Below are 126,258 nucleotides of genomic sequence, written 5' to 3' on the forward strand. Positions count from 1 at the left end.
CCCCACTGATCAAGACCTTTCATATGCTGCCATGACATATACTGTACATACAAATACACATATATATATATATATATATATATATATTTCTGAGGTGTATTTACACTTTAAAGGGAACCTGTCACAATGAAAATGCAATGCAAGCTGCAGGCATTATCTTATATAGAGTAGGAGGAGCAGATTAATATAGTTTCGTGTGAGACTGTTAAATATTTTATATACATTTAAATTCCTGTTAATTCTGGGTTTTGAAGTCAAGGAGGGGGTCCTATCAGTGATTGACAGCCTACATGACTGTGTATACAGATATAACTATCAATCACTGATAGGACCGCCTCCTTGACTTCAAAACACAGAATGAGCAGGAATTTAAATGAATGAAATAGAAGTTTTACTGAATACTTTTCCATGAAATTATTTTAACCCTCCTGCTCAGACACCATTCCTTTAAATAAATGCAATGCATAGAGTGAAATCTGTGGTAAATATGCATGTAACATGAAATGCACCAAATACACAGTGGAAATTTTGCCCGATGTGGCCATACACTTAAAATTAATAGCCAACTTGATTTCATGGAAATGTCCAAAAGTACTGACATGTTAGGACACCGTCACATTAAATCTCAAATCTGGTTTCACTGGAAAGATGGCATCAAATGCGTAGTACCTCTTTATTTAAGTTAATTAGTTTTCACAGGAAGAGTGAAAAATAAAGTGGACATAATATATATTTTTTATATTTAGCATGTTTTCATTCAAATAAAGAATTAGGAAATCACATGGCTACAAAGTTTAATTTTAACATGAATCTTGTAAAAGTTTTATAGTTTATTTCAGGTTTAAAGAGGTTTTACCCTCTGGATAGGTCATCAGTATCTGCCTGGTGGGAGTCCTAAACAGAGCACCCCTGCAGATCAGGTGTTCAAGAAGGCACCAGGTTTCCAGTTGGCGCTGCAGCCTTCTTGCAATTTTCCCTAGGCCACAGACATCACATTAATCAATCACGTGGTCAAAGGGGCTGAGCTGTGATACCAAACACAGCCACTGTTCCATGTTCGGCACTGTGCTTGGTAAGCTGCGAGGAGGCTATAGCGCTCACAGGAGAACTGATGCCTTCTCAAACAGCTGATTGATGGGGGTCCCAGGTAATGGACCCCCACCGATCAGATACTGATCATCTTTTCAGAGGACAGTTCATCAGTTAGAAATGGTTAATTATCCCCTTATATTTCAACTGACAGATATATAGTACATAAAAGTGGTTGTCCCATCCAAGCAAAAGATTCCTACATGACACAGAGGGTGACTTCTAATTCTAACTAGAGCTTCTTTCTATGGGTCAGATGGACAGCTAGGAAGAGCAAAACTGGCAGCCTTGGTAAAACCATGTATTACCTGGTCATGTACAGGACTTAATAAATGGGTGGCAGGTACTACTACATTTCCCCTGCAAAGTCTCCAGACCGGCCTCACAAAGCTTCATCAGGCGAGATCACTGGAGAAGCCACTCCTGCACAATTACCTGCGTGACTTCATTTTGAAAGACTTGACACAAGCATTTTAAGCGGTCAATCCAATATGACTACATCGGAATAAGAATATAATGGTCTTATAAATCCAGATCTTAAAAGGCTCACCTCCAAAATAATTACCGTTAATTACACCATGCAACAAAAAATAAAAATAATTTGTCTGCTACTGGGCAAAAACCATTTGTCCTATACTAAATCGAGTGTGCGGATTACAAATCCGAAGTCAGAATAGTTGTAACTAGTCAAGAAATATTGCTATGCATAAGTATGCCTAAATGGATTAAGCACTTGGAAAGCATTGAATAATTTTTAACAGAGTTTTACTCCAACAACTACCTGATCTACATCAAAGTTTGCGTAGTAAACAGAGTATGAAAATGTAATGGAATAACAAGATTTCAAAAAGTCTTGTTTTTCAGTTTAAAAGTCTTACTTGAGCAAGGCCCAGTACTGTTAAAAGCATCTGCTTTTGCGTTTGTGAACGGTCATATTTTCCCGTTGCAAAAACCAGCAGTAATCCCCCATCATGTTGGGATTCCAGCAGCCTTGATACCTGTTCTCCATTGTAGAAATATCTTTATGGAACCGCTCTGCATGTGTCACTTAAGTGTCCGAAATTGGGTGGGAAAAAGTCAAGTTAGGAATGTAAAAAATGCACTTTCAATGACATTCGGCAGCCAAGTTGTTCATATGCTGCAAGCATGTTGTCTACTAATTCAGCATAGTTTGCAGCTCATCTGTTCCGCAGTTCTGCACTACTAGCACAAATGCATCCTAAGCTGCAAGTTCCAGAGGGTTGAGTTTTGTTCTGAATGCATCATTATGTATTTGTTGGTTTCATAGCCAATAAAAATTCCGGCCTTTATTTTAGCATCAGATTTTAGTGTGCTAAACTTCTCCTTCAAATACTGGAAACCATTTCCATCCTAATCAAGTGCAATTACAAAATTTTTCATTAAACCAAGTTTAATGTGAAGCAGTGGAAGATAAACTTGAAGTGGATTGACCAGTGATTTATGTTGTACATTGTACTGACCAACTGTGTGCTCAACTCTGAGAGGCGACTGTCTCATTTTGTAATGATTGTTGTCATCACGACTGTTCCATAGGCAAAAGAAACACATATGCTTTGTGTACCCCAACTGTAGGCCAAGCAGCAGTGCTACCCCTTTCAGGTCAGCACAAATTTTCCATTTATGTTCTGAGTATTTGACCATTTGCAAAATTAACTCCATAGAACCATGGGTTTCTTTCATTCCAACCGCATCAGCCAATGGAACAGCTTTCAAACTTGTTTTGCTAGAGTCTATGAATAGCCTCTATTCATCGGGAACATGTGTACCATCTAACTCCATCATAAGACCATTTACATCAGTACAGAAACAGACATCGCTTTCCATCGCATAGTATGCAGCTAACTTGGTGTGTTGATGACAAAAGTGTGAAGTTGTGGTGCCTCGTTGTAGCAAATTCCATTCCTGAAGTCTAGAAGCTAGAAGTTCTGACTTTTCTTTAGATAATGACATATCTCTTACCAGATCATCTAAATCTGATTGGCTCAGCAAGTGCGGCTGACCCTCCAGTTGTTCTGGATCAGGAAATACATTGTGACAATCAACATCTTCTTCATCAGGATCAGAACAGTCTGTTTCAATTGCAGTTCCTTCTGTGGGAGGAGGCACGCACTGCATTCTCTACACCGTGTGGTACTGGTTTAAGAGCAGACTCAGTCAGGATACACAATTTGTGACTTTTTTTCTCTTTGAATATCCAGCTTTTAGTCATGCAAAAGTAACACTCTGAATGGTGATTTTTCCGCTCACACCAAACCATAGGCATTGCAAAAGCCATTCCTTTCCTTTTACCATTCAACCACTGCCCAGAGTAACACACAGTGCAACAAACATGAGGTGCCCAGCTTTTATCTTGATCTCCAATTTTATAGTCAAAGTAATACTTGCAAGCAAGACGCACTGGCTTTGTCAGATTCCTGCACTGATCACAAGTAGTGTATTTTCCACATATGTAGCAGGAATTGTCTGGTTTGTGAACACATTTGCATTTAACCATCTTAAGTTTCAAAACTGATAGCACTATAACAGATCACTTTATCAAAATCTGTCCAGCTTGCCTTATATACTTACTGTTGACATCAGCCTGAGTGCACCCGGACAGGTCTGGACATGTGCATTGGAATATTTCCAATATAATGCATTATTATTATAACTGAATAGGCTTTGCATGTATAACTTAAAATCTAGACGTGGCAAATTCTAAGTTCATATTTGGAATCAGCACACTCATTTTAGTAGAAATCACATGTTTTTCCCTCAGTAGCAAAATCATTGTTGCGCGGTGTTACAGTATCGTCCTTTTAACGTGCAATGTAACCATCAATACACAGATCTGATTTCATTGATAAAGCTAACATTAACCCTTTCTGGACTTAAACCAATTGAGGTAGATAAGAGCTTTCTTTACAACCTCAACTATGTAGATACTCTACTACCTTGAGAGGATTTAGGTACACAATGTCAAAAGACAAATTACTTAAGATGTGGCAGTAAGAAGCTTTCTGTACAGCATGCAGGGGTGTAACTACCATAGAGGAAGACCATGCGACTGCTATGGGGCCCAGGGCAAGAGGGGGCCCAGTATTAGTTGGGATTGTCTCCTCGTCTAATAGAGATGAAAACTTGGTCAGGATTCTACCCTCTAAAGGAACAACTTTTAGCAAATGAGGCAGTGGAAAAAATGGCGTGTGTGTGTGTGTGTGTGTGTATGTGTGTGTGTGTGTGGGGGGGGGGGCAGTTTCATCCTTGCTATGGGGCCCTTACTTCTCTATGTACACACTGACAGCATGGTAATGTAATCTGTTGAATGTGAGACAGGAAAGGCATTGAATTTGTGCATGCTGATAACACCAATGTACCTGGAACATTCAGTGGGAAAAAAAAAAAAAACTATTATTAAGAAGATAGTGGACTCGTATTACACATTGATTTCATGTAAAACTAAGCCAACCAGCTGGCTCAACTCAGGTCATGCTGTACGGGCATATTAGCTAAATGCAGGCAGAAAGAGTGGCAAAACCATTAACCAGACACTTGTGGCCATCATAAATGTAAACGCCAGACTATGACCAGCAAGAAGTAAACCTGTTGTGTGGCGCACAGTGTGCCTGTAAAATAAAGAGAGTCTATAACTGTTTGCAGGGGCATAGGAATACTTCAACAGCACCATGCAAAGCATTACTATTCTAGCGGCATAACAGCAACTGTTGCCAGCAGAAAACTGAATGATGATAGAAAATTTCACAAAGGACAAGATGGTAAAGAAAACCAAAAGGCTAGTCTAAAAAAAATATAATAAGGTGATAGCATATTTTGTGTGCGTTTTCGAAGCTTTTTCTTAACAGTCTGATAATCAACAATATTTTATCCGGCAACCATAAAAGGAAGTTTATTAAGCTTTGATAAAAATATTGGCAATAATCATAAAATATACAAGGTGCGATGCAGACAGACCATAAAGTCTCAATAAAGCACACTAAACTCTTAGTGGGAGGTTAGAATTCCCCATACAGTATGTCTACTTCTTAAGAACGTGTGGGCAATAGAGACTGAATGCACAACGCAGACTAATCGATCCGAGCTGGAAAAGTATGAAATGTTAAATCCTGTAGCACACTGGAAGTTACAGCACAGGTACAGCAACCAGAATAACACTACTTTCAGCAAATAAGTTGTATTTCTGATATACCATGAATCAGGTTTTACAGGCGCGCCATGGGAGCACCGGAGAGAGGTGGAGCTTTGGACTGAGCTGCAGTAACCTATGCCTTTTCGAGGGTCTCTGTTTAAATTTAGGATTACAACACAAATTTCAAATTTTCTAAAATAATAAAATTAAAATGAAAAGGGGTTGGTCACTTTCTCAAGAAACTTCTATAAACACCCTCACCGGGTAGGCACTATACTAGGGAATTCCCTCAGCAACCTGTTTCAGTGCCCCCTGCTGACTATGGATATGGTGTGTAAACAGCAGATGCTGGAGGCAGCCGTGTCCATGGCAATCAAGATGGTGGCAATCACACAAAGTTATCCACGTGACTGCTGTCCCAGACCTCTACTGTACTTGTGGTCAAGGCATTTAGTGGATGCGTCTGCGGTAGCGGTCATGTGGGTATATCATTGGACTGTGGCCATCTTGAAAGATATGGATGTTGTGGTCGCCAGCCTCCACTGTCAGCACACCAGACCCATGTACAAATGGGCACTGATGAGAAGTGGGCCACGAGGGGTTTCCTAAGATAGTGCCCACTAGGTTATGGTGTCATAGAAATTCTTTGAGAAAGTGGCCAACAACTTTAATATTTCAAATTTGACCCAAGAAAATGCATTGGGTTTCAAATAGCTTTACAATGATAACTGGAAGAATATTACATTTTAAAATTGAACATCAGCACCCTTATATAAAAATCCAGCAGTGAATTTGACAGTGTCAAATAGGCTAGCTGACAAGCAGAACATCCTAACGGGTCCAAAGATATGCAAGCAGAAGAATTCACATTTATCAGGAAGGTAGGACACCAACCTTTCATAGAAATGCTACACGTACAACTGAATCTTTAATACGAACATAGATGACGATAGAAGAATGAGCACCTGAAAAATACACCATTCCAATACTCTTAAATAATGATGTGCCGTTTCCACCTGTATCTGACCCAAAATATCGCAGTCACACCTAAACAGGATGCCTTTACTGAAAGAGCATATGTCAGCAGGATCAACCCCATTATGCTGAGTAAAACAATACCTCATTTATATTCCTTCATTGCTCTGTTCCTGAGTGCCAGAACTCCTCTGCTCTTAGAACCACTCCCCCATCCCCTTGATTGACAGGGGTAGACATAATGCCAGGGCCTTTAATCTGGCAACTGTGTCGTAGTCCAACTAATGCACATGTGCCGTAGAAGTCATCATCCACCTGAGCAAAGACAAGCATTTGTTCTTCTGGGTGGAGGATTATGTCATTGGTGCATAAGCAATAGTAATCTGCGCTACTGGGGAAGCAGAGGCAGATGCACTGCACATGCGCGATACTGTAGACTACAGCGCAGCGACAAATTATAGGTCCAGGCGAGAAACCTGAAAGTTAATTAACTTCACAATGCATATTAAGGACAAGAAAAGTAGCAACACTGTAAAGAACATTGATTTTAATTAAAAGGTGACCCATGGCTAATGTACTACAGGTGATACATGGATGACCTACAAAAAGGAGATTCTGAAAAATACTGGTCCCTATATTTTCTACATCTATTACAGCTAGTTATGTTATTGCATGGTTGTCCAAAGACTGCTTACTGAGTAATAGCCAAGACTGAAACCACTGAGTACTAAATATGCATTTCCATATCTAATAATAAAACCTGAAGAGAGCTTTAAAGTGGCTGTAAAATTCTTATGCACAAAAATCGTCAATAAATAAGTCTAAACACAGAACCTACCCCATATTTTTTAATTGTAGTGAAGGGAATTTAGATTGTTCTTAATCAGTACAGGTAATTGCTTTCTTACTGAAACAAAGCCCTTTGTAGATCATCATAAAAAATAGAAAATTTCATCTTTACGGTTATAATTGTTTTTGAGCTGAAGAGTCACAGGATCCATCACAACATTTGAAATGGACATGCTTTGGAAACTGTGCATCCACTGAAAAATCTACATAAAGACAATGCCAAGTATCCTCCTTCACATTACTTGTTAACAATGAGCTCTTTCCCTTAGGGAAGGCAAGTAATAAACTTTCCATAATGTACATAGGAGTTCTGAGAAATATTTTTGGTCATAGTTCATCCTTTTCCATCATTTCAAATGCCTCAATATCTTCTTTCCAATCTGCCAATATAGACTCTATTGGCTGACCTTTACTGTCCCACCTCTTATTCTTTGATTCTTCTGGAGTCTGTGACTTCTCTACAGAATTCAGGCTATCTTCAATGTGGGACTGCTCAACTTCCAGTGAGAAGTCTCCATCTTTAGGATTAGGAGAATGGTCTCTATCTGAGGAATGGAGAGTATCAAATTGAGATGCTGGTGAGAAATCGCCTTCAGAGTCCTTTGTGTTCACCAACTCCTCCTGAGGTATCGATTGTTCTTTCGGAATCTGTTTTTGTGAGTCATTTTCTAAAGATCTCTGCTCTCCACTTTCACCTTCCAAATCTAAACACAGAGTAAACAGAATAAATATCTTATGTTCTAGGGAGACAAAAAAATATATTCATTATTAAAGAGGACCTGTCTCGACTCCTGACATGTTGGTTTTAGTAAGTAATTCTACATGAGATGACAATTCTGAAGCATCAGGGCCATTTTTATGACTAAGTTGTGAAGAGCTGACAGGTCCCCTATAAAAATGTTTTTTCAGGACTGTGCAAATAAAGCTCATGCAATACGCTCACGCTTTCCAATATACGTACGGCATTAAAGTTTTGCATGGAGGACTATTACTCTACGGTGGGTGGTGGAAATGGAAATTTGCCCAAAATATTTATTTGGCGTATGCCGCATTTTTGCAGCAATCAGTATCAGTGCAATTACAAGCACTCGCTCCATTCTGAGATGGCGTTCATGGTGAGGTCAGCCATACATATAATATAGTTGGCTAAAAGCAGCTGCTGAAAGATGGGGAATAGGACACTTTCTCCCAACATATACTAAGTCTGTTATATTCACATGCTGAGCTCGGGGAATACGGTTAGGTGGTTAAATTACAAAGATAATACCATTTTTTCAGAGAAAATGACCAATAGGCAATTAAACAATTACAATAAAAAAAAAAAAAAAAAAAAAAAAAAGGACACTAAACTTCAAATCACCAATAAAGATAAAAAGCCTCTAAACCTGCTCACAGTTTGCCAGTCTGCACTGCAGTATTGTACACATGTTCTGGAAACAAACAAACAGTCTTGTAGAAAAGCTGCAGACCCCACAAGGGGGTATCCCCTTCTTCAGCTGGGAAAGGGTCTTAATCTTTATGCCCTACAGAAAGTGCAAAGGACAGAGGCTCCTGATTCAGCCTGCTGTCTTACAGCCAGACACAGGAAAGTGAGAAGGACAAGGTGAGACTTGGCTGATTTCTGGTCAGAAACAGAGGAAATTACTAAAAACTTAATGTTTACGTTCTTTTAACACGCATTGTATTAAAGGTCACAATGAGACAAATTCTGCCCTTTTTAAAAGATTAAGTGAGGGAATCCTTAATCCACATTTATTTTTTAAAGATGGTGCAAAATAGTATAAAAAGATGTGTACATTTCAATTTAAATTAACATGTATTATGTCTCAAAGAAATGCAAGTACTTACTGCTTTCAATAATGTAGTTTGGAACTATTTTACCTTTAAAAATAGTTGCTGAAATTCCATGTGCAGCAGTTAAAAAAGGGGAAGAGACACGATGAACAGAGTAAATCCATTTACCTAGCAGCCTACAGCCTTTAAATAAAGCTGCCTATACATGAGAGATTTTGGGAGGCTGAATAAGCCAATTTAGAGATTTTTTTTTTTTAGTGAAGGTCATCCCCCTCTTTAACTTATGGTGGTGTTCTCCAAACCTTCACAGACCATCCATGGACAACAAGTCATTCATAATACAGCTATTTGAAATGCCTGCATGGCCAGCTTTAGGCATGGCAGCAGCAATTTATTGTGTAAATAAGTGAAAGTTCTGGTATCAGCGGCTTTAAAGTATGGAATGTGAGTGGTGGTCATGGGTGTACGTGTGGCAGAAGATGTTGATCTGTGGACGCTCGGGGAGAATTGTCAAAACTGGTGCATAGAAAAACAAACGTTATTGCCCATAGCAACCAGATTGATCCTTTAATTTTCAAAAGGAGCTCTGAAAAAATAAAAGGTGGAATCTGATTTAATTTTCAAAAGGAGCTCTGAAAAATAAAAGGTGGAATCTGATTTGTTGCTATGGTAAAGTAAGCCAGTTTTCCTTTGAGACAGTTTTGATAAATCACCATGACTGTGCCAAACAAGGTACCTTCTCGTATTTATACTTCTGTACTGCAGTGCACACCCATCTTGGACTTGTCACAATGATTCCTTCTTACACACAAGTAAGGCATATATGAATACAATATAATTCAAATAATGTAGCATCCATTGGTTGTGAATTTTAATAAATATAACCCAAAAACAAATCCTTGATCAGGAAAAAATCATGGCCTGAAATGTTACAGGGGTTGTCCTCTATGTTGACATGCCTACTGGTATATATAATTGATGAGGCCAGCGATAGGCGACAGTAGTCCACTTGACCATAGAAAGACCACCACACTTCTGGTTCACAGGGGAGCAGAAGCAGCAGGGACCGGATCATATGAGCACAAACGGAACTGCTTGAAAGAGATGAGCGCCTTTTTCAGACTGCTGACAACAGTGATTGGCTGCAGCTGTCATGTGTCATATAACGCCAGATCAGCGGTGCAGTGTGTAAACAAGCAGCAACAGTGAGACCAGACAAGCGCTGCAGAGAACCATGCTGGAGAAAGGGGTAAGTATACCATAATTGTTTGTATTTCCAATATTTTTTATCATCCCAAACACATTTTCGCTAAGATTAGCCATGCTATGAAGTGACCAACCCATTTAAGAGTCAACATGTCAGAATAAAAAAAATTGTTCTCAGGAGATAACCCAGTGGCAGAAGTGTCTGGCTACGGCTTGCTTTCTTCTCTCTATTCACTACATATTCACTATCATGAAATCGGAGAATCGGGAGAGATAGCTGTCGGCCAACTTATCACTGATCAGCCAACTTTTCTCATCTACTCGATCAACACAGAAAAAGCAATTTTTCCTCTATTCTATGTTAGGCTAGTTTCACACGAGCCCTAAACTGTTGTTCTAGTACAGAAACAGCCTGAGTTCATTGTATCCTCCATAGCCAGATACTACTGTCTGTCTATAATGGGATCGTGGGGATCTGGAATTATTATTTGTCTGCCTGAATCTTGGTACTAATGACGGAAATAAGCTCGAAACAGGACGGATCATTTACTGAATGCTATACAAGGGGACTGGGTAGTGCTTGAAATCATTGTCTTCCTCGGTTTTGGTTACCTCTAAGAAATCAGATGCAGCCATCACTGCTTTGCATCAAAAGAGATTCACGGGCAAGGGCATTGCTGCTTATATGATGGCACCAGAACTTATCATTTATTGGATCATCAAGAACTTAAAGGGAACCTGTCACCTGGATTTTAGGTATTGAGCTGAGGACATGCGCTGTAGATCGCCACTAGCACATCCACAATATATTAAGGGGCTGTTATTAATGTTTCCGGAGACCAGCCACGCCAACTGTGAAGGAGCCCAGCACTGTCTGCATCCTCCGAATCTCCTCCTTGCTCCCAGATGTCACAAAGCTAGAGCGCCGTAATCTTGCAATGCGCGAGCTAGTGCATACGCAGTGACGGCACAGTGTTCCTTCCCTGTGCGGGCATCAGCCTCAGGGAATGAATTGCGCATGCGAGATTACGGCGCTCTAGCTTTTTGACGTCGGGGAGCAAGGAGGAGATTCGGAGGATGCGGGCGGTGCTGGGCTCCTTCACAGTGGGGGTGGCTGGGCTCAGTCAGAGAACGCTGGACTCATCTCTGAAGCATGGAGGAGACAGGACTCCTCTAAGGTTAATTTACATATCTATAAAATCGTTTTTTGTTTTTATACACAATAAAAAGCACAGACAGCTGTGGGGACTGGATATTGCGGATGTGCTAGCGGCCATCTAGCAGCGCATGTCCTCAGCTCAATACTCAAAATCCAGGTGACAGGTTCCCTTTAAAGCCGAGAGTTTCAATTCCAGTGCCAAAACAAAACATTGACTTTTTGGTCCATGGCCAGAAAACTCCACAGATCTCAATTCCATAGAGAACCTGTGGTCAGTCCTCAAAAACAGGTGGACAAACAAGAACACAGGAATTGTGATAAACACCAGGCACTGATTAGGCAAGAATGGATTGCTATCAGTCAGGAGTTGGTCTAGAAGCTGACATCCAGCATTCCAGGGCAAAGATTGAATCTTCGCTTAAACTTGATGTATTTGTCAATAAAAGTTAAAGGGCATCTGTCAGCAGGTTTGTACCTATGGAACCAGCTGACCTGTTACATGTACACTTGGCAGCTGAAGACATCTGTGTTGGTCCCATGTTTATATGTGCTCACATTGCTGAGAACAATTAAGTTAAAATATGCAAATAAGCTTCTAGGAGCAACAGGGGCGTTGATGTTACACCTAGAGGCTCTGCTGTCTGCACGAGTTATGCAAGGTTTATAGGGAACAGCAGTTAAATATAAAGTGGAGCCCCAAGTAACGGCAATGCCCTTGTTGCTCCTAGAGGCTCATTTGTATATATTAAAACATCATTTTTATCAACAATGCGGGCACATATGAATATGGGATCAACACAAATGCCTTCAGCTGCCAAGTGCCAATGTCAAAAGGTACAAATCTGCTAACAGATACCCCTTAAAAAAAAAAAAAAAAACGAAAGGATTATAATTATACTTCAGTTTACCATGGAAACATTTGGGAAAACGATCTGAACACACTAAAGCAGCAAACTGTGAAAACCTACATTTTTGTCAGTCTGAAAACCTTTAGCCATGACTGCACAAACATTAATTGTCTTGATCAAGAGTATTTAGGGGCTGCAGCATGTCAGCATGTGCCTTGACCCTTTCAATGTTTATCCATGCACAGTGGCTGATCCGTATGAGGCACTTTGCCCAGGTGAACTTCTTAGAAGCAGTCTTGACATGAATGCATTAATAGATTACCTCTGTCTTTGGCTTTGTCAGAGAGAAGAACCTCCACTTCTTGGTATTCACGAATGGCATCAAGTATTATATTTCCTTCCTTGCTGAATAAAAACAACATGGGGATTACTACGTCATCTGTGTTTTTCCCATCACCTGCCATTTGGAAAAGTGGAGCTGTATCACTGCTGCTGCCCTCATTGTCATCTGTAAAAATGTAAGGAACATACATATAAATAAGACATAAATATGTAGCTGTCCTAGCATCTACCTATCATATACACTATGTACTATAGCTTCACTAAACTGAGATATGCTCAAAAAGCTAATATACATATTACTACTGTATTCATAGGCAGAATATTCAGCAAAACTTGTCAATTACACATTTAATTATTTGCTGTTTTTGACTTCAGTTGCACACAGGACCATGGTGTCGGTGATTGATAGCACTCCCTATATAAGTAGCTATAGAGAGATAGGCGTCAGTCATTGATAGTTATTCATGGGGCTTGTCTTTAATGGTCACTAACTTTTCAAACAACTAACTGTGCAAGCAATAGTACATGCGGCCAGAAGAAAATTTGTAATATATATCTCAGTGAGAAATGTCTAGTTCTCATGTTAGCAGCGGTTTACTCCACCCCCTTGGTAAATGCTTTTCTCTGTGAAATGTGCTTTGAATCTATCCAGGATGGGAGCAGCTCAAAGAACTATGTCGGACATGTCATAGTTTTATTCCGACAGAGAATGCCATCAATAACTGATCCTAACAGAATGTGCCATCTTAAGCTCAGAAAGGGCAGAGGCCAAAACATATAAAATAAAAATTGTTGCTGAATCTTTTTTCACAGAACAATCTGCTCAGCTCCTTCTGCTCTATATATATGAAGACTGCAATTTGTATTGTATTTTGTGATGACTGGTTCTCTTTAACAACTGAAACTGTGACCCTCAAGCCATTATTGGTATAGAACTATGATATGCACTATGGCACTACCTCAAAGAGGTATCCCCATCTCGGAATTTATGGCATATCCACAGATATCCCTAACTTTTTGTGAGTAGTGTATCTGTCTTAGGGCTCTTTCACACCTGCGTTCTTTTCTTCCGGCATAGAGTTCAGTCGTCGGGGCTCTATGCCGGAAGAATCCTGATCAGGATTATCCTAATGCATTCAGAATGGAGTGAAATCCGTTCAGGATGCATCAGGATGTCTTCAGTTCCGGAACAGAAAGTTTTTTGGCCGGAGAAAATACCGCAGCATGGTGCGCTTTTTGCTCCGGCCAAAAATCCTGAAGACTTGCCGCAAGGCCGGATCCAAAATGAATGCCCATTGAAAGGCATTGATCCGGATCCGGCCTTAAGCTAAACGTTGTTCCGGCACATTGCCGGATGCGGCGTTTAGCTTTTTCTCAATGGTTACCATGGCTGCCGGGACGCTAAAGTCCCGGCAGCCATGGTAAAGTGTAGTGGGGAGCGGGGGAGCAGCATACTTACTGTCCGTGCGGCTCCCGGGTGCTCCAGAGTGACATCAGGGCGCCCCAAGCGCATGGATCACGTGATCACACGGCACGTCATCCATGCGTACGAGGCGCTCTGACGTCATTCTGGAGCGCCCTGGGAGCCGCACGGACTGCAAGTATGCCGCTCCCCGCTCCTACTATGGCAACCAGGACTTTAATAGCGTCCTGGCTGCCACAGTAACACTGAAAGCATTTTGAAAGTGGAGTACACGCCGGATCCGGACAACACAAGTGTGAAAGAGGCCTTACGGGAGAAATTTATGGAAAACATAAAAAGTTCACACTACAGTGATATTGCATTATGAAAGTAGGGCATTTAAGTAGAAGCATGAAGTGGTCATTTCTTCATCTGAAACAATTTAGTGAAACAAAAGACAGTGGTGGGTATACCCTCACAAAATATGTTAATGTCTCAAAAACTTGTCATGTGGCCTTGAGCATCAATTAAAGCTTGACAACAATGTCTCATGCTGTTCACAAGTCGACTGATGTATGGCATCCCACTATTCTTGAAGTAGAGCCCTAAAGTCATTGAGGTTTTGGGGTACAGAGTTACAAGCCTCTACATGGCAACTCAGCTAAAAACCCTTAGGTTTTCAAAGGGATTCAGGTCTAGAGAAAGTGCAGACCACTCCATTTGAGATAACCCCGTCTCCAGCAGACGTTTCCTAATGATGCAACCTTGATGAGCCTTCGTATTGTCGTCCATGAAGATGAAATTAGGCCTGTGTGTTCATACAGAGGCACAATGACTGGATTAATGATGTTATTCAAGTATTATGGGCTTGTCACTGTACCATTTACAAAGTGTAGGACAATTCTGCATCAACGAGGCTCACCTGTCCACACTAACACCACAACAACCACCAAAGGCTAGTCTGGAGACAACAGTGGCTGATGCATACCGCTCTCCTTGACATCTTCAACATCATTGTCAGCGATTATTTCTGCTCAGCATGACTCATCAGTGAACAGCACTGAGCCCCACTGGTCCCTCGTTCAGTGTAGATGTGCCGCTCACCTCCCTTAAATATGCCTGGAGTTGTGTGGCATTCATCATACAGTTCCGCAGTCATCAGTGTGGGATGTGGCCAAAGGACATCCACTTCTATGCCTTTCTGAGACTCTTCCAGTCTCTCTGTTGCAACCTGCTGATAACACTCTGTAACACTCTAATCTCAGTGGCAACTTCCATCCGAGAACATCCTGCTAAAAGCCTCGCAATGGCGAGATACTGTTGATCAATTATTAGAAGTCGTCTTAGTCTCATGATGTCAAAAAATCAACAGCATGATAAGGAGGACTGTTTAAATACTAGTTGAACCAGGAATGGGCGATTCATTGATCAAACACCTATTCTGCCGAATTTTGCCGTTAAGCTCCTACTTAGAGAACAGCAAGCTTTGAAAAAGTACTGAAACATTGAACAGTTTGACATGTGCATTCAAAGGTTTATAGAAGGTCACATTAAATTCACCTGCAAAGGATATAGTGCATTTTAGGTTCATCCTGAAATTTCACCCACAAGCCAAATATTCCTACCTTTTTGTGAGTAGTGTATGTTCAAGGTGCAGGTGTACTCTTATACCCAGAACAGGGCCCTGTCTAGAGAGGTGGGACATTTATGGCATATCCTGTGGAAATAATATTTCCACAGGATATGAACAAACAGGTGATCTAGACAACCTCACCAAGCCTTTTAAAACATGATCCATAAGTGGTTGAAATAACTTACCTATAACAATACCTCCAATTGCACCAGCCTTCTGCACATTCCTAGCCTTCTCAGCAAACATGCACTGGCCCCGTTGCATCAGTGCAATTCTCCCTTTAATTACTCCAGAATTAGTAATCTCTGAGCAGCCACTATAAGGCTCAGTTTTGGCTACAAATCCACGACACTGTAACAAAGATGACTTGTTAATAGACTGATCACGAGTGCCATTTTTCATCACATTTACATATTTTTAATAAACCCTCAGTCGGTTCAGTACATTGGAATTAATGGCAGCAAATCTAACCTCATATGTATATGAAGAATATTACATTGTTGGTGTAGGAACAACTAAAACTCACTCCTCATCATTTATAAGAAGTCCTAAAGGTGAAAGACAAGGAAATAAAAGGCTAAGACTGCAAAGTTCACCGACTTAAATCAGCCATTGGCATGTAGATAAGGGCTGTCAAGGCATGCTGCAAGTCATATTTACCCAGCAACCAGAGAGATACAGGTTGGAGACCAGTGGTGTAGACAAATACTATCCATGATTTAGGCTGGCTGCCAAATTTAGATGCAGAAGAACAGCATCATCTGGATGGTCTTTTTCGATCCATAGGGCTCATGCACGAGAAAAAAAAATTCTCGTGTCCATTAATTTTATTTTTATTTTTTTGCAGCCTGTGTGCGTTTGTTGCTTGTGTGAACGCATTGCACCTGCACTGAATTCGGACCCATTCATTTCTATGGGGCTCTGCACATGAGCGGTGATTTTCAAGCATTCTAGCAATTGAGGGTTAAAAAAAAAATTAACTCACCTTCTCCAATTGATTGCGTAGCTGCCGGTCTCCTGTTCTTTCTTCAGGACCCGTCGTGACATCATTGTGCTCATCACGTGATACATCACATGATCCATCACCGTGGTGATGGACCATGTGATGAGCTCAGTGACAACACCGCAGGTCCTTTGACAGGTCCTGAAGAAAGAACAGGAGATCGGCAGCTATGCGATCCATTAGAGGAGGAGAGTTAATTAAAAAAAAAAATTTTTAACCCTCAATTGGCCTTCGACTAAGTATTCTGTATTAAAGAATGCTATTATTTTCCATTTTAACCATGTTATAAAGGGAAAATAATAAAATTTACAGAATACTGAACCCAAACCCGAATCGGCCAAACATGCCGATTTTTCTCACGCACGTGCAAAACGCTATATATATATATATATATATATATCTCTATCTATCTATCTATATCACATGTTCCCCATAACAGTGACATCCACAGCGATCCCCATAACAGTGACATACACAAATCAAGGCAACTGGACGTACTGTAGATTTCTTGAAAACGTTTCACTCGTTCTTCCAACGAGCTTTCTCAATTCTGAGAAAGCTCGTTGGAAGAACGAGTGAAACGTTTTCAAGAAATCTACAGTACGTCCAGTTGCCTTGATTTATTCTTTACAGATATATACCATGACCTGGATAAATGAGAACCTTCACAGACCGTGACATCCACAGTGCCCCTAATAAGTGACCTCCACAACCCCCTGCCTCCCTTAACAGAAGTGTAATAATATTACAGGCTATAGCTACTAGAGATATGTTGTTGATCCAGGGAGTTATTCTGATTGGAGTCGGGAAATATTTTTTTCCCCCGAAGTGAAGAAAAATTGGCTTCACAGGGGTTTTGTTGCCTTCCTATGGATCAACTTACAGGATAACAGGCCGAACTGGATGGACAGATGTCTTTTTTCAGCCTTATAAACTATGTTACTATGTAACAGTGACAACCACAGTGGCCTTATAACGGTGAAACCTGGTGAAACTGTATGTCCGTGAGAAGACTGAAGGACCTGCAAGCTTCTATTGGCCAATAGCGGTCATGTGACCGTGTGTATGTCAGTTAGGATATGAGTGAAGGACCTGCCAACTTTTATTGGCTAATACAGGTCATGTGATGGTCTAAAACCTATCTAAGCACAAATTTACCTATATGCCAAATTTGGTGCAGATCGGTCCAGTGCATAAATGAGATATAGAAAGTCATTTTTCATATAGAATGTGTTGGCAGATGGGAACCATTTGGCCCATCTAGTCTGCCCAATAAACTGAATACTATGAATAGCCCCTGGCCCTATCTTATATGAAGGATGGCCTTATGCCTGTCCCATGCATGCTTAAACTCCTTCACTGTATATGCAGCTACCACTTCTGTAGGAAGGCTATTCCATGCATCCACTACTCTCTCAGTAAAGTAATACTTCCTGATATTACTTTTAAACCTTTGCCCCTCTAATTTAATAATATGTCCTCTTGTAGCAGTTTTTCTTCTTTTAAATATTCTCTTTTACCTTGTTGATTTCCTTTATGTGTTTTAAAATTTCTATCATATCTCCTCTGTCTCGTCTTTCTTCCAAGCTATACATGTTAAGGTCCTTTAATCTTTCCTGGCAAGTTTTATCCTGCAATCCATGTACCAGTTTAGTAGCTCTTCTCTGAACTCTCTCCAAAGTATCAATATCCTTCTAGGAGATATGGTCTCCAGTACTGAGCAAAATACTCCAAATGAGGTCTCACTAGTGCTCTGTAGAGCGGCATGAGCACCTCCCTCTTTCTACTGGCAATTCCTCTCCCTATACACCCAAGCATTCTGCTAGCATTTCTTGCTGCTCTATGACATTGTCTGCCTACCTTTAAGTCTTCTGAAATAATGACCCCTAAATCCCTTTCCTCAGATACTGAGGTTAGGACTGTATCACAGATTTTATATTCTGCTCTTGGGTTTTTACGCCCAAGGTGCATTATCTTGCACTTATCAACATTTAATTTTAGTTGCCAGATTTTTCACCATTCCTCTAGTTTTCCTAAATTCTTTGGTGTATCCCTCCAGGAACATCAACCCTGTTACAAATCTTTGTGTCATAAGCAAAAAGACACCTTACCATCGAGGCCTTTTGCAATTTCGCTGATAAAGATATTAAACAATATGGGTCCCAGAACAGATCCCTGAGGTACCCCACTGGTAACAAGACCATGGTCTGAATATACTCCATTGACTACAACCCTCTGTTGTCTGTCCCTCAGCCACTGCCTAATCCATTCAACAATATGGGAGTCCAAGCCCAAAGACTGGAATTTATTGATAAGCCTTCTATGTGGGACAGTATCAAAAGCCTTACTAAAGTCTAGATAAGCGATGTCTACTGCACCTCCACCGTCTATTATTTTAGTCACCCAATCAAAAAAATGCAATAAGATTAGTTTGACATGATCTCCCTGAAGTAAACCCATGCTGTTTTTTATCTTTCAATCCATGGGATTTTAGATGTTCCACAATCCTCTCCTTAAGTATGGTTTCCATTAAATGCCCTATTCCTCCCTACTACCTTTCTTGTAAATGGGCACAACATTTGCTAATTTCCTATCTTTTGTATCTGTTTATAAATAAATGGCAGCACAGACATAAATGTTGATGATACAAGGGTGCAAGGCCCAATGGGAATAAGCAATTACCCACACAAAAACAAAAAAGGGCAGCACGCCAAAAAATTAAAAGAAAAAAAGTTTATTGACCCAGTGGTACAGCGATGTTTCAGCTCAACAATAGAGCTTTTCTCAACAGAAATGTTTTTTCTTAAAATTTTTGGGACTGCTGCCCTTTTTCATATATATCTATACACACACACACACACACACACAGTACAGACCAAAAGTTTGGACACACCTTCTCATTCAAAGAGTTTTCTATATTTTCATGACTATGAAAATTGTAGATTCACACTGAAGGCATCAAAACTATGAATTAACACATGTGGAATTATATACATAACAAAAAAGGGTGAAACAACTGAAAATATGTCATATTCTAGGTTCTGCAAAGTAGCCACCTTTTGCTTCGATTACTGCTTTGCACACTCTTGATGAGCTTCAAGAGGTATTCACCTGAAAATGGTCTTCCAACAGTCTTGAAGGAGTTCTCAGAGATGCTTAGCACTTGTTATCCCTTTTGCCTTCACTCTGCGGTCCAGCTCACCCCAAACCATCTCGATTGGGTTCAGGTCTGGTGACTGTGGAGGCCAAAGTGACTGTGGAGGCCAGGTCATCTGGCGCAGCACCCCATCCCTCTCCTTCATGGTCAAATAGCCCTTACACAGCCTGGAGGTGTTTTTGGAGTCATTGTCGTGTTGAAAAATCAATGATGGTCCAACTAAACGCAAACCGGATGGAATACCATGCCGCTGCAAGATGCTGTGGTAGCCATGCTGGTTCAGTATGCCTTCAATTTTGAATAAATCCCCAACAGTGTCACAATCAAAGCACCCCCACACCATCTCTTCCATACTTCACAGTGAGAACCAGGCATGTAGAGTCCATGCGTTCACCTTTTCTGCGTTGCACAAAGACACATTGGTTGGAACCAAAAATCTCAAATTTGGACTCATCAGACCAAAGCACAGATTTCCACTGGTCTAATGTCCATTCCTTGTATTCTTTAGCTCAAACAAGTCTCTTCTGCTTGTTGCCTGTCCTTAGCAGTGGTATCCTAGCAGATATTCTACCAAGAAGGCCTGATTCACACAGTCTCCTCTTAACAGTTGTTCTAGAGATGTGTCTGCTGCTAGAACTCTGTGTGGCATTGACCGGGTCTCTAATCTGAGCTGCTGTTAACCTGCGATTTCTGAGGCTGGTGACTCGGATGAACTTATCCTCCGCAGCAGAGGTGACTCTTGGTCTTCTTTTCCTGGGGCGGTCCGCATGTGAGCCAGTTTCTTTGTAGCGCTTGATGGTTTTTGTGACTGCACTTGGGGACACTTTCAAAGTTTTCCCAATTTTTCGGACTGACTGACCTTCATTTCTTAAAGTAATGATGGCCACTCGTTTTTCTTTACTTGGCTGCTTTTTTCTTGCCATAATACAAATTCTAACAGTCTATTCAGTAGGACTATCAGCTGTGTATCCACCTGACTTCTCCACAACGCAACTGATGATCTCAACCCCATTTATAAGGCAAGAAATCCCACTTATTAAACCTGACAGGGCACACCTGTGAAGTGAAAACAATTTTAGGTGACTACCTCTTGAAGCTCAGCAAGAGAACGCCAAGAGTGTGCAAAGCAGTAATCAAAGCAAAAGGTGGCTACTTTGAAGAACATAGAATATGACATATTTTCAGTTCTTTCACACTTTTTTGTTATGTATATAATTCCACATGTGTTAATTCATAGTTTTGATGCCTTCAGTGTGAATCTACAATTTTCATAGTCATGAAAATATAGAAAACTCTTTGAATGAGAAGGTGTGTCCAAACTTTTGGTCTGTACTGTGTGTGTGTATATATATATATATATATATATATATATATATACACAGACGTGGACAAAATTGTTGGTACCCTTTGGTCAATGAAAGAAAAAGTCACAATGGTCACAGAAATAACTTTAATCTGACAAAAGTAATAATAAATTAAAATTCTATAAATGTTAACCAATGAAAGTCAGACATTGTTTTTCAACCATGCTTCAACAGAATTATGTAAAAAAATAAACTCATGAAACAGGCATGGACAAAAATGATGGTACCCCTAACTTAATATTTTGTTGCGCAACCTTTTGAGGCAATCACTGCAATCAAACGCTTCCTGTAACTGTCAATGAGACATCTGCACCTCTCAGCAGGTATTTTGGCCCACTCCTCATGAGCAAACTGCTCCAGTTGTGTCCGGTTTGAAGGGTGCCTTTTCCAGACTGCATGTTTCAGCTCCTTCCAAAGATGCTCAATAGGATTGAGGTCAGGGCTCATAGAAGGCCACTTTAGAATAGTCCAATTTTTTCCTCTTAGCCATTCTTGGGTGTTTTTAGCGGTGTGTTTTGGGTCATTGTCCTGTTGCAAGACCCATGACCTGCGACTGAGACCAAGCTTTCTGACACTGGCTAGTACATTTCTCTCTAGAATTCCTTGATAGTCTTGAGATTTCATTGTACCCTGCACAGATTCAAGACACCCTGTGCCAGACGCAGCAAAGCAGCCCCAGAACATAACAGAGCCTCCTCCATGTTTCACAGTAGGGACAGTGTTCTTTTCTTGATATGCTTCATTTTTTCGTCTGTGAACATACAGCTGATGTGCCTTGGCAAAAACTTCGATTTTTGTCTCATCTGTCCACAGGACATTCTCCCAGAAGCTTTGTGGCTTGTCAACATGTAGTTTGGCATATTCCAGTCTTGCTTTTTTATGATTCGTTTTCAACAATGGTGTCCTCCTTGGTCGTCTCCCATGTAGTCCACTTTGGCTCAAACAACGACGGATGGTGCGATCTGACACTGATGTTCCTTGAGCATGAAGTTCACCTTGAATCTCTTTAGAAGTCTTTCTAGGCTCTTTTGTTACCATTCGGATTATCCGTCTCTTAGATTTGTCATCAATTTTCCTCCTGCGGCCACGTCCAGGGAGGTTGGCTACAGTCCCATGGATCTTAAACTTATGAATAATATGTGCAACTGTACTCACAGGAACATCTAGTTGCTTGGAGATGGTCTTATAGCCTTTACCTTTAACATGCTTGTCTATAATTTTCTTTCTGATCTCTTGAGACAGCTCTTTCCTTTGCTTCCTCTGGTCCATGTCGAGTGTGGTACACACCATATCACCAAACAACACAGTGATTACCTGGAGCCATATATATAGGCCCAATGGCTGATTACAAGGTTGTAGACACCTGTGATGCTAATTAGTGGACACACCTTGAATTAACATGTCCCTTTGGTCACATTATGTTCTGTGTTTTCTAGGGGTACCATCATTTTTGTCCATGCCTGTTTCATGAGTTTATTTTTTTACATAATTCTGTTGAAGCATGGTTGAAAAACAATGTCTGACTTTCATTGGTTAACATTTATAGAATTTTAATTTATTATTACTTTTGTCAGATTAAAGTTATTTCTGTGACCATTGTGACTTTTTCTTTCATTGACCAAAGGGTACCAACAATTTTGTCCACGTCTGTATATATATATATATATATATATATATATATATATATATATATACACACACACACACACACACACATATATACATATATAATAAGCCATTTAACCCTTTCTGCTAGATTCGTTCAGTGGCATATGCTTTAAGTTTGGGGGAGGGGGCAGCAGCATTAACCCCTTCAGAACCCTGACTTCTCTCACCTTATGGACCAGGCCATTTTTATTTATATAAAAATAAAATGAAAAAAATGTACTAAATTTCTCTGCTTTTAGAACAGATAGTGATACCTCCTAATAGTGATCACTTTACATTTCCCATATGTCTACTTCATGTTTGGATCATTTTGTAAATTACATTTACTTTTTTTTTGGGACGTTAGAAGGCTTTGAAGGAAATCTTTAAATTTTTCAGAAAATCCACTTTTTAAAAGGACCAGTTCAGGTCTGAAGTCACTTTGTGAGGCTTACATAATAGAAACCACCCAATAAATGGCCCCGTTTTAGAAACTAAATCCCTCAAGGTATTCTAAACCGATTTTACTAACTTTCTTAACCTTTTAGATGTTCCACAAAAATTAAAAGAAAATGTAGATGAAATGTCAGAATTTCACTATTTTGGCAGATTTTCCATTTTAATCCATTTTTTTCAGTAACAAAGCAAGGGTTAACAGCCAAACAAAACTCAATATTTATTGCCCTGATTCTGTAGTTTACAGAAACACCCCATATGTGGTTGTAAACTGCTGTGACGGGCACACGGCAGGGCGCAGAAGGAAAGGAACGCCATATGGTTTTTGGAGGGCAGATTTCACTGCAATGTCACATTTGAAGACCCCCTGATGCACCCCTAGAGTAGAAACTCCCAAAAAAAATAATAAAAAATAAAATAAAATCTGTAGTTTCCAAAATAGGGTCAAGGTGGCAGTTTTGTTGGTACTATTTTAGGGTACATATGATTTTTGGTTGCTCTATATTACACTTTTTGTGATGTAAGGTAAGTGCTGTTTTGGCACTGTTTTTATTTTTTGTTATTTACAATGTTCATCTGACAGGTTAGATCGTGTGGTATTTTTATAGGGCAGGTTGTTACGGATGCGACAATACCAAATATGACTGTTTGTTTCAGTTTACCATAATAAAGCATTTTTGAAAAAAAAATTTTTTTTGCATCTCCATATTCTGAAAGCCATATTTTTTTTATTTTTTTTTGGGGCGACTGTCTTATGTAGGGGCTCATTATTTTTGGTATGAGATGATTGATTGGTACAATTTTAGGGTGTATGACTTTTTGATTGCTTGGTATCACACTTTGTGGTGTTAAGTTGATAAAAAAAAAAAGGCTTTTATGACCCACTTTTTTTATGGTGCTCATCTGAGTGTTTAGGTCATGTCATATTTTTACACAGCAGATACAGCAGGTGCTTACAGATGTGGCAATACCTAATATGTATATACTTTTGTAAATTCAAGTTTTGCACAATATTATTTTTGAAAAAAATAAATAAAATAACCCTGTATTAGTGTCTTCATAGTCAGAGCCATATTTTATTTTTATTTTTTTGGGGCGATTGTCTTAGATAGGGGCTAACTTTTTGCGGGATGAGATGATAGTTATATTAGTACTATTTTGGGGGGCATACGCCTTTTTGATCGCTTGGTGATGCACTTTAAGTAATGTAAGGTCACAAAAAAAATGTTGTTTTTTTTAGCACAGTTTTTATTTTTTTGACGGTGTTCACCTGAGGGGTTAGGTCATGTGATATTTTTATAGAGCCGGTCGATATGGACACGGCAATACCTAATATGTCTACTTTTCTTTTTTTTCCCCTTGTTTTTTTTTCTTGAAACTTTTAATTTTGTTTTGGAAAACTTTATTTTTTTTTAACTTCTTTCTTCACTTTATTTTTTTGTCCCACTCTGGGACTTAAACTTTTGGGGGTCTGATCCCCTTTACAACGCATCCCAAAAATTCTGTATTGAAATGCATTGGCTGCAAGTGTATTACACACTGTAATATACTTACAGCCTGCTTCCTGTGAGATCCAGGGGGCTGGATCTCACAGGCTGTCACGGAAGGCATCAGGCTTCCTTCCCTGCCATCGGTTCCCTGTCAAAGAAGTGCGGGGACCCAATAGCCACCGCACACCTGGCAGGATCTCGCACGTGCCGCGTTCAGCGCTGACCGTGGCAGTGCGAGGGTTAAAGCACCGGCATCAGTGTTTTCACAGAGGCGGGTGCATACAGCAGGGGTCTGGCTATCAGCGACTGCCGCACCCCTGCCACTAATTGGAAGAGCGCAGCACCCTGCACCCGCTAGATCAGCCTGCCGTACATGTACGGAGCTGGTCCTTATGAGGTTAAAAGCTCTGCTTCTTGGTTCTAAATGTTGTTTTTTTGTCATGGACCAATAATCAGGCCAATTATCGGGGATAAATGTTTATAGAAATGCTGGTTTCCAAGAATTGGCCTGTGCAAAAGGTGCCGCTGATCATCCAATGAACCTGCACCAAAAATCATCATTTCTGTGCAGCAGGTCATACTATCTAAAGCAACAATCTGCTGTCCAGGAACATTTTTTTTTTTTATAGGGACAAGGAATCAATGCACCAATCGCCTGTCCCGATACAGCAGAGGTAATTCCTGCATGTAAATGAAGCCCTGATCTCAGATGATGATCAAGCAATTATTGGAAACATTTAGTTCGTTCCTGATAACTGTCTGATACATCGGTCCCTGTAAAAGGGCCCTAAAGGTCTCACTTCAGCAAGTGGCATTTATTGTGTAGAGAAAGTTAATACAAGCACTTAGTCCATAGCTAGAAAAATGTAAAAAAATATGGCTCTAAGAAAATTGCAACACAAAAACACTTTTTTCTAAAAATGCTTTCATTGTGTAAAACGTAAAATAAAAATATATATATAAAAAAATATACATATTTGGTATTGCCGCGTCCGCAACTGGCTCTCCAAAAATCACATGATCTACTCCATTAAGTGAACGGCGTAAAAAATAAAAATAAATAATAATACGCCTTTAGACACAGTTGTATGTACCACCAAAATTGTATCAATAAAAACATCACCTCATCCTACAAAAAGTCCTCACACAAGACCATAGCCAGAAAAAATATGGCTCTAAGAAAATGGCAACACAAAAACATGATTTTTTTTTCCTATTAATTTTCTTATTGCGTAAAACATAAAAAAATAAACATATTTGATATTGTTGCATCTGTAATGACCGGATCTATAAAAATATCACATTTCGTTTTAATTTTTCTTCACTATTTTCCTGGAGCCATAACTTTTTTACATTTCTGGTCACACAGCTGTATGAGGGACAAGTTGTACTTTCTAATGCCACAATTAATTAATCACTGAATCAACTTAATCAATGAAATCACTGACCCAATCTGGGAAGGTGGCAAGCCGAGCGAGGACAGCAGTACAGAGGGGGAGGGATCCGCAGCACCACAACAGGCTGGAAGAGGCAGTGGGGTGGCAAAAGGGAGAAGGCGGGCCACACCAGGCCCGCAACTGTTGCCCGAAGCACCCCCTTGCGGCAATCTCCCTTGCCAAGGGGTAGGTGTTCTGCAGTCTGGCACTTTTTTTAGGAAAGTGCAGACGATAAAAGAATTGTCTTTTGCAACCTGTGCCGTACCAAAATGAGCAGGGGCGTGAACACTAGCAACCTCACCACCACCAGCATGATCTGCCACATGGCATTAAAGCACCATAATAGGTGGGCTGAAGGCCTGGGTCCACAATTAGTGTCTGTGGGTCACTGCCTCCTCTTCCCCTGTGTTGCGTGGTGGCCAATCCCCTGTCCAAGAGGCAGGCCCAGATGCCTCCCGCCCTGCACCTGTACCTTCGCAAGCACCATCAGCTAGTACATCCACTTCTGTGTCCCGGCGCAGCGTACAGATGTCCATACACCAGGCCTTTGAAGTAAAGTGCAAATACCCAGCCACCACCCACAGGCCATAGCACTAAATGCACGCCTTTCCAAATTGCTGGCCCTGGAAATGTTGCCATTTAGGCTTGTAGACAATGAGGCTTTACGCAGCCTGATGGCGGCGGTGGTCCCTTGTTACTCAGTCCCCAGCCACCACTATTTTTCCCTGTGTGCCGTCCCTGTCTTACACCAGCATGTGTCCCGTAACATCACCCGTGCCCTGACCAATGCAGTTATTGGAAAGGTCCACTTAACGACTAACACACGGACAAGTGCTTTTGGCCAAGGACAATACATTTCCCTGACGGCACATTGAGTGAACGTTATGGAGTCATACCCTGGGATGGCACAGGTGCTACCGTTGCCAAGGTTTGCGGGCCCTACTTCCATCAGGATTTCTGCCACCACCTACATTAGTGGCTGAAACCCCCCTTCTCCTCCTCCACTTCCACCTCTGAATTCTCATCTTGCAGCATCAGTGTAGCATTGCAGTTGGGAAGCGGCAACAGGCCACGCCTTAACTAATTTGCTTAGGCGACAAACAGCACACCACCACAGAGCTTTGGCAGGGTATAAGGGACCAGACTGAGCTGTGGCTCTCGCCACTCAACCTACAACCAGGCATGGTTGTGTCTGATAATGGCCGTAACTTGGTGGCGGCTTTGGAGCTCAGCAAGCTCACACACATACCATGCCTAGCCCACATGTTAAACTTAGTGGTTCAGCGGTTTCGCAAAACCTACCCCAACCTGAGCTACTGGTGAAGGTGCGCCACGTGTGTGCCCATTTCTGAAAGTCATCTACAGCTGCTGCCGATCTGGCAACGCTGCAGCAGTGCTTGCAATTGCCAGCTCACCAACTGTTGTGGAGACATGACTACATGTTGGCCAGGCTTTGTGAGCAGCAGAGGGCAGTAGTGGAATACCAGCTGCAACATGGTTGTCGCCTTTCCAGTCAGCTTTTGCTCTACATTAAGCGTTGAGTGGGCATAGATGTCTGATCTCTGTCAGGTATTACGCAACTTTGAGGAATCAACACAGATGGTGAGCAGCGATGCCGCCATTATCAGTATATATATATATATATATATATATATCCCACTTCTGTGTCTACTGAAACGCTCACTGCTCACAATGAAGACGGGTGCTTTGCATGTGGAAGAGGTGGAAATGGGGGAAAGACAGTACACAGGGTGATAGCTAGACCACCCTCAGTTCGTCTTCTTAGTGCGAATTGGATGATGATGAGGAGGAGAAGGAGACAGTTGCCTCCGCTACAGAGGGTAGTACCCATACCGCTACAGAGGGTAGTACCCATAGCAGGTTTTTTCCATTAGTTCAGCGTGGATGAGCCGAAGAGGAGGAAGAGGATGAGGAGATCTAAAGTCATCCTCCTGATGAGGGACAGCAAAGTCTCGTCTGTTGGGACTCTGGCACACATGGCTGACTTTATGTTATACTGCCTTTCCCGTGACTCTCACATTATACGCATTTTGGCCAACACCGATTACCGGTTGTTCACCCTTCTCGACCCCCCCGCTACAAAGAGAACTTCTCATCTCTCATTCCTATGGTGGAGAGGACTAGCAAAATGGTGCAATACCAAAAGATCCTTGTGGAAAAATTGCTCCAAAAATTTCCAGCTGACAATGCCGGCAGCAGAGTACGTAGTTCCTTCGGCAACCGAGGAGGGGAGACAAGGGGAACACACAGCAGTTCCCACAGACGCAGGGCAACACTCTCCAAGGCCTGGAATAATGTTTTAGAGGGTCAGCTCAGCAGCAGACCCTCACCACTAATGTTTTAGAGGGTCATCAGCAGGCCCTTGCCCATAATGTTTTAGATGTCAGATCAGCAGCAGGCCTTTGCCCCTGATGTTTTAGAGCAGGCATCCTCAAACTGCGGCCCTCCAGCTGTTGCAAAACTACAACTCCCAGCATGCCCGAACAGCCTACAGGTATCAGCCTACATCAGGGCATTGTGGGAGTTGTAGTTTTACAACAGCTGGAGGGCCGCAGTTTGAGGATGCCTGTTTTAGAGGGTCAACAGTAGGCCCTAGCTCCTAATGATTTTGAGGGTCACCAGCAGGCCATCAATCATAATTTTTCAAGGGCGTGTATGATGCCCTCCTATATGTGCAGTAAAGGGTGTATTGGAGGGCTGGTTCCTTGTAATTTTTGGCAGTCCTTTCACGTAGTGCATAGGCTTTATGAATGTAGGAGTCCCACAATGTGAATGAGGCCCTACTTTATGTGATATACAGGTTGTATCGGAGCGCCTCTTCCTTGTAATTTTTGCCAGCACTTGCACTTTATATACAAGTAAATATACAGAAAAGAATGTTCCCTAACAATTTTTCCTCTAAAACCCATTTTATCTTCGGTTTGGTGCATATTATTCCAAGTCTGCAAAAGTGGCGTACTACTTGGACAACATCGTTCCCAGCAGCGACCTGGGAGTCCAAGATGCATCCAACCATCCTCTCCATGCTGTTCCCAAACCATTTCAGTGGTGTTTCCATCAATTTCTGAACTTTTCCTGTAAACCAGACACCCTCCACTCTTCACAGCAGGGGTGCCTGGTTTAATGCTCCAGGTTCTCCCATTGACTTCCATTGTGCTCGGGTGCTCTGTAGAGCACCCGAACATCCCAAAGGGTTCTACATGAGCACCCGTGCAGTTTGGCGCTCGATCAACACTATTTATGACCACAATTGGGGTGTTACTGTATTCAGGAGAAAATGGGTAGAAAATTGTGGAGGTATATTCTCCTGTATCTTTTGTGAAAAAGAAAGTTTGGGACTAAAGCACTATTTTCTCGTAAAAAAATAAAAAATTTCATTTTTCATTTTTCCAGCCAAGTATTATAAATTCTTTGAAAAGCCTGTTGGGTCAAGTGCTCACTACACCCCTTGTCTTCTGAGCCCTGCCGTGTTTCTGCAAACCACAGAATTAGGGTAATACATATTGAGGTTTGTTTTGTTGTTAACCATTCATGTGTTACAGGAAAAAATAGTTTGAAATGTGAAATCTGCAAAAAAAAAAAAAAAATGTGAAATTTGAAAATGTCACATGTATTTTGCTGTAATTCCTGTGGAATACTTAAAGGGTTAACAATGTTTCTGAAACCAGCTTTGAATAGTTTGAGGGGTGTAAATTCTGAAATGGAGTCATTTGTGGGTGGTTTCTATTATGTGAGTGCTTCATAGTGACTTCAGAACTGAACTGGTCCATTACAAAAAAATATGAAAAAGTAGACTTTGGAAAAAAATTTAAAAAATGAAAAAAATGAAAAAAATTACTTCTAAAATTCTAAGGCCTCTTTCACACGGGCGAGATTTCCGCGCGGGTGCAATGCGTGAGGTGAACGAATTGCACCCGCACTGAATCCGGACCCATTCATTTCTATGGGGCTGTTCACATGAGCAGTGATTTTCACACATCACTTGGGCGTTGCGTGAAAATCGCAGCATGCTCTATTATGTGCGTTTTTCACGAGGCCCCATAGAAGGGAAAGGGGCTGCGTGAAAATCGCAAGCATCCGCAAGCAAGTGCGGTTGCAGTGCAATTTTCATGCATGGTTGCTAGGGAATGATCGGGATGGAGACCCGATCATTATTATAACCATGTTATAAGGGAAAATAATAGCATTCTTAATACAGAATGCTTAGTAAAATAGGGCTGGAGGGGTTTAAAAAAAAAAAAGAAAAGAAAATAATTTAACTCACCTTAATCCACTTGTTCTTGTGCAGCCCGGCTTCTCTTCTTTCTTCAGGACCTGTGGTGATGTCACTGCGCTCATCACATGGTCAGTCACATGATTCATCACCATGGTGATAGATCATGAGATGAGCGCAGTGACGTCATCAAAGGTCCTTTACCCAGGTCCTGAAGAAAGAGAAGCTGGGCTGCGCGAAAAAGTGGATTAAGGTGAGTTAAATTATTATTATTTTTTTTTAACCCCTCCAGCCCTATCCTTACTAAGCATTCTGTATTAAGAATGCTATTATTTTCCCTTATAACCACGTTATAAGGGAAAATAATAGCAATCTACACAACACCTAACCCAAACCCAAACTTCTGTGAAGAAGTTCGGATACCAAACATGCAGATTTTTCCCACGCGCGTGCAAAACGCATTAAAATGCTTTGCACTCGCGCGATTTTTCCCCACTCACATCTTATCCGGCCCAAATCCATGACGCCTGTGTGAAAGAGGCCTAAGTCTTCTAACGTCCCAAAAAAAAAAAAAAATTATATTACCAAAATTATGCCAACATAAAGTAGACATAGGGTAAATGTTAATTAATGAGTATTTTACGAGGTATGTCTAAAAAGCTGAGAAATTCAAATTTAGAAAAGTGATTTATTTTCGTTAACTTTTGAATTTTTTTTATAAATAAAAAAGGAAAACATATTGACTAAAATTTACCATTAACATGATGTCATGAGAAAACAATCTCTGAACGGCTTGGATAAGTAAAAGTGATCCAAAGTTATTACCACATAAAGTGACATGTCAGATTTGCAAAATTAGGCCTGGTCAGGAAGGGGGAAAATGGTCCGATTTGAAAGTGGTTAAAGCTGTTGCCTGGTCTCAGGTTCTACTTGGGTCAGACTTTGCACAACAAACATTTTTATGCATTTTATTTTTACAAAATGTAATGCTTTCATGCAAAATAACTTTAAGGCACCCTAAAATTTAGAGTGCTGTGGGGCATTTTCACAATGTGCCAAGTGTCTACTTTCTGAAAATGCCCTACATGGATATGAGAGAATATGATTTCGAAGAGTCAAAAATTCTCAATAACACATAAGTTTGTATCATATTGCATCTTGTTTAACCTAATAATACAGTTTAAAGAAATGATAAATAAAAAATAAAAAAAAGGGTTAAAATGCCCTGGTAGCAAAAGGGTTAAAGGAAATAACCACGACAGTGTGACTGAAAAATCACTTCCATTCACCTTAATGGGGCTTGTAGATTTGCTTTTCACGTGCTTGCTGCCCCACTGAAATGAACGGAACTGATTTTCTGCCACAAAATCGTCCGTGTGTGAAGGCACCCTTAATGTACAGCTTCAATTTGCTGCAAAAACGAATGAAAAAACAAACACAACAAATAAGAAATGTTATCAGTGCAGGGAAATCAAGACTGGTGTATGGATATACCCATATAAATCTCCCCCAACGTATCTATTGATTAAATGTATTCAGTAGACTATGCATGATATATTCTTGCCAGTGGAGGAATGTCACTAGCCGCACTAGCTATTTGACTCATCAGCATTCACATGGTAATCTGTGACATCTACAATACATTAATTCAACCCCATCTTTCAGTGACATATGACAGTTGCCATACAGGTATTTTAAGTACAGTGGAACTATTACCCCACAAGTCATAGTGGGACTGTAAAGAGTAATTATCCTTTTACTAGACATTATCATAATACACCCAGATTCACTGCATACCTGCTACACGTATATTTAATTAATTGTTATTTATTTTTTGGGAGACCCAGTTCTTAACGTGGGATACTGCTTCATAGCTAGGGTCAGAGGTAATCCTTGTTGTTAAGCCTTTTATCGATGCAGTCCATACCATAGCATGATCAAGTAGGAATTCTCCCTACGGTCAGGTCGCCAACTGGGCGAACCACGTGCAGTCAGTCCAGAGGACCTGACGTTTGCCTAACAGCACCCTGTAGCATAGTGAAAAAGAGCATGATGTATTGGGATAAATATGTATGCTAGTACATTATAAGTCTGAAATAAAGTTATAAAATAGTAATCCCATTAAAAAAACTAATGCCATTTTTACTATAAAATGTTACTGTACTCCCAATAAAAAAAGTACTACACATATTTGTTATCCTCACGAACACAATAAATAGAAAAAAATCATTTATTGGTTTTATTGAGCAGCACAAAAAAACAAAAACAGAGCTTTTTTCCAATATTTATGCAGCAAAAATAATTGCATGATTTATATGTACAGCTGAAAACCACAGAAAGAAATATCCCCCACAGCCACAACAATAAATTTTTTATTTTTTTTTAAGTTATGGCTGTTTAAATGCAGAGGTAAAAACTGAAAAATCTTGCTCATCGTTAAAGGGGTTGTTTGGTTTCATGATAATGATGACTTATGCGCAGGATAAGTCATCAATATCAGACTGAAGGGGGTATGACTCCTGGCAACACGCCAAATAGCTGTTTGAACAGGCCATGGAGCTCATGCGAATGCAGCGAAACGTCCTCTTCAATTTTTACCTGCATGCCCTCTATCTTGTAGTGCAATTACAGCTGTTAATCCTATTCCAGGGCGAGAAAGTTGTAATTACACTGCCCCACTGCAAAAAAGCAAACATTGAAGGCAACGCAGTGATCAGATAAGCACTGCAGCCCCTCCAAAAAGCTGATCAGTGAGGATGCAGGGAGTCAGATGCCCACTGATTTGATATTGATGACCTATCTTAATGTTAGGTCATCAATATCATCAAAACTGGACAACTCCTTCAAGGTCCTTTCCGGCCCAGTCATTAAGGAGGTAACAGACCATTTACATTTTTCATTTTTAGTTGTTCAGACTTCTTTCCCTGCAGTTCTTGGCAGATGAGTTTATCCTCAAATTAACCTTCTTTTGGTATATTGGCGTTTTTTAAAAAATCTTACTTCAAGAATCAGTTCAGGGCATACTTGCTCATTCAGATTAATTTGGCCGTACCCATATCATGGGCTACCCTGCCTAATTATATTATACATTTTTTTATTTTATATGATTTTTTTTTTTTATGTGGTTACATTAACAAAATGACGTCTTCTTTTGCACATACTGTAAATGCGTGCATTTTTTAGTTCTCCCTAGTTTCTACCACCACTTGCTCTCCAGGCTGCACCTGCATTCGCTGTGGTCTGTTAATACTCACCCCTGCAACATTCTTTGATAGATCCATTCCAAACTGCGCCGGCCCTGCAGTCAATACCACTCTCCCGTAAAAAGGATGAGACACTATCTGTACTGCCCGTGGAGGAAGCTGCTGTTCCTTCTGTTGCTGGCTGGAAAGTTCAATCATCTCTTGCATAAAACGTAAACCATCTTCTGCATCTATAGAGCTTGCAGCCTGCAAGAAACTACTAGTCACTCATCTGGTCGCACTATGTAGTGTTACAAAATAATTCAACAAAGTTAACAGAGCATTATGAAAAAAAAAATCTGATATGTCCAGATCTTAATTATCTAGATGGAAAATACAATAAAAATTGTAGGAACATAATTGAAGATGTATATACAGACATATACTACACAAAAAGGTGAGTAACTTTATAAATGCCATGGCATATACGACACAAAAAGGTGAGTGAGTAACTTTATAAATACCATAGCATGGTATTACCTATTTAAACTCATCCAGAGTTGGTATCATGCCCAGAGCTGCAAGAGTGCAATATGCCTGAACAAACACCATGCACGACACTAGCCCTTTCCAACCACACCACATAAATTAACGGACTAATGGACTGGTCCCTGGATTTGCTGCCCATTTAATTTATGCAGTGAGGTTAAGGGCATCGCACGCCTCTGCACATATAAATTATAATAAGGAATTTTAAAAACACTAATATATAGGGGCAACTTATGAATAACACACTGCCAGTAGAGAATTTGCAACTAGAGCCCTGGTGCCCACTGTGGAACATATTATTTAGTTCTTGTAACGTGACTGGATTAGTCAGGACTATTATTCCAGGATGTATACTAGGAGGTGTTGGAGCATAAGGTAATGCGCTTCACAAATCAGGCAAGAGTGGAATCAGGAAAATCCTTAAAAAAGGCTTTCAGACCCTTGTTCAGTAAAAGCAAAAAATTATCGGAGGCTGAAAGGTAGAGGCCCTGGAGCATTACTAGCAAACAGAGATGAGAGTGCACTAGGGCAGTAATGAGGAAGGCACTGGCAGAAGCCAAGTGTAGCCAAAGGCTGAAGGGATTTCTGCGAGATTGTGCTGCAACTCGCTAAATTTATTCTCACAATTATTTCCCTTTTGGCAAAGAAATATATTGGAACCACCATGGGCAGGGCAGCAAAGTGGCACTGCAATATGCCAAACCTTTTATGGCAAATCTGGAAAGTGACTTTCTATCAAACCGTTGCCCTACTTTCATTTCATGGACGATAATCTAATCATCGGGACTGACTCTGAACATGAACTTCTAAAATTCCATGTAATTATTTAAATAAAGAAATCAATATTCTAGACACATTCATAAAACTCCAAAACTGCTCAGTGCAGACATCTCTGCATCGAAACCTATTGATAGGCCCACATACCTAAGGGTACTTTCACACTTGCGGCAGGACGGATCCGACAGGCTGTTCACCATGTCGGATCCATCCTGCGGCTATTTCGCCGTGCCGCTGCTCCGTCCCCATTGACTATAATGGGGACGGGGCGGAGCTCCGGTGCAGCACATACGCATGCTGTCCATTTTTTGTGGACACGTAGAAATGAATAAGTCAGTGAGTGATCCTCAAAAAAGGCAGATCGGATGCGGATTTGAGATACAGTCAAGTGCATGAGGCCTTAACGAAAGAGAAATTTTCCTGCGGCCAATGAAAAACATGAAAGCAGTCATATTAAAAAGGCAACTTAGAATTCCAAGAAGAATTTGGGAAAATAAATTCCTGAACTAGGGACATGATTTAGGTTGTTGTTACAAGATCAAAAGAATCTGCTTCAGAGATAGTGGGGGCTCCAGGTCTCCCAACTAACGCTCATTCTGTTATTTATAACTGTCCCTCTATCACTCCACAACTCTGCTCTTTTGTGTATAAGCTGTATGTGTTTTTTAGACACCGTTATACTATGGCTGATGACGAGACCTAAATTGCTTTTTTTTTGTTAGACTAAGGCCTCATGCACACGACCGAATTTTGTTTCCGTGTCCGTTCATTTTTTTTTTGCGGATAGGATGCGGACCCATTCATTTCAATGGGTCCGCAAAAAACGCGGACAGTACATTGTGTGCTGTCAGCATCAGTATGTCTGTTCAGTTGCTCCGCAAAAAAAAAAATAGTGCATGTCCTATTTTTTTCTAGTTTGCGGACAAGGATAGGCATTATTACAATGGATCCGCGCAAAAAAAAACAAAAACAAAAAAAAAACGATGCCATACTGAACGTCATCCGTTTTTTTTGCAGACCGCAAAACACATATGGTCGTGTGCATGTAGCTAGGCTACATGCACACGACCGTATGTGTTTTGCGGTCCGCAAATTGCGGATCAGCAAAAAAAAACAAAGGGTGACGTTCCATATGGCATCCTTTTTTTTGCGGATCCATTGTAATAATGCCTATCCTTGTCCGCAAACTAGAAAAAAATAGGACATGCACTACTTTTTTTGCGGAGCAACAGAACGGACATGCTGATTTTTTTGTGGACCCATTGAAATGAATGGGTCCACATCCTAACCTAAAAAAAAAAAAAACGGATTAGACACGGAAACAAAATACGGTCGTCTGCATGAGGCCTAAGGCTACTTTCTCACCTGCGTTAGGTGCAGATCTGTCTGCATGACAATGCAAAAGGATCCATTTTGACTTACATTGAAAGTCTGTTTTCAATTGCACCATATTGTGTCAGTGAAAACTGATCCATCTCCATTGACCTACATTGTAAGTCAGGACCGATCCGTTTGGCTCCGCATCGTCAGGCGGACACCAAGACGCTGCAAGCAGCGTTTTTGGTGTCCGCCTCCAGAGCGGAATGGAGGCTGAACGGAGGCAAACTGATGTATTCTGAACGGATCATTATCCATTGGGGCTAAACTGATCCATTTTGGGCCGCTTGCGAGAGCCCTGAAACGGATCTCACAAGCGGACCCAGAAACGCCAGTGTGAAAGTAGCCTAAGTTCACTGCATCGTTTAATTCTGGTACTCTGCTCTGGCATATGAACAGAATACTGGAATGCTGACTTTCATATATATCGGACAGCGGCGGCACCAGGCGGATCCCGTTCAGTATAATGGGGTCTGCCAGCTTTGTCGCATGAAAACCTCTTCCTGGAAACTGTAATAATCTACAATATATCTCAACCGACTTCCATTAACAATTCCACAAACAATAAAAGGAAATGTATCTCCAATATGGCCACCCCAGAGATGTTCTCAAAAATAAAAATAAAATGTTGTATCTTTTCAAAATCAAATTATTACTCTTGTATATACTCAAACGTAATTTATCAAATCCTAATCAAACACATTAATTCCTTTTATAAAGTGTGCTCTTACTTGATTGGCATGTTGGACAAGCTGAACTCTTCCATCTTTTAGATGAATCAGGCTAACACCCATCTTTTTTAGGATATCCAAATGTTCTTGATTACTTGCCATAAAATCCCTAGCACGTAATGGTGGTCGGTTCCCATTGCTAGAGAGCTCATCTCTAATAAAATAAATTCCACATTAGTTTTGTGATCCTCATAACCCATTACATGGGTAAACAATGCATATAAATCCAAATCACTTGGTCCCATGAAAAGCCATTGGAGGTGGACTATTAGCATCCTGAAAATTAAAGGGAACCTGTCATCAACGTTATGCTGACCGTACTGAGGGCAGCACATAATAGTGACAGAAGTGCTGATTTGAGGGTTGTGTCACACATCAGCTAAAAGTAAGCGGTTGCCTTGAAGCAGTATCACAATCATTGCAGCCTGTCAGTCATCAGCAGATGGGCGGGGAGTGCAGGAGATCATGAATAACCACGACTCCTCTCAGGGAGATTTGACTCTTTTCAATGATTATGATGCTGGTTCTCAGCAACCACTTACCTTTAGCTGCTGTGTGACACACCGCTGAAATCAGCATTTCCGTTACTAGTTTATGCTGCCCTCAGTACGGTCAGCATAACGTTGATTACAGGTTCCCTTTAAGTTAGGTTGCTGTTCCTCAGGAGAGCTTAAATGTCTGAAGTTGGGTCTGGCGAGAAATTCTCTTTAAGGGCATGTCCACAAGGGATGGATATACTGTGGGTTTGCCATCTTGGATTAGCGTGCAGTAAATTCACTGTATATTACAGTACCAACAAGGTGGATGAGATTTTAGGAAATATACACACACTACTAAAAATATCAGCAGCTTAAATTTGTGCTGCAGACTTCCCCCTTAGCAATTCACAGGATGAAATCCTTGGCAAATCTGTAGCAAAATGGGCAAAAATATTATGTGCAGATTTTGCTGCAGGCACATGGGCAGATTTTTACACAGCAAATTGCCTCTCCTGTGGACTTACCCTAAGGCTGCCAACTAAAGACTTGTACGTATTCTCTGACTACTGGGTTATGCACAGACTAGCCTTCAAAAGAAATAAATGCTTTCTTGAGCTTTCAGACCAAGGATATTCCATTTACTTCACTTACAAAAAGGTTTCAGGCACAATGACACAATAAGCGATTAAATATAAGCCAAAAATGTAGCATTTAAAAATCTCTTTATATGGGTTACCACTGCCGTTAGGGGCAGAACTACTGTCATAGCAGGACCTGGTCGTCAGACCACTGTGTGTGTATACTGGCAGGAGAGGCCTGGGCCATAATGGATGACAGACACAGAATCCTCAATTAAGGGGGGAGCACTGCTGTATGTGGGCATTATGTTTGTGGGGGCACTAAGGGTGTAAAACTACTGCGAAGGGGGCACTAAGGCGCACACAGGGCCTGGGTAGAATACTGTGTAGTAAACTATCCCTCCTGTCCAGAGCTTGTAAGCATTTTACATAACTAGATTGGTGGGGGGTTGTATGGAGAGCCTGGGTGGTTTTGACTAGCTGCAGGACAGGGGGTCATGAGGAAGTAGCTCAGGGTCAGGCCTGTTTAAAAATTTGCTGTGGGGCCCAGCCTTTTTAGTTACAGATAAAGGCACTGATATTGTGAGAGGTTTAATGCATTAACATAACAAAGACACAACAGTAACAGAAGAAATCAAGGGACCATCCGAGAACAGCGGAAGAACTGCGTTGTCTGCTATAAAATGCTACCTGGTGAAATATAAACTGGAAACTTGACAGGCTCATTATAAAGTGGATCTGCTGGAATCCATTGTAAAACAGACAAAATAGAAAAATTACACACAATGAGATAGACCTATAGACATAGATATACACACTTACATTCTTGAAGTACTACGAGGACAATTCTTATCAACCACATTTTTAAAGGGTTCCCTGATACTCTGAGCATACAAGGGGTCATTGCGGAAGAGAATTTGAGTATTTGGACAGGACCAATCAAAGTTGCTGTCATCAAGCTCTGTGTACTGGGTAGTCTGGAAGCAAACACACGGTATTAGAAAGGAACAAATCATACTGCCGAGTATAACCATAAAGCTAGTTTTACATCTGCCACAGAGAACTTCGGCAGGCTGTTGCACATAGAACTGCCTCCCGGAGTTCTCCAGATCCGGCATTGCCAGATACTACCGCCTTCCCGCTGAACCCCATTGACTATAATGGTGTCCGATAGAGATCTGGTCACTACCCATCAAACATGCCAAGAATCAGCCAGACGAAAACTGCTGTACATCGTAGCTTCTGTCTGGCCGATTCACTGCATTGTCTGCCAGACCAACTTGCAGCACTATGAAAATGTCAAATGAACAGTCTGTAGGGTCAAGTAATTTATTATATACTTTAATTGTGCATTCTGAACTTGCTTTAAGGCATAAAGGAGTACTCTACAAAAAAAAATAAAAAAAATAGTCTGAATTGAGCAGTAGCATGCACACTCAAAAGCAGCTCTATCCAAACTTCTTCTTGTAGTGGGGAGGTGTAAAAAAGTGATAAATGTTTTATGTGGCTGGAATACCGCTTTAGGTTGGCAAATAGAACATGCTCACACATATCAAGTTTCATTTTTGTTGCCATCAAGACAAAAAAAAAAAAGAAAAAGAAAATAACCAATACTGGGGAATTCAAATTTGCAGAACTACATTGGGCCAAAATTACTACGGAAATGGCGCCAGAAGTCAGGCTTAGGTTCTTAGATATTTCTTTCGCTGCTCTTGACAAGGGGTTGTGGCTTTGAGACAGAGAGGAAATAGGGCGTGCCCAAGATGCAACACCATACACCAAAATTGAGCACCATTTTGGTGAAAAGCATACCATCTAATAGATGTTAAAAATGTATAGTAAACAGTATGGAGGTGTGCAAACGTTATCATCCAGCATCGCCCGCTGAGATAAGTCTGGTGCATGTTTAGACTGTTTAATCTAAAGTTCCACTGTCTAAATCTTAAGCAGCATTAGTAAATATTCACACATATAAAATGCATATAACTATGCAATATTAACCTCTTTAACCCCCGGACGTAAATGTACATCAGCTGTGCATGGGGTATGCATGGAGCAGGCTCACAAGCTTATCCCACTCCATATGTGGTGGGTGCACGCTGTGTAATATAGCCGATACCTGCCCACAATGACTGGGATCAGAGAAAACACCAATTCTGGTCATTTAATCCCTCAGATGCCAAGCTCATAAGAGACTGTGGCATCTGGATGGTTAAAAAGAGCGAGGGGCTCCCTCTGCCAACCTATCTGAGCCCCCATGACGAAATTGCAGGGCTTTGATCAGTTGCTATGGAAGCCTGGGGCCTTGTGACGAATCCCCCAGGCCTGCCACAGGAGCCTGCCTGTTAAGCCATGCCTGAAAAGGCACAGCTCATAAGAGCACTGCGATCTCTTCAAACAGCTGATGGTCCGGGACAACCCCTTTAAAATGGAAACAAACAAACAAAAAAAAAAAAAAAACAGAGAGCCAATCTGCACTTTTCAAATGCTGCTGCCACTTGGTTCTACTGGGTATGTTGGTGGGAATTCCATTGATCGGACATTGATGACATGTCTTGGGTCAATTGAGGCACCCTCTTAACTATCCTTCCATATTGCAGGAAGCTTTGGTAGAAGGTCTACACTTCCTGCAATGGAAAACACTGCTGTAATAAAGACTATAACTCAGGATCTGAACATACATACTGCAGTCAAGGTAATCTTTTTATATCTGTATGTAAACAGTGTCCTAACATAAACATGTATTTTAAAGGGGTTGGCTGATGAGGGCAATCTGCATCCATATGCTCTGTTACGGCATATGAACATCAAAGAGGAACTTCTCTTGCTCTTGAGATTTCACATCTATGACCCAGAACAGAAAGCCAGGGGAGCCACATCAGAATGGCCACCATGTAATTCTACACTAAAATTTATGTAATATTTCATCTCATCTGCAGAGGCTGCTGCAGGGAAATGATAAGTTTAAATGATGAAGGTTTAAAATAAAAATAAAAAGTTAAATACCTTGTTTTTCCGCACTTGTGTGTGATTTGCTGTTGATAACCAAAGTGGTAAAAGATGAGCTTCTGTAGTAAAAATGTAATCCTCAATATCAAAGATAAGGTCTTCCCTCTCAGAAAATAGCAAGTACAAGTATTTAAACATCTCTGCCAAGAAAAAGGAGTCCATCCTAAAAAAAACACAAAAACAAAAAAAGTACAGTAAACAGTATAGAGTAGAATCCAGAATGCATGCATTAGCACATTTCAAGTAGACGGAGACTCCCTGAACGTCATTGCTTGTTGAGTATTAAGGCCATTTCTCTACAGTTCAGCACAGAAATATATATTGGGGACTGGGTAAAAGTCAGGAGACCATCATAGCAAGCATGGTTGAGTATACTGAAAAATTACCTTGAATGATAGGTACATTTAAAATTTACATGTAACGTTGTCCAAACCAATACAAATTTGGACTATAAGACACCCCCCCCCCCCCCACCCTACAAGTGGGGAAAAGTAGCAGTGCATTTTATAGTCTGAATGCTAATAACAACTTCCATTAATGGAGGGGCGGGGAGCGGTGAGGGAAGCGCTGGCGTGACTCTACTCATCCTCCCTGGTCTTCATCTGGGCCCTGCTCTGGACTGTATCCTGATAGAAACAACCCCTTTAAAGAATTTAACAAAATAGTTATTATGTCATATAGAAGAAACCCATACCTGTCTTCATGACTTCCAGTTCGCACATCTTTAACAGCTGCAAATCCACATGGGACACGTGCATATTTGTTCAAATTTTCAATGATTGTTTTTCCCACTTCTAGGTAATAGGGATCACCAGTTGCCTTTAATAGTTTAGTTAAAGAAAATTATTATAGACAATTCTACACTGAAAGTAATCCATATATAAAATTTTAAAAATGCTTAAAAAGGGGTTTTCCGACTGTTTTATACTGATGACCCATCCTTAGAATAGGTCATCAATATCTGATCAGCACGGCTCCGGTGAATGCCAAGGGCTCTTCCTAGGCCAGTGACATCATGCTCATTGGTCACATTGCCTAAGTGCAGCTCAGTCGCATTCAAGTGAATTAGCCTGGGCTGCAATACCAAGCACAGCCGATATGTAAAGGATGGCGCTGGGCTTTGCACGATGCGAAGAAGCCGCTGCACTCATAGGAATGTCACAGCCTCTACAAACAGGAGTCATACTGATGACTGACTCTGAGGATAGGTCATCAGAATTAAACACTCAGACAACCCCTTTAACACCATATAGTAAGAGTTCTGACCTTATACAAGAAGTATGTGCTCTCTGCAAACTCTGGTCTTAATGGATGCTGGGCCCAGTGTACTCTGAAATCAGTTGTGAAGGCCTGAAACATGTATACATATATATATATTACTATGCATTTAGTTGATACAGCATAGTCATCTAGTATCTCATTTTTATTGCAGATATAAAGAAAAACAAAGTTATATGTGATATTAAATCCACATTATACATGAAAACAGAAAACATTGTAACGACAAGGTCCACAATAGCATCTGAAATAAAAAATAATAATAAAAAAAAAAATATATATATATATATATATATATATATATATATATATATATATATATATATATATATATACACATATACACACACACACACACACACATCAGATACACACACTTAAAAAAACAAAAACAGGAAGAAAAAAAAAAACGGGGGGTGTAAAAGCAGAACTCTACTTACTACAAACTTCAAGAAGCAATTTCTAATAAACCAAAAACTTCTAGTGAGTTTAGATGCAGCGGACATTTGATATTTGCTGTGTCATACACAGATTCATACTATGTGTGACATACTGGGAATGCTGTGGATCTGTAGCCCTGCACATAAGTGTGAGGAATTTGTTCTAAAAGTCTACAACAGGGATCAGCAACCTTCAGCATTCCAGGCGTGGTGAACTAGGACTCCCAGCATACACACTTGTTTGGCTGTTCTCAGAACTTCCATAGAAGTGAATGGAGCATGCTGGGAGTTGTAGTTTCACAACAGCTGGAGTGCCGGAGGTTGCTGGCCCCTGATCTACAACAAATCCAGGGAAAGTGGCCTTAAAGGGAACCTGTCAGCTGCACCACATTTCCCTCACAGAGGTCAGCAGAGTAGCGACAGACCCATTGATCTCAGCAGTCTGTCACTGCTGTCATGGCATTCAGTACTTTAAAAGTACTGACCTAACAAAGCCCACCACGTGCGTCAGAGATCAGCCTGGTTCTGCTCGCTGCCCGTGCCTCCAAATAATGATTGCCTTTTTCCATGTGTAACAGGAAAGCCACAAAGATGCAGTCAGCTGTATCTTTGGTGTGATCAGACAGTGAAGAACGTCACACAAATTATAAAATTAATTTATTTCCTAAGGAAACTTCAGTGGCATGTCACCATGTAGCCCTATGCTATGGCTCTATTCTGCTGGAAAACTGATTGACGGATCTTAACAATGACAAATGTACAAACTAGGGCTGCAACGATTACTCGGTGTAATCAACACTAAAATATCCTAGATGCAGTTTTCCTGCATCGAGGATTCGTTTGGTCATGTGACCACAGAGCACGTGCTGCCTGATGCTCTGTGACGTCAGGTCCCAGGGCATGTTGGGAGGAAGAAGACGCTGAGGTCCTTCTCCTGCGGACTCCATATCGGCCAGCCACACACCCTACCAGGAAAGGTAAGTATTATAGAGGAGAGGGGCTGATGGCACTGCGGGACATGATGGCATGCAGGGGCTGATGGCACTGGGGGACATGATGGCATGCAGGAGCTGATGGCACTGAGGGACATGATGGCATAGAGGTCTGATGGCACTGGGGGACATGATAATACAATTCAAATGATCACAGCACTCATTCATTCACTGGCTTTTCCTGGGTGCTTGTCTAATTTAGTTCCCAGCTCCACCTCAGGAACAATTTCATTCATTTATATGAAAATTGACAGCACTCCGAAATTGAAGGTGAAGTAATCAGTGATTTTTATTCAGCCGGACATAAATTTAGGCAACGTTTCGGCTATTTGTAGGCCTAGCTAGTCGGAACAGACGTGTGGATGCTGGAGCTGTCCTAGTCGGAAAAGACGTGTGGACGCTGGCGTCGGTATCTACACGTCTGTTCCGACTAGCTAGACCCGATGAAAAGCTACAAATAGCCCGCAATGTTGCCAAAATCTATGTCCGGCTAAATAAAAACCATTCATTACTTCACCTTTAAATTCAGAGTGCTGTCAATTTGTACATAACTGGGGGACATGATGGCATGGAGGGCTGATGGCACTGGGGGACATGATGGCATGGAGGGGCTAATGGCACCGGGGAACATGATGGCATGGAGGGGCTGATGGCACAGAGGACTGATAGTACAAAGGACTGAAGACATGAGGGGCTGATGGCAATGGGGGGAAATGTTCTCTTAATTAGTTTTTTCTTATTAGAGGACTCGGATTAAATCGATAGAATACTTGATTACTAAAATAATTGATAGCTGCAGCCCTAGTACAAACATTATCTTACCTCTGGTAGGAAATTATGCTTTTTTAGGACTTGATATAACATTTCATGGGTTTCTATAGCAGGCCTTATGTCTCCTTTCAAGACCTAAAAACATATACAATCAAAGCATTACAACTAAAACATGATTGAGTTTAAAGAAACAGAATAACTTAAGAAGTTATGCAAACACTAGGAAAATGCAGGAGTTAATAAACTGATCTGTAAAAATGTATGGACCATAGTTATTTCAAGTGGACTACTGTATTTATCCTAAAGTATGCACTTCAAAATCCTGAGCCATTGATCTACAAAAGGTAAACACATTGTAATCTATATACAAAAAATAATAAAATAAAAAAAATTATATATATACACATTTTCTAGTTAGGCTAGTTTCACACTAGTGTTAAAATCTCCCAACAGGCTGTTCTGGCAGAGGAACAGCATGAACAGCATGCCAGAGTTAATGGCAACCAGTGGGGACAGGAGCACTACAATGGGACCTGGCCTGTTACTAGCATGAAGGGATTTAACTGGACAAGAAAAAAATAAATAAATGCTGCTTTAAATGGTAGTGTACTACTAGCTTTCACACTAGCGTTTTTCTTTTCCGGTGTTGATTTCCGTCACAGGAGCTCAATATCGGAAAAAAACTGATCAGTTTTATCCTAATGCATTCTGAATGGAGAGCATTCCATTCAATATGCATCAGGATGCATCAGTTCAGTCCCGCTTACGTTTTTTGGCAGGAGAAAATACCACAGCATGCTGCAGTTTTCTCTCCAGCCAGGGTTCGGCATTAAGTGTTCCGGATCACTTTTGCTGGTTTTCCAGTCTGTGCATGCGCAGACCTTTAAAAATGCCAAATAAATAAATCAATACCGGATCCATATTCAGCTAAGACCTCATGCACACGGCAGGCGGCTCGGATGTGGACCCACTAACTTCAATGGGGCCACAAAAGATGCGGACAGCACTCTGTATGCTGTTTGCATTCGTTTAGGGTTGCAGCTAACGATTATTTGAATAATCGATTAGTTGTCGATAATTTAAAATCGATTAATCGGGGAAAAAACACCAAAATGAAAAAAAAAAAAAAAAAAGGGGGTTTATATGATTTTACTTGAAAAATTATGTTCAAATGCCATATTAAAACGAATTTAGGAGTTAAATAATTTTTAAAATTTTGCATTACAATGTAAAAAAAGACAAGTTATGGAGGGGCATCTGTGGATGGCACTGTTATGGGGAGGGGGGGGAATCTGTGGATGGCACTGTTATGGGGAGGGGGGAATCTGTGGATGGCACTGTTATGGGGAGGGGGGGAATCTGTGGATGGCACTGTTATGGGGAGGGGGGAATCTGTGGATGGCACTGTTATGGGGAGGGGGATCAGTGGATGACACTGCTATGGGGGGGATCTATGGATGACACTATATTGCATTGTATGCTATATGTGCCATCCACAGATCCCCCTCCCCATAACAGTGCCATCCACAGATCCCCCTCCTCATAGCAGTGCCATCCACAGATCCCCCTCCCCATAGCAGTGCACATATTCCCCTCCCCATAGCAGTGCCATCCACAGATCTCCCAATACACCGGCCACATCAGCATTCAGACTATTCCTTAACTGGCAGTAACTTTTAATTGAACTTTAAATCAGCTCTATGATCTTTATTACCTTACAAATACAATGAAGCTCCAGTAACAGGCAGGTGACGCGCCTGCTCCGCCCACTTTATGAATGAAGCAGGCGCGGCGCGCGAGTAAGTGAGGTAACGCCGCCGCCCGCTCTGCCTGTTACTGGAGCTTCATTGTAAGTTAGTAAAGATGTGCTGATTTAAAGTTGAAGTAAAAGTTACCGCTGGTTAAGGACCCTGACCGCCCGCTCCCGCCCCGCATAGCAACGAATCGGCCGATTATTCGATAACGGGATTCATTGACAACGAATCAGGTTATCGAATATTATCGATAACTTTGATTAATTGTTGCAGCCCTACATCCGTTGCTCCGTTCCGTGGCCCCGCTAAAAAAAATATAACCTGTCCTATTCTTGTCCGCGCTTCCGCGTCCACTCAGAATGCATTAGTGCTGGACGGAAGCGTTCGGGTCCGCTTGTAAGCCCCTTCAAACGGAGCTCACAAGTGGACACCCGAACGCTAGTGTGAAAGTAGCCTAAATAACCACACAAATTACTGGAACTCTCAGGAGGGGTTATGGAATTAACGCAGTGGCTGATTTATGTCTCAATACATACCTGAAGACCAGGGAAAAATGCAAGTAGGGAATCCATCCATGTTCGAGCTGTAAGCATCGGTTTATGTATGTGAACATCAAGTAGAAGTGGTGGCTGACTTATATACCGCATAATGGCATCATAATGCTAAACATTGAGAGAGTGGGTTAACAGCGTTAATACAATGTTACTAATATTAGAAAGTTTGACAGGGTCTATGAAAATGAACCCCAGTCTTAAAATTAAACTCATTTATGACCTTTACAAATTTTTCATATCATAAATCCTGCACTAGATATACTCCAGTCTGTGCACCAAACTTAGACTGGTAAATCTATCACATCTTTAGACTGTCTAGTTTAAGTTCATGCCTCTAAATTGGCTTTGTTTTACTCCAAAAATTTGGTCAAATTTCTGTGGTTTTTCATGTAGTTAATCTGCAGTGTAATACATTACCAGCAAATTTAAGAAGATTTTACAGATCTCATTTAAAGAGGACCTTTCACCAGAATAAAACTTCAAAAGTAACTATACAGGCATGTAGAGCGGCGCCCAGGGACCCCCCTGCACTTACTGTAATACCTGGGCGCCGCTCCGTTCTCCCATTATTGCCTCCGGTATCTTCATAGTAAGGCTCCACCCAGGGGAACCTGCCGTCGGCTCATTCTCCCATGCTGTAGCGCTGGCCAATCACAGCGCTCAGGCTCCCTCAGGCTATGAGCTGAGCGCCGTGATTGGCCAGCGCTGCAGCATGGGAGAATGAGGCACCGGCAGGTTCCCCTGGGTGGAGCCTAACTGTGAAGATACCGGAGGCAATAAAGGGAGAACGGAGAGGCGCCCAGGTAGAACAGTACGTGCAGGGGGGTCCCTGGGCGCCGCTCTACATGCCTGTATAGTTACTTTAGAAGTTTTATTCTGGTGAAAGGTCCTCTTTAAATTGCATATTTTGCGCGAGTGGAATTTAACTTGTGGTGCAGCTTATAAAATGGCGCAGCATATTAACTGGTTGTGCATTGTGGATTTCCCCAGTAGATTTAAGTGCGGTTTGTAAAATACACAATGGGGGTCATTTATCATTCTGAAATTTCAGGCGCAGATGGCGGCACAACAGCTAGTTGCACCACAATCTGTGACTTTGCCCCGGTCATGCCAGGTCTAAATAAGTGGGTGTGGTATGGGTGGGGAAGGGGATGGGCCGGCAGGCTTGTCTGACTTAACATTTTCCACGCCTGTTTTAGGCATAGAAAAAGGTCTAAATGTAAGACAGCTAGGAGGCTGTCTTATATTTAGAACTGGCGCTGGATGTGCCGAAGTTATGGAGCGGCCTGCGCCTCTTCACAATTTTGGCAGATCCACAGCCAGATTAGGGCTTATTAAGACCAGAGTCTAAAACACTGGTCTTAATAAATGTGCCCCAACTTCTGTACACAATATGGTATGGATTTAGAGGCGCATGAAAAATGCACAAAATCAGAGATAAAAAAATATGGATTTGTGTTTTATCATGTTTTTATGCTGATTTCATGCACATTTTCTCACACATAAATCTGCAGCTTTTGTGCATATACCCCAACACACTTCACTGGCCTCAGCAGTACGGGACAAGACGAGGCCAGTGACCAGCTGCAACAGTCATCAGTGCGGCCTCTAATCAAAACTCAGATGGGAGGACCTATACAATGGCACTGGAGCTAAGCATATACAGTATGGTATTTTTACTTTAACACCTTATTTGGCTTTCAGGTTATTTTTATTTTATTTTTTAACCCCTTTAACTCCAAGCACTGGATTAACTCCAAGCATCGATATGAAATGCCACAGACCACAAATATCAACTATACAGACATAAAAGGCCCTTAAAAACAACATTGAATAAGAAGATTTTGTGACTGGGAATATGCATGGTAAATAGATGGTTCAGAATCAAAAATGTCCTCAGAACAGGAAGGAGAACAAAGAAGGTGCTGCATACCCTAACATCAGCATAGGATAAGGCCAGGTAATGTACGTATTGCATTATGCAGTCACTGGAAGTAATGGTTCCAAACTATCAAAAACTTGTCTAGAAAATGTGTAACCATGGATTGTACTGCAGTTCAATGAAAAACATTAGAAAAGAAGTTGCAAGCAGCACACTTGTCCAAAGCAAGAGCTTCCCGATTCACCAATTCATGTGAGATGGCATCCACTGGTGGATGTAGCGACCTACACAGGAGTCTTTGTAATGCAAAGATCTTTTTTCCCCCGATGGATGCAGTCACACACATTTCTTAAATTGATCAAATAAAAGGAATCCCTAATCCCATATCAAGGCGGTGGGGTGGGGTTTTGCTGATTGGCATCTAATTGTTACATTTATGTGTGAACAGTCAGAACATAGGAAATAGCTGCATTATTACACTTCAATTTGTGATTTAAAAAAAGAATAAAAAGCTGGCTAAAAATGTGTGTGCTTGTTCCAGTCAGAAGTCAATGGGGTCCAGTGGTGCCCACTCACCCGCAGGACAGTTTTGGCAGTAGCTAGGCAAAACTTTGTGAGGCATTCGGCTCAATTACAGAAGAAACTGTGCCACAGCTGCCTGCATGAGTCAGTACGACACAGGAGACATCGTTGGAGTCTGGGGAGCGGAGCAAACGCTGGACCCCAAGAGGTAGACCATTTACTATTGCACTGTCCTATGTTTAACATGTAATGACTAGTGATGAGCGAACTTCTGTTTTAAGTTCGGCGTCTAAAGTTCGGGTTTGGATTAGCGGAGAATCCCGATCTGGATCCGGATATGGATTCCGACTTCCGTTGTGGTCCGTGGTAGCGGAATCAATAATTGGCCATTATTGATTCCGCTACCACGGACCACAACGGAAGTCGGAATCCATATCGGGAACCATATCGGGATTCTCCGCTAACCGGAAGCCGAACTTTAGACGCCGAACTTAAAACAGAAGTTCGCTCATCACTAGTAATGACCTCTCTACAGCTAATGTCTTCTGCAGTGTCATTACTTTGGTTCAAAGTAATAATTTACATACCAAAAAACGGATATCTTTTTTTTCCTCATTTTCTGTTCTCTATGCACTAAAAGCCTTCCCTTGTATGCCTGTAGCTGCCGTTCGGCCTTAATTGTACGTGAGCCTTTGGAAAACGGTTGCCAAATTTACAGACTCCGATTCAACTGTTCGCCCTCCAACAAGACATTTTTGAGACAAATCTTTTCCTGTGTTGAAAGCGTCAGGTGGTTTGTGAAGACATTTATAGGAACAGGGGGCATGGACTGCATTTCTAGTGTCATAAAGAAGCATGGGATGATGGGGTGAATTTTCTTACGTGCACAAAGATCGTACGTATAGATCGCATTCATTTCTACTTTTGAGTACACTTGATAAACCATTCTAAACAGTCCGTATCTTTATTCCACCTACTGTATTAAATCTCTCCAAATAACTGTCATCACCAAGTAGCACGTAGGCCTTCAGTAAATATTCATAGTAAGAATCTATTCCTGCACCAACACCACTGTCTAAAAGGAGAAAAGACATTAAAAGAAACATACAGGAAGCTGCCTTATGGCTACAAAGTAAGGGGCTGTTCATACCCAAAAACATGTTTAAAAAATATAAGGTTTGAAACAAGCCAGTTCGATTAGGCAAATTGAAGCAATTCAGAATGACCCCCTAAAAAAAAACACAACTATATTCCATGGCATACTTCTGATAGTCACGGGTTGTAACAGTGTATTAGTTAATCCATCCTTAGTATTGGTGATTAGCTATTAATAGATTTAAGTTAGTATTAGTGTAGTATATACCCTACGTTCAATAAACTGTGAATAATGGACTGATATAGCCTCTAAGAATAAAAAAAGAAGAATAGTAAATGAATAGTAATAACACTTCGTAGGTAATAAGAATGAATTTTTACAGGTGTTCAGCAGGTATTCAAAGTCTTGATAAAAACACAATAAGTGATCTTGAATAAGTTTCAAAAAGGTGGTTAACAGATTTTTATTTTTTATAATTGAACCCTATGATGACAGATTGCACCGTATGGCAAAATAATTTAACATATAGGTTATGTGTGTACCTTAAATATGGGACAAAAATGTCATGTGGACAGTCTTAGGGCTCACACACATGAAAGTGTGCGGGCTGTGCCTGTACTCCAGCCCGCAAACAGCAGGTTGCAATATATGGACACCGGCCATTTGCATGCCGTATTACAGATGTGGAACCATTCATTTCAATGGGACTGCAAACTGGAATATACGGAGTGGAGGCACGAAACATGTTCTATTTCTTTGTGGCGCGGACAGGTCGTACACACATTCAAGTTGAATTAGTCTGCACCTTTCAGTGCCGGCCACACGGACGCAATTTGCTGTCCCCAATGCGTGGCACACGTTCATGTGCATGAGCCCGGAACAAAATAAACTATACGACTAAAATAATTATGTTCCCCCATATAAATAAAACATTAAACTTTGGTGTGTATTAAAAAGAAAAGGAAAAACAAGTCCTTACGTATCCTCACATCCTCAGGACAGTCACTTACTAAGCATACAAAACGAATAATCATCATAGTGCCCTATGTGGACTTCTTCTACTAATTCATTTTTCATACACCAATTTGACATCTGTTCTTGTTCAACCACCAAAAGAAAAAACGCAGAGATACACACAAAAAAACCCCACTCATTTTCTTTTAGTTCTTTTAGGCTATCCTCATATATTGAACTTATTAGGATTGTCTTGACTAATACAAGGTAAAGAAGAAAAGTCACTTGACCTATAGATGGTGTTTTATCTGGAGAATAGTGTATTTCATATTTACCTTTCCGCACCCAGTCTCCTGTGTGAATATTGATTGTTACACCCACCAAGTTACTACTGCGCTGCCTCTTCTCCCAGATAAAATCTAGGGCCTTTCGTGCATGTTCCTGGTGCAAAATAAAGAAAGTCACATGCCATTTCATGCTGTAAAACTCCTAATATGTTAAGAAGAAATAATCCACACAGAAGTGTATAAATCTCGTACTGTAGACCCTCTTTAAAGGAGTTATCTGTGGCCAGACTTACAAGAAGTGACTTATGATGAGGTATATTGGGTGCGCTCCCCGGTCTAATCCCGTTGCGGGCACTTCCAGGTTCATGGGCTGTATATATTGGGTATGTGACCCCCAACATAGCTTCAACCCATAATTTTAACGGGTTTTCGCGGGTTACGTTTGCACAGTCAGGCAGCCTTGTGTGCAGGTGCAACCCCGGTGGTTGAAACCGGACTAAGATCACGCTCACAACGCAATTAGACCGGGGAGCGCAGCACTCATCCAGTAAGGGAATCATCATAATTCACTTCTAAGTTTGGGCACTCTGGGCATGTTTATATAAAAAATAACTAAGGCTGAGATCACACTTCAGTTATTTGGTCAGTTATTTCCATCAGTTATTGTGAGCCAAAACCAGGTGTGGGTCAAAAACACAGAACAGGAGCAGATCTTTCCATTATACCTTATTTCTGTGTAGGCTTCACTACTGTAGGCTTCACTACTTCACAATAACTGATGGAAATAACTGACCAACACACATGGTATTCAGGAGGCCAGATGTCACACTTCTGTCCTGACATCTCAGGCAAACATCTCCACTCACACCTCTAAAATGACACCTCACGGTCATATCAGAAATAGTAATTTGTGATCATTTACAAATCTGTTGACTGTAATGTGTATATGGTCATAACTAACAAAAGGACTGTTCTTATTATTTCGAAGACTGATTTCTGACTGACTTTTGCCACATTTTTTGGTGCAGGTAGGCACAATGAATTATGCCCCTTTTCCAAAAAGCCATGCCACTTGTCAGGTGAGGCATAAATAGGCTAGAACAGCGTCTAAGAAGCTTGATAAAAGTAGTGCAAAGCATATACGCCAGTTCTTCACACACTGTCAATAGTAATTCAGCCGCAGCAGGTTTCAGGTAATGATCAGTTGCTTCAGCAAGTGTACCGCCTAGTGTGCAGCTGTATCTACACAAGACCAATGTCAGACTGGGCAGGAGGGTATCCCTGGACGTACAAGTAAAGGGAACGTGGTGTCTGAGCTGAGGGTAACCTGTTAGAGCAGAAGGAGAAGAACCATATATAGTTTTATGGGTAAAGATTCAGTAAAACGTATATTTTATATAGTTAAATTCCTGCTCTTTCTGGGCTTTGGTCAAGGAGGTGGTCCTATCGGTGACTGACAGCCACTGTGTATACAGAGATAGCTGTCAATCACCGATAGGACCGCCTCCCTGACTTCAAAGCCCAGAATGAGCAGGAATTTAGATGAATGAAATGCGGGTTATACTGAATATTTTCCCACAAAACTATATATATCAATCTGTTCAGCTCAAAAAAGTTTATCAGCTCACCCAATGCTAGCAAGAGACGTGCATGGAGCTCCCGGACCGGGAAACTTGCAATGAGAAAAAGAAAAATCCTCCAGCACAGCCGTCCGTGCCAAGTTTTATTCGGTATACATTAAAAGTACAGGAACATGAGCCATAATAGGTTGACGCGTTTTGACATCAAGTCTTAGCCATAACCTAAGACTTGATGTCAAAACGCATCAATCTGTACAGCTCCTCCTGCTCCACAACATGTCGTCTGCAGCTTACATTGCATTTTTCATGGTGACAGGTCCCCTTTAAAGGTGTCAGGGTTTTTATTTCTAATAAAATAATCATAATAATAAATTATAAAAAAAATTACACTTACCATCCCAAACCCCTTCAGTTCAGCACCGCCACTCCTCTCATCACTGCTGCAGCTAAAACATTACTTGTACACAGCACGTGACTACTGCAGCCAATCACTTGCCTCAGCAGTGCTAACAGCCGAGATCAGTGTCTGGCTATAAAGGTCATGTGTGGCATACGGGCATGTCACCTCTCCAGTCAGGACAAAGTCACCTCTGATGTCAGGAGCAGTGATGCTGAAACAGGGGAGGGTTCAGGACGGTAGGAAAAAAAATGGTTTTATTATAACACTGTCCCTGCAAATAAAAAAGACAAAATTAAAATAAACCACATATTTTAGTCAACCCCCTTCTGCTGCCACACTACTTCCTTGTATATATGACATGAAATTTAGTGTTTGTTTAGAAGTCCTTTTTGGGGTGGCATTTTTAGTAATAGAAAGTTTTTTCCTACAGAGAAATCTATAAGGAAATGTTTTAAAAAAAAAAGCCACACTCAAAGCATGTAATAGAGAAAAAAAACTGTAGGAAACTACTCATACTAAAGGGGTCTCACCTCTATGACCGCATTATCAGACACCGTATTTTATTCTTAGTTTAGCCTGTGTTTCAGCTTAGCTATGAGAGAATCTATTCTAGTAGAAGAGCAGGTAAAAGCAAACTCCAGGAGTCGCCGTCTGACTATGTAGGAGCAAGGAAACAAATTCAGCACAAACAAACCTCAAATATGGATATTCCAGTAAAGCGGCTGAGTGCAGCAAACTCTAGGATGAGGGTCCCAGCACAGGCTGTACAGGTGTCAGTCTCCGTACCTGTACGAGCCTCAGGCCTTCTGACTCCAAACTTCAGATTGACCTTAACAACAAAGAATACATTATAAAAATATTATCATTTTATTATAGTATTTGACTTTATTTACAGTTTTACTGCCATATAAAAAAAAAATATCAAAAAATGTGAACTCAACCAACAAATCTCCCACTTTTGCGCTGCATAAATAACACCCAAACCCATTATAGTCAATGGGGTCCAAGAGGCGATGTGCCCATTCTTTTTTTTTGTTAGTATATGGAGCAAAAATTGAAAATACACCTCATGTGAATCGAGCCTTACATGTGTCTCCTGTGAAGGAATCTAACTTCTATGTTAACATAAATGTACTTGAAGTTATAGACTCAAGGTCTGAATAAATGTCACCGGATGAGGCGTACACAGATATACGTGTTAGATTATTTACAATTTAATGTCCAGTCCGGCCATGATGCCCACAGAGAACAGTTACACCTGGCGTGCTACCCATGAGGAATATCAGATCACACAGTGTCAGATTAACCGGAGGGCACAATTATACACCAACTTACTCTGGGATAAGGAAGGCCACTTGTAGTGTTGAAAGCTGGAAGAAGTTTATAGCCAAGCTCTTTAGCCATATGTAACAGCTCGTCATTGTACCATAACATCCGTTCGCCATTTTCTTTTAGCATGATAGCAACTGAGTGTCCTCCAAGCAGTCCCCTGGGAAAGAAGTAAAGGACGGTAAATACCATCATTCCATACGACTGCATGCCGTTCAGCTCAACGATGCAAACACAAATCCATCATAGTGAAACAGTACTGTCACTTTGTGACTTAAAGGAGTTGTCAGAGTTATGTAAAAATTAAAGCACCATAAATTTGATGGTCAGCAATATATACATAAGCTAAGCAATTTTTAGGTAAAAAATTCTATTTCCTCATTTACTTAGTTCTAATCCGGCTCTTTGATGACATGCAGTTGCAGAGCTGTGGGGGCATGTAACAACAATCTCCGAGGTTTTTCTCATGAATGCCGCCTTTCCCCTCCCTCTGCTCTGCAAAGGGTGTGAATAAAAGTGCTGCCCTGCCTGCAGTCTGACTGCTAGGATACTCATGCTGTATGTGTGGCACTACAAGTCCCAGGAGTACAGTACAATGCCATTGACGATACACACAGTAGAGTACAGAGAACACCTCCACTCTTTGTCAGCTCTGTGTTTGCAGGGTGTAGTCTCTTCTTTGCCTGGAGAAGAGTACCTAAGGAAAATAACCCGACCCCCCCCCCCCCCCCCCCCCCGAGTCTGCGCTGCTTATGACAGAAGGGGTTCAAATTTTCGGAAGAATCCAGAAGTAGAGGAGACACAGGGCAGTGCAGGGGATGTGGCTTATCACTCCAACCAGCACAGCCTCCATAGTGAGGTTGTGTGCACAGAGGCAGACCTGCTCCTCCCAGCTTGTGCATAGAACATAGTCAGAGCAGGGAGAGAAGCTGACATCACAGGTCATGTGACCCTAACTAGGAGAACAGGCCACTGCAGAGGGAGTGAACTGAAACTGCCTTACATTTGCTTAGTTAGAAACATACAAGGAACAAAAAAGTAACTTGGACAACCCTTTTAACACCTTCAGGACCCTGCCATTTTTCACCTTAAGAACCAGGCCATTTTTAGCAAATCTGACATATGTCACTTTATGTGGTGATAATTTTAAAAAGCCTTTACTTATCCGGGCCATTCTGAGATTCTTTTCTCGTCACATATTGAACTTCATGACAGTGGTAAAATGGAGTCAAAATTTTTAATTTATGTCATAAAAAAAAATAATAATCAAATTTACCGAAAACTTGGAAAAATTAGCAAATTTCAATTTCTCTACTTTAATAATAGATAGTAATACCTCCAAAAAGAGTTATTACCTTAGATTTCCCATATGTCTACTTCATGTTTGAATCATTTTAAAAATGACATTTTATTTTTTGGGGAAGTTAAAAAGGCTTAGAAGTTTAGAAGCAAATCTTAAACTTTTTAAGAACATTTCCAATCCCCAATTTTTTCAGGACCAGTTCAGTTATGAAGTCACTTTCCGGGGCTTACATATTTGAAACCACCCATAAATCACCCCATTTTAGAAACTACACCCCTCAAGCTATTCAAAACGGATTTTACTAACTTTGTTAACCATTTAGGTGCCCTAGAATTAAATGAAAATGGGAATGAAATTTCAAAATTTCACTTTCTTTAGCAGATTTTAAATTGTAATCTATTTTTTCTGCAACACATCAAGGATTAACAGCCAAACAAAACACAAAATCTATTACCCTACATCCGGAGTTTACAAAAACACCCCATGTGTGCTCAAAAACTGATGTATGGGCGCACAGCAGGCTTCAGAGTGGAAGGAGCACATATGGCTTTTGGAGAGGGGATAAAGCTGGAACGGTAATTGGGAGCTATGTCGCATATGAAGACACTCTGAGGTGGCCCTACAGTGGAAACCCCCAAAAAGTGACCCTATTCCGGAAACTACACCCCTCAAGAAATATTTCAAGGTGTGTGGTGAGCACGTTGACCCATCAGGCCTTTCACAGAATTAGGAAACGCTTGGCTCTGAAAATGAAAAATTTTCACTTTAACAAGGGGTAACAGGACAAAATGTACATTTTGTTCCCCATTTCCCCCCAAATACGCCAACATCCCATATGTGCTTATAAAATAATGTATGGGCGCATGGCAGGGCTCTAGAGTCAAACAGTTAAATATGGTTTTTGCAGCCCTGAATAAACAGACATAGATTTTAGCTAAATAAATTCCTGAGGTTCCCAGAAATGAAAGACCCCAACAAGTGACCCCATTTTAAGTGGTGGAAAGAGTACTTTTCAGCAAACAGGTGTCTCACAGAAGGCAGAAACACTTGTGAAAAGGATTTCAAACCACACATTTGTAAAAATGAAAAATTAGCAGCAGACCCCAATTTTTTAGTTTCACAAGGGGTTAAAGGTGAAAATGCACCCCAGTGTGTGTTCCCCATTTTCTCCCCTTTTTGCAAACACCCCATATGTGCTTGTAGCCTGCTGTATGGCCGCATGGCAGGGCTCTAGAGGCAAACTGCTAAAATATGGATTTTGCAGGCCCGAATAAACAGACATTAATTTTAGGTGCCATGTCGCATTAAAAAAATTCCTGAGGTCCCCAGAAATTAAAAACCCCAATAAGTGACCCCATTTTGGAAAGTGGACCCCCGTACGAACATTTTAAGGGGTGGAAAGTGCACTTTTGACCTAACAGGTGTTTCACAGAAATGAATATGTAGTGGTTGGTAAGAAAGTGGATATGTAAGCTATGCAGACTAAATCAGAGATATAAGGTGGTAAAATTACAGGTTACATCAAGGATGAAATTAATACTCCATGGACGAGTGGTAGATTCTAAAACACTCCTGCATGCACAGGCCAGGTTTTCAGGGCAGGTTTCTTAGTGGTAAATAGTGTCTTACCTTATTCCACTTTTGGAACACACCCTGCATCGTTTTTGGGTACTTCCCTTCTTTGCTGTCTGGGGGACTTAACCTGGAAAATGTTGCCCTGGCACCACACGGGCACCATGACTCCCTGAAGAACTGGGACCCTCCCCGGCTTGGCTTTGAAAAATTAGGGCCTTGATAACCACCTCTTGGAACTGGAAGAAAGTTCCTGTGTAACCTGCAGATTGAAATAGCACGTACTCATTGTACATTGCCACCTGTACAATGTGTACAGCCAGCTTTTTGTACCACACTTTTGCTTTTCGTGTGGCACTGTAGGGCTTCTAGAGGGTCCCTCATCAGCGGATGATTATGATGATGATGAGGGGGGGTAGAGGAAAGTGGCATCCTCTTCTCCCTCACTGGCCGACTCAGTATCAGAGGCAAGATACGTGTATGTCTCTTCAGCCGAGTAAACTCGTTGGGACGGACGGGCAATTTTTTTTTTATTGGTGTTTTTTGTGTGAAATCTGCGAAACTTTATTTAGTATGGGGTGTGTATGTAGTGTTTTCACACGTTAAGGAGCTTGTTATAAATTTGAAATATAGAGAAAAGAGTAGGAAAATAAATAAATAAAAGACTGGATGCATGCACAAACCAACACTTAGGGTCCATTCACACATCCGTTGTTTCTTTCCTGATCTGTTCTGTTTTTTGCTGAACAGATCTGGACCAGATCTTTACCTATTCATTTTCAATGGGTCCTGAAAAAAAATCGGACAGCACAATGTCAGATTTTTTTTTCAGGACCCATTGAAAATTAATGGGTACAGATCTGGTCCAGATCTGTTCCGCAAAAAACAGAACAGATCAGGAAAGAAACAAACGGACGTGTGAATGGACCCTTAGGGTCCATTCACAGGTCTGCATGTGTTTTGCCGATCCGCAAAACACGGACACCATCAATGTGCGTTGCGCATTTTGCGGACTGCACATCACCAGCACTCTCATAGAAAATGCTTTTTCTTGTCCGCAATTGTGGACAAGAATAGGACATGTTCTATTTTTTTGCAGGACGGAAGTGCGGATCTGCAAATGCGGATGCGGACAGCACATACCGGCCCCATTGAAAATTAATGGGTCCGCTCATGTTCCGCAAAATTGCGCAATGGATGTGGACGTGTGAATGGACCCCTAACACTACCTAACTAAAATTGATTTCTTTATACCTATATAACTAACTAAACAAAAAAATTAAAATAAAAAACGGTAAGAACAGTAAACTGAGCAGACCGATCAGAAAAATTTATGTTTCTGATAAGCACTCAGCAGGTGCAGGACGCACGCACATAGATATTATGTGCGTGCAAAAATGTACACCAACACTACCTAACACTAAAAGTACTTTATACACCCAAAAAATAAAAACTGAGCACAAAAGCAACCAGTAAAAAAATTTTACTTATTGGTGCTCAGGGCTGCAGAACGCACGCAAGCGGACGTTTGGTGCGTTCGTGCAGACACTGCAGTATACAAATTTACTGCAGATACAAAAAAAAAGAACACTAGCTAAAAATTAACATATATATGTATCAAAATTCCAGGTTTTCCTGAATCTTTTCTCACAAAACTATATATCAATGTGCTCAGCTCCTCCTGCTCGATAACATGCTGCATGTAGATTACACTGCATGTTGTGGTGACAGGTCCTCTTTAACCCGTAGAGGACCCGCGCCGTACACAAGGTCTGCTGGGCACTGGGTGAAAATCACGGGGGGACCGGAGTTTTGAGTCCTCTGCTAGAGCTGCGATAGTATAAAATAAATATATATATATATATATATATATATATATATATCCATACACACACACACACACATATATCTGCTATTTCTATATTTAAGGGCACTGACCCTGCGTTCAACTATCAGTGACTGACAACTATTGCTGCATGTACAATTACACAGGTAATACTATCAATCACTGATAACACTTCCCTGTGTACAACTATCAATAAGGCTGGGTTCACACATGAGCGTTTTACAGCGCGTTCCTACGCGCTGTAAAACGCTCAACAAGGAGAAACAAATGCTTCCCTATCGGCATGGTTCTTATCTGGGCGTTTTACAGCGCGTTCGATCGCGCTGTAAAACGCCCGACGCCCCAAGAAGTAAATGAGCTTCTTTGGGGCGTCTTGTCGCGCGTTCCCGTACATAGACTTTCGGGAACGCGCGACAAGAGACGTTCGCTTGTCTCTGTATGCACGATTGCAAACGCCGGTACAATCGCGCATACAGAGCGCTCCTTTCAGAACGCTCAGGTGTGAACCCAGCGTGAGTGACTGCTATCTCTGTATACACACTTACACAGAGAATGCTTTCACCTCCCCTATGTACAACTAAAGTCAGAAAGGAGAGAGATAAATGTATAAATTACAAGTTCTCCTGGATATTTACTAAATATAAAACTTTATATAATCTGCTCAACTCCTTCTACCTGCTGATTCCACTGCCTTTTGTGGTGACAGGTTTTCTTTAACCCGAGTGTCAGGAGTTTAAACATGGTATCTGCTCAGGTGTTTGCTCTGTTATTGTTGGCGGTTTTCTGCTGTGAAACACAGCTGCCACCTGCAGGCAGTGTCTGTGAGATAACTATGAACATAGACACTTAACCCCTCCAACGCCACGGATAATGGCATGTGCTGCAGCTGAGCCGTTAGTCAGAGGTTTAAGGCTGTTTTCACACGAGCAAGCCCATTGCGGGAATCGCACTCCATATGTGACTTTGATCCTCTGTTCTGAACTTGCAGGAGCACAGGGCATTATACTGAATTATAACGCTCTGTTCCTCTGTTTGACGTTGCTGATGAATAATCATAGTGACAGCTTTATGTCAGTATGACCCTGTAGAAGTAAGGTCAAGCAGAGGCACATAGCATTATAAATCAGTATAATGCCGCCCTTACTGTTACTATACAATTCTGGATTATTTTTATTCAAAATGCTGGACCCTGATGGAGTGTATTGCCTAAGTTATTATAAACACTTTATTGTCATAGAATTCAGTGAAAACACTGAAAAGAATTGTTGAAAAAATAAAACATTAGGTACACGTACCCCAAAACTCGAATGTTTGTCTCAAACACAGAAACCACAATGTCATTGTCCAAGTTGACATCATTTATTACTTTTCTAACAGCATCTTCAAATTCCTGAGTTCTGTTCAGCACCTGTGAAGGCAAAGAGGAACATCAGATCGCAATAGTTTCCCTTAGAAGTGCAGTTTATTGCCTTTACTCTACAGAAATACAGACCTCAGCAATAAAGCTTGACAGCATCAAAGATCCTATGACTCTTCCTTATACACACACAGCATTTTTAAGTTTTGCTTTCTATTTTTCCACCACATAACTGTCTACGCATGTATCGATTTAACTATGGTTACTGTGGCTTGTTGCAAATGTGAATTGAGACATTTAACTTTAAAAAAAGAGGACCTTTCATGGGTCCAGACTATGTAAACTAAGTATCAGGGTATGTAGGGCATACAGCGGGGATCTAATAGCGCTTACTATTTTTTCTAGGCGCCGCTCTGATCGCCAGCTGTGCCCCCCTGCATGCAGTATGCTAATGAATAGCACCGGTACAGGGAGGAGGAGACTGTTTTGTTTCTCAATGGGCGTCTCCTTCTCCCTGGCTGTAGCGCTGTCCAATCACAGCGGAGAGAGTCACAGTGAGTTTTTTTTCTCCTTGTGACGCTCTCTGTTGTGATCGGACAGCTCACGGCCAGGGAGAAGGAGACGCCCATTGAGAAACAGGACAGTCTCCTACTCCCTGTACCGATGCAAAAATTAGCAAACAGGACGGGAGAATTTAATGGGGGGCTACAGCAGGCGAACAAAGCGGCGCCAATGGCAAGCGGGACAGGGACCAGCCTCCATAGCATCGGTGGTGAAGCTAGGGAGGCTCATCACCATATGAAGTGTCTTCACTGGACTTCTGGTCCCCACAAAGAGCCAGGTGGAAACAGGAAGCTCGATGAAGACTGCCCAGGAGCCACAGACCCCGAACAGGGAAGTGGGGAGCAGGTAAGAATAGCTCTCATCACAGGTACCACTGGTGAAGGAGGGGAAAAATAAAAAAAAATAAAAAAAAATAAAAAAAGAAAATAAATAAAGAAATGAACGTTTAGTGCCAAAATAGTACATTAGGGGTTAAAGTGACTGCTATTCACACATAACCGCTACAAACGGCACCGATCCAGTAATCAGTGGCCTCGTTCTCCTGAGAATCCGTACTCCGGCTCCATTCATTTTCTACTCAACTGAAAGCGACCACAAAAAAAAGAAAAACACAAAAGTTTAGATTAAAAACAGATAACCATCCTTAAAGGGATTCTGTCAGAGATCTGGTGAGCTCAATAAGAACCCGTCATTAGTGGGGCTTCAGTCATCAGGGGCAGTAAGAATATGACTAGCTGCAAATGTCCAGGGCGAGGCTTCATTGTAAAGGTAATAGAGTTAGATTTAGGCATCATCGCCTAGCCTTAATCGGAATTTTACTAGCCGAGCACACAGCTCCACACACACTGATAATATGCCCAATTTAGAAAAGTCTATAACTTAACATGTGCAAAAGAAAAACTATTCTTACCACCAATGTATCCAGTGTATCAATTAGTGTTAAAGAAAATCTGGAAAGAAAGACAAAAACAATGTATTACTATTAGACTGGATTTTACATTAATGTTGTTTTTTTTACTTATTTTTCTATTATACAGCACAAAATATCGGACAACAATTCAAGAACCCATAGTATGGCCAAGGAGATGGACTCCCTCCTCTCTAGAGGTAAAATGCTAGGTGTTCTTACATAAAACATGTGATGGTAGTGTCCATAAGGGGTTAAGGCCCGATTTGTGCCACATATTAAGTCTATATGTACATATTCGATGTATCTCTATGTAAACGGGTGAATGGCTTTCACTGCTCACTTTAATGTGATCGTATGGCACCTTTGTAGATATTCTGCACCATGTTCTAGATTTTATAAAGGTACGCCCCTTGTTTGACAAGTCTTTGGATGCTGATGGAGGGAGGGTCATGTGACCAGACAAACTGCCCCACGTGAGGTCTCTTCTATTAGATACACTGCACCTGCCATCTGTACTTGTTGGGAGATAATGGAGGAGACTGAGTGATGTGTCTTGTCACATGACCCTCCATCAGCGGCCATCTTGTGGACACGACTTCTATGCAAACACAGAAGATTTGCCTAATGTGGGGGCATAGATTATAAAATATGGCACACAATATCAGTAAGTCACCTACACATGGTGACAAGAAGCCAGAAATTGGTCAATAAGGCTACTTTCACACTGGCGTTTCTGGGTCCGCTTGTGAGATCCGTTTCATGCATTCTGAATGGATAAGGATCCGCTCAGAATGCATCCATTCCGCTCTGAGGGGGACACCAAAACGCTGCTTGCAGTGTTTTGATGTCCGCCTGACGATGCAGAGCCAAACGGATCCGTCCTGACTTACAATGTAAGTCAATGGGGACGGATCAGTTTTCACTGACACAATATGGGGCAATTGAAAACGGATCCGGAGTTTTGACTTAGATTATTTTTTATTAATTTTTTTAAGAATAATGCAAACGGATCCGTTCTGAACTGATACCAGCGTTTGCATTATTGGTGCGGATCCGTTTGTGCAGATACAAGACTGATCTGCACCGAACGAAGGTGTGAAAGTAGCCTTACACAGCAATGCTCCTTTTTGGACATCTTTCTGTAGGTCTGTCAAGAGAACAATAGAGCTGTCATGCTGTTATCTCAATTCAACTAATCTACTATTTTACTTACAGATAACATCTTTTCCTTACAGCAATAAACAATGGGTTACCTAGCTATATAGTTTTATCTCTGCGCCGAGTACTATAAAAGGACAATACTCTATATTTAATTTTCAAAGGCATAATACTACAGAATTGAAAAAAAAAAAAAAAGTTCCATGAATATAGAGATTTAAAAAAATTGTTTCTTTAACAGTCACAATACTCCCACCCCCATTGATGGACCTGAAGAGGGTTTGTTCAAGCAGAAAAGGACGATACTGTTTTGAGCCAACCTTGTTCGGGCTGTATGGATGAAGAGGGGAGCTATTTCCGAGGCCTCTTTCTTAGGCTACAATGAGCTAGAGCCTGTCATTTTGGGAACTTTGGCTTACCGACTCCACAGCCCTGGTTTTAACACCTTCCTATCTGAAATAACGTGCTAATGATGCAGTCTTCACCATGTTACTGTCACGGCTGAGGATGGGGAAAACCCTCAGCCGTGAGATGCCGGAAGATGGTCGCTGCTCGACCAGGACGACAGGATTAGGGAGCAGGTCACCTCCTAAAGCGTCCCTAACCTGACCCTAACTCCTAGCTGCATGGGCCAACCTTTAAGATAGGAGGACCCATGCTCAGGAACCTCTGAGCCCTAACTCACCCTCCGACCGGTCCCTGGACTAGGAGTCAGGGTAAGACAACCTGTTCCTTCTGGATATGGAGGAACAGGAGTCTCACTGGCCAAGCTGCAAGGAAGGGAGAACAAGTACAACCTATGGCAATGGCAGATACTTGCCACAAACACAAAGCCTGGAACCCGTGTGGAAGTACTGCTATCCAAAAACAAAAGGACACAGCACACAAAACATCACACGGGAACCCAGGACCATAGGTGCAATAAACAAGCATAAAACCAAACACATCTTCTAGACACCAAACGACATTATATTTGCTATGACCAGAAGGATGGCCCCCACTGGCAGTTGATAAGTAACCAGGAGGATGTCTCCAGCCAGCATAGCTGAAGCACCCTCTCTGGCTACTGCCTACAACTGAGGCTTTATAGGGCCAAGAGGCCACACCCAACAGTCAGACACACCCCGTGACTCACACACACAGAAAGGGAGTTAACCCTTCCAAAACCACAGAAGGGAAAACACAACATAAAGGGGAAGTGTCCAAATTCAGCACACACTATGGCTGTGGCCGCCGGCAACGACATGGGTGGCAACCATGTCCTAGGAGTCAGCCCGAAGGCCAGGACACTGCCACCACATGTACACTATACAACCAAACGTTGCCACGGGCAACCACAGTGAGGGGAAGATGTAAGTGCACACCACACATAACACAGAGTGCACACAAACATACCAAAGTGCATACAAATCCAAGGGAACCGCACACATAGCTGTTGTCCGCGGCAACCGCACTTGAGGCCAACAACATTATGCCTCCAGCTGCGGTTGACACTTCAACCCAAACCGCGGGCAACTGTATGCGGCTCCCAAGGAGTCACGGCCATAACATGGTCGTGACAGTTACCTGCTCTGTTGACGGTCCTGCGCACAGATGTTCACTTGACGTTGCCAGACATAGATACTGAGATCTCAGTAAAAGAAGAGATATGGCCTTTAGGTCCTGCTTGGGTTACTCTACTATGCACTAGACCAGTGATGGATAACCTTAGCACTCCAGCTGTGGTGAAACTACGACTCCCAGCATGCTCCATTTATTTCTATAGAGTTCTGAGAACAGCCAAGCAAGGGGGGCATCTTGGGAGTTGTAGTTTTACCACAGCTGGAGTGCCAAGGTAAGCCATCACTGCACTAGATTATCTCCAGCAGCACCGTTAAGTGAATGGAGTGGCACTGCACATGCTCAACGGCAACTCTGTTCATTTATAGGACTCGGGACCCTAGTTTTTGTGACTAGTGGGGGTCCCAGCAGTCTGACCCCCACAGATCATATACTTATAGCATGGGATACCTTGGGACAACCCAATAAAAAAAAAATATATATTTTACTCAAAGGGGTATTCCACCAGATGGGGATAACTATTAGATCGGTGGGAGTACTACCAGTGCATCCCCACTAATCAAGAGAACAAGGACCCCATGCGCCCCTAAGCCCACCTGAAATGAACAGTTCGGCAGGTCGAGAAGGCGCACTGCCACTACATTAATCTCTACGGGAGTTCCGAAGACAAGAGAGTACTGCTCTATTCATGGAGATGAATACAAGTGACATTTGACATAAATGTACGACGTTCTAGGGGGCAGTAGGATCATTGTGGGAGCCTGGCTGCAAGGGCTGGGATCAGAGATATGTCTGACCAAGTTACAAATGGAGGGGTACATGAACACTCTGGCTCAGTCTAAGAAGAGCTGGAGGCACTTTCTGAATTCCGTCTTTGAGGAGAAGGCCTCTTTCACACGGGCGTCGAGGGCCGGACAAGATGCTGGTGCGATTTTTCAGCGCAAGTGCAAAGCGGTTTAATTGCACGGGCGCAAGAAAAATCAGCATGTTTGGTACCCAGACCCGAACTTCGGGTTAGGTGTTCTCTAGATTTTATTATTTTCCCTTATAACATGGTTGCGCCCGTGCAGATTCCTGGCAGCGGCTTTGTTGAGCGAAGTGCGCATGCGCATCAGGCCAGCTTTTTGGGGACGTTAGAAGGCTTAGAAGTTTAGAAGCAAATCTTTTTCAGGATCAGTTCAGGTCTGAAGTCACTTTGAATATGACCCCATTTTAGGCTACTTCCACACTAGCGTTCGATCGGATCCGTTCTGAACGGATCCGCTCATATTAATGCAGACGGTGGCTCCGTTCAGAACGGATCCGTCTGCATTATAACTTAAAAATATATATTAACTTAATAAAATTTTCTAAGTGTGAAAGTAGCCTGAGCGTATCCGTTCAGACTTTACATTGAAAGTCAATGGGGGACGGATCCGCTTGAAGATGGTGTCATCTTCAAGCGGATCCGTCCCCATTGACTTACATTGTAAGTCGGAACGGATCCGCTCGCCTCCGCACGGCCAGGCGGACACCCGAACGCTGCTTGCAGCGTTCAGGTGTCCGCTCACTGAGCGGAGTGGAGGCTGAGCGTTGGCAGACGGATGCATTCTCAGTGGATTCGCCTCCACTGAGAATGCATTAGGGCCAGACGGCTGCGTTCAGGGCCGCTTGTGAGCCCCTTCAAACGGAGCTCACGAGCGGACACCTGAACGCAGGTGTGAAAGTAGCCTTACAAACTACACCCCTCAAGATATTCAAAACTGGATTTTACAAACTTTACAAGAATTAATGAAAAATAGAGATAAAATTTCAAAATTTCACTTTTTTGGCACATTTTCCATTGAATCATTTTTTTCCAGTTACAAAGAAAGGGTTAACAGCCAAACAAAACTCAATATTTATTGCCCCGATTCTGTAGTTTACAGAAACACCCCATAACTGGTTGTAAACTGCTGTACGGGACCATGGCATTGCGCAGAAGGAAAGAAATGCCATAACGTTTTTGGAAGGCAGATTTTGCTGGACTGGTTTTTTGACACAATGTACAATTTGAAGCCCCCCCGATTCACCCCTAGAGTAGAAACTCCAAAAAAGTGACCCCAATTTGGAAACTACGGGATAAGGTGGCAGTTTTGTTGGTACTATTTTAGGGTACATATGATTTTTGGTTGTTCTATATTACACTTTTTGTGAGGTAAAAAGTAAAAAGGTAACAAGAAATAGCTGTTTTGGCACCGTTTTTATTTTTTGTTATTTACAACATCTGACAGGTTAGATCATGTGGTATTTTTATAGAGCAGGTGGTTATGGATGCGACAATAGCAAATAGGACTACTTTTTTTTGGGTTGTTAGTTTCAGTTTTACATAAAGCATTTCTCCACATTTTGAAAGCCGCAGTTGAATTTATTTTTTGGGCGACTGTCTTGGGTAGGGGCTAATTTATTTTGGGATGAGATGATGTTTGAATGGTACTATTATAGGGTACATAAAACTTTTTGATCGCTTGATATTACACTTTCTGTGACAAAAAAATAAAAAATAAAGCTTTTTTCACACCATTTTTATTTGATTTTTTTTATACGGTATTCACCTGAGGGGTTAGTTCATGTGATATTTTTATAGAGCAGAGTATAACGGACATGGCGATATCTAATATGTCTACTTTTTTTTTAAATTTATTTAAGTTTTACACTATGATTTCATTTTTGAAACCCCCCACAAAAACTTTTTTTTAGTGTTTCCATAGTCTGAGAGCCATAGTTTTTTAAGTTTTTGGGCGATTATCTTCGGTAGGGTATGATTTTTGCGGGATGAGATGACGGTTTGATTGGCACCATTTTGGGGTGCGTATGACTTTTTGATTGCTTGCTATTACACTTTTTGTGATGTAAAATGACAAAAAAAAGGCTTTTTTTCACTTTTTTTTTTTACGGTGTTCACCTGAGGGATTAGGTCATGTGATATTTTTATAGAGCAGGTTCTTACGGACTCGGCAATACCTAATATGTATACTTTTACTTACGTTTTACACAATAACAGCATTTTTAAAACAATGTTTTAGTGTCTCCATATTCTGAGCCATAGTTTTTCGGGTTTTTTTTGCGCTATTGTCTTGTGTAGGGGCTAATTTTTTGCGGGATGAGGAGACTATTAGATTGGTACTATTTTGGCGGGTATACGCCTTTTTGATCAATTGGTGTTGTACTTTTAGTGATGTAAGGTGTCAAAAAAAAATTGTTTATTTAGCACAGTTTATTTTTATTTTTTTACGGTGTTCATCTGAGGGATTAGGTCATGTGATAGGTTTATAGAGCCGGTCGATACTAACGTGGCGATACCTAATATGTCTACTTTTCTTTTTTTCCTTTATTTGTGGAAAATGACTTCAGCGCTGACCGCGGCACATCAAGGGTTAATGCTCCGGAATCAGTGATTTCACCTATGTCGGCACATGCAGCTATCAGTGACTGCCGGACCCCTGCCGCTGATCGAGCGGGCGCAGCTCCTGCACCTGCCCGATCACCATGAAGTACATGTATATCACGGGTCTTTAAGTCCCGGAAAGAAATGACGTACATGTATGTCATGGGTCCTTAACGGGTTAAAATTACAGCTGGATTGGAGAACCGCATTGCCAGTTGAATCCCAATCCTGAGCTCGGCAGTGGCGGCAGCAGGGCAGGGGGAGATGAGCACCTCCATTGTGGAATCTCCCTACATTCATTTGTACAAATCAATGTTGCAACAGAGCAAGGGAGAGGCGTTTCCGTCCTACCCTGCTCCTCTGATAGGCTGCAGGCCTAGTGCAGCCTATCAGAGGCCGGTGCAGGTAGCGCCATGACGTCATCGTGTCCGCCTGAGACGGGCTTTGTACTGCACGGGACACAGGCAGCAAGAGGCCTGCATCACTGCCAGCATGGAGGTAAGTATTAGTGTTTTTATTTTTATTTTATGTGGCGCGCTATGGGGGCATCAACTGGGGGAATTAATGGAACATGATGGGGGACATCATGGGGGTATTACGAGCACATGATGGGGAACACTATGGGGGCATTATTGGCATATCATCTACTGGGTGCATTACTGGCACATCATGGGGGACACTATGGGGGCATTTATACTGGCAAATCTGGGGACATGTACATGCACATCATGGGGGCATTTAATTTGGCACATCATTGGGACACTATGGGGGTACTATGGTGTTAGAGGGGGAAAGCACACTATTGTGGCATATTATGGGAGCACTATGAAGTGGCATTTATACTGGCACATCATTGGGGTACTAAGGGCGAATCGTATACTGGCACATTATAGTGTTGGGGGGGACACTATGGGGGCATATTATATAGGCACATTATGGAGGCACTATGTGGACATTAGCTGGGGGCACTAAGAGGGGGAATTTTTTTGTACTGGTACACAGGACGGGAACATTTTTTAACTAGTGCACATTATTAGGGAGCATTTTTTGCACTTGCGCACATTATAAAAAGGGACATTCTTTGTACTGGTGCTCATTTTAAGTGGCCAGTTTGCCCAGTAATAGTGCTCCCCAAAGTCCCACCAATTGTAATTATTCTCTACCACAGTGCACTTAGTAGTAATAGTGCCCCTACAGTGCTCCTACAATAATGTCCCCACTGTGTCCCAGAAGTAATAATACTCCCACAGTGCCGATAATAGTAATCATGTTCCCCATAGTCCCCCAGTAGTAATTGGGTGACATAATGTTTACACTATTAGTGTCCGGGGCACTATTTGCTGGGTGCAGTTATTTTAGGGCAGTATGTGCCAATAATTATTAAAGGGTCTGTGTGGTACTAGTGTTATCAGGAGTATTATCTGTTTCTGCAGTATCGCATTGGGGAGTACAGTGGGCACAGTATTGGAGGTGGCAGGATGAGTTGTTCAGAAGGTGGGTGGATGATGGAGAAGTAGGAACCCAAGATGTCTTTTTGTCAAACTGCAAAGACAAGGGATGGGTGAAAAATGATCATGGTGGTCTGTTCTGAAAGGAGAAAATGAGGAAAGAGAACATCTACATCAGAGGATGTAAGAGCTATGTCAGGTTGTATTCTGGATAGCACTGTATATATAATGTGTATGCAAATATGTATTTAGTGCTAGGTACAAAATGTGTATAACATGGATATGGTGTAGGTAAATCTACTGTAAGTGTAGCCTATGTGTCATTTATATACTGTATGGTGTATATGTGATTATGTGAGTGTAGTGTCTATATAGTCCGTTTATGTATGCATACCTTCCAACCATCCTAGATCTGGCATAACCACTGTGTGGGGGGCACAATGGAGACTAAGCAGGGTTGGGACATGTACAGACAGACATTGGGAGGAGTTATAGGTGTGCGTCAGTGTAACGAAATCTGAGGTGAATAGACAGACATACAGATAGATCTCATTCTCCTAAACTTACATTATCAATAGCTAATTGTATAGCAGTGGCTAATTGATCTATTAAGCAAATGCAAATGGTGCCTCTAGATGCCAGCCCGTCTGAAGACTAGGTAACTCCACATTCTCAGAGGAAGCCCCCATTTAGCACAGGCCTGCTAATTGCAAACCATTTGGGCATCCTAATGAAGACCTGGGAGGGGGATACTTAAAATGCACAGCCACCCTAGACATGTTGGCTGCTAGACCAGTGGGTGGTCTAACCCATTGAGTAGATGAATGAAATAATATCAGAAGCCAAAACTCCCCACAGCCTCAGAACCCTAATAATGGTGTTCAGCCTGACATGGGCTTCGGGCAGAGTCTATGCGCGCCATTCTGGACAGGAGGCATTTCTCTGTATTCAGGATCTGGCCTTCTGGAATTCATAACTCAATCACATCTGGTGTCTGTATGACCGGGACAAAGCGACTCAGATTATGGGATCGTACTCGTACCCGCAGTCCCCGTCATACAGCGAGGAATCGCCGTGATTCATATTGCCACCTCAATCTTCTGGGAAGGTGGGGCAAAAACCTGAATAATATCAGACGTCCCAGAAGGCCAGACCGAAAAGAGGGAAGTTCCCTCACAGCCCACCCCTCAGCTGAGGGAGGGGATAAAAATGGGTGTTTGGGAACAGGTAATTGTCAGCCATTTTTGGGATCCACGTGGTTTGGAGCGACAGCCCATATCTTCAGCTGTCCCCACAGCCGGAATATAACTGCTGTTTTTATCTTTTATCTGACACTTTCTTTTTGTATTGCACTGCACTATTGTGTATTAAATTTAAACATTAACAAGTCCCTTCCTTGTGGTCTTATAGAACTTGCTCTTTCGGAGGGAATAACGTTACCAGTAGTATTTCAGAGGATTTTGGGTCCCATAAAAGATAACCTGTGTTACTGTGTTAAATTTGGGTTGAGAGAATCTGAGTATAGGCCCCTATTGCCTTATAGTATAGGTGGTGGCAACTATTGTGATAGAAAATATTGGGGTGTTAGAATCTAGGGGAGTAAGTTAGCATAATTCCGTCATCTAGAATAGGTGGGTGGGAATTTCTGTGGTGACTTGATGAGCTCACTAGTATAATTCACCCCAGTGACGTGACCTATTGAGTAGGGATCGTGACAGTCAGCGCTTAAAAAAAAAAAAAAACTTGGTTTAGCTCCTTAGGCTTTTTTAAAGTTGGGTGGTATGTGTGTGTAGTGTATATATGGTTTATTTATGTATGTGTGTTGCATATATATGGTGTATGTATATGTAAACATTTGTCGTGACACCGCATGTCCACCGTTGAGTAGGGAACCTGTTAAAAATTAGAATCCCACCCCTAGTTAAAGGGTTGCTGACTTCAGCAAATGGCGGTTATCATGTAGATAAAGTTAATACAAGGCACTTACTAATGTATTATGACTGGCCATATTGCCTTCTTTGCTGGCTGGATTAGTTTTTCCATGACATTATACACTGCTTGTTTCCAGAGGTTTTGACCACCCTGCAATCCATCGGCGAGGGCCATGCTTGTACACTAAAGGAAAAAGTGCTGGACTCTCATATCTGCACTGCAGTGGTGGTTGTAACCCCTGGAAATTAGCAGTGTATAAGGAGATGGAAAAATGAATCAAAGGAGGAAATATGGACAATCACAATACATTAGTGCCTTGTAGTAAGTATGATAAATGCCAGTTCTGGAAGTGATACAACCCCTTTAAACTTCTGTAGAAAAAGAAAATCACAATCTGATATGATCAAGAACTTACTTCCCCAAAGCATCGTCTACATCTCCTCTGCTTGGCTCCTGGCCACGTATTCTACCACGACAGGTCAAAGGCATAAGTTCATCAGCAGGATATGCATGTTGCTGGGCGGAAAATAGAAAAATGTTACAACACTTTTATAGTCAATGGCAAATGAAGTCAAATTAATCACTCAAATAGATATTCATTGTCTATACAAGATTGATGTGTATATAAAACCTGTTTTTCTGTACTAGGTATTTCAATTTCATACAAGGAACTAGATTAGTTGGAAGCATCACCCACTAAACCACAAATATATCAAAAGACATACCAACATAAAGGAGGAAAATGTGCAACACAAATAAGGCAGTGAAAACAAGCTGTAAACTGTAAGCACCGGCTAGACGCAAAAGCCTCATACACACCGCACAGCATACATGTAAGGGCAACACTTTAATGGCAATGCTCTGTTTAACCATTTGTGCCACAGCAATAACAGCAGCTGACAAGTGAACATACAAATGTTTGCACCCTCCGCCGAGAGCAGGCGAGTCTGTACAAGAGTGGAGGCCAACGGAACAGAACGCTACAACAGCAAATGAGACCTTTATATCAGCGCTTGGACATCTCCACGGCTCTGAAATGCACTCTACAACACCCCAAATCAAACACATGAAATAAATGCCCAGCGCAGGGATTTCTTCTCTGTATTAGTTGTTGGGCTCCACTTCGGAGTTGCACAGCACATGAAATACACCAGGATAAAAGCTCATCCACACAGCCATTGCCATTTTTGGGGGTCCACAAGTTGCAGATCCGCAAAACAGATACCGACCGTTGTGCATTCTGCATTTTGTAGAACAGAACGTCCTGCCATCCACTGAACAGTCCTACACTTGTCCTCAAAACAGACACGTATAGGACATGTTCTTTTTTTTGTGAGTGCTGTGTAACGGACATACAGATGTGGACAGCATATGGTGTGCTGTCCGCAACTTCTGCGGCCCCATTGATTCGAATGGGTCCATATCCGACCCTCAAAAAATGCGGATCGGATGCGGACGAAAAACACAGTTGTCAGCATGAACCCTAAGGGCTTGTTCACACGAACGTATTTTGCGTTCCATATACGGGCCTTTTTTTTGCGTTCTGCATGCGGTCCGTATATGGAACAATTCATTTCAATGGGTCCACAAAATTCCTGTACTATCCTTGTCCGTTTTGCAGACAAGAATAGGCATTTCTATAATAGGGTTCCTGTTTTGTTCCGCAAATTGTGGAAGCCACACGGGCGCCATCTGTGTTTTTAAGATCCACAATTTGCGGACCGCAAAAAACGGCACGGTCATGTGAACAAGCCCTAAAGCTGTGGATTTCACATGACAAAAACTGCAGCAACAACACACCTTACCCACATGCTGTATGCATCTCTTTCTATGCACCAGGATGATGTAATTTGGCACGTACAATGGATATAGAGGCCTTAACCCTTGTCCCGTCAAGGACATATACCAGGTGTCTTTGCAGAAAAGCATTTAAGCAGCCAAGGGAGTATCTTATATGTCCTTGCTACTGATGGCTGGATCTCAAACTATGCAGCAGCTGGAGATATCGGCCATGGCTTGTGTCAAAGCTGACGATCTAAAACAATACAGTGCAGCACTAGCAGAAATACACCACAGCCCTTAGAATTAGGGTCCAATCAGAGCTGCATAAACCTGCAGCTCTCACTTCTGTCCCGATTTCCAGCTAACACTGCAATCCTTGTCTTGTTGTAAAACTTAGGCTACTTTCACACTAGCGTTCGGGCGGATCCGTTCTGAACGGATCCGCTCATAATAATGCAGACGGAGGCTCCGTTCAGAACGGATCCGTCTGCATTAAAATGGCAAAAAAAAAGCTAAGTGTGAAAATAGCCTCGGACGGATCCGTCCAGACTTTCAATGTAAAGTCAATGGGGGACGGATCCGCTTGAAGATTGAGCCACATTGTGGCATCTTCAAACGGATCCGTCCCCATTGACTTACATTGTAAGTCTGGACGGATCCGCACGCCTCCGCACGGCCAGGCGGACACCCGAACGCTGCAAGCAGCGTTCAGCTGTCCGCCTGTCCGTGCGGAGGCGAGCGGAGCGGAGGCTGAACGCCGCCAGACTGATGCAGTCTGAGCGGATCCGCTCCATTCAGACTGCATCAGGGCTGGACGGCTGCGTTCGGGTCCGCTCGTGAGCCCCATCAAACGGAGCTCATGAGCGGACCGACGAACGCTAGTGTGAAAGTAGCCTTAGATATTCCAGGATAAAGAAGTTCTCACCCACTTCAGCCAGCTGTGGTCTCAGTCAGCATGGAGCAGGGTAGGTGGTGGAGAGGACAAGTTGCAGGAAGAGAGTAGAGACACTAGATACAGACCATATTTTATTTGAATAAGGACTCCAGACTATGCACTTCAGTTATAAATTTGAATTTTCATCCAATTTTTGCTTATAATCACAGTTTGCTATAAAGTTGCATGAAAGTAGTTGGGTGTATCAATTATCAGGATATATTTTTGTAGAAGGTAGGCTAGTAACATGGCAGCTGTTTGCAGTGTATAATATACATTTTAATGCCTATGAATGGTCTGATTAAGTGTCTTTAAGAGCACAAGCTCTTACTAATGTGTACACTTATGGTATATGAGCTCTGCACACCTAGATATTATGGCATCAGTAATCTAACGATTAGAGTAAGAAAAAAAAAAAAAAAAGAAAGAAAGAGCCCTCCCCACATAACTCCATAAATGGAAATATAAAAGATTTATAGGCGTCAGTTTTGCTGTAATCATATAATTTTTGTTGACCAGTAAGTGTATGCAAACGAGTCTCTAGGACCAATAAGGATTCATGTACATGACCACGCAGTGTTTTGCAGGCTGAAAATTGCGGATCCACACAACACTGATGCCAGCCGTGTGTGTGCCACAAATTGTGAAACAGAAAATCCATGATAAAAAAATAAAATAAAAAGTCCTACTGGGCATTTCTGTTTTTTTTTTTTTTTTTTTTGCTGGGCCATGGAACAGAGCAACGGATGCATTGAAGTGATTTTTTTGCAGCTCAGATGTGGACGCAAACAACGTTCGTGTCCATGAACCCTAATAGCAATGCCCCCATTGATTCTAGAGGCTTATTTGTATACATTAAAACATTTTTCTCAGCTGCCAAGTGCACATGTAACAGGTCAGCCAGCGTCATAGGTACAAATCTGCTGACAGATGCCCTCTTAATGTTTTTTTATTAGGCTTTGATGTGACAAAGTATATCACTGTCCCTACATAATACTGAAAAAAAAAAAAAAAATTTAAATGACAGTTACAGTTTAACCCTTTCACCCGCGGAGGTTTGCGTTTTTGTTTTGCGCTTTCCTGCCTTCCCAGAGCCATAACTTTTTTTTATTTTTCTGTTCATATAGCCATATGAGGGCTTGTTTTTTTGTGGGACAAGTTGTACTTTCCAACACCATATGATTAAGTGGCAAGCGGGGAAAACAAATTCCAAATAAAATAAAAATAAAAGCTATTCCACCACAGTTTTGCGGGTTTTTTATTTACAACGTTCGATGCGCGTTAAAACTGACCGGTTACTTTTATTCTACAGGTCAGTACGAATCCGGTGATACCTTATATGTATTCGTTTTTCTTGCGTTCTGATTAAGGGGAACCTGTCAGCGGCAAAAGCCATCCCAAACCGCCAACAGTACCTTCCAGTAGCCGGAGTGAGTTTCTAATGATGATTTTCTTACTTCTGCCTCATGTGAATGCAGTAGGCAAAACGTTCTTTTATTCCCTGTCCGCACTATTTTCCAGTCAGGCTTGAAGTCAAGGGAGCAGTGACCTCTTTGCTTCAAGTCAAGGTAACCACATCCCCTTCCCTGCCCCTGCCGGCTGCCAGGCATAAGCGCCATCAGTCACAGCGAAGGGGCAGGGAAGGGGGCGCGGTTACCATGACTTGAAGCAAAGAGGCCACTGCCTCCTTGACTTCAAGCCTGTATTTATGTGTACGGAACTGTATGGGGGCTCATTTTTTTGTGGGGCGATCTGCGGGGGGTGTGCATGACTTTTTGATCACTTTCTTTTTTTATTTGTAGAAGATAAAGCAACCTAAAATGGCAAAATCGGCCATTTGGACATTTTTTTCCGTTTTGCAGTTTGCCGTATGGGGAATATATTTTTATACTACGGGCGTTATCGCACATTGTGACACCCATGATGTGTATTTTATTTTATTTATTTTTTCACTTTTTTTTCTAGTTCTCACTTTGGGGAAGGGGGTTGGGGGATGCGGCTTATAGGGCAAACGTACTTTACAACTTTACAACGCGACCATTTAATATTGCTAACTCTGCTAACACTGATACACTGCTGTCCGCGATGCTGCACAGCGAAGCCGGCGATGTATCAGTGGGGAGTGAGAAGGGGCTGGGGACCGGCATCTGGTGTTGTAATGGCAGCGGAGCCCGATGCAGTCACTGTATTCTATTACACCGGGCCCCGCTCACTGTAGGATTAATATGTAAGGCATCAACTTAGGCATTAAACTATAGCAATCCTCTGCATACTCACTTCAAACTCCCGTAGCAGGCAGGCCGGGCGGCAGCGTAAAGTCACTCACTACGTCATGCGCCTGCTCCCCATAAAGTGGGAGGAGCAGGCACGTGACGTAGTGAGTTATGCTGCCGCCCGGCCTGCCTGCTACAGGAGTTTCAAGTGAGTATGCAGAGGATTGCAATAGTTTAATGCTTACACGTTACATATGAATACTACAGTGAGTGGGGCCCGATGTAATAGAATACAGTGACTGAAACGGGCCCTGCTGCCATTACAACACCATATGCCGGCCCCCACCCCCTGTATTGGGGGTCATTCACTTACAGGGACACCGTTATGGGGGGGGGGACACAGTTATGATATATAGCATCATAAGATGCTATAGATGTGTCATCCACAGATCCCCTCCATAACAGTGCGTCATCCACAGATCCCCTCCATAACAGTGCGTCATCCACAGATCCCCTCCATAACAGTGCGTCATTCCCAGATCCGCTTCATAACAGTGTCATCCACAGACCACCATTAGTTCAAAACCAACCAAAAGCACAACTTTTGGTTAAAAAAATATTTTTTTTTCTTATTTTCCTCCTCCAAAACCTAGGTGCCTCTTATAGGGTGAAAAATACGGTAATCCGCCAAACCGCATCTATTAACCCCTCAGGTGCCACAAATATATTACGTCAACACCGTAACAAACACGCAATTCGCCATTTTTTTTGTCACCTTCTCCCCAAAAATAGGATAGGACTGTTCTATTATGGGCCGAATATTCCATAAAATGCGTAATGAACGCTGCTTTTTTGCAGTTTTCTTTTTGTTGCATGGTATTGAATATCGCCATACTTTTTTATGGTATCGAAATCGAATAACAATTTTGGCATCGTGACAACCCTAGCTCCTAATGCTGTATTAAAAAGAGATGAATTTTAGTGCTCACCTGCCACTCCTGTTCTAAGGCTTCTTGACCCCTGAAAAGCTACCACTGATTCTAAGAACATTCAGCACACGTACACCCTGCGTCCCGACATGTTTCCCTGGACACCCAGCATCTTCAGGGGAAAAACAGATGCTGGGTGCCCAGCAAAACATGTCGGGACGCAGGGTGTACGTGTGCTGAATGGTCATAGAATCTGTGGTAGCAGGCAGGGAGCTTTGATAAGAGCAAATTCTATAGTGCAGAGAGGAGTGTAGATTTGACCATTGGCAGGAGAGCTCCAGCGGCTCAAGTCAATACAACACATCAACCTCCAAATATCAAAGGAGAGCAATAAAAATAGCAGAAGCCAAGATAAGAACTAATGATACAGTATAGGAGGTTAGAATTGTGACTGTCAGCTGGACACTACAATATATTAACCCTCAGTTTCCTGCTGCAAAATAAATGGTGTGTGAGCAAACAAATCACCAGCCAGCATACCACTGAGAATTTTTAAAGTGTCTATAATGTCTAAATGGTTGTTTTAAACAAACAAAAGTGAAGTTTGAAAAAAATATACAGCACATAAAGACGTATTCAGTACAGATGGCAGGCCCAGTGAGAGTTGTTTGGTGAAAGCATCTTGTGGATGCGTCCTTCGTTTGGATGGTGGAGATTTACAGAACAACCCCTATAATGTCCCCCAAAATGCTTGGGCACCTCATACATAGTTACCCCATTTCCCAGCACCTGCGCTGTTCTTGATGCCCGCACGGCCACCACTATAAAAACATGCGGCGGTGGTGGTGGTGTGGTTTGGGGTTCAGCCAATAGCAGGCTGTAACAGGGACACTTCTCCCTAGTGTCACCCACAATGCTAGGGGGGCTCGTTCCCATCGTGACCTGCTATTGGCTGCGCCATCTCCCTCCCCCAGTCACCGGATGTTTTGATCAGTGTGATGGGGAGAAGCAGTGGTGGCCATGTGGGCAACAAAAGCATCGCAACTGCCGATGTAAATATAACCTGTATGAGGTGCCTGGGGATTTTTTTTTTTGGGGGGGGGGGGGGGGGTGGGGGGCTGGAAGAGGGGCATTATAGGGGTTGGATAACCCCTTAAAGAAAGGCTACATTATATATTGTCATATACACACATCTTACACGTTGGTTTACAGCAGCCATAAAGTGGCCAACCCCTTTGAGCTGTAACATTATTTTCTTTAAAAGGAACCTGTCATCGGGATTTTGTGTCTAGAGCTGTGGCCGCTAGCACATCCGCAATACCCAGTCCCCATAGCTGTGTGTGCTTTTATTGTGTATAAAAACCGATTTGATACATATGCAAATTAACCTGAGATGAGTCCTGTATGGTAGACGAGTCAGGGACAGGACTCATCTCAGGTTAATTTGCATATGTATCAAATCGTTTTTTTTCACACAATAACAGCACACAGAGCGATGGGGACTGGGTATTGCGGATGTGCTAGCGGCCATCTAGCAACCCATGTCCTCAGCTCTATACCCAAAATCCCGGTGACAGGTTCCCTTTAATCACTGGGTCAGTTGCACAGTTTTTTTTTCTAGATCTTTTACATCACATTATCAGATAATTATACTCACCATGTAATTGCCATACGCATGATCAAACATTTCTAGCACTTGTACCCTGTAAGAAAATAGCAGGCATTACTATGGTCATTTTCATCAGGCCTTTCTAGTCTTAGAAGTGCACATTTGGTTTGATAAGGAGGGACAGGAGGGTCACTTACTTGTCATACAACTAGAATATCAGATAGATATAGACACACAAACTGTAATCCATGCCACTGTCTAGAGGACCCACTCACACGCCTGTGTTCATCTCATAAGGAGAATAGTTTTTTTATTGGTCTTTATCACAAATATGGAACCCTTTTTTCTGTACAGAGCGGAGATGCTCAAACAAAGGAATCTGAATGTTCTCTATCTTCTGTCAGCCAGCAAATCTGAGGGCTCCTTATCTCTGCTCTCTGACATTATAAACACTCATTACAGCTCAGTTCTCATCTTACTGATAAGAATGTGGCTTAAATAAGTGTTTATAACCTCTTAGTAGTTTAGAGATAAGGGTTATGGCACAAAGTGAAAGTAAAACGTTAGATTTACACAGCTAGACAGTTAGTTTAATAAAGACCAATTGAAAAAAAAAATTTTTAGCCCAAAAAGAGTAAAATGCAATCATTTATTTTGCTTCCGAAGGTTTACATAGCCTTCAAAAGGGGCTGTTCAGTCTTAAATAAACAACAGCTTCAAACATGAGCCATAAATGAAGCCACTGACAAGGTTCATCATCATGAATTAGGCTACTTTCACACTAGCGTTCGGGTGTCCGCTTGTGAGCTCCGTTTGAAGGGGCTCACAAGCGGCCCCGAACGCATCCGTCCAGCACTAATGCATTCTGAGTGGACGCGGATCCGCTCAGAATGCATCAGTCTGGCAGCGTTCAGCCTCTGCTCCGCTCAGCAGGCGGACACCTGAACGCTGCTTGCAGCATTCGGGTGTCCGCCTGGCCGTGCGGATCCGTCCAGACTTACAATGTAAGTCAATGGGGACGGATCCGTTTGAAGATGACACACTATGGCTCAATCTTCAAACGGATCCGTCCCCCATTGACTTTCAATGTAAAAGTCTGGACGGATCCGTCTGAGGCTACTTTCACACTTAGAAATTTTTTTACAATATAATGCAGACGGATCCGTTCTGAACGGAGCCACCGTCTGCATTATAGGAGCGGATCCGTCTCAGACGGATCCGCTCTGAACGCTAGTGTGAAAGTAGCCTTAGAGAAGCCGGAAGACTCTTAATACTGATTTACTTTATGCATCATCATATACATGTTGCAGGAATATTCCCTTTGATCCATCCATACATGTTGGTATTCGCACAGGGAACAGATGTTGTGCCTGCAAGATCAACAAAGAAATACAAAAATGCTATTTTTCTTAATCAATTTTGTCCACTCCTTTACCATAGATAGCCTATCACTATCTGATCGGCAGGTGTCAGACACACCGCCGATCATCCACTTCCACTCATCCATTTCAACAGGCACAGTTACAAGCTCCGTCCACTAAGCAAAGGAGCTACTCTGAACTAGGGTTGTTGCGGGTATCGAAATTTCGATACCCAACTGATACTTTTGTCCCGGTATCGATAAGATACCGGGTATTCCATTTTTTTCAATACTGGCCTGCGATTCTGTGCAGTCTAGTATCTCTGAACATGAGCGCACTGCTGTCAGCACGCTCATGTTCCCTCAGGAGCACAGGGGAGAAGGAAACAGTCTCTCCCTCCCCCTGTGCTGCTGCCACCAATGAGGAAAGAGGGGCGGAGGAGGGGCGGGTGCACTGCGCGACCAATGATAGGACTTTTCATGGGTCCGGACTTTAAGTATTTGGCTACACAGAGCGGCGCCCGCTGTGCACCTGTGCCCCATTACCGTCTCCTGCAGTCCTGCTCCATATACTAATTACTATTGGAGAAATGGGGAGGAGACAGCAGCTTAGCCTGCTGCTTAACTAAGTCCGAACCCATATAAGGTCGTTACTCCCCCGGCGCTCCTTGTGTGTTGTCGCCCTTCCCCCCCCCCCCCCCCCCTTCTTTGTCGGCAACTAACCCAGGAGTTGGGTAGTGAATATAAAATGTTTTTTTTTTTCTTATGAGAATAATCTCATGGAATATTAGGGGATTGAGTAGGGCAGTGCTGGCCAACCTGCGGCTCTCCAGCTGTTGTAAAACTACAATTCCCACCATGCCCTGATGTAGGCTGATAGCTGTAAGCAGTCTAGGTATGCTGGGAGTTGTAGTTTTGCAACAACTGGAGAGCCGCAGGTTGGCCAGCCCTGGAGTAGGGGATAAAGAGGGTGGAAGTTTTTGACGCAATACAAAGGTCTCTCCCCGCCATTGTTTGCTGGCAGGAGACTCATCTGACAAGCGAGACTCTAGGAGGGGTGAGTAGACCTTGGATGCTGTATTCCTTTCATTCAGTTTACTCATCATATGCGAGAGGCGTGAGTATACAAATACATTGAGATATAGACATTAAAGTAGTAAGAACTAAGAAAGATAAGGAAGGCTGTTATATTTTTTTGGGACTGCATATTAGAAGGGAAAGCATGGGCAATAGTAAACGTTTACATACCGCCACCTTTTAAAACAGAGGTCATACTTATAATTCACAACCTTGCCTTTAAGGCGGGGGGGAAGAAAATCACTATTGGTAATGGGAGATTTTAATAACGTAATGGACGGTGAATTGGATAGATGTAGATTAGGGAATACGCAGGGGAAATGCACGGGATCTAAATTAAAGACTATTACAGAAGAATTGGGTTGGATCGATTTTTGGAGAGTAATATATCCAAGGTTAAAGAGATACTCATGTTTTTCTAAAACGCACAGGAGTTTATCACAGATCGATTTAGTTTTCACAAATAATAAAGGTTCATCGAACATTGAACGAGTTAGGTATGGACAACAGGGTATTTCGGATCACAACCCTATCATCACTTGTCTAAAAACGGGTAGAAGGGAAAGAAAAAAAAAGAGGGATGAATATAAGTATAGGTGGGATAAACATAATGGGAATACATGATAGGATCTAGAGTTGTTGCGATACCAATTTTTTGATTCGGTTTCGATACCATGAAAAAGTATTGCGATACTCGATACCATTCGATACCACGCGAAAAAAATAAAAACAAAAAAAGCCACGTGCATTCCTCATTTTTAAAAATGGCGAATCGCGCAGTTTTTATTTTATTTTTTCTGTTCCGGCATTCACCACCTAGATTTTTTTAATATATTTTAATAGTTTGGACTTTTCTGACGTGGCGATGTAATATGTTTATTATTTATATATTTTATATGTGAAATTGGGAAAAGGGGGTGATTTATACTTCATATTTTAGTGTTTTTTGTTTGTTTTTTTTACACTTTTTATTTAATAACTATTTCCCCCTTAGAGGCTAGAACCTGGGATCTTTCATCCCTTTTCCTATTCAGCCTGATAGATCTCTATCAGGGTGAATAGGACTTCACACTGTCCCTGCTGCTCTGTGCCTTGTGCACACAGCATCAGGGATGTTACCATGGCAACCAGGGCTTCTGTAGCGTCCTGGCTGCCATGGTAACCGATCGGAGCCCCAGGCTTACACAGCTGGGGCTCCGATCAGAAGCTGCCACTGCACCACCAATGGCTAAAAACCACAAACATGGCTGAGGATCTGGTGGATATGCTGTGGACCCCCTTTTACTGAAGCGCTGCGGATTTTCCATTTGGATTTGCATACAAAAATATGCAGCTGATTATAGTAGGAGAAAGTGAGTAAGATTTATGCAAAGCCATCTGCATACATTTTTAAATCCACAGCCTGTCCATTTCTGACAGGATTGTTGCAGATTTTTCTCCATTAGAAGGGGTGGCACGTCACTAGGATATACAACCAATGTCCTCTGGAACGGGACCCCCAAAGAGAACTAGAGCGCACAGCGCGGCGTGCTCTCCGCTCTCTTCTGTGGGAGATCCAAGAACAGCAGAGTGCTCCAAGCATGCCCATCTCCTCCGTTCACCTCTATAGGACTGCCGGAAATATTTTCGGAACTTCCACAGAAGTGAATCAAGGGTGGCTGCACCTGTCCGCTTCGCTTTCGTTCATTTTGTGAGCCCCGTTTTAGAAGTAGGTGGCATATCCTCAGCAATCCTAAAATGTTTCACATTTTGCTGAATTACCCATGCAGCCACAGCAAAAGTCCTAAATAAATAAAAATAGCTATACTGCCCTCCCTTCATCCCATGCCAGTCTCTGTACAACCTGATTTCCTGAGAGGACATTGCAGACAGCCTGGTTATACAAAGACTGGCACAGGACCTGGTACAGTATGTCAGGTAGTGACAGAGGAGGGGTATACTGCTTCATGTTCACCAGGAGCTGGAGCCGAAACCCAAAAGCAAATCTGCTCAATTTCCGCTGCTTTGGGCGCACTCAAGGGTAAGTCTGCTGTGAATCTTACTGCATTTCTGCAGCGAAACCCATGGAAACCGGCAGCAAAACCCACCGCTGATTTTACCATTTGCGCTGCAAAGTGTGAAATTCACAGCAGGGGGAGAGGGGCGGAGGAGGGGCGGCAATGAGAAGAGAGGGGCGGCAATGAGAAGAGAGGGGCGGAGGAGGGGTGGGCGCACTGCGCCACCAATAATAGGATTATTTCCACACAGAGCGGCGCCCAGCGATGTCCCAGCACTCACCATTAGTCCTGGGCGCCGCTCCGTTCGCCTGCAGTGCTCCATTACTGTCTCCTCTCCTGCTCCACATGCTGCTGATTACTATCGGAGCGATGGGAGGAGACATCAGATTCACTAGTGGGCGTTCCTTCTCCCTGGCTGTAGCGCTGTCCAATCGCAGCGCAGGGAGAAGGAATGCCCACTAGTGAAGTTGATGTCTCCTTCCATCGCTCCGATAGTAATCAGCAGCATGTGGAGCAGGAGAGGAGACAGTAATGGAGCACTGCAGGCGAACGGAGCGGCGCCCAGGACTAATGGTGAGTGCTGAGACATCGCTGGGCGCCGCTCTGTGTGGAAATAATCCTATCATTGGTGGCGCAGTGCGCCCGCCCCTCCTCCGCCCCTCTCTTCTCATTGCCACCCCTCCTCCGCCCCTCTCTTCTCATTGCCGCCCCTCCTCCGCCCCTCGCTTCTCATTGGTGGCAGCGGCAGCAGCACAGGGGGAGGGAGGACAGCTTCCTTCTCCCCGTGCTGCTGAGAGAGAACATGAGCGCGCCGATAGCAGCACGCTCATGTTCAGAGATACTAGACTGCGCAGAAGCGCAGCCCAGTATCGAAAAAACGGAAATCCCGGTATCGTATCGATACCGGGACAAAAGTATCGATTGGGTATCGAAATTTCGATACCCGCAACAACCCTAATAGGATCTCGAGACAGATTAGGCAGGGCTCCAAATGGCGACCAAAATGGTCGTCAATGCGACTAAGAATTTACAAATGGTGACAAGACTTTTTAGTCTTGTCGTTACTTGCGACTAGACCCGCCGCCACAGCTCTGCAGTTGAATACAGTGGCGGGGCACAGGAGATGATAGTTCTCTGCCCTGCCGCCAATGTCCTTCTCAGCAGAGCAGTGGAGGAGTCTCTCCCTCCCCCTGTGCTGCCGCCACTGCCAATAAGAGACAGGAGGAGGAGGAGGGGCTGTGGCCGCTGCGCCACCAATGAAGAAACTGCTAATACAAATACAGGAGGCGGGTGCCGAAATCAAATAGCCAGCACCAGACCTCTATGACAGGGAGCTGCGATCAGGTGTGGTACCTGAGGGGTTAACTGCAGCGGATCGCAGCTCCGTCATAGAGGTCGGGTGCCGGCTATTTGATTCCGGCACCCGCCTCTTGTATTTGTATTAACAGGTCAGTTATCTTCATTGGTGGCGCAGTCCACCGCCCCCCACCCCCCGAAAAAAAAAAACCAGTATAATACACATTGGTGGCGCAGTGCCAATGAGGGTTAAAAAATAAATTGACTCACCCGCACCAATTGATCGCGTAGTAGCTGGTCTCCTGTTCTTTCTTCAGGACCTGTCAAAGGACCTGTGGTGACGTCACTGAGCTCATCACATGGTCCATTACCATAGTGATGGATCATGTGATGAGCACTACCATAGTGATGGATCATGTGATGAGCACAGTGATGTCACCACAGGTCCTTTGACAGGTCCTGAAGAATGGACAGGAGACCGGCAGCTACGCGATCAATTGGAGGAGGAGAGTTCATTATTATATATTTTTTTAACCCTCAATTGACCTTCTACTAAGCATTCTGTGTTAAAGAATGCTATTATTTTCCCTTATTACCATGTTATAAGGGAAAATAACACAGTGAATAGACTTTCATCCTAGCAACCATGTGTGAAAATCGCACCGCATCCGCACTTGCTTGCGATTTTCACACAGCCCCATTAACTTCTATGGTGCCTGCTTTGCGTGAAAAAATGCACAACATAGAGCATGCTGCGATTTTCACACAACGCACAAGTGATGCATGAAAATCACAGCTCATGTGCACAGCCCCATAGAAGTGAACGGGTCCGGATTCAGTGTGGGTGCAATGCATTCACCTCACGCATTGCACACACGTGGAAATCTCGCCCATGTGAAAGGGGCCTAAGGGTGAATAGGACAAAAGTTCCAGCCCCTAAGGGGGCTCAACTATTAAAATGTACAAATATTTTTCCTGCGCAAAAAATAGGATACGACTGTTCCATTCGGATCACAACCCTAACCTGGGCCGAACGTTTCATAAAATGCAAAATGCACACTTTTTTTTTTTTTTTGCGTGGTATTGAGTATCGCAATACTTTTTTTTATGGTGACGAAAGTGAATAAAAATCTGATCGGCGTAGCGTTGTCACGATACCAAAATATGGAACCAGCAGTGGCATATGATGAGGAAGACCTGGATGGCCGGGATGCATTAAGGAAAGGCATCTGGTACCAGGCCCTGGATAATGTACAATACCAGCAAGGCGAGAGTCTTCCCAGTGAAGAGCAGCGATTGCAGAAGCAAGTGGCCCTGCGGATGCCCTAGCTGGGAGAGCAGCCCCTGGAGGAATGGGTGGTACTAATGTGTAAGAATGTGTACAAGAAAAATAAACAGCTCTGGCTGTCCACTGCTTGACCCTCAACACAGAGCTTGGGCTCGTTCTTGGGGGGGGGAATTCACTGTATGCTGTTAGAGACTGATTGCTAGGAATGTAAGCTGCATGGGTGCATTTCCTATTCGTCTGCTAGCAGCTATTCGTGAGGTTCCGTTCGGGAGTTTGGTGTTCTGTAAGTAGCTGTGCCTGTAGCTCTGGAAGGGGAAGGTCGCCTAAACGGTTTTAACCCCTTTTATGCCCGGAGTGCCATTACACGGTAATTCAGTTTCCATGAGATCACCACGACGGCACACAAGGAGATTGACCCCTGACCTCTGTAGGGGCATCTCTGTAAGTAGCACCAATCACCACACATACACTAGACCCCCCCCCTGTCACTTATTAACCCCTAATCACCCCATATAGACTCCCTGATCACCCCCTGTAAGGGTCCCTCATCACCGTCAGGTAGTTAGCTACTTGTTAGGTAGTTAGCTCTGAGCCCACCGCACTCACTGATTAGTCGCTGATTAGCGTCATCGCTGTCGCTAATCAGCACTAGTACTATATAGTATCTGTAATTGATCAAGACATAAGTACATTAGGGTCACCTTAGGCTCTACAAAAAACGCAGTGTTCACCCGATCAACCCGATCAGGCCTGATCTTGTGGGCGCACACTTGCGTTCAGTCCGCCCCACCGCAGTGACAGAATTTTTCTGATCACTGCAAAAACCACCGTAAAATCGCTGCGCCGCTATAAAGATAACTTTTGAGCTTTTTGGATCTTTATTAGCGATCGCAGCTTTACTTCGCAAGCACTCCTTTTTACTAGGCAGGTTTGCTCTTTTTCCTGGGTAGTCTCAGAGGAATACCCCCTAAATTTAGTTAGCCCAAAATGTCAAACAAGGGGTATTCCACTGAAGAGGCCTACAGGATTCTGGCCGTGATGGATGAAAGCGATGGGGACGCCTCACCCGCTGAATCCAGTGGTTCAGAATATGAACCTGTAGACAGCAGTGGCACTCTAACCGCTAGTGAAGATGACGAGGTTGAGGTCCCTGCTATGGTCAGGCGTACCCGATCCCATGTCAGTGTTCTGCATACCCCTCGTGATGAGCCTCATTTGCAGCAGAGTGGTGCTAGCGCTGATCTTTTTTATGGTGCGGCATACACCAGCAGCGCAGCACATCCTGGACCTTCTACCAGCACTGCCACATTCCCTGGTGAAGTGGCGAGCACCAGAAGGGCAGTTCAAGCTGGTAAGGTGGCACGTGCATTAACTCCCCCGTCGCAGCCACCACGTTCACAGGCCCGTAGAGCCCTTAGTATCCCAGAGGTGCTGGCAAATCCTAATTGGAAATCCCCTGCTTCTGCCACACCCGTATTGCCCCCTTTCACCGCCCAGTCTGGCGTTCCCATGGAGACAGCTCATTTAGGATCAGCCCTTCATTTTTTTTTTAGCTGTTCTTCACCGCGGATCTCTATGACTTAGTTGTGGCAGAAACCAACCGATACGCCACAGACTATATAACCGCCAATCCAGAAATCTTCTATGCCCAGCCTTTCCGGTGGAAACCAGTCATTGTTTCAGAATTAAAAATATTTTTGGGCCTTATCCTCAGCATGGGTCTAACAAAAAAAAAAAAAAAAATGTACTGCGGTCCTATTGGTCTAAAGACCCAATACATTACATGCCCATGTTTTCTGCTGCAATGTCCAGGGCACGTTTTGAGGTCATCATGCGCTTTATGCATTTCGCTGACAATAAAACCTGTCATCCAAGAGGCCATCCTGCTTATGACCGGCTCCACAAAATTCGGCCCCTCAGACCATTTGTCATCCAGATTTGCAGATGCATATACCCCCAATCAGAACATCTGCATAGACGAGTCCCTTGTACATTTTACCGGGCGCCTAGGCATCAAACCGTACATCCAGGGGTCAAACTGTATAAGCTCTGTGAAAGGGCCACAGGCTATACATATCGTTTTAGGGTCTATGAGGGAAAAGACTCAAAACTGGAGCCGGTCGGATGCCCTGACTACCTGGGGACCAGTGGCAAGATTGTCTGGGACTTGGGGTCACCCTTACTCCACAAGGGGTACCACATATGTGGACAATTTTTACACAAGTGTGACCCTCTTTCGGCACTTACATCTAGTCGGAATTCAATGCTGTGGCACCACGCGACCTAGTCGCCGGGGCTTCCCCCAACGGCTCGTTAATACCTGACTTGCACGAAGGGAGTGGGCTGCCTTGTGTGACCAAGAACTACTTGCGGTGAATTGGAAGGACAAGAGGGACGTTTACCTTCTGTCCACCATTCACGCAGACACGACAGTACAAATTGAAAGGGCAATTGGAGTCATTACGAAACCCTTCTCTGTCCACGACTATAACCTTCACATGGGAGGGGTGGACTTCAATGACCAGATGTTGGCTCCCTATTTAGTGTCCCGCCGCACCAGACGCTGGTATAAGAAGGTGTCTGTTTATTTAATTCAATTGGCTCTGTATAATAGTTTTGTTCTTTACAGTAAGGCTGGGAGAACAGGATCCTTCCTAAAATTCCAGGAAAAGATCATTTCGGAACTCCTGTATCCAGAAGGGTCCGTGCCCCAAGTCCCTGATGTAGTGAGCCGGCTACATGACAAACACTTCACAGGTGTCTATCCTGGTACCCCAACTCAGCGTTCCCCAAGAAAAAGATGTGGTGTCTGTAGCAGGGCTGGAATAAGGCATGACACCACCTTTTTTTTGTCCTGACTGTCCTGACCAGCCTGCCCTATGCATAGGGGAGTGTTTCTGCAAGTACCACACACAGGTACACTATTAGTGTAGGGATTGCGTTACACAGGACAGGCACACAGGGGTCTTAGGGCCCTTTCACACAGAGCAGCCACCAACCTCTCCTTTCACCTGGGACAAAGTGCATATTGTACTTCTCCACATCTCTGGTCGATTTGCGCATTGCATATTGTCCCATGGGGAAGGAGAGGTTTATCCTCTAAAAGGTAAAAAAAAAAAAAAAGTTTGCTCTGTTTCAAAAGTTCAATAAAGTTTATAAAAGTTATTGTTCTGTTTCAAATATAAAGTTAATGTTAATAAATTAATTGCGTTGCTGCCTATATTGCATTTTTTTTTTTTTACCTTCTAGGTCAGGGATGTCAAACTCGTGGCCCTCCAGCTGTGGCAAAACTACAACTCCCATCATGCCTGGGCATACTACAGCTATCAGGGAATGATGGGAGTTGTAGTTTTGCAACATCTGGAGGGCCATGAGTTTGACATCCATGTTCTAGGTGGACCAAGCGATCAACCAGCTGCAGCACTGATGTGCATTCTGACAAAAGCTGCTGCTGTCAGATTACACAAAAGTCGGTGTATGCGGCGCTACAAGACGAGATTTCTCCTCTGCAGTAAAAAAGATATGTTTGCCGAGGCTTATGAGCTGAGGGGCGGTGTTCATATGCTTTGGCAAACACTTTGTATAAAAAAAAAAAAAAAAAAAAAAAAAAAAAAAATTTTTTTTTTATCAAAGACATGTAGCACAATAAATTCTGACACAAACTTGTATAGAAATGTAATTATATTTGAACAATTTAACCAGAGAAAGTTAAAAATACTTTTTTTGAGAAAATTGCGGTCTATTTTGATTAATATCAAAAAAACGAATTATCTCAGCAGCAATCAAATACCACCAAAAGAAAGCTGTATTTGTGAGAAGAAAAGGAGGTAAAATTCATTTGGGTGCCAAGTTGCATGACCGAGCAATAAACTGTTAAAGTTGTGCAGTGCCGATTTGTAAAAAAAAGGGCCTGTGGTCCTAAAGTGGTTAAGTATCTCCAAGATCCACTTGTTTTTTGTAATCTCTTTCCAGGCCGGGTAAAACTTGGAGAGTCTTCCCCCCACCGGACGTCAATCCTGCTTATACTTTGATTTGGAATCATTTAAAGCTCTGAACAAAAACCCGACTTCCTAGGAGCTCTATTTTCTTTTCTGGGTGTCTGAACCGGTTTACTTTGAAAAATGATCATTATGTACCGGTAATGTTGTTTTCCGGAGTCCATGACAGCACCAGGAGAGAGGGATCCAGCTCCCAAGACAGGAAACCTACAGGTATAAATCTTCAGACACCCCTCCTGCTCAGTGTTTTTTTATAGATGAGACAAGAGACATCTTCAGCACATCCGGACCAGCTCCATCTCATGGTTTTGGTCATTATCAGAGTTTAGTATTTTTTTTTTTTTTTTTTTTTTTTTTTTTTACTGCACACCCAGTGATGCACGATCCAACACCAAAAAGAACAGAATGGAAGAGTAAGGTGGAAAGGAAACGGGGGGGGGGGGGGGGGGGGGGGGGAATTAAAGTGGTGCTGTCATAATGATCATTTATCCCGGTACATAATGATCATTTATCCCAGAGAGTGAAAAATTAGGGGGGGGGGGCCACAGCCTGAAGGACTTTGCGTCCAAAGGAAAGATTAGACACTTCTGACAGGCTTAATCTATAGTGTCTATAGAAGGTAGAAGCAGAAGACCACGTTGCTGCTCTGCAAATGTCTTGTATATAAACCTCTGCCTTTTCTGCCCATGAAGTTGCTACCACTCTTGTGGAATGGGCCGACCAGCCAGACGGGACAGGTTCCTGCATAGAAAGATATGCCAAAGAAAAAGCCTGCTTGATCCAACGGGCTAAAGTACTTTTACCAGCTGATTTTCCCTTATTCTGGCCTGAGAATAAGACAAACAATGAAGAGGACTTCCTCCAACCTTTTGTAGCCTCTAGGTACCGTAGGACACATTCTCTAACATCCAAAGAATGTAAATCTGCCTCTTCCTCGGATTCTCATAGAAGGAAGAATTACTTCCTGACTTCTATGGAACTCCGATACCAGGGTGGATAAAAATCAATGATTTAAAAAAAAAAAAAAATAGGATTTTTTATTTATTTAAAATCTGATATAGATATATATATATATATATATATATATATATATATATATATATATATAAATGAAATGCTTTTTGGAGGAAAATATATTACCATCCAAAAGGTTATTTCATTATGAAATAAAGATAGCTTTTTTAATTATGTAGAATAAAGGCTGTATATGTTTAATTTTTTGTTAAATTCCATTAATCCATTCACAATGTCATGCTCTTCCAGAGGTTTTTGTAAGATTACTGGGTAGTTTCTCTGCCTACAAGATATTATCACAGATGCTTGGTTTAATTTTGGAGTTCTCAAAACTGAATTTATAACATGAAGGGTTGAGAAAAAGATCTTAAAGGGAACCTGTCACCGGGATTTTGTGTATAGAGCTGAGGACATGAGTTGCTAGATGGCCCCTAGCACATCCACAATACCCAGTCCCCATAGCTCTGTGTGCTTTAATTGTGTCAAAAAAACGATTTGATACATATGCAAATGAACCTGAGATGAGTCCTGTCCCTGACTCATCTCACATACAGGACTCATCTCAGGTTAATTTGCATATGTATCGAATCAGTGTTTTTACACAATAAAAGCACACAGAGCTATAGGGACTGGGTATTGCGGATGTGCTAGCGGCCATCTAGCAACTTATGTCCTCAGCTCTATACACAAAATCCTGGGGACGGGTTCCCTTTAATCCTAACTTCTACAAACCTATAAATACAGAATCAACCCCTTCAGTGCTAAGTTTAAAGTTCAGTGAATAGAAATATGTTTGCTGAAGATATTTTAAAGAAAGTCATACCAGTGGAAGTCACTTAAGCACTTGGATTTAGAGACTGTTCAAGTAATGATTTAATTTTTAACAGCAGTAGCTTCTTCTGCGTCGTTGAAAGAATATTCTCTTCCTTTGGACTCATTCTAAATTGAGAAATCGTTTGGGTCCCGATAAAGCAGGAAAGCTTGTTTTTCTTTTCCAGATTATGAACAAAGAAGAAGATGAAGATGATGAGTGAGCTACAGAGGACATTATTAAGCTTTTCTTGTGTAGGCTGGGCTGACAGTCTAAGTTTCTTAAAATATATATATTTTCTTTAGCCAAATTAGTTAACAAACATGGATGTTTAAGCAAATAACATGCTGTAATGTTATTGTTTCAGTTGAATAAATCCTATTTAAATTGTTATTATTAAGGTAATGATTATTTTTCTCCTTCCCAAGTACAACAGAAAAATTGTCCAAATATGAATCTTTATGTAAAAAACTATAATTTAAAATCAAGCCTTACTGACTAGTGATTTAAATCGGTTTGATTTAAATCAAATCCACCCTGTCCGATACTACTTTGGGTAAAAATGCTCGGTCTGCCTAAGACGAACACAATCATCTTGGAAAACCGTATATGGAGGGATAATGGAAAGAGCCTGAAGCTCACAAATTCTCCTGGCTGATATAATAGCTACCAAAAAAATACATTTCAAGGTCTTAATTGGCAGAGAGTCTACAGGACTAAAGGGAGGTTTAACCAAAGCCCTTAACACCAAATTAAGACCAAATTAAGATCCCAAGGAGGAGCTTTGAAATTCCTGGCAGGGAGACTCCTAGATATTGATTTACAAAACCTTATAATCCAAGGATGACACGCCAACCTGTAATTGAAAAAAAAAAAAAAAAACGGAGAACGGCCACCTGGACCTTGATAGTAGATGTTATTTAACTGAAGAGGGTAGGATGTGCAAGGAGGGACTCATAGAAACTTAAAAAAAAAGGTAATCCAAGTTCTAGCATAGATATTAGTAGTAACCGACTTCCTACTTAACAGCATTGTAGCAACCACCGATTCAGAAAGACCTCTATCTAGTAAAAGGCGCTGTTCAAAAGCCACACCGTCAAATGGAGCCTTTTCACCGGGGGGTGGACAATAGGACCCTGAAAAAGAAGATCTGGGATCTCCGAAAGGACCCAAGGATCTGCTACTGACATCACTCTCAGCCAATAGAACCACGCTCGATGTGGACAGAAGGGACAGAATCATGATTATTCTGGCTTTGTCTTCCCTGACCTTCTTGAGAACCCTTGGTATCAACTGAAGTGGAGGGAAGGCATATAATTGACGCTGACTCCAAGGCTGAACCAGAGCGTCTATCGCATCTGGTCGATCCCTGGGAGACAGGGAGTAGAATCTTTTTACCTTCCTGTTCTCCCTGGTGGCAAAAAGATTTGAGGCATCCCCTATAACTTGACAATCTTGCTGAAAACAGAATGGTTCAGAGACCATTCCCTCTGATCCAGAGATCAACGGCTTAGAAAATCGGCCTTCCAATTGTCCACACCTCTGATATGAAGTGCCGAGAGGGACAAAGCTACCCCCTCCACTAGGGAAAAAATAAATCTGAATCTCCAGGGACTGCAGGGACACGGACCAGGTACCACCCTGATGATTCAGATATGCTACGACCGAGGCATTGTCGGATAAGGCAGTGTCGACCCCTGATCAGACGGAGCAAATCCTGAAGGGCCAGACAAACTGCCATAAGCTCTTTTAGATTTGGAGAACTGTCCAACATCCGGCAGTCCCACAATCCTTGAAGCAAGGTCTCTCCCACATGAGCCCCCCCACCCTACTGGGCTGGCGTCCGTGGTAACTATAAGGGGATCTTCGATCCTCCATGGGACTCCCTGCCCCAGGTTCTCTAGTGACAGCCACCACTTCAATGTCTGACAAGTCTGGGCTGATATCACTATACTGCTTTCCAGGTTCTCCATTCTTCCCGACCAGTTCCCCAAGATTTCCTCTTGGAGGGCTCTGTAATGGATCTGAGCCCATTGAACTGCAGGTATACAAGTGGTCAGAGTTCCCAGTACTGAGATCCCCTTCCTTATGGACACACACAGATTGTTTATCAGGGTGTGAACCACTGACCTTATTTTCTGAGGTTAGGAAGGATCTCCGAGACACTGAATCCAGTAAGATTCCCAGGAACTGTTTCTTTTCAGGAATCATTCTCGATTTTTCTCTGTACAGGATCCAGCCCAGGGTTGTCATGATTTCTACCACCTGCTGGACCTGAAATAAGCATCTCTGGTAAGACAGTGTGACAATCAGAAAGTCGTCCAAGTATGGGATAAACAGGACATCTCTTTCCCTGATATGGGCTGCCATCTCTGAGATTAACTTTGTAAAAATCCTTGGCGCCATCGAGATTCCGAAAGGTAATATCTGGAATTGAAAGTGCTTCAGCTCCCCCTGGAATCTTAAGGCCACTCTGAGATACTTCTGGTGCCCTGGAAATCGGAAGGTGATAGTAGGCATCTTTGATGTCTAAAACTGCCATAAAACAGTCCTTGTAAAGAAGCTGAATTACCATCTTTATAATCTCCAGTTTGAAGCGTTGGTATAACAGGTATTTGTTTAGAGACTTCAAGTTTATGATAGTCCTGTATTCTCCACTTGGTTTTCTTACTAAAAACAGAGTAGAATAATATCCTGTGCCCCTTTCCTCTCCCGGACATTGAATGAGTTTTGAAACCTCTTTTTCTAAGGCAGTCGGAGTTAAATGATCTACTCGCGTAATTTTGAATCATTGTGAAGGGAAATTTTGGAACTCTAGCCTGAATCCGTCTTCCAATGAACGCAGGATCCACGCGCTGTTTGATATTTTGGATCAGGCTGGGAAAAAAAAAAAAAAAAAAAAAAGATTGTAATCTTCCTCCCACCCTGGCCCCCCCCCAAAAAAAAATTGGATTAGGACAGCACCACCTACTTGAAGACACTTCAATGCTGGCAGCAGTGCTCGCCGGCATCAGGTCCCGGCCTCAGGGACCCACCAAAAACCGTAAATAGACTTTAGAAAGGTCACGGCACTCTCAAACTTCAAAATTCTGTGTTTTATTACACCAAAGTAATCAGCAACGTTTCGACAGCCAAGTCTTTCTCAAGCTTCATAAAGTTTACAAGTGACTCCCAAAACATTTATAGGGGTGTACATCAATACAAATTAATCAGGGGGTTGTGCTCCAAAAAAGGTCAGACCCTCCCCCCTACAGGCTCATCCAATCCAATGACCATGATCCATTAATATAACATTAAAACTGCTGTGTACATTTACATAAAGCATACCATGTGTTTAAGTGAAGGATCGCATCCTGCATTAGACCAGTGTTGGTAGGCATCTTCCGCATGTCACTGCACATGCGCGAGTTTATCCAGGCGAGAATCCCGTGGATCACGTGTCCGACATAGCGGTCACATGATCGGGAGTTTAATAACTGGCACGGCGCCCTCAGCCACGTGATTGGGCGTCCGGCCAGTGTCATGACAACCGCAGGTCCTGCATCAACAATATTTTGTTATGTATGGACCTATTCAACTGGTGATAAGCTCAGCGCATTTAATCAAATATACAAAATGCCGATCCCCACAGGTACAGCACAGGTCTAAATATATATGCTGCCAAAAATATCAATAACCAGAGACGCAGGAACCATTCATTGCAGAGATCCAAATGAAATACAATTTGATTTAGATAATGGTTAAGTCCCCTGCTGGATAATAGCCTGGCAAAAAGGTCTAACACAATTCAGTTATCAGAGATCCCCTTCTATGCCATAGGAGCTGCACCAAATATGCAAACAAAAAGTCTTCAGAGGGATTACTCAATTTATAGGACAAAATAGCACATAGGGTGAACTAAATCCTATATTTGCAGACATTGGGCATCCGACTGCACAATCCCCACAGGATTCTACCAGCGGGATGTGCCGAGGTGACACACCTTAAAATATATTGGGACTGGGAATACTAGGGCCACATACAAACGCCAACGTCTGTCAAAAGGAGGCCACAGATGTCAAACCTTGCCTGGTCTGAGCCCAACTACAAAGTAGAGGACCCCTACCCTGCTTATCCCCACTATGTCCTATAAGTGTCTAGGAAAAAGGCTTTATCATACTTCGTATGAGTAACCCCCTATGCCATTGACCCTCAGTCTAATACGCATAGATTGTGCAGCTCCCCAGGGAGACAGGGTCAAAAGTTGGCAAAGACTGCCCATTATTAGTATAACTTAAACCTGAAGCATATATCCAGCACAGGGAATCAAAACCCAACAAAAAATCAGTATGATGAAAGAATGGTCCTGCCGGTCGGCTCCCGAGTCGCTGATGTTAAAGGCTGTATTTTATTCTTCACTTTGATTTCACATGGTAGCCAAATCTATAGGTGATAAATTAAAGAAGAAATATATAAATAACTATCACGATTCAACATCGGGTACTACAACTTGATCTGTATAAAAACACAGAAAAGGGAGCCCACCTTGAACTCCTGATTGAGCCCCTTTGGCTCAATGGTGTCCAGTTCAAAGATCCATCTAAGCTCTAATCGTTTCAGTAGTTGTTCCCGGTCGCCTCCAGTGTATAGATTATGTAGTCGGAGGAACATGTGTAGAAACCCCCAATCTCATATTTCTTTCCAGTGTGGGGATGAAAAAAAAGTTTCACCCTTCAGCAAATTGTTACAATTGCAACAATTGAGGCAGGGATAGCAACCCTTCCTGGAGATGTGGGACTTGTCAGGTCTCTGCAGAAAGGAGTGTACTAATTCATCCCCCAAATTTTTGGACCTCCTATAGGACATAAGCGGTGGTGCCTGGAATTCCACAATATCTGGAAAAGATCATGTTAAAATCTGCCAATTACGTCTGAGCTTACCTGCTATACGTTTACTCATAACTGAGTGGGTAGAAACTAAGGGTAACCTCGTATTTTCAGACTTTGTACTGACCGTAGTCAGCAACTGTGCTCGGGTCTGTTGTCTGACTTTGTCAAGATGTCTCTTGACCAACTTTCTTGGGTATTGCCTGGCTACAAATTTGGAACTCATCGCTTGCAATCTGTTGTCCACAATGTCTTCATCTGAGATGATGCGTCTTGCCCTAAGAAGCTGGCTATATAGGAGAGAACTCAGCATATTCTTAGGGTGGGCACTGTCAAATCGCAACACATTGTTTCGATCTGTTGGTTTTACAAAAAGGTCTGTTTGCAGGCCCATCTCCGTCACATATACGAATGTGTCCAAGAATTGTAAAGAATGTGTAGAGTCCACTCTAGTGAACTTCAATTGCGTATGTATATTATTGAGGTAGTCATGAAATTCCTGTAAACATCTTGCTAAAGTCAGACAACAGACACGAGCATAGTTGCTGACTACGGTTAGTACAAAATCTGAAAATAGGAGGTTAGCCTTTGTTTCTACCCACTCAGTTATGAGTAAACAAATAGCAGGTACGCTCAGACGTAATTGGCGCAATCTTTTCCAAATATTGTGGCATTCCAGGGCACCACCGCTTATGTCCTATAGGAGGTCCAAAAATTTGGGGGATGAATTAGTACACTCCTTTCTGCAGAGACGTGACAAGTCATGCATCTCCAGGAAGGGTTGCTATCCCTGCCTCAATTGTAACAATTTGCTAAAGGGCAAAACTTTTTTCATCCCCGCACTGGAAAGAAATATGAGATTGGGGGTTTCAACACATGTTCCTCCGACTACATAATCTATACACTGCAGTGCCCGTGTGGTCTCATCTATGTGGGTGAGCCCACACAGGCCTGCAAATTGAGGATTAATCAACACATGTATTCCATCCGGAAACTGTTTACAAAGATGCAGAATCAGTCGGAGGACATGGAGGGCGAACTCCCAGTCCCAGAACATTTCTATAGATGCAGGCATAATGTTGCGCAGTTGAGGTTCAGGGTCATTGACGATGTTCCCCCACTACAGAGAGGGGGCGACCGGGAACGACTACTGAAACTATTGGCCAGCGCTGCAGCCTAGGAAAAGGAGACCCCCACAGGACAAGGGCAGACACCACCTACTATAACTTACAGAGAAAAGGTACCGGAGGGCATAGCAGGAGAACGGAGAGGCGCCCGGGGATAATAGTAAGTGCAGTGAGATCCCCGGGCGCTTGTCAGCATACTTAGTTCACATTGTTTTTACAAGTGAAAGGTCCTCTTTAACCATTATCTAAATAAAATTGTATTTCATTTGGATCTCTGCAATGAATGGTTCCTGCGTCGCTGGTTATTGATATTTTTGGCAGCATATACAGTTGCAAGAAAAAGTATGTGAACCATTTGGAATGATATGTATTTCTGCACAAATTAGTCATAAAATGTGATCTGATCTTCATCTAAGTCACAACAATAGACAAATCACAGTCTGCTTAAACTAATAACACACAAAGAATTAAATGTTACCATGTAGGGATCGACAGATATTGATTTTTTAGGGCCGATACCGATAATTTGTGAACTTTCAGGCCGATACCCGATAATTTATACCGATATTCTGGGAATTTTCGTTTTTGAAAAAAAAAAAATAAATTGCTACACAAATCTGCTGAAAATTAATGTTTATTGTTAATGTGTAGTTTTTTTTTGTAAATCTTTTTTTCATTTATACTTAATATTTTGGTGTTTTATTTTTCTAACTTTTTTTTTGTTTTTCTAACTTTTAGCCCCCTTAGGGACTAGAACCCTTGTCCTATTCACCCAGATAGATCTCTATCAGGGTGAATAGGAGCTCTCACTGTCCCTGCTGCTCTGTGCTTTGTGCACACAGCAGCATGGAGCTTATCATGGCAGCCAGGGCTTCAATACCGTCCTGGCTGCCACGGTAACCGATCGGAGCCCCAGGTTTACACTGCTGGGGCTCCGATCGGAGGAGCAGGGGAGAGGGGTTCCGCTACACCACCAATGATTAATACAGGGGGGGGGGGGGGCGCACTGCGCCACCAATGTTTTTAATGTGGGGGTGCACTGCGCCACCAATGAGTAATATACTGGGGGGCTTGGGGGGCGCACTGCGCCACCAATGAAGTTAAATCTCTCATTTATTCATATACAGGAGGCGGGAGCTGGCTGCAGAATGACATAGCCGGCTCCCGACCTCTATGAGCGGTAGCTGCGATCCGCGGCACCTGAGGGGTTAACCGAGGATAGCAGCTACAGCTCATAGAGGTCGGGAGCCGGCTATGTCATTCTGCAGCTCCCGCCTCCTGTTCAATTTGAATGAATGAGAGATTCCTCTTCATTGGTGGCGCAGTGGCCACAGCCCCTCCCCTTCTCTTGTCCCCTGCCCTCCCATTGGCTGCAGCTGCAGCAGCAGCACAGGGGGAGGGAGACACTGCTCCTTCTCCCCTGTGCTGCTGCTGAGGGAACACGGAGAGCGCTGTCAGCAGCGTGATCTGTGTTCCCAGTACGTTATCGGTATATCGGCAAAATAAATGCCCATACCGATAACAGTCAAAATCCTCAATATCGGCCGATAATATAAGTAAAACCGATAATCGGTCGATCCCTATTACCATGTTTTTATTGAACACGCCATGTAAACATTCACAGTGCAGGTGGAAAAAGTATGTGAACCCTTGGATTTAATAACTGGTTGAACCTCCTTTGGCAGCAATAACTACAACCAAACGTTTCCTTTAGTTGCAGATCAGTCGTGCACAACAGTCAGGAGTAATTCTTGACCATTCCTCTTTACAGAACTGTTTCAGTTCAGCAATATTCTCGGGATGTCTGGTGTGAATCGCTTTCTTGAGGTCATGCCACAGCATCTCAATCGGGTTGAGGTCAGGACTCTGACTGGGCCACTCCAGAAAGCATACTTTCTTCTGTTTAAGCCATTCTGTTGTTGATTTACTTCTATGCTTTGGGTCATTGTCCAGTTGCAACACCCATCTTCTGTTGAGCTTCAGCTGGTGGACAGATGGCCTTAAGTTCTCCTGCAAAATGTCTTGATAAACTTGGGAATTAATCAATGATCGCAATCTGTCCAGGCTCTGAGGAAGCAAAGCAGCTCCAAAGCACGATGCCCCCACCACCATACTTTACAGTTGGGATGAGGTTTTGATGTTGGTGTGCTGTGCCTCTTTTTCTCCACAAATAGTGTTGTGTGTTTCTTCCAAACAACTCAACTTTGGTTTCATCTGTCCACAGAATATTTTGCCAATACTGCTCTGGAACATCCAGGTGATCTTGTGCAAACTGTAAAGGTGCATCAATGTTTTTTTTTGGACAGCAGTGTCTTCCTCTGTGGTATCCTCCCATGAAATCCATTATTGTTTAGTGTTTTACGTATCATAGATTCATTAACAGGTATGTTACCATATACCACAGACTTCTGTATGACTTTAGCTGACACGCTAGGATTGTTCTTCACCTCATTGAGCAGTCTGCAGTGTGCTCTTGCAGTCATCTTTACAGGACGGCCACTCCTAGGGAGAGTAGCAGCAGTGCTGAACTTTCTCCATTTGTAGACAATTTGTCTTACCGTAGACTGATGAACAGCAAGGCTTTTGGAGATACTTTTATAATTCTTTCCAGCTTTATGCAAGTCAACAATTCTTAATTGTAGGTCTTCTGAGAGCTCTTTTGTGCAAGGCATCATTCACATCAGTCAATGCTTCTTGTAAAAAGCAAACCCAGAACTGGTGTGTGTGTTTTTATAGGGCAGGGCAGCTGTAACTAACACCTCTAATCTCATCTTATTGATTGGACTCAAATTGGCTGACGCCTCACTCCAATTAGCTCTTGGAGATGTCATTAGTCTAGGGCAGTGATGGTGAACCTTTTAAAGGCCGAGTGCCCAAACAACCCAAAACCCACTTATTTATTGCAAAGTGCCAACAAAGCAATTTAACCTGAATACTATAGTCCAATATAGTATATCCTCTATGTACTTTATTATTTAGCTATAATAGCCTGCCTACATTCAGTGCGCTGCCTGTGCTGTTCATAGTGCGCCTGCGCTGATGAATGGCAGGAAAAGTCTAAGACATATTGTACACTATAGACTCTGAGTGCCGCCTCTGGCACCCGTGCCATAGGTTCGCCATCACTGGTCTAGGGATTCACATACTTTTTCCACCTACACTGTGAATGTTTACATGGTGTGTTCAATAAAAACATGGTATCATTTAATTCTTTGTGTGTTATTAGTTTAAGCAGACTGCGATTGTCTATTGTTGTGACTTAGATGAAGATCAGATCACATTTCATGACCAATTTGTGCAGATATCTATATCATTCCAAAGGATTCACATACTTTTTCTTGCAACTGTATATTTAGACCTGTGCTGTACCTGTGGGGATCGGCATTTTGTATATTTGATTAAATGCGCTGAGCATATCACCAGTTGAATAGGTCCATACATAACACAATATTGTTGATGCAGGACCTGCGGTTGTCATGACACTGGCCGGACGCCCAATCACGTGGCTGAGGGCGCCGTGCCAGTTATTTAACTCCCGATCATGTGACCGCTATGTCGGACACGTGATCCACGGGATTCTCGCCTGGATATACTCGCGCATGCGCAGTGACATGCGGAAGACGCCGACCAACACAGGATGCGATCCTTCACTCAAACACATGGTATGCTTTATGTTAATGTACACAGCGGTTTTAATGTTATATTAATGGATCATGGTCATTGTATTGCACGACTGGATGAGCCTGTAGGGGGGAGGGTCTGACCTTTTTTGGAGCACAACCCCCTGATTAATTTGCATTGATGTACACCCCTATAAATGTTTTGGGAGTCACTTGTAAACTTTATGTAGCTTGAGAAAGACTTGGATGTCGAAACGTTGCTGATTACTTTGGTGTAATAAACCACTGAATTTTAAAGTTTGACAGTGCCGTGACCTTTCTAAAGTCTATTTACGCCTCCCACCCTGGTGTCATTGGGAGACGTCTTTCTTAAGGGGGGGTCCCTGGATTGATTTTTGAACAGGAGCCCTTTAGACCTGGAGAATTTCCATCTGTCACTTCTATTTGCTGGACTCCCAGTCCTATCCCTATTTCCTCTGCCTCTCCGGGAAAAACGGTCCTGCTTATGAAAGGACGACTGAAAAGAAGATGGGAACCCCTTCTTTTTATCCCCTGCCTTCTCTAATATGTCCTCCAAGGAAGACCCAAACAAATATTTCCCCTCACAAGGGATACCACATAAGCAATTCTTTTTAGGCCACATCTCCTGACCAATTATTGAACCAAATAGCCCTACGAGCAGAATTAGCTATGGATGAAGCCCTAGCGGACAACCTAACCGCATCTGCAGAGGCGTCTGAAAAAATAAATAAAAATAAAATAAAAAATAGTCTGCTTTTCCAATAGCCTCAATCGATTCTAATAATTTATCACTAGGAGTCTTATCCCGGATCTGCGTCTCCAGCTGTTTAATCCACAATATTTGTGCCCGAGCTGTACAGGTGGAAGTTATATTAGGCTTAAAGGATGCACCTATGGATTCCCATGTTCTCCTTAAAAAGGTGTCAGCCTTCCCGTCCATCGGATCCTTAAGATTGCCCAAATCATCAAAGGGTAGGGATGACCTTCGAGACACTTTAGCTATGGGCACATCAATTTTGGGAGCCCTATCCCATAGAGAACATTCACCCTCTTCAAACTGATATTTTCTTTTGATTACTGAAGGGATAAAGCTTCTTTTATCCAGATGTTTCCACTCTGTATTCATCATGGCCCCTACATTCTTGTGGATAAAAAAGGCTCTTTGTTTCTTAGTCTGCAGGCCCCCAAACATGATATCCTGAATCGAGCGAACCCCTTTTGCATTTTCCAGATTCATAGTTGCCCTGACTGCCTTGATTAATTGATCTACCTCCTGAACAGGAAAAAAGGGCCTACCACTGCATTCCTCATCCTCATCTGAAGGGGATATAACGGACTCCCTTTTACCACTTTCAAGTTCGTCCTCTGAACTAGAGAGGTCAGAATTTCCAATTGAAAAATATGTGCTATCTTTGGCGCTCTTTCGCCTGCGTTCTTTATTTGACATAAGACTTAACTCTTCTCTGATCATTTTCTCCATACATTTGACCATACTAGGGGATTCTTCAGCTATGGTACTCTCAATACACCCTTTACATAGGGGCTTAGTCTACGAAGCATCTAGTTTAGCCTTACAGATACCACATTCCTTATGATGTATTTTAGCGGTAGCTTTTCTGGGTTTCTTAGTTACACCCTGGAAATTTAAACAAAAAAATAATAATCACGATCTCTAGAGAAAGAAGTTAAATGTAGATCACTTACATTTCTTCAGGCCCATACCCATTCATACCATAGGTGCAGGGGTAACTGGGTCCTTAGGGTTTTCTTCAGAACTCTCCATGCTGGAAATATCCTTATAGCCCTGGATCTGGAAGACCCCAGCAAATATCACAGGGGAGACTGGATGGATACTGGCTTTATCCTTAGAGACAGCACACGAACGCTAGGCAGAAGCTATGTGCTGCTCTGGACGCTCTACGCTCCTTCCTTTTCAAACTTGCCCCCTCTCCCCTAAGCTTCGCCCCTTACTGCATCCTGGATCTTCACTTCCTTGTTGTTTCTTCTGCCCTGCACTCGCTGCCCGCGCCGCACATGTCCTCGGGATGGCCGATCCTGTTCAGGTACAGAGCGGGAAGGGTTGAAGCGAGGGTAGAGAGGGCTTCCGCACCCGGTATTTCAGCCGTCTGTCTCCTCTCCGCGGTGTGTGGAGCAGGGTCACCTGGTGCACATCTTCTCCAACCAGCCTGCAATGTTAAAAGGGAGAAACTACTCCCCACCGAAAATAACAAACACCTGTAGGTTGTCCTCCTAGGACAGGAAACCACTGAGGAGGAGGGGCGTCTGAAGATTTATACCTGTGGGTTTCCTGTCCTGGGAGGTGGATCCCTCTCTCCTGGTGCTGTCATAGGACAAAAGCGATAATTTCTAGACCTTCTAAACCCATTTAATTTCTGAGGTACCGGGAATACCTTTTTCTGTCTGATGCTTTTTCAAGAATGTCATCCAAGGAAGATCCAAATAGCCTCTGACCCTCACATGGTAGGGAACAAAGCCTAGCTTTGGAACCCTGGTCGTCCTTTCAAGATTTAAGCCAGATGGCCCATCTAGCAGCGTTAGATAAAGCTGCTGATCTAGGTGAAAATCTAACAGCATCAGCAGAAGCCTCCGCCCAAAAAATTGTCCGCTTTAATAAATGTTGGAAGGGAGGGCAGAAGTTCCTCTCTAGGGTTTTTATCTTTAATATGTGACTGTAATTGTCCTAAACAGAGCTTTAAAGACCTAGATACCCAAGAAGCAGCAATACTAGGCCTAAAGCTAGTAGAAGCAGATTCCCAGGCTTTTTTTAAAGGTAGACATCTGCTTTCTTATCTAAAGGATCACTAAGAACCCCTAAGTCATCAAAGGGAAGTGCAGAAGATACAATCAAAAAGATATTTTTTAAATTAGGGCCTCCATATTTGTATGAACAGGAAAAACTATGCTTTTTAGGTGCTTATCCTTCAAAAACCTGGTCGGCAATGGATTTCTGCTGCTTAACATCCTCCATTTGCATTGTCGCTCTTACTGCTTTTAATAATGACTCCGTCTCTTCAGTGGGAAAAAGTGATCTGCCTGCTTCATCATCATCAGAATTACTCCCCAGATCACTAGACGCATCAAAATCAGACTCAGGCTGCATCCTCAGGACATGGGCTGGTGTCTTCTTCCTAGCGGATCCGATATATTCCCTATAATAAACAACGTATGTCCTACCCACAGAATTGGAGATAAGGGTCCAATCAGAATGTATGTATGTATGTAGCCAGACATGATGCGACTCCGCTGCTCCACTCAACTCTGTGGGACTTTAAGAGGCAGCCGGGCACTTGTACTCTGGCAGTCCCATACAGTTCAATGTACAGTCGTGGCCAAAAGTTTTGAGAATGACACAAATATTAGTTTCCACAAAATTTGCTGCTAAACTGCTTTTAGATCTTTGTTTCAGTTGTTTCTGTGATGTAGTGAAATATAATTACACGCTGTTGGAGGGTGTTTTGGTACCATTCTTTATTCATGGCTGTGTTTTTGGGCAAAATTGTGAGTGAGCCCACTCCCTTGGATGAGAAGCAACCCCACACATGAATGGTCTCAGGATGCTTTACTGTTGGCATGACACAGGACTGATGGTAGCGCTCACCTTTTCTTCTCCGGACAAGCCTTTTTCCTGATGCCCCAAACAATCGGAAAGAGGCTTCATCGGAGAATATGACTTTGCCCCAGTCCTCAGCAGTCCATTCACCATATTTACTGCAGAAGATCAATCTGTCCCTGATGGGTTTTTTTTGGAGAGAAGTGGCTTATTTGCTGCCTTTCTTGACACCAGGCCATCTTCCAAAAGTTTTCGCCTCACTGTGCGTGCAGATGCGCTCACACCTGCCTGCTGCCATTCCCGAGCAAGCTCTGCACTGGTGGCACTCCAATCCTGCAGCTGAATCCTCTTTAGGAGACTATCCTGGAGCTTTCTGGACTTTCTTGGACGCCCTGAAGCCTTCTTAACAAGAATTGAACCTCTTTCCTTGAAGTTCTTGATGATCCTATAAATTGTTGATTGAGGTGAAATCTTAGTAGCCACAATATCCTTGCCTGTGAAGCCATTTTTATGCAACGCAATGATGGCTGCACGCGGTTCTCTGCACGCAGGTCACCATGGTTAACAATGGAAGAACAATGGTTTCAAGCATCACCCTCCTTTTAACAGGTCAAGTCTGCCATTTTAACCCAATCAGCCTGACATAATGATCTCCAGCCTTGTGCTCGTCTACATTCTCACCTGAGTTAACAAGACGATTACTGAAATGATCTAAGCAGGTCCTTTAATGACAGCAATGAAATGCAGTGGAAAGGTTTTTTGGGGATTAAGTTAATTTTCATGGCAAAGAAGAACTATGCAATTCATCTGATTACTCTTCATAACATTCTGGAGTATATGCAAATTGCTATTATAAAAACTTAAGCAGCAACTTTTTCAATTTCCAATATTTTTGTAATTCTCAAACCTTTTGGCCACGAATAGAGGCAGATCGTATGCGTCTCTGCCACTCTATTCAAAACGCATCTCTGTTCTTGTAGTCGAACTCCCGCTAATCAGACGTTCTTGTTATTGGCGGGGGCATGTAAAGGGGTGTATTGTGGTGACAGGTTTCCTTTACAGAGAACAAAAAAATGGATTGCAATCTGTAAGTAGAATGCTATAGAGCAGGAGGAGCTGAACAGATTGATATAGGAAAACGTCAGTAAAACTGTTAATTTTTTCTGTCTTCATTGATTTACAGAATTCTCTGTGTAAGTGTGTATACAGCAATAGCTGTCAATCACTGATAGCTGTACACAGAGGAGGTGTTATCAGTGATTGATAGTATTCTCTGTGTAAGTGTGTATACAGAGATAGCTGTCAGTCACTGATAGTTGTACACAGGGGAGGCGTTATCAGTGATTGATAGTATTCTGTGTATTAGGGATCGACTGATATTGATTTTTTTTTACAGCCGATACCGATAACCTGTGAACTTTCAGGCCGATAGCTTATACCGATATTCTGTGCATTTTCATTTTTGAAGAAAAAAAATTAATAAAATAAAGATAATAAAAAGTTTCTGTTACGTCTTTCACCACATAGATTTTTTTAAATATTTTTATGGCTTGGACTTTTCGGACTTGGCAATATGTGATATGTTTATTTATTGTTTATATATTTTGTATGTAAAATTGGCAAAGGGGGTGATTTATACTTAAAATTTTGATGATTTTTTTTATTTTTATTTAATAACCATTTCCCCCTTAGGGACTAGAACCTGGGATCTTTTAATCCCTTGTCCTATTAACCCTAATAGAGATCTATTAGGGTGAATAGGACTTCACACTCACCCTTGCTGCCCTGTGCATAATGCACACAGCAGCAGGGAGCTTACTAAGGCAGTCAGTAGTGTTCTGGCTGCCATGGTAACCAATCGGAGCCACAGGATTACACTGCTGGGGCTCCGATCAGAAGCTGCCACTGCACTACCAATGAAGAGGAGGGGAGGGGACACTGTGGCCACTGCCACCAATGACTTTAATACTGGGTGGGTTGGGGGGTGCGCTGCGCGACCAATGTTTTTAATACTGGGGAGGGCGCACTGTGCCACCAATGATTATTAACGTTTAATACAGGGGGCAGGTGTGTCAGCGCAAAAAAAAAAAATAGAAAAAAAAAAAATTCACATAGCCGCCACTCTGCCTCTGACAGGGAGCTGCAATCAGAGGCAGAAGTTAAACCCTCAGATGTGGCACCTGAGGGGTTAACTGCAGCTGATTGCAGCTTTCTGTCATACAGGCCATCTCTCCCCTCATTGGTGGCAGCTGCGGCGGCACAGGGGGGAGAGTGACTCCTTCTCCCCTGTGCTGCTGAGGGAACATGAGCGGTTCTGTGATAGCGCGCTGGAGGCATTATTGGCTTATGATATTAGATGCTGATAACTTTAAAAATTATGAATATCGGCCGATAATATTGGTAACTCCGATAATCGGTTGATCCCTAGTAAGTGTGTATACAGAGATAGCTGTCAGTCACTGATAGTTGTACACAGAGGAGGTGTTATCAGTGATTGATAGTATTCTCTGTGTAAGTGTGTATACAGAGATAGCTGTCAGTCACTGATAGTTGTACACAGAGGAGGTGTTATCAGTGATTGATAGTATTCTCTGTGTAAGTGTGTATACAGAGATAGCTGTCAGTCACTGATAGTTGTACACAGAGGAGGTGTTATCAGTGATTGATAGTATTCTCTGTGTAAGTGTGTATACAGAGATAGCTGTCAGTCACTGATAGTTGTACACAGAGGAGGAGATATCAGTGATTGATAGTATTCTCTGTGTAAGTGTGTATACAGACATAGCTGTCAGTCACTGATAGTTGTACACAGAGGAGGTGTTATCAGTGATTGATAGTATTCTCTGTGTAAGTGTGTATACAGACATAGCTGTACATATGCGAGGGTCTCAAGTATAAAAACAGCTCAGATATAAATGTATAAGTGAAGCTATTTCCATAAACTATATATAATCTGCTCAGCTCCTCCTGCCTGTAAATTGCACTGATCTGACGGCGACAGGTCCTCTCTTGCATAATGTTACATATAAGCCGTATTTCCCCGAGGAAGCCTTTACATAATAATTCTTAGAATTCTTTTGCCAGCACCGCGGTAATGCTCGAGTGAGCATGAGGCCCTGTCAGAGTTGTGGACAGGATACAGGCTGCCACAAACCGTGTACTCTGCTGGGCATTCACAGATGGCAGACCGCATTATTACTACACAACAGTATATGTGAGTGCTACACATACAATCACTTAACCCTCAGATGGCCTGCTGGGCCACATGCAGTGCAGAGAGGACACCACTAGCCAACTGTGGTCTATAGAAGGGGCAGTTAGCATGACCCCCATTACTGGCTGCACTAAGACTGTCTAAACTGGGCAATTCCTTTAATACACAAACATTGCCCTCCTGTAAAGTAGTCCAGGATCCAGGCACAAAGCTAAGGTACAGGAGAAGTGTGTGTGACAGGTGTCAGGGCAGTGCCGAGCAGAGGGCCACTTACCTGAGCTGTGACTTCTCCTCCTTGGTCATGGCAGCATGTCCTGCTCCCAGGAAGGCCAGGTAAACAAACAGCTGTCTCCACATGACCCCCCGGAACCGGGGCTTCTCCGCTAAACAGCCCATAGCTGAGCACAGGAGCAGGCAGCGGAGGACGCTAGGCCCCGTGTGTACACATCCCACCCCGAAGAGGACGCTGCTGGGCTGTGCGGCCTGTTACTGGCGGCTCCTTGCCGACCCCACTTGTCACACTCACTGGCTGGTTCCGGCTTTCAGCAGCTGGATGACGAGCTGGCAGCAAGTACTCCCAGCCAATGAGCGCGCTCGTTCAGAGGACGTCACCCTACGTGACGTGGACCCGGAGATCCGGTGGGCGGGGTCACTGGGAAGAGGGAGATACCTGGTGGTGACAGAGCGCCTTTGTGCCTTCTTCCAGCAGTGCTATCGAGCTGAGAGCAGCAGTGTCAGCTGACCCGTTCAGACTGGGGAACCTCCACCTGTCAGATACCTGTGCACCATGAATACGGCCCTCATAGCCTAGAGACCAGTGCAACACAACGCTTCTGTCACCCCACTCAAGTCTTTTCTTTTTTGGGGGGGGGGGGTACTAGTTAAATTCCTTATACTGCGATATATGAAAATATAATGCTCTTACTTTCCTTCAGCAGTTTCTTCTAAAAACTAACTTTTATAATATGTAAATGAGGTCTCTACCAGCAAGTAGGGCGTCTACTTGCTGGTAGCCGCTGCAAAAAAACGCCCCCTCGTCATGTTGATTGACAGGGCCAGCCGCGATCTCCTCCTCCGGCCGGCCCTGTCAGCATTTCAAAAATCACGTGCCTGTGTTCATTCGGCGCAGGCGCTCTGAGATGAGGAGGCTCGTCCCTCAGTGCGCCTGCGCCAAGGACATCACCAAAAGAGAAGACGTCATCGGCGTAGGCGCACTGAGGAGGCGAGCCTCCTCATCCCAGAGCGCCTGCGCCGAATGAACACAGGTGTGCGATTTTTGAAATGCTGACAGGGCCGGCCGGAGGAGGAGATCACTGCTGGCCCTGTCAATCAACAGGACGAGGGGGGCGTTTTTTTGCAGCGGCTACCAGCAAGTAGACACCCTACTTGCTGGTAGAGACCTCATTTACATATTATAAAAGTTCGTTTTAGAAGAAACTGCTGAAGGAAAGTAAGAGCATTATATTTTCATATATCGCAGTATAAGGAATTTAACTAGCCCCCCCAAAAAATTACTTTAGTGGGGTGACAGAAGCCCTTTTAAGGAAAGTGCCAACACACCAATTCCCTGAATACTGAAAAATCCCTGCTAAGTTAAAGGGGTTGTCTCATCACAGACAATGGCGGCATATCGCTAGGATTTGCCCCCATTGTGTTACAGATGTAGGTACCACTGCTGGGATTCGCACCAATACCGGAAACAGACCCCCGCAAGGTGGTGGCTGGAGGACTCCGATCAGGCCACCACTAAGCGAACTCCCTATAGAAGTGAATGGGAGCTCACCGCACATTACCATTAAAAGAATGGAGGGCGGCTGCGCAGTGAGCCCTCCAAGACTTTAGGGGCTCTAATATAAGTGCATGTCCCAGTGGTGGAAACTGCATCTATAAGACAATGGGGGCATATCCTAGCGATATGTCCCCACTCTCTGTGATGAGACAACCCCTTTAACCTCTTGGGGACACAGGGCGTACAGGAACGTCCTGATGTCCCGGTACTTATGGACCCACACACACACACCCGTATCGGGAATCGCAGCGAACCGTAGGTCAATTCAGACCTGCGGTTTGCTGTGTTTCCGGGTTATTCGGGTCTCTGGTGACCCGATAACCCAGAACAGGATGGTGATCGTGGTGTGATAATATACCACCAATCACCATCCTTAGATCCTGAGAGGTGATGGTGACATCACCTCTCAGGATCGCTTCCGGTTGGGACATGGTCCCTATGTACCTAAAAAGGTACATAGGGACAGGTTAGGGAAGCTTAGATTAGGCAGGGATACTAATGGGAAAAAATAAAAAAGTTTTATTTTTGCATTACCCTGATCGGGTGTCTGGGGTCCACAGCACACTCATCCCACCCCCTCCACACAATTTTTTTTGGGCGCAAGCACTTTTTTTTTTTTTGTGTGCGTGCGCTGACTGTGACCGGCACTCTTAGCGTCCAGCCACTGTTAGCGCATCGCCCACCCCACCGCTGATCAGCGAGTTTTAAAAAAAATGTTGGGGCTTTATTTTCTTTATTTAAAAAAATATATATTTCTGTTAGGTTTAGGGTAAGTACGCGAACACCCATGCCCCAACACACACGCACACTAAATAAAGTTTTCCACGCACACACACACTCCCCTATGGCCCGCCGGATGTTCTCGGTCGAGGAGTCTCCGACTCTTGAGAGCCCCAGTCAGGACGAGGATAACCCCACTTTCCTGTTGTCATCCGCGTCCCTCTCTTCATCTAGTGATGATGATGAGCCCGCAAGGCGGCGGAGACGCCGCCAGGCGGAGCAAGGGGACCTTCATGCCAGGGACCCTATGGCCCACACTAGTATGAGCCGCCCTAGGGCTTGTACTAGTTTTCCGGCCCACCAGATAAGTCCATCTGAGCCCCCTAACGGTGAACTTGTCTGGTGTACCCCAGAGGATTTTGAGCCTGTGATTCCTGACTGTTGGCCAACCAGGAGACCAGATTCCCACAGTGGGCTTCACTGAATATGACTATTTTAGGTTTTTTTTCAGTGACCACTTTGTGAACCTGATGGTGGAGCAAATGAACTTGTTTGCTCAACACCCGGGCTCCTTTTTGGCTATGTCCAGTGGCTGGACTCCAGTCAGTGTAGCGAGATGAGGCTGTTTTGGGGCCTCGTGGTGCAGATGGGCCTAGTCAAAAACCCAGTGTCAGGCAGTACTGGAGTGGGCCCCACTCTACTGTATGGCCATGACACGTTCCCATTTTGAGGCCATCCGTAAATGCCTGCATTATGCAGATAATGCAGCATGTGCCCCCCAAGGTGATCCTGCCTATGACCGCCTGTACAAAATCAGGCCGGTCATCGATCACTTCAGAGTCAAATTTTTGTTGGCCTATGTACCTAGAAGGGAGGTCGCTGTTGATGAGTCTCTCATTGCTTTCAAGGGGAGACTCATTTTCCGCCAGTATGTTCCCTCAAAACGGGCAAGGTATGGCGTGAAGCTGTACAAACTTTGTGAGAGTACCTCAGGGTACACTTACAAGTTTCGTGTGTACGAGGGGTGAGATTTATGTATTCAACACCCAGAATGTCCCCCCACTCTGGGTGTTAGCGGGAAACTTGTGTGGGACCTTATCCACCCACTGCTAGATAAGGGTTACCACCTGTACGTGGACAACTTTTATACTAGTATCCCCTTGTTCCAGGCCCTCGTTGCCAGATCCACGTCCACTTGTGGGACTGTGCAGAAAAATGTACGCGGCTTTCCTACCCACCACCTCCGGGTACCTATCCCCAGGGGTGAGACCCGTACTCTTACCAGTGGAAACCTGTTGCTGGTCAGCTATAAGGACAAGAGGGATGTCCTTGTACTGGCCACAATTCACGGTAACGTCATCACCCCTGTCCCTGTGCGAGGTACCATGGCAACGGTCCTCAAGCCCGATTGTATCGTCGACTACAATCGGTATATGGGAGGAGTTGATCTCTCTGATAAAGTCCTCAAGCCATATAACGCCATGTGCAAAACCCGGGCATGGTACAAAAAAGTTGCGGTCTACTTGGTACAGGTTGCCTTGTACAACTCTTTTGTGCTGTCCTGGAGCTCTGGCAACACAGGGAAATTCCTCCAGTTCTATGAGGCAGTCCTCAAGGTCCTGATCTTTTCAGGCCGGAGTACCTCGGGAACTGGAGGTGCCCAGAACGTCCCTGGCCAACACTTTCCAGGTGTGGTCCCCCATACTGGAAAGAAGGGACGGACCCAAAGAAAGTGCATCACAGAAAGGGGATAGGAAGGATACCACCACTCAATGTGACACGTGCCCCGATGATCCGGGCCTCTGCATTGACGGTTGCTTCAGGGAGTACCACACTTCCATGGAGTACTAAATGTATAATCCCCTTCCCTAATTTTAATTCTATTTAGCCACTGACAATCGCCCAGAAAAAAATAAATAAAAAATACTATGGTTCTCAGACTTGAGACACTAAAGCAATATTTTTTTTCAAAAATGATATTATTTTGTAAAATTAAATAAAATAAAGTATACATATTAGGTATCGCTGCGTCCGTAAGAATCTGCTCTAAAAAAATACCCCATGACCTAACCCCTCAGATGAACACAGTCCCAAAAAATAAAAACGGTGTAAAAAAATCATTTTTTTGTCACCTTACATCACAAAACGTGTAATAGCAAGCGATCAAAAAGTCATATGCCCCCCAAAATAGTGCCAATAAAGCCGTCCTCTCATCCCGCAAAAGATGAGCCCCTACCTAAGACAAGCGGCTAAAAACTAGATAAAAACTGACTCTCAGATACTAAAATTATTTTTGGGTTAAAAAAGGATATTATAGTGTAAAACCTAAATACATTTTAAAAAGTAGACATATTAGGTATTGCCGTGTCTGTAAAAATCTGCTCTATAAAAATACCCCATGACCTAACCCCTCAGATGAACACAGTCAAACAAATTAAATAAAAACGGTGCCAAAACAGCAATTTTTTGGCAAATTTTCAATTTTAATCAATTTTTCCAGTAACAAAGCAAAGGTTAACAGCCAAACAAAACTCTAAATTTATTGCTTTGATTCTGTAGTTTACATAAACACCCCATATGTGGTTGTAAATTGCTGTATGACCAAACGGCAGGGCACAGAAGGAAAGGAATGCCATATGGTTTCTGGAAGGCAGATTTGGACACCATGTCCCATTTGAAGAACCCCTGATGCACCCCTAGAGTAGAAACTCCATAAAAGTGACCCCATCTAAGAAACTTCACCCCTCATGGTATTCAAAACTGATTTTACAAACTTTGTTAACCCTTTAGGTGTTCCTCAAGAGTTAATGGCAAGTGGAGATGACATTTCTGAATTTCTATTTTTTGTAACCTTGCCTTACAAAAATTTAATATAGGGCAACCACAAATCATATGTACTCTAAAAATAGTCCCAACAAAACCTCCACCTTATCCCGTAGTTTCCAAAATGGGATCACCTTTTTGGAGTTTCTACTCTAGGGGTGCATCATGGGGGCTTCAAATGGGACATGGTGTAAATAAACCAGTCCAGAAAAATCTGCCTTCCAAAAACCATATGGCATTCCTTTCCTTCTGCACCCTGCCGTGTTCCCGTACAGTAGTTTATGACCACATATGGGATGTTTCTATAAACTACAGAATCAGGGCAATACATTTTGACTTTTGTTTGGCTATTAACCCTTGCTTTGTTACTGTAAAAAATGGATTAAAATTTAAAATTTGGCAAAAAATTTAAAATTTGAAATGTCATCTCCATTTGCCATAAACTCTTGAGGAACAGCTAAAGGGCTAACAAAGTTTGCAAAATCAGTTTTGAATACCTTGATGGGTGTAGTTTCTTAGATGGGGTCACTTTTATGGAGTTTCTACTCTAGGGGTGCATCAGGGGGCTTCAAATAGGACATGGTGTAAATAAACCAGTCCAGCAAACTCTGCCTTCCAAAAACCATATGGCATTCCTTTCCTTCTGCACCCTGCTGTGTGCCCGTACAGTAGTTTACGACCGCGTATGGGGTGTTTCTATAAACTACAGAATCAGGGCAATAAATATTGAGTTTTGTTTGGCTGTTAACCTTTCCTTTGTTAGCGGAAATAAAACATGGTTAAGGGTACTTTCACATTAGCGTTTTTCTTTTCCGTCATAGAGTTCCTTCACAGGGGCTATATACCGGAAAATAACTGATCAGGCATATCCCCATGCATTCTGAATGAAGAATAATCCGTTCAGGATGCATCAGGATATCTTCGGGCAAAAGATAAAACCGTAGCATGCTCCGGTTTTATCTCCGGCAAAAAAAAATGGAAGACTTGCCTGAATTGCCCTTGCCAAAATTCCGGAATGCCGGATCCGTCTTTCCGGTCTGCGCATGTAAAAAAGATACAAGATGGATCCGTCTGTCCGCATGCAATGCATTTGTGAGACGGATCCGCATCCAGATGCGTCTCACAAATGCTTTCAGTCACATCCAGATCGGCGGATCCGGCGGGCAGTTCCGACGAACGAACTGCCCACCAGATCACACTGCCGCAAGTGTGAAAATAGCCTAAAATGGAAAATCTGCCAAAAAAGTGAAATTCTAAAATTTCATCTCCATTTTCCATTAATTCTTGTGGAGCACCTTAACGGTTAGCAACGTTTGTAAAATCAGTTTTGAATACCTTGAGGGATGTAGTTTCTAAAATGAGGTAATTTTTGGGTGGTTTCTATTATGTAAGCCTCACAAAGTGACTTCAGACCTGAACTGGTCCTTAAAAAGTGGATTTTGGAAATTGTTTTTGCTTCTAAAATTCTAAGCCTTCTAACGTCCCCCAAAAATAAAATGGCATTCACAAAATGATCCCAACATGAAGTAGACATATGGGAAATGTAAAGTAATAACTATTATGAGGTATCATTATCTGTTTAAAAAGCAGAGAAATAGAAATTTGTAAAGTTGTGAATTTTTCAAAACTTTTGGTAAATTTAGTTTTTTTTTATAAATAAAAATTAAATATTTTGAATAAAATTTACCAGTGTCATGAAGTACAATATGTGACTAGAAAACATTCTCAGAATGGCTTGGATAAGTAAAAACGTTTTAAAGTTATCACCACATAAAGTGACACATGTCAGGCTATGAGCTGAGCGCTGCGATTGGCCAGCGCTACAGCATAGGAGAAAGAGACCGCGGCAGGTTCCCCTGGGTGGAGCCTAAGTAGGAACATACCAGAGGCTATAACCGGAGAACGGAGCGGCGCCCGGGGATAACAGTAAGTGCAGGGGGATCCTCGGGCGCCGCTCTACACGTCGGTATAGTCAGTTTACATACTTTTTCCTGGTGAAAGGTCCTCTTTAAGAATAGAATTGGGGTTATAGAAACCGAGAAGAACTTATTACAGGAAAGAGTCACTCAAATGGAGGATAGATCTCGCAGAGCGAATATACGTCAGGTTGGGATCCCTGAAGGGTCTGAAAAAGAAGACCCAACAGGGTTATTAGAAGTGCTTGGAGTGGATAGACTCTCTATGGGGTTTTCCGTGGAAAGGGCTCACCGGATACCAACTAAACAGCTACCGGTAGGTAGCCCTCCAAGAGCGATCTTGGCCAAAATGATAAATGTTCGGGACAGGGATAACATTATGAAAAATAAAATACTTTTACCTCCTCTAGAGTATAACAGTAGGGAAATAGAAATATATCCGGACTATTCAAGGGCAATACAGGCAAAGCGTCGTGAATTTAGAGAGGTCAAGAAGAGAATAGCGGCAGCCAAGATCAAATACTCTCTTTTCTCCCCCACAAAAATGAGAGTAATATACAAGGACCAAGCTCTTTTCTTTAACCAACCAGACGAAGTACGGGAATGGCTAGATGGCAGGGGGATAGGTTCCTAATCTATAGGTAACGTATTAAGTAATGGCGATGGCTGGGGGTGGACAGGTGGGGGGGAAGGGCGAAGTGTAGGAGGTTAGCAAACCGTTCGGTTTGTCTGACCAAGAGGGGTTGGGGAGGGAGGATGGGGGGGTTGAGTGGGGGGGGGGGGTGGGGCTGGTGGGGAGGATAAAGGGAAGCTGGGTTGGGCAGATGGGATCTCGGTGGTCGCTGCGGGTCACTCTCTCTCCTTTTCTCCTTCTCTACCCATCTTCTTGGCGGGCCCAGAGGGCCTTTCCATTGCACAATAAAGTACATGAATAGAATACTGACATGGAATATACGTGGAATGGCCGAAAGGGCTAAGCGGGTGGTCATATTTGATGTAGTTGCGCGACAACTTCCTGCGATAGTATGCCTGGTAGAAACACATCTTATAGAGGAGAACATTAATTATGTGAAAAGGAAATGGGCAAAGTATGACTACTACGCTTGCTGTTCGGCGTATTCCCGGTACGTTGGTGTTTATGTTCATAGTGCTATAGATTACACCCCAATTGCCCCAATTGATAAAGAGGGTAGATTTGTTTTCTTGCACTGTTATTTAGATGGTATTGAATGCATACTGGCATTTGTCTATGTTCCTCCTCCCTTCTCTATGTCTGTTATGTCATCTTTGGCGGAATTCATTGCTTCTAGAACACGTTGCCCGGTTCTGGTAACTGGGGACTTTATTGACGTTATGGACCTGGAGGGAGATAGATACTCTAAGGATCGCCCCTACAAAGCAGATAAGGTCAAACCAACACCTTTAAGAAGGATCTCCAGGGAAATGGCATTGACAGACATCTGGCGATATCTATATGGGGAAAAAAAAAGTATTTTCCTGTTTCAGTCGGGCGAACACTGTCATGTCCAGAATAAATTTAGCTTTAGCTAACCCTGACCTTTTAGACTGTGTAACAAAAATGAAATATGAAATACATACGATATCTGACCATTCCCCAATGGTTATCACGATAAAAATGGGGAATGTTAATAAGAAAACAAGGAATTTTAGATTAAATCCCCATTGGATTAAGCTAGTTAATGACCAAGAAAACATCATAAGGGAGATCCGGGAATTTTGGTTATTCAATACCCCGTCTGCACCTATACATATAGTATGGGACTCTTTTAAAGCGTTTCTGCGCAGAGTGTATATAGCAAAAATTAGCTGGAAAAAGAAAGAATACGCAGCAAAAGAACTAGCTATGAATAAAAGGGTTCAGTATTTCCAGGGAGAGCTGCTTAACAATAATACTACTGCACAATTACTTTTTGAGTAAGCTAGGTTGGAGTATAAAAATTACTTACAGTATATGCGATGATTTCTCCAGACGTCCCTCCCCCTTCTTCCGTCCGCCTTTTCTCCCTCTTCCATCCCCTGGTCTATTTCTGTCTTTGTCTTGTTTTTTTTGTTTGTTTTTTGTTTTGTTTGTTGACTTTTCGTGTTTCTTTCTCTGAGCCACGATTTTGGAACCACTAAATTTGCTTTACTATCAATATGTAAATTAGGTGCCCGACGCGAGTGCTTGTTACATTACCAAACATAACAGGTAAGGTAGGGAAAATGGAGGAGACATAAGGAAGACATCGCTGGAGACATAGATGTCCCACTAGGTGGCACTAAAGTATGCAGATGGAATACCCTGAACTGCAGCAGAGCTCCAGCACAAACAGCTGAAGTACAACTGACCCCAGCCAGGGAGCCACAGGAGATAAAACCCTAGTGACCACACTCAGCCAGGAAGTTAACCCCTCAAGCACCAGACAGGGGAGGAACCAGGTGAAGGAGAGAAAAGCACATACAAGCTGACATCAACATGTTGCCCCTGGCAACCAGCATGCACGGCAACGTGTCACGTGCACAACAACGAGGACTTGACATTCCCATCCCTCAGCAAGGTAGTTAACCCCTCCAACGCCAAACAGAGGAGGAACAAGGAGAAGGGGAGAAAGGCACATACAAGCCAACAACAATGCGTTAACCCTGGCAACCGGCATGCACATCAACGAGTCACTCGCACAACACCGAGGCCGTGACAACTATCCTACCACCCTGGTCTCTATATCAATGGTGGCCGGCAGGTGGACTCATGAGGTGGCCGTTGCCACAAAATTACCGTATGAACTAATAATTGGGAGAGACTACCCTGGCATTATGGCTGGACACGAAAGTCACCGATACCTGTGAGACAGATGTGACCCTAGCAGAGTTGCCTGGCTCAGGGGGGAGACCAGAACACTGGGAACCTGAGTCCAAAGGGCCAGCGGCAGGGGTGACCGCCACTTCGGTGGAAGAGGGGGAGACAACCCCGCTAAGTGTGATGGTGGGAGACATGGAGGACTTACCGCCAGGTCCGGAGCTAGCCGACCTCAATGTCTCCGAGGATAATTTTGGTACTGCACAACATCAGGACCCAACCCTATCCCGAGCCTATAATAGATAGGGAACCACAACAACCACAACAACGGCGTTTCCCTGTTTTGTGGTTCGTCAAGACATGTTGTATCGAGTAAACCAGCTGCGAGGTGAATCCATTAAACAGTTGGTGGTGCCCCAGGCTTATCGGAAACTCGTGTTAGAGTTAGCCCACCAGCATGTTCTCGGGGGTCATCTGGGAATGCAAAAAACGCAGGACAGGATTCTACAGCAGTTTTACTGGCCCAGTGTGTTCAGAGATGTAGAAGTTTATTGTAAGTCTTGCCCAACCTGCCAGATAACGAGCACCCAGCCACATTTCCATAGTCCCCTGGAATCCCTCCCAATTATCGAGGTCCCGTTCGAGCAAATTGCTATGGATATCGTAGGCCCGGTACCAAAGTCTTCTAGAGGACACCAACACATCTTGGTTGTCCTCGATTACGCCACTCAGTACCCGGAGGCAGTGCCACTGCAGCATACATCAGCCAAACTCATAGCTAAGGAGTTAATGGAGATGTTTTCTCGAGTGGGTCTGCCTAAGGAGGTTCTGACTGACCAAGGGACCCCGTTTATGCCTAAGGTCATGAGGGAACTGTAAGTTTCTCCACATAAAACAGCTACGTCCGTGTATCATCCGCAAACGGATTGCCTGGTAGAGAGGTTTAATCAAACATTAAAAAAATGCTAAAAAGAGTGGTCTCTAAGGATGGGAGGGACTGGGACCTTCTTCTGCCCTGTCTTATGTTCGCAGCGCGAGAGGTGCCCCAGGGCTCTACTAGGTTCTTGTCCTTTGAACTGCTATACGGCAGACACCCTCGCGATCTGTTGGACGCGGCCAAAGAGGAGTGGGAACAACACCCCACATCGCACAGAAGTGTTGTTGAGTACGTCACCCAGATGCAAGGACGGATGGAAACAGTTTTACATCTGGTTAGGGAGCATATGGAGGCAGCGCAGCGAGCCCAGAGTAGGATCTACTATGAAATATTTTGGTTGAAAAACACAATTTATTTAGCGGTCAGTACTGCGGTTATATGCAGTAAAATCTCCATGATAAATCTGCAGTGTGGGGGCCCCGTGTGGCTTCTACACACTTTCAAAATAATCCTTCAGTGGGTCGAATGAATGCCAGATGCCCCGGACGCTCTATGACCTTCCCAGGAGCTGCTGTCGGGAGCAGCAGTTCATTTCTGAGACGTCCGTATAGTGCGGGGGGAATCTGAAGACCCTCTCCATCTCCCTGCTCAGTTATATGTGGTAAAATTGTGACTTACTTCGGTGGAAAAACAAATTTTATTCAGCGTACAGCGCTGCAGTTATATGCGGTAAAATCTTTTGTGATGTATTTCGGTGGAAAAACAAATCTTAGTCAGCATTAAGCGCTGTAGTAATATGAGGTAAAATCATTTGTGACTTATTTTGGTGGAAAAACAAATTGTATTCAGCGTTCAGCGTTACTGATATATGCGGTAAAATCTTTTGTGACTTATTTTGGTTGAAACGCAAATTGTAACCAGCGTTCAGCGCTGCAAATATATGCCGTAAAGTCTTTTGTGATGTATTTCGGTGAAAAAACTAATTTTATTCTGTGTTCAGTGCTGCAGTTATATGTTGTAAAATCTTTAGTGACTTATTTTGGTGGAAAAACAAATTGTGTTCAGCGCTGCAGTTATATGCAGTAAAATCTTTTGTGACTTATTACTGTGGAAAAACAAATTTTATTCAGTGTTCAACGCTGCAGTTATATGCGGTAAAATCTTTTGTGACGTGTTTCGTTGGAAAAACAAATCTTATTCAGCATTAAGCGCTGTAGTAATATGCAGTAAAATCTTTTGTGACTTATTTCGGTGGAAAAGCAAATTGTAACCAGTGTTCAGCGCTGCAGTTATATGTGGTAAAATCTTTTGTGACGTATTTCAGTGAAAAAACACATTTTATTCAGCGTTCAGCGCTGCAGTTTTATAGGGTAAAATCTTTTGTAACTTATTTCGGTGGAAAAACAAATTTTATTCAGCGTTGCAGTTATATGTGGTAAAATCTTTTGTGACGTATTTTGGTCGAAAAACAAAATTTATTCAGCGTTCAGCGCTGCAGTTATATGTGGAAAAATCTTTATTGACGTATTGCAGTTGAAAAACAAATTTTAAGTCAAGACAGGAGACTCCATTATGCTTAGATCTTTCTTTTTACTCCCAGCAGCAAAAAATATGTAAATCAGCATTCAGGAGTAGCCAATGAGCAGGCAGAGTAGGTTATATAAGGTTTAGTCCAACATACCGTAGTAACGTCTTTCTTTCTTGCTGCTGACTCCCAGATACGTATTGAAAGATTTTCCTCCTATAATTATTATTAATATATATATATATATATCCAGAAAATAGCAGGGCAGCACTCCTAGCTTCAAGTAGTTCAGGTGCCAGCGTTTTCCCCTTGGTCCTGTGGTGGAGGTACGTAGATGACGTATTCCTTATCTGGACAGGAGCCCAGGATGCTCTGGTGGAGTTCCATTCGTTCCTTAATGGTATGGATGAGCATATCAAGTTTACATTGGTGGCATCCAGCGAAAGAGTTCAATTTCTGGAAACACAGGTGTACATAAAGAACTGGCAGTTACATACAGATTTGCACATTAAGGACACTGATAAAAATACCTTGCTACAATTTACAAGCTGTCACCCGAATAGGATGATTAAATCGCTCCCATATAGTCAGATGCTACGAGTTAAAAGAATTGTAGATGAGGAAGAACATTTAAATAAAGCCTTGGAAAAAATGGGGGACTCCTTCCTAGAAAGGGGATATCCCTTAACATTAGTAAAAGGACATATTAATAAAGTAAAATCAATTCCTTGGGAGGAGGTGAAAAAATCATGTCCCAAGGAAAGTCCTAACCAGATACCATTTGTATCCACATACAATGAGGACAGTTCAAAGGTGGAACAAATCATTAGAAGGCACTGGGGTATACTACAGAGTGGATACCCTAATATGTTGGCTTTTAAAGAGGCCCCATTGATGTCTTATAGAAGGACACAAAACATTAAAGATAGAGTAGCGAGGACGAGTGTTCCAGAACAAGTACGCTTACGATAGACTTTTTTTAAAACCAAAAACAATGGCAGTTATCCCTGCCTGAATTGTGTAAATTGTAAACAGGAACTTAGATTTATGATACTTGATCATGTTTCTATGCCAAAGAGGGGGGGAGACAGGGTGTCCCTCCTAAAGAAATGTGAACTTAGGTGGATCCATCGTTTGGACACACTTAAACCTAAAGGGTTAAACATAGAATTGAGGGTGACCTCAGGAATGATGAACTGAGGTATGTAGTGGGTGGCCCACAATGTGCCGCGACCCAGGTGTCTGGCGACATTGGAGTCATTGTAGATGATACATTATGATATAAGGATTGTGCAACTTAAGTATGGTATTTTTTATATTCGGCAGTTACTTATTGAGAGTTGTGGACACCTACAGGAGAGATCGCTTATCCAGGTTTTATCCATTCCAGTTACCTTATAATATTAATCGTTACCATTATTACAGAGGGACTTTAATATGTGAGTATATTTATGTAAATGCTTATGTGTCAAGTATACCGGGAAGTATTCTGGGGGGTTGTATAGGTTGTGTTCAATACTATATCTAGTCCTCAATAAATATAGGTAACGATTATAATGATTTTATAACTTAGGCTGGTGTCATTACAATGCTGTTACTGATGCCTTAAGTGAATACAGCGCTTGGATGTGTGGATCCAATATAGATATTGTTAGGTGACACGGAGGGGTTGCGTGATGTAATACGGACAATTGACCAGGTTTCCACATATGGCAACTTTGGTGCTCCTTTGGTGTTTGCCCTGTCATACACATAGTGCACAGGGCAGGAGGCTGAGTCAAACATCCGCATGTTGCGACATTGGCCCGCCCCAAGTGTCGGGTTTATGATGCACTGCAGTGCGATGGCAGCGCAGGCGTAGTAAGCAGAGAGACACGCTGAGGTAGGGGAACGCTCCATCTTTGACATAGCGCTGTGAGAGCATGTTGCGATATTGGCTATCACAACTATCACAATTTGGGGAAACATGAGTATATATTATATGAAGCACTATGAAATTGAAGAGAATCACGGAAATGAGATGCACTATACATGAGGGTATTAGATGGCTGCTGCACCATGAATTATCACAAGAGAATGAATTGGTTTTTGTGGAGTATTTATATGCAGCAGTATGGAATTAAACAGGAAATTAGCACAGATTACGTCCTGAAATGTTCCTATATATGCAGTCACTTTATTGTGTGTTTCACTTGGCTTGATAATGGCTCTGTGAGAGCTGAAACGTTGCCTGTATCAACATGTGTTGAATAAACATCAAATTTTTTACTTTTTACCCAAGGAGTGCTGCATTACATTTATTTGGATTATATATAATTATATATATATATATATATATATATATATATATACAGTATATTGTTTTCACTTATATATGCATTATATTTTGTGCCTATTTGCTTGGCATTTGCCCGCTTCATGATCCTGTGAAGCGTTAGTTAAATTAGTGATGTTTCTCACATTATTGTATGTATTTGGTCGCACATTCTGTTCTCCCCTATTCGTGGCTTCGTCGTTTAGTTTTTTCGCCGCATTCCTGTTACTTTTCCCTTCTTGTCGCCATCACTGCTCACTTTCGGTTTACCTCACCGCTCCATCTGCAGTGCGCACACGGCGGCTGGTCCGCAGCCTGCACGCCCTTTCTCCTCAGTAAAGGCTTTCTTCTAACCAGTGCGGTTTTCCCGTCAGCTTCAGTGCTACCAGCTGCTTCCAACTCAGCTCATTCTCTATACTTGACTGCCACCTTGTGGTAATTCTTCATAATATCCTTTACATGTATTTCCTATTATTGTGGGCAAATTCATAACCTTTCAGTATTATATATTTTACAAACTAGCTTTTCATTATATTGCTTAACTGTGCATACATATATATATTTTCAACCGCCATGTCCACTGAAAACCTCAATAAAATACCTGAAACTCCAATGAGACAGTGGCAAAATCCGTACAATGATACGCACAATTAACCCCTCAGGTGCGGCACCTGAAGGGTTAATTGTGAGGATCACAGCCCCCTGTAAGAGATCGAGTGCTGCCAGGCAGCAGGGGGGCAGTCATGTATACAGTTCGTAGTATATTCTAACTTGAGGCGTCCCCATCACTATGGCAGGGGAGGGAGGGAGGGGGGGCCACCAATGAGTTAAATACAGGGGAGGGAGGGGGGTCTGCCCCCTGCTGCCTGGCAGCAGCTGATCTCTTACAGGGGGCTATGAGGCGCACAATTAACCCCTCAGGTGTGGCACCTGAGGCGTTAATTGTGCTGATCACAGCCCCCTGTAAGAGATCGGGTGCTGCCAGGCAGCAGAGGGCAGTCATGTACACAGTTCTTAGTATATTCTAACTTGAAGCGTCCCCATCACTATGGAAACGCCTCTGTGTTAGAATATACTTTCGGATCTGAGTTTTGGCGATCTAACTCAAATCCGATGGTATATTCTAACATAGAGGCGTTCGCATGGTGATGGGGACACTTCAAGTTAAAATATACCATCGGATTGGAGAAAACTCTGATCCTATGGTATATTAATAGGGACTCCTGACTTTACATTGAAAGTCAATGGGGGACGGATCCATTTGCAATTGCACCATATTGTGTCAACGTCAAACGGATCCGTCCCCATTGACTTGCATTGTAAGTCAGGACGGATCCGTTTGGCTCCACACGGCCAGGCGGACACCAAAACGACTTTCCTTCATGTCCGTGGATCCTCCAAAAATCAAGGAAGACCCACGGAAGAAAAAACGGACACGGATCACGGAACTACGGAACCCGTTTTTGCGGACCGCAAAAAAACCTGGCCGTGTGCATGAGGCCTAAATGGGATCAGGACAAATCTAAAGCTTTTTCAAAAAGCACACTTACCACTACTAAAGCAGTTAATGTTGAACCATCTGCCCCTGAGGATGTCGGCACAAAGTGGGCACCTAAGGCTTTAAGAGTTAAACCGGACTCATATAACTCTTCCCCTTCTGAATCCTCCTGTGAAGAGGACATTTCCGATGAGGAAGACAAAAACTGGAAGAAACTTTTTCTTAACCTATAATTTTAGATGGGTCAGGGGTCCCTTTTTTTTTACCCTGGGAAGATTAAACATTCTAGGTCAGGAGAATGGGTACCATTACAGCAGGTGTCCAAATTTGTTTCTTCATGGCTCAAAAAGCCATTAGAAAAATCTGCAAGAAACAAATTACGAATAGAATGCCCTAGACCCACTCTCCCTCATAAAATTTCGGACACTCCGGACATTGATCCAACCCTTGTAAAAAATTTGTCAAAATCAGGAAAAAATCCCAAAAAAGGAGTAGATCATTCCTTTAGGTCAATCCAAGACAGATTATTAGACGCTGTCGGTCCTTTAACAAAAATCTTAGATTTAGCCGAACAGGCTTCCGCCTTGGGCGATCCAGTGGACTTATCAGTGCAGAAAGGTTGGTCTCAAAGGGCAATATGTTTATTGGGCAACACCAATGCAACTATATGCACAGAAAGAAAGAGGTCTATCTTCATGAGATTAGACCCACAACTAACATACCTTGCCACTGTACATAATAGCCTAAATAATAACCCATCTTCCGATGGTTTACTCTTCGGAGACTCTTTTGTAAAAGACATAAATAAATTTGTAGGGCTATTTTCATCCCTGGATAAAGCCCAAACTCCTTTAAGGCGGGTTTTTCAAAGCCGTGTTTTTGGAAGGGCTGGGAAATGAGAGGGCCGGTTTCCCAGTCGAGGGTCCCATGAGAGACAATATTTTAGAGGCCCCTCCCTTTCTCAACAGAAATACTCTACCTTCACAACTACCTCCTACACCACCACCCCTTTCTTTCCCACAAGAGGAAGACTATGGCGTGCCAGAGGCAATAGAGGATTCCCAAGGTCAAGATCCTCTGCAGGTAAGGAATCTTCTTCAACATTCTTCCCACATTCCCTTGGGAGGTCGGATAAAACATTTTATCCACCTCTGGGCTATGATTTAAACAGACGCATGGATATTAAACACTGTGAGAGGTTACCAAATCGATTTTTGATACAATCCAGACAGACCAGTGTCTGATACAATCGGAAATCAAGGAACTATGTTCCAAGGGCGCTTTACTAGAAATACCCGTACAATCTCCGTTTTTTTTAGCAACCTCTTCTTAGTGAAAAAGAGGGATGGCGGTCACAGACCAGTAATCAACCTAAAAACCCTCAACAATTATGCCAGTTACAGACATTTCAAAATGGAGGGCCACCATTTACTGAGAGATCTACTTTTACAGAAAGATTGGCTAG

General features: G+C 42.7%; 1 protein-coding gene across 1 annotated transcript; it reads right to left on the minus strand.

The window, feature by feature from the left end:
• Positions 1–4,980: 4,980 nt before the first annotated feature.
• Positions 4,981–109,094, minus strand: EDEM3 (ER degradation enhancing alpha-mannosidase like protein 3). The gene is made up of 20 exons (XM_044300523.1): positions 108,809–109,094; positions 79,324–79,369; positions 72,224–72,324; positions 62,305–62,344; positions 60,769–60,881; positions 54,759–54,912; positions 54,118–54,252; positions 51,492–51,597; positions 50,084–50,181; positions 46,685–46,810; positions 44,446–44,529; positions 42,180–42,263; positions 41,608–41,732; positions 40,911–41,076; positions 38,727–38,881; positions 36,848–37,001; positions 33,486–33,680; positions 15,630–15,795; positions 12,390–12,575; positions 4,981–7,764 (listed from the first exon to the last, which is right to left on the minus strand). Exons 1-20 carry the CDS (start codon positions 108,928–108,930, stop codon positions 7,388–7,390), a joined length of 2,733 nt encoding a protein of 910 aa, XP_044156458.1. The 5' UTR covers positions 108,931–109,094; the 3' UTR covers positions 4,981–7,387.
• Positions 109,095–126,258: the final 17,164 nt, after the last annotated feature.

Source organism: Bufo gargarizans, chromosome 7 (genome assembly GCF_014858855.1).
Source record: "Bufo gargarizans isolate SCDJY-AF-19 chromosome 7, ASM1485885v1, whole genome shotgun sequence".
Classification (NCBI taxonomy): domain Eukaryota; kingdom Metazoa; phylum Chordata; class Amphibia; order Anura; family Bufonidae; genus Bufo; species Bufo gargarizans.

What these genes read in the sequence shown, in the direction of transcription:
- EDEM3 (XM_044300523.1), bottom strand. Translation starts at nt 108,930, where the DNA reads ATGGGCTGTTTAGCGGAGAAGCCCCGGTTCCGGGGGGTCATGTGGAGA. An exon ending in ACAAACATTCGAGTTTTGGG is followed by an intron (nt 54,913 to 60,768) that starts GTACGTGTACCT and finishes CTTCTTTCCCAG; the next exon opens with GGGACTGCTTGGAGGACACT. An exon ending in AGGAGACTGGGTGCGGAAAG is followed by an intron (nt 50,182 to 51,491) that starts GTAAATATGAAA and finishes TTCTCCTTTTAG; the next exon opens with ACAGTGGTGTTGGTGCAGGA.